This window comes from Brachionichthys hirsutus, chromosome 2 (genome assembly GCF_040956055.1).
Source record: "Brachionichthys hirsutus isolate HB-005 chromosome 2, CSIRO-AGI_Bhir_v1, whole genome shotgun sequence".
NCBI lineage: Eukaryota > Metazoa > Chordata > Actinopteri > Lophiiformes > Brachionichthyidae > Brachionichthys > Brachionichthys hirsutus.
Window position 1 is genome coordinate 8,900,895 of NC_090898.1, and position 121,896 is coordinate 9,022,790.

Below are 121,896 nucleotides of genomic sequence, written 5' to 3' on the forward strand. Positions count from 1 at the left end.
TAGGACAGGCTGTTCAGCAGGAGGTGTCTCAGTGTGCGTCTGGGTCTGAGAATGTGCCTGTGCCTGAATGCGTGTCTGAGTCTGACAGTTTGTTTGGGCTTGAATGCTGGTTTGTGTGTGTGTGTGAGCGGGCAGCATATGTGTGGCTTGATGCTGAGGTGACGGAGGGCCACCTGTCACTATATGACTGTAGAGGGGCAGGGTCCTGCTCTGAGGTTGAGGTCTGGCCACATTACTGGGGGCTATCTGCACAGGGGGGTGGTTCACAAGATGTAAAGCAGGCGGTGTTGAAAAATGACCCTCCTCCAGGGGTATCAAAGCCTGTTTTGAAAAAAGTGGTTGCTGGGTGGGAGTGGCTGTGGGCTGTGACAGTATTTGTGCCTGTGGAGAAGGTGCAACATGTTGTTGTTGTTGTTGTTGTTGTTGTTGCACTTGAGAAAGATTCTGGAGCTGTTGCTGATACTGCCCATTTGACTGAGAGATGGGCTGGATGACTGAAGGTCCAGCTGTGCATCCTAGGGACTGCTGCTGGGCCTGAACAGCTGGATGTAGTGCTGTTTGTCCTGAAACATTAGCTTGCCCAGTCTGCAGCAAAGGACGAGATGATGGAACAAAGTTTGCAGGGTCAACAGCAGAAGTGAAATCGGTTGCCAGTCCCACACCAGCAGCTGAAACAGAAGACAGAGTCGTCTGCTGGTGCTGCTGTGCAATATGAATTATATCCTGTTGTACAGATGGCATGGCTTGGTGGGCTGGCTGAGCAACATACTGGCATGCCAGAAGGCCGGCAGCAGTCGGACCTTGCAACTGGACTGCTGTTTGGGTATGTTGCTGGATCTGATTGGGAATGGAGGGGAATGCCGCTTGAGTCTGTACGGCAGCTTGTGGTGGCTGGGACTGACTGATAGCCAGGTGCAGAGGCTGATCATGGATTACTGTCTGAGCATTTCCTCGGCACTGTGTGGGAGTGGCAGGTCCTGGATAACTAGTCTGCAAAGGAATTTGCTGAGTTTGGATGATGCGGGGCGGTCGCTGGACGATTGATGCTGGAGGAGGTCCTTGGGCTTCCATCACAGCTTGAGCCGCTTGCACTGTGGTCTGGGCTACCAAGCAGACCGGCGCCTGGCCATGACCCTGTGGATGAGCCTCACTTTGCCCTCGTTGAGTAAGGATCTTCGCAGGATGAATGCCCATGGTTACCTGGGACTGTGAGACATTTTGTGTTTGGTGCTGAATCGCATCAATGGCGGCAGGCGCTCCAACTTGGATATGAGGTTCCATTACAGAAGCCTGGTTAGCAAACACTTGCTGCTGCTCTACCACTTGGTGCTTTGTGAGAGTGGCGTGAAGGGGAAACTGACTGGCGTTCAGCTGCGTCTGCTCCGTATCAGTCGGCTGCTGCTGCTGAACCTGCGTCTTACTGTCACTTTGTGGAATAAGGACAGTTTCTTGTGTCTCACTTTGCTGAAGTTGAACAATGGCTGCTTGCTGCTGCTCTTGAATCTGCTGCACCAGGGCCTGCTGCTGCAGTCGCTCTGCATGCTGTCGCTGTAACAGGACTTGCTGCTGATGCTGTTGTTCCAGCTGCTGTTGCAACAGGGCTTGCTGCTGCTGCTCCATCTGTTGCTTGAGCTGCGCTTGATGCTGCTCTTGTTGCCGCTGCTGTAGCTGCACTTGCTGCTCTAGCTGCTGCTGTTGTAAAACAGCTTGCTGTTGCAAATGCTGCTGGATTAGTGCCTGTTGATGCTGCTGTTCCATTTGTTGGAGTAAGGTGTGCGGTTGTAATTGTTGATCCTGTTGCTGTTGAGTCTGATGAAGTGGCTCCTGTTGTTTCTCTGGCTCCTTTTGGATTCCAGCTTGGTGTCGGGCAATTGGTTGATATAACTGGCTCTGCTGCAGTTGCTTTAACTGCTGCTGTGAAAGCCCATTCTGTTGCTGCTCTTGCTGCCGAAAAAGAATCTGCTGCTGCTGCTGATCCAATAATTGCTTGCGTAAAATGGCTTGCTGCTGCTCCAATTGATGTTGTTGTAGTTGGCTCTGCTGCTGCTGCTGGACATGCGTCTGTTGCTCAAGTAGTAAAGCTTGTAATTGTTGCTGTGGTAATATAGGTTGCTGTTGTTGTTGCCGTTGTATCATGGTCTGCTCACGAGGCTCCCCCATTGTTTGAGGCTTGTAAATCGGAGGCTGCTCTCCTGACTGTGGTACCAACATAGATTGCTTCTCCATACCCGTCTGTGGTGGTACGACTTGCTGCTGAGGAGTTGTGTGGACAGGAGGAGCAGGCTGCGGAACGTAGAACTGCTGCTGCGGCTCATGCTGACGTGCCTGGAGAGCTGCAGTCTGCTCTGTTGGTGGATGAGTGGAGCTACCTTGATGTTTTTCTAGCAGAGTGGCGTGGGCCTCCATTTGCTGTTGGAGCTGCTGCTGAATGGCGGAGGACTGGAGATCCATCCCTATCTGTTGCTGTGGGACAATGGTCTGCCGAGGGATCATGACAAGCTGTATATGCTGGGGTGCTGCCTGGAGAATTATGTCAGTATGCTTCATGGGAGTGGCAGGGGGTTGGGTCTGCTGAGCAAGGGAGACAATGGTCCCTGCTAGACCAGCAGGATCACTGAATGAAATGGATGTAGGGAGAACATTAAGGGGTGCTTGTTTCGAAACAGGGGGTATGCATGACTGTGAGGGGGCAATTGAACCTCGGGGAGTGGCGATTTCAAATGAATTTGATGGGAGTGTTTGTGACTGCTCAGTGATAATGACGGGATAATAGTTGGTGTTGAAAGAAGAAGAAAAAGAAAGTCGTAGAAAAATTAGGTAAGAATAAGTTTTGGCATAGAGCATCAACAATCAACAAATTGAATTCAAACAACAGGGGTTTCCCAGTATATCAGAGTGCAGCTGAGCTGCCTCGCATGAATACACACTGCCCAGCTAAAATTATTAACTTAGATAGACTTTATAGAAGTAGCATATTTAAACCCCAGGTAGAAAGGGTCGGATGAGTACGTGAAGCATAGCGAAGAGAGGGGCTAATAGAGTTTACCACCTTTACTACATAATGTCCTGGAGAAACCCCTGTTGTAATATCAGATGATTAGGACGATTGGGTAAATAGTTATTTGAGGGGGGAAATGCAAATAGAGAGAACATAGCTTTGCAATCAATAACAATATTGTAATGGGTTGTAACCCTTGTTGGAGATACGGCTTTAAGTTTAATACAAATTAGTATTGTCATTTTTCTGTGAATATACTGTTGAGGTAAACTTTATACCTGTGGAACCACACTGGGCTGAAGAAATATCTGGCCAACAGGTCCCCCTCCACTTTGTCCTGTGGACATGCCAGACCTACTAATACTTTGACCAATAGGCACATTTTGAACGCTTCCGCTCTCACCAGTAGGAACTATCAGAGGATGAGCTGCTGCACGCGTGCTCTGCAGTGCAAAAAAACACGTAATGAACAAGGTGATAAAAATAAAAAAGAAAGATTAAAAAAAAATCATGAATCAATCAAGTAGGTTTACTGAATTTGAAACCAATACATAGACGTACAGATGTAGATGTCGTAGTTTGGAGAGTCTGGGAGTACGAGCCCCCCTGGTGAGAGCACACCTGGCTCTGTCCACTTGCATGAGATTCACAGCTGGCAGACCCAATGCTATCACCTTCTGAGAGAGACAATTACAAAATAGAGCTGTAGCCCTCCACACTGTATGCGTTCATTCAAATATCAACTACATGGCACTGAAATCCTACTCATTCAAAGTTTACTGTTTACTTTATGCCCTGATCCATGAAATATATGTTGAAGGCACATACTTTACCTGGCAGAATAATGGTTGTTCCACTGACACTATGTTGCTGCCTGACATGCTGGTCCACTTCGGGCAGTTCTACAGGCTCCTGCCCTCCTTGGGTCTGTCCGGCTGCCCCTGGCCCTAGAGAGGACAGGCAGGGTGCAGTAGCAAAGGTGCAGGAGGTGAGAGTGGAGTCTTTTATCTCTTCAAAGCCATGCTGCTGCTGCAGGATCTGCTGCTGCCGACGCTCTCGTGACTTTTTGATCAAATTAACTCTGTCCCGGATGGATTTTCCCACCACTTTAGCATCACTCTCATGGAAAAATCCTGACTTCACCTGAAAGAAAGAGACTATTATTAATGCATAGAATGACTTTTCACAATCTAGAATACCTTGAAATGACTAATAAATGAGCAGAAAGATTTCCTTAATCTAAGCTTTGTTCAAGCATCAATGTTTTCTTACCATCTACGCTATAACATCATGGGGTCTTATGAACCCTATTTCTATTGGTCAGAATTGTTCCGGTATCTCACCATTTCCAGAGCCACTTCCTCAGCACTATCATTCTCCAGATCGTAGCTGAACTCAATGGCCTCATTGTCCTTGTGCTTCCCTTTTAGCTTCTTGGGATCTTCAACCCAAATCCGAAGAGCCAGACAGTCCCGAGTGCCTATGTCTTCTTCTGCCAACTCCACGCGGACCCCCGTGTCCTCCCCAAAGAATGCATGGTTTAAGAGGTCTCGGATGGAGAGCCTATCAAGAGAATAAAAATATATATATCAGTAATCAGTAATTCATCTTGAGACACTACAGCATGTCACGCTATTGAAGTAAAACTCGCTTACCTCTGGCTCTTGGTCTGACGAATGCAGCCTTCAATTATCTCTTTGATCTCTGGGTCATTCACTTTATCAAAACTGGCTGGCTTTATACCCTGCAGAAAAATACCCAAGAAATTAATTGCCAGAACTACACAGTTAAATTTAGAGATATTAGATCTAATAATTATAAAGTCATCTTAATTTGAATTCATAGAGTTAGGAAGGCATGTTGAATCAATTACAAGAGAAACAGGCAGACGCATGACCATCACCGCACATGCGCCATGTGATCCAGTCAGACTCACACTTGTGACTTTGCGATAGATCTGAGCAGCATTTTGGCACTCAGAGTACGGGTATTCTGAAGTGGCCATCTCCAGCATGCACATCCCAAAGGCATAGACATCCACAGACTCATCATAGTGCTCCTCATACATCTCCGGAGCCATGAACTCCGGGGTTCCTGTTAAGACCAGACGGTGGTTCACAGTCAATGAAATGTAGAGCAGCACATTGCCCTGGCCACATGAATATTAGAGTGTGATTGTGAATAATATGTGGCAATAAACAACTGAACCAGTCTAAAATCTGAACTGGGGAGAAAAAATATATAACTGGGCTGACTCAGTTTCAATTTTCTGTAAAGCAGTAAATCTATTTCTGGACATTACCTATAACACTCTTGGCAAAGGAGGTTCGCATAAGAGTGGCCAGCCCCAGGTCACCTATCTTGACGGAGCCTGTAGGGCCCGTTATGAAAATGTTGTCACACTTGAGGTCCCGGTGAACTATTGGAGGTGTCCTGGTGTGAAGGAAGTGCAGTCCCTTCAAGATTTGCCGACACCAGCTCCTCAGGACCTTAGGTTTCATCACCTTAAAGCGCTTCAGGTAACTGTGCAAAGCGAGGAAGATAACAATACATCATGATGAAATGGCATGCAACATCTCTTGAGTCAGTGATGGTGTTATTATATAATTACATTTTCTAGACTTCCCGTTGAATGTAAATGATGATACATACTCTATATTGGCGGTTCTATCTTAATTGCCTCATTACTACTTGACGATTTGACAAAACAAATAATGACACGATGCTGGTGAGCTGTCACCAAATGAAGAACAATGAGGAGATTGCACGAACGTTTTGAGTGTTCCCGAAGTCATGAGTTCAGTGACCAGTACGATGCACTTCTTGCCTCGGAGTACAGACTCCCAGGAGTCATAGAAGCGAACGATGTTGGGGTGCTGGAGCCCCTTCAGCATCTCAGCCTCCTCTTTGAAGCGCTGCTGCTCTGCCTTGGTTAGCTTACGGTCCTGTGGTGAGAGGTAATATGATCACTTAGAATAGTCCATATAATACTATATGGTATCAACTGTATTAGAACCCTAAAATGCTTCAAGGCGAGCAGACACACGTCCCACACCCATGACCATCGCCTTACCATCACTGCCACTAGGTGGTACTGCCAACACAGCGTTCCAGCAGCGCTGAGGCAACACCCCAGTTGGAGCTTTATGAAACACATCTGCCACCATTGCCCAGCATAGAGGACATAATGGACAAGGCAGAAATCTGACTCACAGACACAGGCAGTATCCCACATTAAACGCAACAGTCATTGATTATCTTGTTATTTGATTACTGGTGCCTTGGCTCTTTACATATATATATATATACTATATATAAAAAATGTTCTGCAGTGCACATAGTCTAATCTAATGTTAAAATAGTTGTAATTTGACTTTTATTAAATATGTGTTATGTTTCTTGTATTTTATTAAACCTTGAGGTGTGTCACTAGTAAAATATCCTGTATGTAGATAGTCCATGCATCATTTTAGACTTGTCACAAGCAACTGTTAACTATCTAAAACATACACGTGCAACAAGAACAAAACAAAGTCTATGGTCCTTTGACCTTTGCTGACATTGTGACCTGCTAATCACGAATATGACGATAGTGTTTCAAGGTTTGAACATAAAATACATTTCAAAAGATCATTGCTGTGTTTTTCTTTAGTAAGGAAGCAACATTTTAATGCTTTATATAAAATAAAAACACAGCAGTTTGATTTAATGTTCGTGGGAGAGGCAACTAACAGCCGGTCGTGTCACAGGCTTCACTATAAATAGAAGTCATCGTTGCACTGCTTTTCCACTAATCGATACCATTGATGTACATTTTTTTGGTTTACACAAAAACATCCTCAAACGGGGGGGTGATGGACTGTAGATGTCGGGATGTAAATAAACAGCATTTCTTGCAGTTTCTTTGTTCCTACATCTATCTGGTATCGACTCGGCTTCCCATCGCCCTGTGCCTGATTCAACTTTTACTATAGCTTGCGCTTTCTGGTTCTATACCGGTTCATTCTCCTTTTCTCCCTCCTCTCCCAGTAGAAAAAGTGGAATCAACAAAAGGAGTGAGCCTTGTTGCACTATTGAGGCTAAAAATAATCAACCTCAATCTAGATCTACCCTCATGCTCTGAATGTCTTTAACACTTCATGTTGCTATGTGCATGCATGCTTATCCCTTTGTGTGCACGCACCTGACCATGAACAAGTGTGTACGTGTGCTTAGGTGTCGACGCTAAGTGGCTGCACAGTACAGCTACCCATATCTACACGTTTTCTTTCTGTGTTTGTTGTGAGAGAGTGATGCCTGTGTCCTTTTACTGTCACGCTGCCTCACCATCTCAGTGTGAGCCTGAGCCTGCGTGTGTCCCTGTATGCTGCCTCCTCACATTTGCCGTCTCTCTCAGCGTGTCAGATCAGACTCACAGTTGGCAAAGGTTACAAATACTTCAGCTGGTGAGTTTGTGTCTAGACAAGCTTGCATAGCCACTCTCAGACACGCCCATAGACGCAAAGCGATGTTCACACAACAAGAAAAACATCTGTGGAAACAAAGGCAAGAGCCTTTCTGCTGGTATGCCACAATCCTTCTGCCAGTAACAAACCCAAATGCAATTAGACAGCATTCCACCTTAAAGCTCAGTCTTCCCTGCGTAGATCTCTTTTTGACATAGATTGTATTCATGTGTAAATTCCCTTGACACACCTTTTTTCTTTGTTAACAAATCTGTAATGGAGTTCCCCTAAACAGAAGCCTGGAACATTCTCCTGATGAATAATTCAGCTCGTTACTCAAGTTACTTTTTGTGTCACAATTGGTACATTAAATAATGTTATTTTGCAATGTTGAGTTTTCCTGATGGCAGATAATGTCTAATTTTTTTGTATAAGAAATAGTGTGATTAATCTCTATGGCTTTTAGAGGCAGTAGTTTACTGCACCCCTACAATACAGCCTCAACAAACACGGAACTTCAGAAGTTAGTGCAATCAATACTGTAATACTTGGGTGCATCTGTGCCACAAAACGGCGCTGTCATCTCAGCGATGGATTGACACAATTGCCGTTCAACACCTGGTTGAACGGCATGGGATTTTTTTCGGGATGGGACATCTGGTGGAGCAGAAGGTCAGCCTGTAGCCAATAGCCTCATAAAACAGAAAACAGATACGACATGGCCCACAAGATACATTTAGGCAGATAGCAAAAGGCAGGGGTTATGAAAGCGAAAAGCACGCGAGCCCAAAAACACCCTGCAGCATGAGAGCAGGCATGCCAGTGGTTAAAACTCCAATGCAGTGAGTAACTAGGATTAGATTAGAATAAGTACAACAGGTCAGGCTAGCAAGACAGGTTGGCAGATTAGAAACACACGTTAGCAGGCCAAGTTCACCAGACTTCAGTGATGCCTTTACCCATGCTCTATACTCGTCATTGCTTTTGCTTGTAACTGTGAAGAGCGGTGTGATCTCTCCCCCCCCCCCCCCCCCCCCCCAAACGTTGAACCAAAATTTCCCCAAAGACTTAAATCACTGAAAATGAAAGAGAAAAGAAAGGAGCACAAGCCAAGTAATCTCCACCATGGGAGAGAGATGGTTTTAGTTCATACCAGCCTCATGTGTTTCTGTCTCACATATTCAATAGCAATTGATTTTCCATTGCTGTTTATGTAATAAAGCTACAGCTGGAGGGACAATTCATTAACTGTCAGTAACCTAGTTGAGCATGTTTCGGGTCAGTTTGGTTAGATCGATTTCATTATAGCTTAGTCAGCACATCTTTATTGTATTTAATTTTGCCTCTCCTATTTTGGTCAAGCATCAAATAGCCTTTCTTTGTCGTACCTGGCCTCACATAATCGCCAACTCCATACTGGTGCTGCTGCTAATTGCCATTTAGCCATGTAATGCTAAACAGAAAAACATTTATACACTTAATATTGTTCTTGAAAATAGTCTGCTACAGCCTGCTAACATGAGGTTGGCAGCAAACAGCAACAGGATGACGTTACAAGTATAAAGACGTCAACTTAGAATTGGGTGTGTCAACAGCATACAAGGGAACAGTGGCTCCAGAACAAAGTGCTGCACATCAAACTGCATACGTCAATATTACCCTTACGTAAACACATGTTCTCTCGTAGCCTTTATAAGGATGAACCTTTCTGGAATTCACTTGCAGCCATGAATACAATGGACTTCATAAAGAATGTATCAAAGGCTTATTGTGGAAGTCATCATGGTGGTGAGTGTGAGTGTGGTCTGGCTTGTCTGAGTTGATTGGAGCTAGATCAGTCTGGGATTACAGAGTTGAATCTGGTTTCTGTTGCCCGGGTTTATGCTGTATGTGCAAGGTTTTTGTTCCAGTCTTACAGGCACCCAATGTAATTAACCCCTGAAGAGGAAGAGCGAGGGAGGGTGACAGGCAGACAAATACAGCATATGTTGACACAGACTGGCAGAGAGCAACAGCTTGAACACACACACGTATTAGTTGTATAAACACATCCAATTAGGGTGATGAAAGGAAAAACAGAAAGTGAAGCCATAAAAAAAGATAGCTCTGCCCTTTAAAGGTGTGAAATCCCAGGGAAAGGTAAGTAGAACAGAGATGGCGTCCGCACTGGGAACTTTAATTACACACTCTTTCAAGATGCATCTGGACAGCTAATCCTCTGGCTTCCCTGTCTTTGTGGACACAAGAGGAGAAGAGCTAGGTGCTCCCAAACGGCAGGAGAGTTTAAAACGGCATTAAATGCATTGGATGGTCATGTAAGAGACAAGAGTCTTACTGCATGATGATGGACGAGCAGAAGAGCATCTGTTGCTGTTATTCCAAAACCGGAACCTATACATTTATAACTAGGGTTGTTAGGAGGTCTTTAAAACTACAAGAGTGTGGAAATATATGGGATTTTAATCATTTAAGTTACTTGTACAACTCATTTGTGAGAAAGCCCTTGGTGGGGAAAATTAGTATCAAGAAAGTTACGCAGTAATGTCTAATAATTATCATCCATTATAATGACACTTGACATTGAAAATGTCTATAAGCTTTGATCATGTGACTTGAGTGACTTGCATTTTCATTTTACTTCTGTTAATCTTCACTTAAGCAGTTGAAGTCTCATTGAGATTAAAATCCTTTTTTGAGAGACAGGCAGCTGCATGAATGAGCAGCATTACAACAGAAAAGCATGCAAATACAATTTATGGTCATTCACAAATGTATCAAAATCATTCTTCATTGTCACAAGACCTTGACCTTGAGCTGTATGAATCAAACAAAACATCAGCAGTCAGATGTGACTGCCTACAAGTCCTTGGAGGCAGTTTTAAATCCATCTATCTAGATTGACCAACACGCTTAGATGGTGGAATTAATCTGGAATGTGACCTGTGCACAGCTGTGTGATTAGGTCACCATGTACACTGGGTATGAGCATGTGTGTTGCACGTGTCTTAATGTAGGTAAATCAGCATTACCTACACATCTGCTCTAATTCTAGCAATTGAGAAGGGCATGGCAGGAGCTATGTCAGTATGATATGCCAAGAACCAGAGGCCACCTTCAGACGAGAAGCTGCCTTACTGCATGTTTGAATAAAGTCAGCAAAGGTGAGGACGCCATGCCAGCCGCTAGTCCAAGATACACAGAATGATCAAGAATTAGCCAAGACTCTTCTTTTGGAATTAGTTCCAAACCAAACACATGACTGACTTTTCCTCACACAAAGCCAGCAGTCAAATCAAAAGGCTTAGCATAACACTGCTCTCTATTGTCGGGCTAAGTGTCAGAGGGATGCATTTCTTCTCCACAAGTCTGTCTCCCACAACATGTTGAATGCACGCCAAAAAAACAATGTTGCCCATTACTTCTCAGCTTATTAATTCAGTTGTCTCCAGTATGTAAAGACTGTGACAACGGTCCATGACAAAGGCCTTCCTTCAGAATTGTTTGCTGATAAATCTACATCTAGATCTTTTTTTTTGCTACATTGTTGGAATTTGCTTGTGCCCAGAAAATGCATCTCATTCAGAGCTTTCCTCCTCGTGACTATTCCCGTTTCCCACTACGTTCCATAATGCAGCACAAGAGTATGACACATGAACTGAAGCCACAACCATACCTATGTGCAAGTTAGATTAACCCCTCAACAAAGTTTTATGCAAATCCGATGTGCAACTTTTTAAAATAATAATAATACATTTATTTTTTAGAAATTATGGAATAAAATCTATTTAAACAATGTTAAGGAATGCATTCTGGATCACCACCTCAATTTAATGGCTTTTGTCTGATTTTTATCACCTATTCCTCCAAAATTGAAACATTCTTTTCGTCCCCATCGGATATCCTTCCACCAAGTTTAATGAAAATCTGTCTGTTAGACTTTGTGGAATCTTGCTAAATAAACAAAACAACAAACAAATCGACCTTCTTGGTGGAAGTAATTAGTGATGACGCATTCAAAAGACTCATTACATACTTTATTTATTTTTTGCTAGACCTGTCGATGAATTAATAAGTAAAGCAATCAATCACAATCGGGACTATACAGACACCTTGCGGCCCTTGCCTAATTTAAAACGCAACTGTTGAACCCAGTGTCACCCTAATGCAGAATCTTTATTCGGATACTCCTCCACAACAAGAACAAGCACTGACTCCATTGTTCTGTTATTCATACGAAGCACGACGCTCTCACTTTGTGCCGTTATTCAGCTATTAGAGACGTTCCTCCTTTTCAGCCCAGCCTCCATTTAACTGCAGTCGAGCAGCATAAATAGCAAACAGCCAACATGCTGAGTTCCAGATTTCAGGAGAAACAGCTTCTGGGACATCAATTATTATTATACTCGCCGTAACACAAACATTTGTTGATGTCGATTGCTTCTGTCCTTCATGTTAACATTTTTTTCTTAAAAAAAAAATCATTGTCTTTTAATGCAGGTTTTTTTGGTGTCCATGTGCTGAAGCAGTTTTTAAAACTTCGTTTTCATTTGCTAGCTTGTGGCCACATGTTACGCAGAGAGGACTTGGTGCATGAGTCACCTGTTGATAAACCCGTATTTTAAGTCAGACTCCTGGTATTGTCTGTTAAAAGAAGCTTTCTCCTCAGTTGGCCTTTTCGACTTTGCAAAGAAGCTTTCCAAAGACGTTTGTTTTTTACTCATTTTCGCTAGTTTACGGCTTTATTTTTTTTTTCAAGTAACATCACATGATAAAGACTCACAGGCAAATCTTACGTCGGAGACAATCCAGTCTTTTTTCGAAATAAAACACCTGTCAGACTCTAATAATCAACACAGCGTAAATTATATCAATTATTTATTCTTTCTGTGCGGCCCGGTAATATGCCTCACGGACCGGTACCAGGCCGTGGCCCGTGGTTGGGGCTCCCCTGCTCCAAAGCACACAAATAAAATAAAAAAATGTTTTGCTGTTATTTCCGTTTATCTCCCAGGGCTGTGCACACATCCCTGTACAGAATCTCCTTTCATGCTTTATCATTTAGCACTAGAGTGTGAAAAACAAACCACATTTGAATCTTACCTGAAGTTCACACCAAGCCACCTCCACCCACGTCTCCGTGTCCAGGCCTTTAAACACCGTCTTGAAGGCTCCTCTGCCTAATTCAATGTCAAACTTGAGGAACCTGCCTCCAGGAGAAGTGGCCACTGCTTTCATCTCTGCCTCCTCCTCCTGCTCCCGGTCCCTCTCCTTCCCCCTCTGGGTAGTTGTAGAGGAAGGAGCGTCCTTGCCAGGCTCCTGGCTGGAGCCGGGACAGGATGCTTCATGGCTCAGGGCACCACAAGGTGAAGGACCTCCTTGCAGCTGGCCACTGCTGGCAAAGACTGAGTCTGAGGAGCACAGGTCCAGGAGGGGAGCACTGTGGGGTGCCTCTGGAGGTACTTCCACCACATCATCCTCCTCACAAATCTCCACACTCTTCCTGAAGAAGCGCTTCTCTTTCCTCAGGAGTTTCTGGCTAGTGTCGCCTGGTAAGGAGGGTGTGGAGAACGAGATCTGTCTGACTGGGTTCTTCTCGCCCAGCTGGCTGCATTGTCCTCCTCCTCCTCCTTCCTGAAACCCATCCTCTTGTCCTGCTGCTTGCCTCTCCTGAGACTGGGGGGAGGGGAGGTCTGATGGTGCGTTGTGTGTACTCTCCCCCCGTGGGTCATTCCTGCCCTGCCGCTCCGTGTCCTCCTCCCTCTGTCCGTCAGTTTTCTCCGCGGAGTCCTCAGTGCCTGTGGGGTCTCCTGGGTCGGTAGCCATGGGGAATGTCCTTTCCCACTCCTCCTAGACCTCCTCCTTCTCCTCCTCCTCCAAACCTTTGCCCCTCTGTCTCTCCCCGTCTCTTTGTCAGCTCACCCACTCAGCCCTGCTAAACTGTTCTTTCAGTGTGGCAGCTGACTGAAGGACATCCTTGATCTTTCTCCCACTTCTCTTTCTCTGTGTTCTCTTATGATATGACTTAGAGGACAACAGCAAGGTGCGACCACAACTGTTAGAGAATACTATCAAGCCTCTGTTTCGTCTTCACCATTTTCTTCTGCAACATGTTTTGGTGCAGGGCTCAAGTATATTTTTTATAAAGCTGTAGTATTTTTCTTCCAGCCTGTTGCGTGAATATCTTCAAATAAACCCTGCAAGGCAAAAACAAAACATGGTTTTAATATCAGATTTGTCAAGAGAATCATTGTCATGTTGTTGCCATATTATTTTAAGAAGACTGAAATGGGCATACTGTCTGGATAAAAGACGTGTAGAATTGGTTTGGATATAAAACTTCTAAAAAAAGTGAGTTATTCAAGATGTAGGCATCTTTCTCACTTCACTGTGAATTGCGACAAAATAAACTGTATTTTCCTCTGAATGCAAAGTGTTCACTGTAAAATGTCTAAAGATGTTGGTGTAGATTTTCATTCATTTGGGTCGTGGTAATCTTGGAAAGTTGAATCTGAGCCAACTGGACTTCTGCTTGATGTATGAAGATGCTTCCCTTTTTTATCCAAGAGGCTTCTTCAGGCCTGAACGGCTGATGGGAATACAGGAGTAGCAAGAGTGCAGATAATTAAGCTAATAATACTAATGTGATGCCCCGCTAGGCAACATATAACAACCCATAATAATGCTCTTGACTCAGCTGTTAAGCTTAATTACTGTTAATGTGTTTGTGACCTCAGAGGAGTTGAAATGTCTGTACTCCCCAGCAGTCGGACAGAAACAGATGAAAGGTGAAACATCTGAGATACACCTTTTGAGGATTATTCTAAAGTTATCCCGTACTCAGATACATGCCAGGATTATATATCAGAAGATGTGGAAGATGTCACCAAAGCCCACACTGGAAAGCAAATATTTAACCCTTTGTGCCGAACAAAGGCTGCATTGTTGCTATGAGTTACCTTTTGGCATTGAACCCACAGAATCCGGACTATAGCTTTGCCAATAATTAATTACGCAGAGCTTCATCAATCATCAAGTGCACGTTTATCAACGTCTTCTAACTTTAGTCATGGTCAACAGCGCCATTAGTCGACAGAAAGCTGCAGTTAGGAGCATACGATCTCAGCCATTAAAAATGGATGATAAACTATGGGCCAGCTGAGCATGAATAATTCATACAGAGACTGTCCGACGGCCAGAGTGGCTACAAAGAGCTCATAAATACAACAACCGTGACTGTGATTATCCACAGCGCAGGCATCACCCATTCAGACGGGATGGCGGTAGTAATGGCTCCCTGTCGGAAGACAACAGGTTCCCTCGGAGCAGGCAGCAGCCCGTCAACGCTGGCATCCCTTTCACTACCTGCGCTCCTGCGTGCACGCTGGGAGACAACTTCTCGTATACAGTATCCCCGGGGGATATTTCTCATCTGCCTTCATAAGGAAAACAGTCTCTCACAGATCGGGGATGTTTCAATGGGACGCCAGCTGCACTGGTCACGCTGGAACTAAGATCAAAGAGAAAGGGGGGGGTGGGATGAATTAGAGAAACACAGCCCGATGTCATCCTGTGTGATTCAGCACCTGAACGCATGATTTCCACAACACATTCATTACCCTCGCCGAAGCGGAAGCGAGGGTATTGCAATTGGGTGCGTTTGTCTGTCTGTTTGTCTGCCTGTCTGTTTGTCTGTCCGAGCGCATAAGTCAAAAACCAGCAACCCAATCGACTTGAAATTTTTACACAAGCAAGGTTCTGTCCGTGGCTCGGCCCTCCCCGAGAATGGCGTTGATCCGGATCTGGATCCAGATTCTAGAATTATTTTTACATCTGGAATTGTGCCTGTGCTGTAAACTGCCACTTTAAGAGGGAGGGACACGAATGGCATGATGGGAAAAAGAGTCCAGAAGATGGCTTGTAGTACATTCCAGAGCAGCAAGCTAGAGCAGGTTTGGCCCCTCTGATCCGGAAGCCCCGTTTACTGTCTCACAAGAGCCAATAGTCTATTGGAGGCGAGGGTCTGCAATCTCTGATTGTCGTTTTCTAGTTTGGGTTGCAGTCCTGGGAAATGGTGCAGCAAAAAGGTAGAAACTAGTATTAACGCTTTGCACATTAGTTACTGTCCTCCAGGCCTACAGCAAGCTTAGCTTTTTGAATGTGTGCTCTGCCCATCACAACGCAACGATGACTCACTCAACTCGGGGGGGTCAGGGAGGATGTCACCTCTCTTTTATGATGCCGTCATTAACGCTCACCATCACGCTTGTTGCCCCTCCGGGCTCACAGCGAAGGATTCTGACGGACGATGCTTGTAGCCGTCGGTCAAATTAGAGTCCCAAGAGGCTGATATTAGACCGACTGCTAAGAGAAGAGGCTGCAGGAGAACAAGAAAGAACTCCAGTTTGGCAACATTCCTGAGACAGACGCACTCAAAGAGACAAACTATCATTTTCATCAAGCCATTAGCCACGTCGTTTATTGCCAGAGCCAGCCAGCAGGACCTGCTATCAATCCCGATACCGAACGATCAGATATTATCTACCGTGAACACTTCACTGGCAATTTCACTTGGACTCATTTCAGCGCCATCAATAACTAGACAGAACAAAGAATGGCTTACTCGTGTAAGATCTTATACAATTACATTCTGCCGTGTACAGTGAGCCTGAAAAGGTAAAGGCTGACAGGATGTGGGAAACATAAAGGGGCGAAAGACAACAGGCGATAAAGAGAGGGAAGCTCCCCTTTAAACAGGAGCGTATTAGCTCATGTCCTCGGGGGGAAAGGAGTTCCCATGAAAGCCACATGCCGGACAGAGTTATCACAGTACATCAGACACTTTCAACCCCATCACTATCCATCACCCCCCCCCCCACCCAATCCCCCCCTTCAGACACACACACACACACACACACACAGCAGGCTAGAGAGAACACTAGCTCACTCTTTATCTTTCTGTCCTCAAATTCAATCCATCTATTAAACAGAGACAAAAACGCATTGGAAGGAAACCACTCGCACTCGAACCGCATGTCCTCTATCAATGAAAGAATACCCAAAGGAATGTCCTGACAGCCAAATGACCAAGCAATCGTTTCCGCGAGGAAGCCGAGGATGGCAAAAACAAACAGAAAACAAACTATAGTGTGCATTCATCAAGTTCATATGTCAGAATAATGATCTGTTCATTGATCAATCAGTGCTGAAGTGCGTGAGAACACAACATCTGACATGTTCACTCTGCCAGGGCCTTTTTTTTGCATGAGGAGAACACCTTGCAGCCGCCGAGTCACTTCTGAAGTGAACGGCACAATCAATACGACACCTTGGCTTCACGGCTGCCAAAGGTGTGACTTCCATTCTTTTCGTCTTGTTTGTTTTTGCTTGAGCTCCTCACTGTCAGCGATCAAAGTTCTGCAATAAAGACAAACTGTACACAAACAGAGAAGTGTCTGCATCCTCTATGACTTTACATCAAATAAATTCATTGCAGCCCTATCAGCTCGACGCTCAGTTCTTCGTCCCTTACTTTATGCGGATACACACATTAATCCCCTGCAACCAAACTGCCGCTGGAAAATTAGGCAGACACACAAAAGGAAGAGCAAAGGGACTCTGTGTGCGCGAACAGAGAACACCGATTGGCACTGATGGGAACAAGCAGAAGAAAAGAGTGAATGAAATGTGGTGAGGGGGACAGGAAGGGAATGTAGCTGGTGGGAGCAGGGGAACGGCAGAGTTTCAAACGGAGAGGGGAGAAGAGATGGAGCGAGGGGGGGGGCGGGAGAAGGGGTGGGAAAAATGCATGTGTGAAAGAGAACAAGAGAGAGATAAAGAGAGGGGGGGGCTGCACAGACAAAAGGGGGGCTGGGAGGGGGGGGTTTGTCTGATAAAATATGTGCCAATGTTTGTGTGAATGAAAGCAGCGACTATAGCTAAATGAACAAAAGCAGCGAGAGGAGAGGAGAGGAGAGGAGAGTGGTTGGAAACATGGCATGTTTACATTAGCATAGGCATAGTTCCCGTCGATATGGCCGGTGCCACAGCGAGGCAGGGTCCAAGCAGGGTCGGGTGAAACTCTGCTTTACTGTAAACCCGTTAATATGCTGCTCTGTCTCTCAGCCTGATGTTTGCCTGGACATCAGGACACAGCTGGTTTAATAGCAGGTGAAATTCCTCCAAGTTATGACGGATCTCCATATGATAAGGAAGTATTTGTGTCTTGTATTCTTCCAATATTTCCTTATTAAATACCAGCAACAATAGTTTGCTTTGTTGATTATTAAACTGAGTGATCTTTGTCATAACACTCAGGGATTGAGGAACGAGTGGAGTGCAGACAGGAGGCCGAGAGCCCATCCATCCATCCATCCATTTTCAACCGCCTATCCGGGGCCGGGTCGCGGGGGCAGCAGCCTAAGCAGGGAAGCCCAGACTTCCCTCTCCCCGGCCACTTCCTCTAGCTCTTCCGGGGGTATCCCCGAGGCGTTCCCAGGCCAGCCAAGAGACATAGTCTCTCCGGCGTGTCCCGGGTCTTCCCTGTGGTCTCCTCCCGGTGGGACGTGCCCTGAACACCTCACCAGGGAGGTGAGGTGTTCGAGCCCGAGCACCTCATCTGGCTCCTCTCAACGCGGAGGAGCAGCGGTTCTACTCCGAGCTCCTCCCGGATGACTGAGCTTCCCACCCTATCTCTACGGGAGAGCCCAGCCACCCTACGGAGGAAGCTCATTTCAGCCGCTTGTACCCGCGATCTTGTTCTTTCGGTCACTACCCAAAGCTTGTGACCATAGGTGAGGGTAGGAACGAAGATCAACCGGTAAATGGAGAGCTTTGCGTTTCGGCTCAGCTCTCTCTTCACCATGACGGATCTGTGCAGAGCCCGCAAAATAATTATGAAAAAAATACATTAATATATGATGGGTGATTAATGGCCCCGTAGATCAATGCAAATCAGATTCAAACCAATGACTGCCTCAAACAACTTTTATCTGCATGATTAATGCACGACTGAAATCAAGGCAGTCTTTTTTTTTCCCCCAATTTAGAATCAGCCCCAAAGAGATTTAAGGAGATGGTGGAGTTCTGAATGATGTGAAGAGACAAATCACAGCAAAGTTCTGGAGAGGAAACAGAAGTGTTTTTTGTGTCAAGCAGCAACTACCGGTACTCCATCGATCACAGCTCTACATCTGAACGCTGTGATTCAGCTGCTGACCACAACAGAGGCTGATTCTGCTAATGACCTTGTCAGGCAACACGCCTGTCAAAAAGACACAGCAGAACGCATCCCTGTAGCCGGTACACAACTCCAAACGGCTGACTCCGTACAATCAATAAACTGTTTAAGCAAAATTACTAAAGGCCAAAAGACAAAATGTCATCGACTCCACCGAGAGCTTTATGATTTGTTCTGCTAATTAACTACTGAACAGACAAATGTTGATGAAGCCCTGACCTCTCCTCCTGCTGGAGGTAACTGAGCTCACAAGCGAATGTATTCATGAGCAGCTCTTTAAAACTAACACTGGAAAAAAAAAAAGAACGCAGTTCATGGAAAACCACCACCATAATTTAAGTGCAATGAAAGGAGAAAAGATCATGCCAATCTGAATTCAATCTTAATCTGACTGCCCATCAATCTCAATGATTACATGCTCTGGTTCAGTTTGATGCTTCCATGTCTCTTTAGGCCATTTGAAAGCTGATGAAAAACATCAAATACGCAATGGGCTGTTTCTGCCGATTCGGACAACTCAAGGCTGAAAACACAACAAGGACTTTTGTCTAATCCAGGTCAAGCATGGGAGAGTGGAGTGTAGGTAACACACACACACACACACACACACACACACACACAGTCCCGTTCTCTGAGAAACAAGCAGGCAGACAGAGAGAATGTGTGCCCCCCCCCTCAGTGAACAGACATCCCATACTGCAGGATTCCTCTAATCCAGGTGAGGGAGCGGTTCCTTAAATCAGCCACCGATGAATCCGGATTACATGTTACTAAAGTAGCTTCTGGAGCTCACATCAGCAAATGAGTCTCTGAACTCTGAAGGAAGACGGAGTACAACAAGGCAAGAGTTGATTTCAGTAGTTCAGCAGCAGTCAGCCCTCCTCAGGAGAAGGGGGGGGGGGGGGGGCTGCAATGATCTGCAAATATGTGAAGCTTTTTTTCTAGCAAACATATGGTGAAACATGTGCATCGATCAATATTGCGGCTGTGCAGCTGTTATTGTGTCTGAAACAAAATGCACTTAATCAATGTTAAAGCGTGCACGCCAGGGTGATGCCTCGGCGTGCACGTAAGCATGCACGCAAGTGCTGGTGGATCAGCTGACGACGGTAACGCCACGCAAGAGGTGAAAACCCCGTCGCGAACAGATAAAAGTGTCCTTTTATCTGGTTCGATCATTCAAAGGACGGGCTGATATCCGAGCCGCCCCACCGCATCATAATCTAATGTAGACATTTTAGCAGCCTGAGGAGAGAACAAATAACCAATAGTTAAGAGACGAATCAATAATAATATTTAGCTAAACGCCACTCACCCAAACGCAGCAGCGTAACTCGTGTCGCTCCAGAGATGAAAGAGCTCGCGTTGATGGGTGGATATCTGAATTCCTGGATAACTGTGATTGTCTTTTTTTTTTTTTAACGATATTCCTTGATCTTAATACAAACCTTTTTTACATTTTATTTACACCAGGCTTTCTGTATATAAAATGTTTATACGCCTATTGAAAAAAATACGTTTAGAAATGTTGCCTCTTAAAAAAAAAATCGCTGCTCCGTCTCGTCGTATTTTATCCGCTTGTTTGTCAGCCCGAAAGTCGTCGTCGAGCGTCGGTCTGTGGAAGAGCGACGGACGGTGTTCCAATTCAGACGCTGCTGGCCGATGCTTCGCCGGTTTTCTCACTGGCTGCTCGGTTTCACGGCTCCGATTTGTGCGACTGCCCATTCATGCGTGAGTGGTCGCCGAGTAATAACAGGAACTTATTTACATAATGCACAACGCACGGCCTTCGGAAGCTTCTCGTGTGTGCGCTGCGCGGCGAGCGCTCGGCTTTACCCGTTCTCACTTGCAGTAAGCGTTCCTGACCACCAGAGGGCGCAGTGGTCACAAAACAGGAACGGATTGCTCCGTGACGTCGAAGGTGCATTCACGTGATCCTCGGAAATCTTAACACTCGGTGACAGAGGAGTCAACCCCGGTCTATCGTTGAGATTCATGACCGTGGTCATGGCGGTTTCATTTAAGTGATCAATCTGCATTAATCTAGTCTTTGAATGGTACTATTTTGGAAGCTGTGTTGATTTTTTTTTCCATTTATGAGAAACTCTGAAAAAGTGAGGGCAAAAGTGGCAGGCATGTATTCAAAATCGTTACATTACTTATTACGTAAACCTCATACATTTCAAAAGGTTTGCCCACCCCTGTAGTAGATGCTCACATGCTGTTGTTTAATCGTAATACCAAGACTAGAATAAATCATCGGCATAACACTTTAAACCGTGATTGCAACAGGAGAGACTCAAAGTTGATATGAAATAGACTAATGTAAGTATTTTCAATGATTGTCATTGTATCATTGTATTATTTCTAATTATTTATATATATAATGATTAAGACCAAATAAGACCAATGATGAATACAATTACATCCGAATTGCATCACCAGCTGACCTATGTCCTTTGTATTTTATTTAAACATCACATAAGGCACATTCATTAATTTCACAACTCATTCATGAATTCATAATGCTGAAATCACTATGTTTCGTTCAGGAATATAGCACAGAATGAATTTTTAAGTGTTTGTGTTATTTTCAATTTAAGGTTGCCTTTTCTTTTGTGCGCAACGTAGATCAGCTGTGCGTAATTACGCACGAGCGCACCTTAGAGGGAAAGTTGCTCATCAGCCTTGAACGTCACAGCGCGTCACTGTACAACACGTGACATATGCTTCACAGGCAGGCGCCTTCAGCACAATGAACTGGGTAACCCCAGTGAGACTTTGGCTTGTAGCGCCCTCTAGTGAAATGCGTAAAGTATGCCATTTGTTGGAAAGGTCGGACTGAAGACAGACTGCTCTCTTGGACATTACAAGAAGACATGGATATCTTTTTTCAGTAACTTGTAAACTATTTGCTGGATTATCTTGAAACTGGGTTTAAGATTGGAGTGTGTACCATAGAATAAATATTCAGTATTGAGTGACTCGTCCATTAAGATAATCTCAATCTAGAGAGTAATTAATGTTCAATGGATCATGGTTTTTGTCATCGTTTCCATCTGCTGTGTATAAACTACCCAATGGTGGTTGGTGGATTTAAGTATGCTTAAATAAAAACGTTTTTTTTTTTACTTTTAAAAATTATTTTATTTCCACAAGAACTACACAATATCTATAAAATTGAATGGAGGTGTGAAACACGTAATAATTTTGCATTGGGCCCAGATAAAGGAGGAGAGCCATGAATGTGATTAATGCCCTTCAAAGGTTTTTTTCAGCCTTTTTTATTAACAATGTTCAAGACAGATCTTCAGATAGGTGGAAGAACAAAAGCAGGAACCACACATTTTGGGAGTAGATCTGCATTAAAGGGGTACATCTATTACATATGTAACTGTCCTGAGAGCCATGAAACCATGGAAACCATGAGAGCCACTTTCATGGTTTCCCGTGTTATTGGAATTTGGATCAGTTTCATTTCATTATTAAAATATAACAATATGGTCTATAATGAATTGTATATATTGTAAAAATATTTACACTTAGAAGTAAGACAACCTAAAACTGACAGCTCAGCTCTTATGCACCCCCAACCACATGAAATAAAATGTCTATTGTATGGCTTTGGAGCTGACCTGAAACCCACTGGATACACACAACATTAAAGGCATTCCCGATCACAGACCAAGGGTGAATCTTTAAATAAGGTGGTATAATGAACACACACTAGAACTGTTTAATAAGAGTTCAAGGAAAAATATCAAAGCCAAGTTTATGCAAAGAAAATTAAACATATGTAAACAGGAAGTTGACAATCAATACAAGGCCACAGTATTGATAACACACGGAATATAAATCACAGGATGCAAATATATTAATGTATTTAAATAAAACATATTTTCACACTCCTGGTACTTTGCAAGATTTTCAAACTCCTGCTTTACATCAAATGTTTTTCAAACCGAGATCCCTACACTTCCACGTGAAACCGGTAGGGGGCGATATTTTGCTGACGAACACCAACTGTGGTGCAAGTATTCTCTTCTTACACTCCTATTGTCCAAGATTATTGACAACCGACACGCAGGTTTTAAGGAGAGGAAATGCATCAATTTCCTTTCAAAGCTTTGGAAGAACTACTCCAGCTGTATTCATTCATTAGTCAAAATCTCACTTTGACCATCAAACATTTGTTTGGCTTCTCAAGGTTCCCTTACCCAATGAAAACATTCTCTTGGTCTTTCAAATATTACTCAGCACAAAAGGAGCTCAAGACATCCTCAATAACAGATTCCAGCATTTTGAAATATAAAAAGTTACAAGACCGTGACACTTCAAATCTCTCTATGTCTCTGCTGAAGGGGGAAAAAAAAACCCATCTAGATCTTGGATGGATTCAGTCACATGTCTGATCTGTGAAGCAGTCGCTTGGCTGCACCACTCCGTGAATTACTGTCCTGTTTGTGATAGAGAATCAGGCCAAAATTATCCTTCCAAAGGAGCTCGGATAGGAACGCATCCGTCCATCTCCAGAGACTCGGGCCAGCCTTCATACTTGTTGCCGTTTTTGCTGTTCTTCATACGCTGATGGGAAAAAAAACAAAAAAAACAGGGACTGGATAAAGAATTCAAGGCTCTGAACAAAAACTCAACGTGACTGAGAAATGTAATTTGATCACTCGACTCCTATTATCATAGCAAAAGTTTTCTATTAATATCTACATATTACCCCGGTAAATAAGACATTATGAACACATTAATGGCTGGTAGGCAAAAGCCTGACTGCATGTAGAACGACCGGTTTCGCTGGAACACATAAGCCTCATCATTCAAGTTTTAATCATGGATTCTTTTTCAGTGCAGCGTCCTGCAAGTCAGCTCGACGTCACACGGAAACGAGCCGATGAACGCTACCCTTCGCCCACGGATCAGCCGATGCTAACCGTAACACACCTGCTCAAAGGGACTCTTGTTCTCGATGCCCTTGGCGCCGACAAACACCCAGCTGTCTCTGAAGGCCAGATCCTTCACCGTTGAGCTGCCAAGCTCCTCAAATAATCGTCGGGATTCGTCGTTCAACCTGTTGCACAGAGAGAAGGTGGCAGGTTCTGGTTAGGTATTTAAAGCAAGATGATCACGGGCTACACCTCTGCTACATGTGACTGGAATTAAATGGAGACAATTTGTCATCGGGTCCCATCTTGGGTTTGAGAAACATCTCAGCAGCTCTTTCTGCTACAAACCCAACATGCTTTTAGACGTAAGGCCTTTGAGGGCAACTGGATGCAAATTATGGTCCCGCTAATGTTGTTCCACCAAAAGGCATCAAGGGTTTAACAACAAATGAAGCAGTGATCAGATTAATATGCAAACTTTTTCCTCATGAAGCTTCTGTAACTACTCTGAGACGCCGAAGGATGCAAGATTCCTTTATTGTCAATTCTTCTATACGTTTTGGGCATATAGGCAAAATCCAACAACTGTCTCTCTGAGAATAAACACAGCACACAGAAAACAACCATGTACAGCAAAAAAATAAAATAAAGAACTCTGAGGCAAGGGATCAGTGCAAAAAAAAAAAAAAGCTAAAGTGTTTATACACAGTGCAAGGATGTTGTTTTAATATTTTCTTTGCTGCAACAAATATATATTCATTGACATCATCTTCATCAGAAGGATTACAACATCATGGAATCTTACTTTGTAGCCGGATCATCAAAGGAAGCCACAAAGACAAGTGTTCCTTCGTGCAGCGGTCGGATGAACTTCAGCAAGTCATTAACGTCTGGGAATGAACATCGGATGAGATGTGAGCAGTAGTTTATAGGCAACGCGTGAACTACACAGCAGTGCGTCTGGCTTTTATTACCTCCCGCCCACATATCAAAAGTCTTTGTGTGCATGAGCTCTCCCGTCACACCTGCGGCAAAGAAACATCAGACAGAATGAAAGACCACACCATTAAGAGAAGCTTAAAATATTAATGCCACGCCGTCCGGCTATATGGTGGAAGAAGACACTCCTACCATTGACCAGTGCTATGTTTAGTCCTCGGCCGACGTTATTCTTTACGCCGCTCAGTAACCTGTGAGACAGAACCCCAAGAGGATGAGGCACGAACTGAAGATGCTTTGCTTGTACATAAACATTCATCTCGACATGTCTACAGGCTGCCTGTCATTTTAGCATCCACAAAAACAAAAGAAAAAACCAACCAAGACTACAGACTAAACCAAAGGATTAAGCAGCTAGACAGATTGACAGAATACTTGCATTCAGATCCGCAGAAAGACTCGAAGGCCTTGTTATGAAAGCAATGAAGAAAAAAAGAGCAGAGCGTGAAACCGAAAAAGAAAGAAAGAAAATGAAACAACAGCAGGGGAGACGTAGATGAAAGGAACTCATAAAAACGGAATCTCACATCTTGTCCTCAAGGCAGATTTTGGGCCCGATGACGTTGGCAGCACCAGACACCAGGCGAAAAGCCAAATGTTTTGGGGGACAGGGGGCTGAAAGTCCACATTTATATTTTCGAGGCCGGACATCAACTAAAATACATGATAAATGAGTTAGTGGATGATGGTAAGAACACAGCGTTTCCATGGAGATAATGCAGGAGGATTAGTCACAAAACAATGAACTGATGGTTTCCCTAACTCACCAGCTGTTGGCTCCTCACTCACCGAACCTGAAAAAAGACACAATTTCCTTTTCTCGGATCTTAAGTTGATCATTTTAAATACAACCCTGTTTCTTGCTTGTTTCATTTAAAACAATGCCAAACCACATTTTGCATGTTCCATGGCTCTGTATTTAAAGCATTCTAGCTTTGCTAAATTTTAGTTTTGATAAATATTAAATGAGGATTTAATAAATCTTCAAAAAACAATCACATTTTTCTGTGAAAACGTTTTTTGAAAATGCCATTGCTCACGTCATTAATCAAGCATTTTACAACGTTGAACAAACTTTTAAAACATGATTTATTTATTAGCCTGTCACTGTTCACGTCAGTGAAGATGCAATTTTTTTTCTTCTCCTGTCGGATAATTAATTCATCACATTAAAAAATCCTCTCTCACCAGTGAAGAAATTCCGCACAGATGAACCGCTCTGCCCTCCGAATAAGGAACTCGCCAGCAGCCAGGTGAACCCCAGCAGCAGCAGAACCACCACAATTCTCACTGGGCCTTAGTAAAGACAGGACAGCACACCGTAAGCACACGCAAGGAATCCCAAACAAGACCAACAAGGTCCCAAATGGAATAATATATATATAAACAAATTAACCAACCTGCCAATCTCATAATTCACAGTTTCAGAGACCTGAGATAAAAAAAAAAAAAAAAAAAAAGTAGCTACATCAAGTTAGTCTGAATTTCAATCAAGATTTGAAAGCGTAATTACATTTTTGCAAAAACATAATTAAAGTTAGAATTTAAAAGGGAAATGTTAAACAATGGACAAGTACTGCAAAGCAAAGGGCATAAATTCAATACAGAATATTAAAAAAGTATTTTTAATATAGCTATTGTTTTATCTTAACTTTGAAGAGTTCAATAAATACGCAAGGTCTTGAAGGAACATTTGTGTTGGCCATTCTATTAATTATTATATTAACATCAAATGGTATTTGACGTAACATTTCACAATGTTTACGCTGCCATTCAAGATGGCTCTGCAGAAAAGAACGTTTGAATGGATGACATGAAACCACAACATCGAAAATCAAGTCAAGCGGTTATATTTTGTAAACATTATCAATACCGGAATGAGAAATTGAATATCGTACCTTCTGTTCACACGTTTCAAAGAGCAGTTTTTTGCTCAATCTCGACACTTTTGCAACCCTGTCAGCAAAGAGCGAAGCTGTCGCTCTCGCCAGCGGAGACTTCTGATGGTTTCTTGCGCTGTTTCCTCATGAAGACTCTGCGCATACAAAGCAGCTTTCAGCGAGAAGACATAAGACGCCAGTAGGATAAGCCGACATTCACGCAAATGTTACGCTTTGAAAAAACATAAAAACATGCCGATTCGTTTTAAACCATCTGTTTGTCTTCCGCATATAGTCCAACTCTCGTTACGTCACCACTGCGTCTGCGCGTGCAGGGTCACGTGACCAAAACTTGTTGCCATTATAAAACTAACAATACTAATTCTACTATTATAATTATTATAATAATTTTAAGTTCTTAAATTCTGGCCACTATTTCAAGAATTATTAAATACATATTTGCATTTACGTACACAATTCGTTAATTATCAAATGATACTACGTTGAAGGAAAAGCTCCTCTTCTTCTCATTGGTGGACATTGTTAGAGGTTCGGAAAGAATACAATTGTTAGCCAATCAGTGGTAGACGAGGGCAGTCTATAGCTTCGCCATAGTAGAATCAATGTGGGTGTGACGCATACTGACAAAAAACACGTTCGTGTTTACGGACTCAAATTCAAGATGGCTGCCCACAGTGCTGCGCTTTCGCTGTCCAAAATTATAAATCCTTTTTGGGGTGGACGCCTTGGAAATACTGTTAAAGTAAGACATCGTTGTTCCGTTGTCAAGTCGCTTGTAATCGCTGTTGTGTGGCTCCACATCGAGGCCGATTGCTCGTTATAAACACAAGGTGACATTGTAAATATTGTTCAGCTGAAACCCGCCAGACGCGATTTGACTGCGTCGAGTTGGCCACATTAGAATTTAGCCAAACGAGACAACGACTTTCCTTACGCCTTCGATGTAAACTGTTTTTCAGGTATTTGGAACAACTGTGACAAGTCATCGGAATAAAGCCGTGCTTGCTGTGAGTGAATCGGTTTACTTTTTTGTGTTATGTTAATTAGACACTTTACATAAGGTAAGTTTATGATGGTTATAGTCGTGTTAAATAAATCACTGCTAACCAGTAAGATGATTGTATTCCATGCCCGCTTTGAGTTAACATTTGGAAGCGGCTAGGTACGTTCTGACTTGGTGTTTCCACCCTCATTTAGGAAGAGGATTTTATAATAACTTTTTCCACCCTTCTGCTCAAAGGGATTTTATAATCGCCTTTTATTTGCTACTACTTGGATTTTCTTATGCAGTTGTCAAACTGACTCTTGTCCTGCTTTCCTTGCGGCCCCTCTTCAACAGCAGAGAGAAAACATAGTAAGTGTCTCATTCTGACTTATTTTAGTGGATTTACAGCACACCACCTCAGACACACGAGAGATCATGTTTTTTTTCTGTAAGACTGTGGGGGGGAAAAAAGAAGCGTCTGTGACAACAACCATTTCAAAATTTTTTGAATTGTATTGCAATGTACTCCATGAACCAAATACCTGCAGGTAACCTGGAATAAAACATTACTACTGAAAAACACGCTATCTACAAATAAGGAAATCTTAACTGGGTGGAAGATCCATTGAAAGAATTGTTTCACACTTGCTGATTTTCATAGTTACTGATATTGATGTTAAGGTATCTTAAAACTGAATTCAACAACATTAGAGCGTAGCATGACGTCATAAGTCAGCAATGTGATTTGTAGTCTGGCTAAACTTAGCAATAATGAATGAACCACTATTGTTATAGCCCCCACCTGCCAAGTATGGAGGCAGACACACCGTGACCCTCATACCTGGAGATGGAATTGGCCCAGAGCTGCTCAGTCATGTCAGAGAAGTCTTCAGGTTGGCTTGAGTTAATCTAAACCCGGTTCAAGCTGCTCGCCGCTGACCCTTTAGGACTGCTCAGTATGTGGTTTGTGTGTTGCTGCTGTAGGTTCAGCTGTGTTCCAGTGGACTTTGAGGTTGTTCATGTCAACTCTGCATCAGAGACTGAGGATGACATCAATAATGCTATCACTGCTATCCGCCGTAATGGAGTTGCCCTCAAAGGTAAGCCCCCCCCACCCCCTTTTTCTGTTTCAAGTAAAACCTGAAAATCAGAGTGCAGTTGTGAGTTTCATGTGGTTTTAAAATAAAGCTCATGAATATAACTGTAACATTAACTTATCAATCATGATAGGTAACATAGAAACCAAACATACCATGGCACCGTCTGTCAAATCCAGTAACCATCTCCTTCGGTAAGAATGAACTATTTTGTCCCATTGTTGAAGCCAACGCTTTTGTCTTTCTCTCTTCTAATGGCCGTTCAATCCACATTTTTTGCTGCCTGGTTCTGTGTGTATCCAAAGGACGAGCTTGGACTTGTATGCCAATGTGATGCATTGTCAGTCCCTCCCCGGAGTCCAGACTCGTCACAAGAACATTGACATCTTGATCATCAGGGAGAACACGGAGGGGGAGTACAGCAGTCTGGAGCACGAGGTCAGACGACGCAGTTCGAATGTTTGCTGAAACGCAGATTGAAATGCCTCAAAGCTGAGATAGAATTTCAAGTTTGAATTTGGTCAAATACTTGGGATTCACATTTTTCATATTCTGTAAGATTTTTCAAAGTAGAAATTTTCTATTTTGTTTTACATGAAAGCTCATTTATGGAAATTGCCACATTCTTGTGATTTCCCCCGACACGGGAATAATCTGTCACTGGAAATGCCAATTTAGTGATGACCACAGAAACTTTGCTTGTGGTTTTGCTGTCCTGCGCAATGAGGCCCCTGAGGAAGTCTGGGACATAGTGAGGTACCACCAAAAGTGTGATAATTACAGAGCTAAATTCCTCTCTGGGACTTCAAGTTGCAGATTGACGGTAAACTACCGACTAACAGCCAGACTTACTGGCTTACAAGGAGCGGAGGAGGGTAGCGATGTTCAGATAACCAGAAAGAAGAAGAACAAGATGATCGAGAAGTTTCAGGAGCAGATGTAAAACCTGAACGGAGGTGAAGGGTGAAAGCCAAACTGGTCCCAGTGGTAATACAGGTATTAGGCTGGGGCTGTGGCCCCTCCCCCCAAACTGCGCTACCACAGATGCCAGGTACAACATCTGATGTGTCTCTCCAGAAAAATACAGAATTGGACATTGCTGAGATTGTTACACATGTAACTTCACAAAGGAGCTGTAGCAACATTATTAAGAGAATGAACCTCTGGAATGTTCATCATTTATTGTTCATTTTCTCTTCTTCTTCTTCTAGAGTGTATCGGGTGTGGTGGAGTGTCTTAAGATCATCACCAGGTCCAATTCCTTAAGGATTGCCGAATATGCTTTTCGCTTGGCCAGGGAGAAAGGCCGACGTCGGGTCACTGCTGTGCACAAGGCCAACATCATGTGAGTTACTCTGATGTGCATGTTTGTAAGAGCTGCCTGGCCTCCATGGATCTTACACACTACTTGAACCTTTTTGAATATGGTCTTTCTGCTCCAACAGGAAGCTTGCTGATGGCTTGTTCCTGCAGTGTTGCAGAGAAGTGGCCTCTGGTTACCCAGACATCACATTTGACACCATGATTGTGGACAACACCACTATGCAGGTGATTTAAGGGTTAAATTCAAAGACCTTTACGTTTAGATTCAAGCATCACTGATTCAGCTACCACCTTGTCTGTTTTTAAGCTGGTGTCCAACCCCCAGCAGTTTGACGTGATGGTCATGCCCAATCTGTATGGGAATGTGGTGAGCAACGTGTGTGCAGGCCTGGTGGGAGGGCCGGGCCTCGTGCCCGGGGCTAACTACGGCCGCGATTACGCTGTCTTTGAAACGGTTTGTTTGGATGCTCATGGTTCATAGGACGCAGTGTTTTGGTTTGACCTCTTGTAACTCAATTTTGTCTCTTTCGTACCCTGATTTTCTGGATCTCTCAGGCCACCAGGAATACCGGGAAGAGCATTGCAAATAAAAACATTGCTAACCCCACTGCCATGCTGCTAGCCAGCTGCATGATGCTGGATCACCTCATGTAAGCTTTCTTTGAATCCGCCTGAGATTCAATGCTGAGACTGTGCTACAGCAGTCACGTAAATAATTCACATCACGTCTCTAGGCTTTACGACCATGCAAGTTCAATCCGGAATGCTGTCCTCACTACCATGAATGGAACCAGGGTAAGTCTTCCTTCACCGCCAAGCAAACGTGTCATTGTTGTGTGTGACCGGCTTAGAAAGTGGGAAAGACAAATTGAAGGTGTCCACATAAGTGACATAAAGCTCATTCATTGATTTTAAATTGGTGTATTGGTTACCGTGTTTAGTCAGGGCTTTTTTCATTTATTGATCCTTTTCTTCTTGCAGTTGCACACCCCTGATATCGGGGGTCAGGGCACCACATCAGAGGTGGTCCAGTCCATCATGAAGATCATCCAGAGTAAAGGGCAGCTCACAGCTGAGCTCTAAATGAACACAGTTATTACAGGTGTATCATACCTAAGACAGGCGTACAGCATGAGCCAGGATGTAGATGCATGTATCTCCATAGCAATACTTTTGTCCAAGTCATCAGAATGGTTCTTTTTTCTTATTATTATTTTTCCACATGGCATACTGAGTAGTTTACTGTACTGACTGGTTTTTAAACACTTTGCTTTTGATATAATTGCCTTGTCACTCCTATGTAATGACCGTGCCTGCAATAAGAAAAGGTTGTATTTCCTGTATGGAGTTGGGTTAATTCATTTTAAATCTCTATTCTTCTAATGGTTATGAAATACAAACATTTTGGATTATGTCATTCATCCTGTACATGCATTGTCTTCAATGTGGACCCTTTATTTATTTTCCAAATTACAACTATGGCAGAGGCTTTTCAATTAATTGATTTGTGCAATGTTCATTTTGATTCATCTTGTTTGTCATGCTGAAACGTAAACAAGGTATTACTGTACTATCCTGCGCTTTCACATCCGATCAAGTGTCCTATAAAAAAACAGTGTAACGTGGTTTATTCATATATCTTGTATTATTAGACGAGATGGGCGTCAAGTAACTTTTACTTAAGCAAAATACGTTGTTATCGCAGAGGAAAGAGATGAACGTTCTAAGCCAAATATGAAAAGAATGTAACAGCAGACGGACGTATATTCTGTATCGCAAAAACATCAATAAAGAAGTAACCTATACCCTAAAGTGACGTGCTTGATCAGACGTTTTAAAATGAAATATCTCGCGAGTACAATTTCATAGTACTCCACACGCTGTTGCCAGGTTTGCTCTAGCGCACCTAATAAATCAGCAAATAAAACTATTGCCTTTGGAAGTCTATCAACATCATTATTTTTTGCAGCACATATTTTTTTTGGCTGCAAATCCATTTTTTGTTTGATTGCATAAAAACAAACAAATCTCTCTCCATATTTTTCTTTCCAACACTAGATGGCTGTAGCGCTTCCTGGAGTTGCTTTTAAATGTAACCTGACACAAGTTGTTAGTTACCGCACACATTACATCTGCGTTCGGTAACAAGCGAGGGCGCAATCCAGAATAAATCTAATCACTGGAACACTGTTTATTTATGGACGCTATTACTGCCCAGACCCTACTGTGGAAAAAGCCGCCGGGAAAGTGGGATGCAAGAATGTCTGGCAGGAAGTTTGTTTCATACAAATGACCATATATTCCTTGTTCTTTCCATTGTGTTTCCCAGGAATCGGTCCCGTGGCCTCAGACTGATGTGAATAGCTTTGGCATTTGCTTTCTGTTTGCCTGATGCTCATTTAGCATAACACCAGATCATTTATTATAGTTTCAGTGGGTAGACCCCAAAAATATATATATTTAAAACTGTTCCATCTCGTTTTTCAAATAACCTGACCGCACAGCCATATTAACAACAACCACTGGTAAAGTCTCTGACCCAGTCCTGCAGCCTGCTGAGCACATCCCATTCTGATGATGCCGGTTTATTGTCAGTCCATTTCTTTGTGGAAGTTGCAAAAGTCTTGCGGCATTTGCAGAAATGAGATCCCTTCTTTCTTTTGCTTTTAGGTAAGCTGTTGTCTGGTATCAATAATCATTCCCAATCATCTGGTATGTGAAATGTGCAAGGAATTATGACACTTGTACTTAGGCCTCTGCCAACTGGACATCTTTTAGCTGTTTGTTCTATACATCCAAGTCAGTCACGCACTCTGCAGACTGACTTTGGCTCGTTTTCATTTTCAACTTGGTCTTTTGCTGTGCTTCCTCAGAGGTTATCCCCTCCTGGCCATCTTTTTCCTCGTGATTTCTTTCCACTCACGCTGTTTAGGCGACCGTACCTCCCATTAATCGTCATCATTATACATGGAGCTACCCACTTTTCCCCCCTTGTCACCCCTCAACTCTGTTTCCCACCCCCTCCATCCTAAACTGCGGTGGTCTCCCCCCTTGAGCCTCTCCACTGGTGCCGAGCCATGAGGCAGATGGAGAGGGAGATGCTGTAAGAAACCATTGGCCGCCTCACCTTCTTTTTTGTGTACAATCCAGCGTTGTGTGTATCCTGTGAAGGATCCCATACTTCTGTGCAGTTTATTCTGTTAGAGCTGCATTTAGAGGGTTTATTTGTCCAAATTCCAAGTGGAAACCAGGACCAAACTATTTGGATGACAACATGGCATTAAATAAGAGAGAATAGCTTTCTTTTCACAATTTGGTCAATTTGCTGGGCTTCAAATTAACACACTGGACAGTGAGGTGGAAAAAAAGCAGATGCTACAGTTATTATTGCTCTCCTTTTAAATCAAAACTGAGCTGTTGCCTTTTTCCCAGCTTCCATGTGCTCTTGGCCTCTTTGAACATTCACCAGCATCTCTTCCCCACCTCTCCTTCATTCCTCACCTTCTTACAATTCCTTGTTATCACCATGTTTATTATTTTTCCTTCAGATTACTTAATGCCAATCCAAAAAGTAAATGCAAAGCACAAGACGGTGCTTTACATCTGGTTTTCACTTTTTATTTCCTGGCTGTCTATCCAGCATCCCCCAGCAGCCATTCTCTGCCTGTCATTCCTTCACACAAATATTTGATATTAATATGCAATCAGATGTCAAATGGGTGATTTCCTCTTCATCTGAAAATGCTCCCTCTTCTATTGTTGACCAGCTCTGCTGCTCACAGGATTGCACAGCTGCATCCAGTCAGCAGCTCTACTCCCTGTAAACCCCGACACCCCTCCGACACCCCCACACTCACCGCCACGGTTCGGCTACATTAAGCTACATCAGCGGACAGATATTCCTCACCACTTGGGCTCTTGTGATGTAGTGTGTCTTTGTGGAAAATGACAGCCCCACAATCGGAGGAGGATTTTTGGATAAGTTAGCGGTGATGCTTTCTTGGCAGAAATGAATGCAGAAAGGAAATCCAGAAGGAGAGGGAGTGTGGACGTGGCTGGAGGATAAAGGGGGGGGGGTAAGTTATAGACCAATTTAAGGTGGGAGATTAGAAGATACTATGATCGCTGTAAGTTTGATAACCAAGGAGTGAGAGGAGCCATGATTTATTTAGGTCACTTTTATTACAGGGGGGGTTTAAAGATTTTAAAGATGCTCTCTCTTGATGTCATAATATGGTCATCATTCCCACGCACTGTATGCTGCAATATATGTATGTGGCATAATGTGCTCTTACTGGGGGGGGGGGGGGGTTCTTATCTCCAAGTGGAGATGCCGGTCCCACCTATGGTACACAACCTAGATGACATTGTGCTTAAATGTTGCACAGATGAATGAGGATGGTGGGTCACCTCAGTTTTTCTCATGTTCATATTTATTTGTTCCTGGCTGAGCATCTCATTTCATTAGTGTGTGATCGCTCATCAGAGGAACCCTTGGGATTACTGCAGCACATCTGAAGCCATTTCCCCCAGCCTTTCCAGAGCGCAACAAACAAGACAAAAAAGATTATTGATACTCAGAGGACTCTGTCTGGTGACTATAACACTGAATTTATTGTGCGTTCCATCACTGGAAGAGGAAGTGAAGTGCGATTCTAAAGGTTCGGGTTTGAACCTTTAGGACATGTCAGACTCGGGACACATTCCTTAGTTGAATACTCGAGCCGTACTAATGGCACAGAGACAGTGTTCTTACTAGACCTTTACCTTTTTTCTGTTATCTCATGGTTATATCTCATGAGATGTGAGTTTATTCCTAAAACTGATACATAAACTGATAAACAGGCTGGTCTTTGAATCACATGACTGTCAGAAAAAACAAACAACCACCCGCTGTCTGTGGGTAAAGTTTCTTATCTCACATTCTTTCACTGTCTCTGACCTGATGTGTCTTTCAGTGTACCTGCCCCCCCCTTCGCTTTACCCACATCAAAGACCTGCACCATCTTCATCCAAGGCTTCCCATCATCCTATATGCCTAATCTTCAGAAACACAGCCCTGGGCTCAACATGTGCCTTAATTGCTTTTTTTCAGATTTTGCTGTGGCCTCATGAATTAGAAATGCTGTAGACAAACTGAGCATGAGGCGACACTGAATACTTAAAAAGGAGTTACAACAACCATGAGCCCAAGCACTAATGCCTTCTGTTCTCTGAAGACTCCCCACAGCAGGAGTTCATTCCCAAAGGAAATAGAATACATAAGTCAGACCTAAGTTTCCTCCTACGTTCCACTAGGAAACCCCCCAGAGGATGCCCAAAGAACACATTCTAAATATAGGATACCTTGTTTTTAATTTCAAACCATTTCAGCTACGCATTTCTATTAAAGGTTGAGCCAGGCCATTCGCTTTGCTTCCTTGGGATGCCATCAAGCATGAGAAAATGCTTAAAAAGAAATGCTTTATTTTTCTAATCATTGACTAATCTATAGTGCTGGCGCTTGACCAACCGGGCTGCGTTGTTTGTTGTGCTACTCTCTATATGAACTCTTCTGTATTCAGGATATCCGGTGGAGGCTAGATGAACGGGGGGGGGGGGGGGGGGGGGCTTACGTCAGAAGCCTTGATTTAGTAAGCCGTACATCTCTCAGGATAAACGGTCACTACCCCACAGTACGAATCAGTAACATGAGAGAACAGCTAACTCATTGTCAAATAACTGAAACTTGTCATTTGTCCTATTAGGCCGATTGTGCAGCAACACACACTGAGCCGAGTTGGGCTTCCAGCACACCAGACTGATGCAAGGTCGGCGACGCAACTCGTCAGGTCTCAGAACGGTTTCTTCCAACATCTGGAACTCCAAAGAACCTGCCAATGTCCTCTCACTGGAAACCGTAGAGCCAAGAAGATATTTCAATACTGCTATAAACGCAGTCGCACTACAGTATACGTTAGCCAGTGTTTGATTAAACACCATTAAGCCATATGTGTGTGTGTCTAAATATTGTCGAATTAATTTAACCTATAGCAGATCAGCACCCTTTGGTCAAGTGGATAGCGATTCGATTTTAGACACTTGAGACGGATGCCTTAAACGGAAGCTCTGACACAAACGTGTGAAACACCCGAGGAGAGTCGTGTGTCTCTCCGGGCGGGAGCAAACCCGACACCTCAAAAACACACATTATGGTGACTGACACACTTCATGTTTCATTGACTGGAACAGGAGATGCATCCTCGTATCCTCATCCTCATCATCATCCTCATCATCCCCTGCCCTTCATTATCACGCCACAGTTCTCTCTCAACATGAAGAACAATTTCCGCTTCAGACAAAAAAGGGACACAAAAAATTCTTTCATATTCATCTTTCCATAATCTCCGTCAGTCCTTCCATCTAGAGACCCCCCTCCCACCCCCCCACCCTGCCTGTTGAGTAATAGCAGCCTGATATAACCAAGGCTTAGACTCAGGAAACACTCAGATTGTTTCTCAGGCCTCACTGCAATTGTTCTCACTCTGTTTGGCTCGTTCTTCAAAGCAGAGCGAGAGTGTCTGCTCCTAACTGTTTCCTGGAGAACACTTTCACTTCAATACATTATGTCTAATTAAATTGATTGATTGATTGATTTCCAAACAGTTCAGGAAATTGTAAAGCTGCAATTAAAAACAATTAGAATGTGGTTGTTTAGTTGCTACGTATTATTGTTACTTGGAATTCCCATTAAGGAGATGAGCTTCAGCTCTTTCCCCTTGTATGCTTCATCTGGTGTCTCTCAGTCCAAAACAGCATCTGGTGCTGTGCTGCATTAAAAGACACACACACACACACACACAGTCGCTGCAGTCTCGATCCAGTCGGGGATATGGGCTGACGTTGAGAAAATGAAAAGAAATTTGAAGGGCAAAAATGTCTCGACACCCTCCAATTTATCCCGGAGATTCCAGCACAGCATCGAATTCTTTTCACCAAATCTGAAACTCCATCTGCTCGGCAACTTCCCTCACTTACCCGACTCTCAACAAGCTCCCAGCCGTAGGGAAACACGAGCCGCACTGTCCTTATCACTCATGTACATGTGCTGTGTGTACAAACAACCACACATCCTCCAACAACTATGAGGTTGTGCTTCCAGTCTGTTATTTTTTTTTCCAGGTCCACGGACAGAAGTCTGGATCATGCACTTTTGTTTTGTTTCTCTCTCTTCAGTAAACACTATCCAGAATTCCCTGCAGCGCTCAAGTAATTTGCCCTGCTCTCTTCCTGTCCGTTTAATCCCCTCTAATTCCTTCTCCTCATGGTGCCTATTTTTCCATCTCCAGGATGCAGATCATTCCACAGACTTATAGTCTATATATTTCTTGTGCTTGACTTAAAAGCCTATCCCATTTTTCCTTTTCCAGAAGGGGCTGAATGCATTGACAGACTGGCTGTCCAGAGGAAAAGGAAGACAAGCTTGTTCAAAGAGCTTTCACTTTGTTTTGTTGCAGCCTCCACCGATTGAGCCCCTTCACATTACGTGCACACAAAAAAAAAGGCTGTCATTGGTTGATCAAAAGGAAGCATTTCAATACCATGCTAAAACCTCCATTATTACTGTATAGCCTGTTCCCACTCCTATCTTTTCTGCATCTTCCTCATACTGGCTCCTTTCCTGTTTTCCCCCCTTTCCTGTCAATATATTTGGTTTGTTGTTTACCTTTCTCTTATCACAACCTTTGTGCACACAGAAAATCAACCATTGCTACCTGGCACGAAGGAGCAGAACCAACATGAGCGGCGACCAAGAGAAGAGAAAACAGATTAGAAAGATGAGAAAACACAGATTTTAAGTTCATAGGGTTTCAAGGATCCTGCAAAAAGCTTCTGCAGACGAACCCTCTACTCAACTCCTTTGTACTCAAACCTAAAGCCAACTTTAAATCTGATTATAGTATGATAGGAAATCTAGCTGCACAAAGCATAATGCAAAGTGGTAAAGTATTTTGCATGTACAGTAAGTATAAGCAGTATAAAAATGTGTAACATCTATAGAGAGATTGTTACAGCAGGAAGGTTGTTCTCATGCAACATGTTGCTGGAATAGAGACTCAGTGGTTTGAGATTTTTAAGTGAGATTGATACAGCTGGCATGTCTGAAGCAAATAAACAATGCATCAAAAATAGGCGCATTTTATGGACTGAATATTCATTAACGCTGATCCTCCTGATTAGACACATGACACAGCAAATAAATGTGAAGTCTGCATGTATTTATTCCTGTTTTCACATTCTCATCCATTCTGTCTCTTCCTCTTCAATTGAGAGACAGACTTAAAATATGCATTTCATCAATTCACCAATGATTTGGCTAATATTTGTATGGCGCAATTGGCGTGGCATCCTTGCCTAAATGTTTTTAACATCTCTTTGTAATCCGTCCGTGTCTGTGAGGGCCAGTGGATCACAAATCATCCATCCAGTTTATTTATCCATGTCTTCTGCAGCTATCAGAATGACAAAGCGCATGTAGATAATGGCTGTATGCCTTTATGAACAGTGGTTATGGCTATCATAAATTAACTCACCACTCTACTTCATATACAGATTATAACATGGAAAATCTATCTTCTGAACAGAACATGATGCACACACATTTATCGTGTCTGCAGCTACAGGACTTATGTTTACAGAGCAAACTCGTTTAATAGTAATCATACAAAAGATGAATTACATAATTAAATACTAGTCAATCATATACATTTAATTCTTTATTAATTCTTTCCTTTAGAAGGAATTTAAACTGCAAGCAGGTAAAAATACATTAAAATTAATAACATTATTAAATGGTGAAAATGAAAGTGCAGAGGCAGGTCAAATTTAAAAATGGAAAGAGAATCATGAAAGCAAACTTTCTTCCTTCATGTTAGGCTACTTTTAAGTTTGGGTTTGATTTCATTCTGTGCAGAGTTTGTGTATTCGCCCCGTGTACGCGTGGGTTTTCTCCGGGTTCTCTGGTTTCCTCCCACCTATACAGAAACATGCAGCTTACTGTAGGTTAATGGGTCACACCAAATTGCCCGTAGGCGTGAGTGGATGTCTGTCTATGTGTGACCCTGTGATGAAGTGGCATCTCATCCGGGGTGTCGTTCGCCTCTCGCCCGTAGCCAGCTGGGATCGGCTCCAACAGAGCTGTGGCCACAAGGCGGATAAGCAAAATGCAGATAAGAGAGTGGATGGATGGTATATATAATATTATTAGAACAGAGTAACACAATGGGCAGTTTAATCATCTAATTTGGATTGGGTATACGCAGATATAATTGAGTAACGGCGTCCCACATAGAGAATGATGTCATGCTCACTCTATGTGATGGGAGCTTGGCAAATTTGTATACATTTGCTACCCCCCCCCCCCCCCCCCCCCTCTCTCTCTCTCTCTCTGTAAATATGGAAGCCTGTTAAGAACCTTTATCATAATAAAATAAACATTTCAGCATAACTTGTTTCTCAAACCCTTTTAAGGCTGCACAGAAGGTCATCTCTGCCTGATCAGTTTGAGTACCGGTACTGTACATACATGCATACACACACACACACACACATACATGTGTGTGTGTAGTATGTGCATGCATTGCGGAGGGTACAGCTCTGGGAAAAGAAACTGTTCTTCAATCTGCTAGTCTGACCTTTGATGGTCCTCAATCCTTTCCCCCAGGGTCAAAGGACAAACAGGCTGTGACCCAAGTGGGCTGGCTCCTTACTGCGGCTTCCATCTTTCTTGTGAAGCCCACTAGTCGATACCATGTCCAGGTCTGGGGGGAGAGTTCCCACAATGCTCTGAGCTGTTTTAAACATCCAGGCCAAATCTTTTGGAACCTGTGGCAGTCCAGTGGGTATAGTATGCTCTGGGTGCAATGATAGAATGGTTTGGCAATCTCGTCACGGTGAAACAAAATGGAATGCTGGTATCGTGCACTCACAAGTGCACGGTCCATCTCTTCATCACAAATGTTGGCAGAGAGTCTGCAAAGGGCGATCTGATTGTTCAGGTTTCACAATGGCTCTCTTAATGTTTTTTTTTTTTTTTTGCTTCAATGCTGTGAACAACACAAAAAAAATTCCCTTTTTGTTTTATCACAAGATGCTGGAGGCAGAGACAACAGATAGGTAGATACGACCACTGAAACTCCAATACAGCTAAAGCTATGAGTCCTTTAATGTGAGCAAACAATTAAGCCACAATGTGGTTGCTCCAGACATGTATGTAAATTCCACTTTTGACTACTTTTTCAACCCCCCCCCCCCACCCCCCGCTTGTATGAAGGTGAGATGTTTTCACATTTATCATTCAGAGACAGGCTTGCAGAAGTGATTCACACCTGCAGCTTCTCGTGGGAAATAGCTTTAAATATAATGAAACTAATAGGGCCTCCGATGGAATAAAGCTGAACTTGATTCCCAAAGTAATCTCCCGGTTGTTATGAACTCACACAAGACAAATCCTCTGTTATTCATAGGCCAGCTGACACTTCATTATTCACTCAGATGCCACTGTTCAGTGCCAACATTCACCGAGCAGGTGTTAATAAGTGCACTTCGTGTACGTTCTTCATGAAAGACATGGCCACTTTTAGCACGTCCCGCAGAAAGACAAATGGCTCCGCTGGACTTATTGTTCCAAAGCTCCATCGCACTTTGTTGGGGTTGATACTAACCACGTTTGCCATCTCTGACAGAGGCAGGAGACAAAAGCCCAAAAAAATGTCAAACAGTAAGATGGACTTGATTGTTTTTGGATTTAGCTCAGCGTCTTCCAGGACTGCCTCCATTGTTCATTTCTCCAGGCAGCAGAAGGCTGGTTGACCAAGAGTGACTCATATAACCTCATTGCAACATCCTGCAAAGTTATTAACACCTCTGAGGTGTAGAGGTCCTGAGAACAGTCGTTGCCAAAGAGAGACCCCCTCTCAAAGGAAATCAGATGTCATTTTATTCCTGGCACGGGATTAAGAGATGGAAATAAACCCTGATATGTGGGAGAATATGTAGCGAGAAATCTCAGAGGGAAAAATTGTCAGCGCTGGAGATATTTAAAGGAATCGACATTCCTTTCAATTAGTACCACTCTATAAGCATGCATGATACTCAAGACATGTCACAAGATAACAACAATGACGATTTAAGTTGAGGTGCGCCCCAAATGCAGGTTGTCCTTGCATGCTTATTTTTCATAAACTCAAGCTTAACCGTTTTCTTTGTTCCTACTCATCATTAAACAACCCGGTGGGCTTTGGATTCATTTTGTGGTTCTGCTGCTTTGTAATACAAGGAAGGGCCAGGCTAATCATGTTAAACAGAAACTCCTCCGCAGCACGATTGATTGGTTCTGACTGAGACATCTGATGCAAACCTGGTCTGGTGGAAAACAGCCAGATTCTCTGACATCATTGCACAACTCATCTCTGCTGGCAAAGGATCAATGATTTTGTGCTAGAAAGACAGAGAGTTACCCTTGGGTACATCATCATGCCTGTGTGTGTGTGTAACGAGATACTGTATGACTAAAATGTCAATGAACTGCAGTTTCCTTGTTATTTGAAACATTTCGGAAAATGTCCAGAAGAACTTACCATGATCCTGTTTGGTTGGGTTTTTGTGCGCACATATGTTCACAGTTTGTGCAAATATGTTTTCACAAATGAGTAAATTCAGTCATTGTGTAAACTCATCAAGAGTTTGCATGCAATGTGTGTGTGTGTGAGAGAAACTGAAATACAACATCTTTTTTTTTTCACTCTAACCTTTATGCTCTGTGTGTACACCAAGGGTGAGACCTGCTGTTTGCCCGGCTGACTCAGTCACTCAGTATTCCTGGATGGGCTGAAGTGTACCGGACCGTATCCAAAAACAACAACAATATAGATGCAAGGTCAGAGAGTACAAAATAGTAGAACGTTTAGTAAAAAAAAAAACAAGTAGGGTGTAGCAACGATAAACATCAGATCAGATAAAATGAAGGGAGGGGCATTTATTTTAAACCTGCCCTCCACACACGCACACACACACACCCTGTCTCTCTTACATACTTCATAGGTATGTACCAGACTCTCAATTTACTCCTGGCTGCATGCTCCACCCTCAGGCTTAGAGGAGAGGCTGGTTGACCCAGTGGGAGGAGATAGAGGGAGGAGGAGGTGGAGGTAGGAGCAGCCGGAGCTCAGTTTCATTTATGCTAGTGGTGCTGGAGGATCAGCAGTTTTCAAGAGAATAACATGACTCGCAAGGAGATTTGACACACATGGATATTAGACGGCTCTATGCTGGCAAGGACATTACAGTCGGCAGACACACCAAGGACTTGCACAGACTGCAGACATCAGATGTCACACTGAATTAAAGACAAGCTGAGTGACATTTGTCCTCCAGATGCCAACTGTTATCGCATGAGTGGAGGAATTTGGATTGGCAGAAGACATCGCTGATGATGTGCACATTTTGGGTACAATTCTGACAGTTCCCTGAAAAAAATAAAATGGATCATAGGTAAGTGCCTATTTCTGTAATCAATGAACGTTTGATTTCATTACGAATGCTGAAAGTGATGTTAAGATTCCGATATAAGTTTAAATACTGAATTTGTTCTTTTTATTTGATAAATCTTCCCTAATAAGGGAAGTACTCTCTAAATAGATAAAAACTCAGGTTGGACCTCAGCATATTTTGGACCTCTAACCTCCTTATATGCATGTGACTGGATTTGTTTACTGGCTAATCTAGGTCATCTCTCTGAACATCTACAGTATCTGATATCTGCAAGAGACACAGAAAAAACCTCAACTTCTATATTCCGTATTTTACTTCTTTATTTGACTTTTTTTGGGGTGCTCTTAGACAGAATCGTGTTCCTACCCAGAGTGTCTGATCACATCAAAAAGAAGGTTTCTGTTGACATATCTGCAGCAGATGTTTTTATTCCTACTGAAATGGTGATAAAGATGGAAAGTCTGTCATTGTATAGAAATAATTAATGTAAGAAAGACAAAAGTATTAAAAAAACAGAATCAGGAAAGCAGCTGCATTGGAAGGTACATATATAACTATGAAGGGTCTGAAAGTACTGCTTTTACATTTCGTTTACTTCAAAATGTTCCTTATAGTCATATAAATAAATCCATAAAGCACAGAGAGGAATACATAAGGCTACGTGTTATATAACATAGACATGCATGCAAACCGTTTGAAAGATTTATAGAAAAATAAATAAAAAAAAGTTGTCACTGTTGATTTGACAAAAAATAGACACATTTTACAAGAAGTTATGCATTACTTTATGTCATGAAAGGTTTCTGGTGGAGCCTTGATGAGAATACATGCAGTTGTCTAAGTTTTTCTTTGGCGTCAAAAGGCTTGAGGGAACTGTCGGGTTGTTAATGTGATCTGCTCTAGCGTGCGATGTTAATGGATGGTAATGGTGACAGCGCTTAATGCTTTGTTCCACAGTCACACTGAGAGAAAAATACATGCATGAGAACGCTGACCATGAACTAACAAAAAAGGTAAGAGGTGAACTAAAACAGACACACGCACTAACTGTTGGGCGCTCATTTGTGTACTTGTGTGTGTTTTTTTTATTTGTTCTGTAGTTCTTTGCGCTGGTTTGTGTCATTCCAATATATTAAAAAGCATATACAAGATGCCATAAAGCACTGTTTTTGTCACTATTTTATGCGCGATACTCATAGAATTGACATTTTAAAAGTTAATTAATTTATTGATTGGCTTCTAAAACATACAACAAAAGACCAAAACGTCCATAAGGTAATTAGTTAATATACTCGATATTAATGAAGTATTTCTCTTCAAAATGATGAAATTTAGACAGCAAAATCAAGAATTGTTTTTCTCACTGGTAACATGCATCACACCAGTTTACTGTAATCTCCAGTGCAGCATTTTGCTAATCAAGTAACTGTTTGATATAATCATTTTAATAATAGTAACCAGGAAGCGGTTCGTATCAAACAAAGTGCTTTGAAATAATGTTTCTCTCGCTGACACGATTTCCTTCCTTTTGTGCATTTGATGTAATCTATATTGTTCAAAAGTACTTCCTATGATTGTAACAACTATAGGGAAATCATCATCATCATCATTATGATGTTATTTTAGCCTGGGTCCCAACAAGCGCAGGTGTACCCGATTCTTTGTGGGAAAATTTGATTTTGAATCAATTGTGAGCAAAGCAAAAAATCCTGATTGGTTTAGAACTTGTTGGCATCATGTTGGTAATAATAAATAAAAAGATGAACAGTCTGTGGTCTTCATCTTTGCTAATATGGGGACTGAGACCTTCTTCAACACCACATCTGGTGACTGCTTCTGTCTGCACGCTTGTATGTCATGGAAATAAGTAACCCATGGGGACACTTGCAAACACAAAACTAACAGAGCACTGCCGGGCACGCACATTTAAAATGTGAGCGAGCAATGACTGTATCCATGTGTTTATTAGGGTGTGGTGCCACATAATTAACATCTAATTATTTGTTCGGGCTAGAGGAATATGAAACAGAATATGTTTACTGTTGTTGCTCACGTTGGCTGTAGCTTGCACTGGCGACCAGAAGCCTGAGGTGCATGCTAAAGGAATACATTGTGGATTCAGAGCTTCCAAATGTATTTTTAATAAACACAACAGACGCCTCCATGAATGGAAATACCTAAATATTTGCAGAGTATCAATTAGTCATTGAAACAATCCCATTCAGATGGGGAATTCATGCTGCATGTGAGAATCGGGGATCGAATTTACTTGGATATTTTGCTTTCATTTGTATGAAGCAGAATGCATGTTCATGTCTGCCTTCACACGCTAATGCGATTCTACAGTCGACTCATCCGGGCCATCATTGCTTCTCTTGATAAGAACTTAAATAAATTGTCATGCAGAGAAAAGTAGCATAGGATATCAAAACTTGTGTGTGTTTCACATGGAGATCTAATTCTTAATTCATATGTTTGTTTTCTATCAGCTCGGTCAGGGATTGTTCTAGACTGTAGACTCTAGAAACAGATCCCTAGAGTGTGGACAGTTGCAGATCTGTTTCTTGTTACCAAAGTCAGATATTTAATAAGATGATGATTTGATGTCAAACAAAAATAGACACCAAACAAGAAACTGCTTCCACTGCAGTTTTGATGACTGCAGATGATTGGTAGGACAGATGGAGAGAAATAAACTGGCTGGATGAAAGATAAAATAAAAAGAGACAGTAACAGGTCAGGAAGGGAAATAGAAAAGAAAAAGGAAGAGCAAATTACCAGGATAAATGAGCAACAGGTTATTTGAGTGTACACTGGGCTGCTAATGAGGACAGAGAGACCCTCATTAATCAGCATGGGTCAAACCTGGTCAATGGAAATTAATCAGGGGACTGGCACGCAATCACAAGACAAGAGTGAACATGATGGATCTTTCATTCCACCTGGATTATTGCCCCCAGGGCCAAACCATCTGTTTGTTTGCCACTGGTGCCTCCACCATTTCATATTTGCTCCTGCTTAGCACTCAACCTGCCAGTCAGGTCTATCCAGTGTCAGCGTCTTGAGATGCAAACAAGGTGTTTGTGCATGAAAGAGGAAAATAAATGAATGAATTAGCCTGCCACGCACCACGAGGTCACAAGACAGAAGGTGAGGCAGGCAATAATTTACATTTAGAGAAATGCATGTTTTAAGTTTTCTGCTTTTATTCGCTTTTCAAATATGTATTTATTTGACCGTGTAAAAGCCACTGTTGGTATAAATTCAAAGCTGCAGACAAACAAGCATCGAAGATGAAATGTTGCAAAGTGTGAAAGTTGTTGGTCTTAATGTTCACACGCACACTTTAAATACCTGCCATCCTGAAAGTTAATGACTATATACCAGCCTTAATAGGACGGCAAGAGACAAACTGACTCTATCATTAATCGTAGTGAAATTACAGAGGACACAACATCATGCTTTTATTCTCTGCAGCACTTCCTGCGAAGAGACATGCAATTTTGAACGTAAGCATTAACCCATTAAGAGACTTGGAAATGCAATAATGTGTTTTAAGACACAGGGAAGACTGAGGAATATTATTTACTGCATCATGTTTCTATTTGAAAATGCATGTACCTTTTAAACTAAGTTAATGGTGTTTCCTCTGAAGATACATCAATGCTGGAATTTCTAGTTGTTCATGGAGACCCTGTAGTTGCAACATAAAATCCATCGTGATTTATTTTTCGATGAATGGAACTATTAATCCCTTAATTACTGCAATGCCATGAATTTATTTTCTTCGGTTATACCCCTGTTCGAGCATCTCCCCATGTAATTTTGTTTTATCTATGCGAAAGCATACTTGAAAAATGTCCATTATTTGTCTTTCAGGATTGGAAAGCATTGGTTTGGAAATGGACTTTGTTGGGTTATCTCACTCCACCCTGGTCACGACAGGAAGGAACAACTTCTCTTCCCCTTCTTTATTTGTCTCTGACCTGACCTCCCATAATAGTTCTAACAGTGACGGATCCTTCTTCAGCATCTTCCCTGAGAATGGCTCCACCACTACCTCCACCCCTCAAACCCTACCCCAGCCCAGGGTGAGGGACCCGGGCCTGGCCCAGGCAGAGATCGCTATCCTCGGGGTGATGCTGGCTCTTACCACCCTTGGGAATAGCTTTGTGCTGTGGGTGCTGCTGAGGAGGCGGAAACAAAATGCACCAATGCATGTGTTCATGGTCAATCTCTGCGTGGCTGATCTGGTGGTGGCCTTTTTTCAGGTTAGTCCATAAGTCACTTCAAGAACTGTTAAGTATAACAGTGAATACACAGACTTTTAGGCAGTTCAAATCATTTGGAATAAAAAATTGTTTAGGACTTTTTTATGTTGCTCAAACTGTCTTTAAGCTTTCTTCGCTAACTTCCTTGGACTTTGTTGTGTTGCTGCCTTTATAGCTGCGGCTTGGAGAACCAACGTGCAAGAAGCTACTTTAAAATAAATACATCCAAATGTATTCTGTGGTTTCAGGTTCTTCCTCAGCTAATATGGGACATCACAGAAAGGTTCCAGGGGCCTGACCTGCTCTGCCGGTCTGTCAAGTACTTGCAGATTGTGGGCATGTTTGCTTCCTCCTACATGATAGTTGCCATGACCGTAGACAGACATCATGCCATCTGCTGCCCGTTGCAGGCTTACCGTGGAGGGGCAATGTCCCGCTGGAACCCCCCTGTCATGGTGGCCTGGGGCCTGGCGCTGATCTTCAGTATACCACAGGTATGGAAGGATGTATACACATGCATATGCCTCACACACACTTAGAATACAAGGAAAAGAGAGCTCAGTGAGCATTCACTCCCAGGCTGGAAACATTGAGTGCCAGATGTTGGTTTTTTAGAACAATGAGGCCATTATAGTTCATCTACTACTACTCAATTTCCAGCTTCAAGCTATGTCTAATGGAAGAGACCCCGACAGCCATGTGTCTGTGGGTGAGTTGCTGACCACCTCCTTCTGCTCTATCTGTCAGGTGTTCATCTTCTCTCGCTCAGAAGTGGCTCCTGGTATGTACGAGTGCTGGGGTAATTTTGTTGAACCGTGGGGGCTGAAGGCCTACATCACCTGGATGACTATGGCAGTTTTCATCTTGCCGGCCCTCATCATTACCATCTGCCAGGTAATACTGCCGCTCTATTTAGAGAAAGATATTTTCAGGGTCCAGCTATTTCCTCTAATTAACACAAGCACTTGCAGCAACACTGCTGAGATGACTGCTAAGAAAATCTGCTCACTTTCAGAACCGCATGCCAGGAGGTGGAACATGCCATTTCTCTGCCAAACATAGAATTATGTTTTTAGTTTCAACTCCAAATTGAGAGGCCGATTGATTCAGATTATTGGGTACTTTTCTGGTATATACTGTTAGATGTACTGAAGTGTCTTGTTTGAATCTATTTGCTCAATAAGCGGGTTTAGGTGTTGAAAGGGGCAGAGATGCAGCAACATTATAAAATCAGTAACAAAAATAGCTACTGGTATTAATTTAATATTATATTATTAATATTATTACCCTGATATATAGAATTTTTATTTAGTTTTCTTTTATTTTACAAAGAATGAAAAGCTTTATGACAGTTCTTCTGGCAAAAAGAGTGTATAAAGAGTGCTATTGTATACCGGTATATATTTTAAAAAAATGTCTGAAAGGCATTCTCACTTTTGTTTCAAGTTTATTGTCAATTGTAACAGCAGAAAATGTAATTAATTGTCTTGACTCAAGCCAAGAGCAGCATCTAACGATTGTAAACGTAGCCCTCATGCTTTAAAAGGTCATGCCTGACAATGCCGTGAGAGAGCGTTGCGTTTCTGAGATGTTAAGCTGATTTAAATTCTTTCAATGATTCAGATAAGAATATTCCGTGAGATACACAACAACATCTACCTGAAGTCAGAGAGGATGATGATGACTGAGCTGAAGAAGAAGAAGAAGAAAGCCTTCTTCCGCTTCCAGCCTTTTAAAAAGAAGGATGATTGGAGCAGGAGGGTATCTACGTCTGGAGGAGGAGGAGGAGGAGGAAGGGACAGGGCAGGAGGACAGCTCTTAAAAGGTGTGCATAATAATGGCCATAGCGGTCAAGCATCATCTGTCGTTCACTACAACAACTGTAGTGAACACGTGACTTTGACAACAACATCGCCTACACAGCAGCAAATACTAAGAAGCTCAGATTGCCAAGAGGGTTGCACATCTTGTGAGATGGCCACTGACTATTCCCCCCCAACACCTCTATCTCCACCGCCTCCGGGCATCACCAACGCCATGTCCAAGACAGTGAAAATGACCCTGGTCATCGTGCTGGCCTATACAATCTGCTGGTCTCCATTCTTCATTGTCCAGCTGTGGAGAGCATGGGACCCCAACCCTCCTGACCACGGTGAGCCACATGCATGCTTCATGGCCCCTGTTTTGCATGATATATGTGTGTGTGTGTGTGTGTGTGTGTGTGTGTGTGTGTGACTCACGCTATGGAAAGCAACAAAAAACAGACATTTGTGTTCTGACTGTCTGAATCACTTCGGCTGTTTTTCTCTGATAGATCATTCTTCATTTGTCCAATTAATACCTTTTAATAGGCATTAATGTCGTTCCAGCCTGTGTCAGTCTGTTTTGCACTATTTACAGCAAAAACAAACACAAAATAAGTTCAAACAACAACCTCTGATCGATGCTGTTGTTTTGTGTAGCGAGTCTCACTCATTATTCCAGGGACGTGTATTTCCAGCTCAGATGTGGTGAGTGAGTGAAATACAAGGTCAAAAACAATGTTTGTTTTGAGCACGCACCAGAGATCCCTGGAAGACATATCTGGGCCTCTGTACCTTTTGGCTCATAAACAGCATCTGTTGATGTCTTTACTGGCAGTCGCAGATGGAGCAAGCAAGCACACCGTCGCCTTAAACTATTACCGATGGCGTGTGCTGAGAGGATGTCTTCTGATCTGAAGTCGAAGACAATAAGAATGTGTCATTGTCTGCCGTTGGATTTTTGCAACAGTATCAGATGTCGACATTTCATTTGCAATGATAATGGAACAGCAGTTTGCACAGTCAACAACACAAGCGCAACACGCAACGTGATCCGTGCGAGCATGCCGCAGATACTGCCGCAGACATGCAAATGCAAAGTGTGTTCATATGCAAGTAGAGAATGCATAAAAATGAACAAGCTGCTGCCGGCAGCCCTATTTTCACCATATACAAACAGAAAGGCACGCACTCAGCTGATCATGTTCACCTTTCATGTTCTGAAAGCAGCTTGTCATTGTGCTTAAATTACTACTGAAATATTGACAATTTGTGATGGGATATTTACAGTCCTGTTGCAATTCCTTATGGAAATTAAATGACAACAAGAAACATGAGATAATATTCAAACTGAATATTGGTTGTACTTATTGACATTTGTTTCATAAGATGTAAAAATGTGATGTACCTTATGCGCGAGTTGGACAAACAGTTCAGCTCATAAAATGTGTGTACGTGTGTGTGTGTGTTTTTCATTTCTGCAGGAGTGGCCTTCACCCTCCTAATGCTGCTTGCCAGTCTGAACTCCTGCACCAACCCTTGGATCTACACAGCTTTCTCCAACAGCGTGTCCAGAGAGCTGCAGAATCTGCTGCGATGTCGATTGCGACCGAGCCGCCGAGGATCCGTACCCGACGACTCCACCACCGTCACTCACACTTCCACCACCAAGGACAATCTGTACTGATCGAGATTGATGCCATAGACACGCGAAGAGACATGTCTGAAAAGATATGCACGGGGTGCACAATTTCACAGTGGTGCTTTACCACCGATGACACCTCCGGCGTTGTGCTGACCTCTACCAGATGTTTCCAACAACCTCTATCTTTAATAACGTCCTGCCCACCCCAGCTGTGATAAAGGTTGTTATTGAAGATGTCAGCACCATTTTATGAGGGCACTGTTTAGTAACTGTACAGTGACAGTGGTGGATAGAATCTGCTATGCAAAATGTTCTTGAAATGACAGATATATTCAGCACAGCTGTAATCAAATGGAACCCTGTACTTTGATTTGTATGAGAAAAACTCTGGCCCCACTCAGACAGAGCAGAGCTGCTGGAATGCAATGGAGGATCACTGCATTAATAACCTGACGCCACGCCTAATGTACAAAGCAGCAGTCGATCCTATGGGCAACGAGAAAACTGAGCAGCCTGCAGCGGAACAGGAAGAGAGACACAAACACGCAGTCACGCACAGTGGGAATGCTGCTCATCTGAGGACAGACGGGGTTACGTGCACGGCTGTTACAGCTGTGGGAGTAGCGTAGGAAAGCCTGTCTGTGAAATATAATTATATGAATGAACCCTGTTCAATCAAAGAAAGTGGATTATAGATTATGCTTCATTCTCAACTCGGGCAACAGGAGGCCAGTTCCAAAGAACAATAGTGACTTGTTCGCAGGATGGACGGATGTTGCAGTAAAAGTTGAGACACCTCCCCATGAGGGACTGCAATAACGGCTGGCTCCCAGACAGGACGAGTGGGCCAAGGAGAATACAAATGAACTATCCATGTTTCCCCAACCAACACGTGTCCTTATTTTGTGTACAATAGAAAAGGAAGACAAAAAAGATAAAATAACTTTCCTTTCCTTTCATGAAAACCTGAAGATAGACAATAAACACAAGAGGGAAATCAATGAAGAATAATTCAATGGTAATCCATGTACAGTGATCAGCATTGTAAAGTATATTTATTAAAAAATATATAAGGCACATTTAAGGCAGTTAAAACATTTTACAAGATAAATGTAGACTGTGAATCAAGAGGTTGCAATAGACTGATATGTACAGGACGTGTGAAACAAAATAGCTTGTAATTATAAGGATGTTTATTTAAAGATTTATTACATAAGAGATATCAGAAAACTTAAACGTATTAAGTTACAACACTCAGTCAAACCAAGCGTAATGCTTGGAGACCTGTGTCAAAGAGTCACAGCATGACTATCCTTATATTTATTGTTGTACCAGGTCACTGCCATGTACAGTTTTATATCAGATTTTATTCTGTTAATGTATTAAAAGTTTAATGTATTATGGCCCTAAACTGCATGACAGAATAAATAAATAAAAACAGAATTACATAAAATATTGCTTATGCAGCAGATCTGATTCTCTGTGTGGGTAGGAAATAACATCAGGATTACTGCATGTCCTCAAACTATTCATTTCATACAAGACTCATGACCCATGATGATTATTTTTGAACGCACAATCACTTTAAGCCAATTCAGCACATCTTTATGTGTTCATAAGACAGAGGTGGGCTGCGTGTCCTCAGGACAATACCGGGATGCGTTCAAGGTGTTTCATGAGGGACCCCGCACAAGCCTCAGCTTTCCCTCCGTGCGGGCAGGGTGTTTGGGCTTTCAGCACAGCGCCGTCAGTCTGTTCCACTTTGATTCTCTGCCAAGTGAAAGGCGACAGCAACATTGTTCTGAGTCTTATTTTGCTTGATCAGGAAATAAATTAAACTTCCCCCGAAACTCTTGTGTATTCATGGGTTTTTCCTCTTCCCCATCAGGAAGTTGAGAGGTCAGAAGATTATTCTTGTCTGCTCAAAAGGGACTGAAGATTCATCCAGCCTTTCTAATTGATCAGGGAGGAAATGCACTATTGTTTTATATTGCATTATCATGCCTGTACGGCCATTAGTGACCATTACAAGAGCTAAATAATTAACGTCCAATACACAAGGAATAACAGCCGCTAAAATTAGAGCCATCACTGGAGAGAAATTCTCCCTTGTCTGAAGGATACGTCAACCCTCCTCTCATCAGAGGATGTGGTTGATGGCCTGCAGGACGGGTTACTCCGGCCTGCTGTAATCCTGTGTTGTGTCATTATGGGATTGTTTATGCTGAATATTTTGATGCTTATTTCTTTTTCCAGGCTCGAAGCAAGGTTAACGTCTAAACTCAAGGTCACGTCTTCATTACGGCGGAGCCGACCTGCGGCTGTGATGGGTACAAGGGAAATAAATGAGCCCTTTGTGTGGCTGCCCCAAGGGCAGGGAAAATAGGTGAACTTGGCTCCTCAAATCAATTTAGAATCAGCCATGAGTGCATCCAGTGGTTCCGAGGAATGACGGAGCCCTCCATCCTTGACCAAAGTCAGCGGGATAAATCAGACTAGGAGTTTGGAGATTTACAACAGTGAGCAATGTGTCTGCACAGCTTAACTAATCACTGGTTTGCTGAAGCTCATTTTGAGACACTGGGAGCCCTGTCTGGCCTAAACAGAAATGACATAAAGAGCGTCTGTGTTAGCAGAGGACAGTGAAGCATCTGGAACACAGCCCCAAATCTTTTAAAAGTCACTCTTTTCTTTCTTTCAGGTTCAAATCCAACGTGGGGCCTTTCTGTGAAGAGTTTGCATGTTCTCCCCATGTCTGCGTGATTTCTCTCTGGGTTCTCCGGATCCCGCCCCACCATCACCACCACCACCAAAAACATGCAATACTGTATGTATAGGCAAATTAGCTACGCTTAAGTGTACGTGAACGATTGTCTATGATTGGCATTGCGACTGCTGGGATAGGCTCCAGTAGATCCCGCGACACTGATTTCGGATTAAGCGGTTAAGAAAATAAATGACTGATTCTTTAAGTACTATATCTGCCAAAACGGCACGGCCTATACTTCAAGAAGAATATTTCCTTTATAAGGCAGCCTGTGCCTTTAATTAGGAAAATTAGATTGCTGCAATTGTTTCAGGATTTTTTTCTGGCCCCACTTCTTTTCTTTTTTTTTTTTATTACCAGCAATTACAATTCTTCAGAGTATCACCTCATAGTTATGAGTTCCAAGGGGATGGAGGATAATCACACTCGCGCACCTTGTTTTTATTACATCAAGCCTGGTTGTGTTTACATCTCAACTAGACCCTGCAATTTTTTCCTTATAGTAAAAAAAAAAAAAAGCCTTGTGGATGGCATGTTTTACAACCCATTTTCTGGTAACTCATTACGCAAGCTTTCACCGGATCTTTTATGAACAACAGCAAAGCTTTGCGATGAAGTGTCTACTTCTGTTCAGTTTACAACAATTCCTTATTCCAAGCCAGTGATGGCCAGTATGTGTAAAAAAAAATACAATAAAATAAAAGGTTAAGCTACCATGGTACTTTTGCTGTGAAATATGAAGCGGCTGGTTAATGTGATCGAAAAGAAGGCAAAGCCAGCCTGAAGAGAGACAGAATGTTTTCTGTGTACTGAATTAGCTTCTAGTTTGTTGACCTTGTGCTGCTTTGCAAATAAAGCAGCCAAAAAAAAGAACAAGAAATGACAAGCAGTAAAAACAATTCTTATTGCAGAGACAGTGAGTCTGACTTCATGTGGGACTAGTCCCTCTAAGCCCATAGCGCCTGGACCTGCAGTAGAGCTTTCACACACTGCTGTCACAGCAGCTTTTCTCTGCCTCACAGCATACGTTCATGTATGTGCACGTGTCCTATACGATTCAATTTCATTTCCGCACGGCAACTGTCTGCATGCATCTCATTCAACCAAGTCATGGTAATCATCAGTAGTTGCATCACGACGTCACGTCACATTTGCTTTGGAAGCACAACTTTTTCTATCAGTTGCATTTTTCAAAATCATAAAGTCTATAGTTGTTGTTTGATATAATTTGGAGTTTGTAACAGTGGAGCTTATTATGTTTATATATTATGAGAAATAGGGGTGGGATTAAATACGTTTTCTTCTTCCCACTCCCTTTCAGGCAGAATTGACATATTATTTATTTGTTTAAATGTGGCACGAGTTGTTTTGTTTGCTTTTTTTGTCATTGCCTGAAATAAATAAATAACCAACTAACTAACTAACTAAGCGTCCAAACAGGCTCTGTTTAATAATAATAAATCTAATTTCCAGCAGCGTCCTGTGGATCGGGCCTCGACCGATCCGGTATGACTTTCTACTTTTACATTGATTTGCATCATTTCTTGTGGCAAACATTTACGCAGGACGTCATTCCTATCACAACTCTTTGCATTTATCCAGCCTTGAGACCGGCACAAGGGAGAAACTGGCAATGCTGCACTTGCTCCCGCTAACCGTACTACCCATGAGGCTCTAGTAAACTGGATATCAGTCCTTTGAGCAACAGTAAAACCTCTGCCACCACTTTGTGGGTTCTCTCAAATATAAAGTGATGATGTTTCCACAACAGATGTTATTTTCAGTTAACACAAATGAACTTTGACCAGCTTTTTATCGGCACTAATCGTCTCCAGTCTCCAGACTCGTGACATTTAGAGACAGCGAGGGCAGGTAGTTCAACACAAAACACCTGTGCCAATTAAATGTCACAGGCACCATTCCGTGAACCACGATCACTTTCTTCCTCTCCTGCCACTGAGCTCTAATCAAGTCCTACTAACACACACACACACACACACCAACCACCTGACAGGTGTGGAATCTACCTACCTGGCATCTGCTGGGGACTTCTCATGCATCCTTCTTCCAGACAGCAAAGGAGATGCAGCAGATGTCGGCTGGGACAAAAGGCCGCCACCCCACCTGGGCCTCCAGATGCCCCAGGTGTTGCTGGATACACTCTGACTGCTCACGGTACGCGGGCTGCCAGCTCATTCAACCTCCGTGCTCGGCCCAGAACCAGCTGTGTTTGTATCACTGATGATTAGTTGGGTGCCAGTGTAATGAAACAGTCTGCTATCTGTCCGTGGTTTCCCTTAGTGACCACGATGACGACATTTCCACAGCAGATTCTATTTTTAGTCAACACAAATAAACATTCAATCTGATCCTGTTTTTTTTTTTACTGTAACAAGCGTCTGCGGTCTCCAGCAGGCTCACGTCCAACACAGCGGAGAGGCAGGGAGCAATTAATTAAACATGAGACACCTGCCATTGTTAGCGCTCAGTATCTCCCGCCGCCAGGCTCCAACCAAACCCGACCGCCACGCTCTTATTCAAGTTCGTTTTGGTGCAGATGGCGCAGTGGTTAGAGTGCTTGCCCGATGGATGGAATCCTCGTGGCACTTTGCTGGACATCATCCACATTAGTCGTCCACCTTTCTGCCCCAAAACTATCCATTTATTTATTTTAAAATTCCTAAGCAACTCCCCACCTCCATTAAACACAAACTCACTGTTTTTCTTTCTCTTTCTCACACACACACACACACACACACACACAGTTCTAAACTTCAAACACGAATGTACTGCACAACCAAGTAAAACACCAGGCAGAGTCAGTTTTCAGAGTCTGATCTCACGATTATTTTAGCAATCCCACATTTTCTTTTCTAGCTGAGTCGATCTTTCACTTAAAGGTAGTTTCTCTTTCCTCATCCAGCCTCTTTTGTGTTCCAGGATGACTACCGGACATGGCTCATCGCTGTAGTTGACAATAAACCACTGGCTGGTATTTTCCTTCATGATCAGGGTGCGAGGTTATTTGTTTGCTTGCAAAAGGTAGATTAATATCCCATTTATGAATTATTCCCGGAGCCGAACGGACAACAAGATAGGTGTTCATAGTTCCTTTAAATTACTCATTACAAAAAAATACATCAATAGAATGCTAGAAATGCACATGAACATCCATTCAGTCAGAGTAAATTATTTTTCTTTAAAAAATTAGCTTTGTATACTTCTCAAACAATGTAGTGCAATCCAAGAAATAAATGTGATTTTCTTTATTGGTTTGCATGGATGACTGCTTTTAGATTAGAGTCTAATGCAGGATAGAATTATCCATAAACATTTCCCCTTTGGAAGAATCAACCGTGACACTTGGTGAGTGCTTTTACTATGACAGCACAAATCTAAAATATTACATCCAACATCTGCACTTATCTGCTCAGATTTACAGGCTGGAGTTCTGCACTTTAAATAATTCCATCCACACAAACAAATAGGACAAGTCTTATGTTAGCATCAATTTGGTGGCTCTTCTTGCCTTTCGGTTCATTCCACCTAGACCCCCCACACACACACACACACACTGCCCACAGCATAGCCCACTCCCCTCATATAGCCTTTGAATTACCAACATTGAGACTGTTTCTTTTGTCTTTTACGAAAGAGACAAGGACAAGGACGAAAGATGCATGACGGTGTGCTTATAGCATGAAAACATGTTTGTGCTGACTAAGGAGCGATAGAAACCCAGGAGAGGCCAGTCTGCACACTGTGCATGTTTCACGCGTGTGGATCGTGTTACTCCTATATAAAGTTTACATTAGTCTCCCAGGAGTCACTGAGAAATTGCAGTCGCTGCACTCAGTTCAGTTTCTGCAACTACAAAAAAGACATGTTGCATTTAAATGTCTCTGGCAAACAATATTCTGCATCACATAAACACAAGATTGTCCTATAAATGTGACAACCTAGAATGAAGTGGGTGTAAAACAGCATAGTGAGTTCAATACTACTTTACATTACTTTGGCAGCAGCTGACTCTGAACCAGTGAAACCCCCCGTTTAAACCGACTATGATGTAACGTAAGGCTTAAAGCTCAGTCTGGCCAGCTTTAAATAGCAGCACAAAGCTGCCACGGCGTGTTCAACCTGTAGCACTGCACCGCAGCGAGTCAGTCCAGCAACACAACGTGGCTTTTACACAAATTGCACACTTGATGTTGCTGCACATTGAGAGAAATCAGCTGCTACAGAGTGCAGCTGTGTTTCTCCTCCACTATCTAGAAATGCCAGTGCGTCAGCGATGCCTCCGCTCTGCAGGCAAAAATAGCCCCAACTTCCACTCGGAGTTCTGCTGCAACCCTCAGGATGAAAGCAGTATTCATGTATAGTCATGTTTAACTAGTATAAATTAGTTAGAGTATGTTTTAAGGTGTGAAATAATAATTATATTAACGTTAGAAGTTATTGCTCTACGGAAAGGAGCAACAAATGATTGTCATGACCTGAGTTATTAAACTCGCTCTGCTGGAACTGAATACATCTGTGCAAACCTCGCTAGAAAGGTAGAAAGATTAGCTCCTCTAAGCGCAACACGTCTCCCAAGCACGACTGAATGCAGTTTTGTTTTGTTTATTATTTTAAAAAATTACATTATTCCACAGACAAAATCATAATGCAATTATTGTGCCAAACGATAAGACTGACGGCATACAGACACAGTCTGAATAAAAACTACAAAGACTGCTCCTCCAGCTCCTCGTCCCAAAGCAGATTACGTGGCCGACACCTTTTGACTTTGGTTGGATCATCGTTCAAACACCACCGAATTCAGTCTTTATCAATCCAGTGGTTACAGAGTGATGATGGATCCGTTTAGGCTTGGATGGTGCTCTTGGCGCTGAAGGCCATGTAGTAGACCAGGATCCCGATGAGGCCGGCCACCACTTCAGTAGACACCCACGGACCACTCCATGCACCCTGCGCAAAGATTTAAACAGGAAGACAAAAATCAGAATAAATCACAAAGAGCCAAAAGCGAAGAATCAACTGGACTCATTTAAGTTTGATTAAACTCGTTCCACCTCTCATCCAAGAGGCTTAGGTTTAGGGTTCATCATAATAGGCAGACGAAGTGGAGCACACAAAATCCCACAAAAATCCCACAGTTGTATCCAGTTTAGAATTACAGAAGAGCTGAAAATCCATCACAAATTTTGGATCAACACCAAAATTCACTGGGTGTTGTGTTTCTGCCTGCCTATTGAAAAAAAGCCTCTGCCCAACCTCTTCTTCCTCAGTTTTTTTGTTTTGTTTTGTATCTGTTGAATACGACCCATTGTTTGCTGCCTGTTTGGTAAGGAATAGGTCACACGCCGTTTTAGAAGCTCTTCAGTAACGACTGGCGTCTGTTGAAGGTTTAAGGAAGCAAAACACCCAAAGTTATTGTAAAATACAAGTAATGAGCTCAAAGATGTTATAAAGCTTTGCACAGCAGCGAGGAACTGGAGCGATCGATCACTGTTGGTTCATCATTTCAAAAAAGCAACTCTCTCATTGGCGGTAATGTCATTCAGTGTTAGTTTGCTCAACTGTACAAGGCAAGAGTTGCACAGTAAAAATGACTCACCCTGTGGTCGACGTCGACAGAGAACAGAGGCTCAATGGCATTTACGTCTTCGTTGTTTCTCTGGGCCTGGATCAAAGGAGATACGAAAAATAATCAATGCAAATATTATCAATTGCAAAAGAAGTTGAGCGCACATGCAGTAAATTATGATTCAAACACTAACCTTGCGCAGAGCACTATAGGACTCCTCATCAAAGAACTTGACCCGATATGTTCCTGAGCTCGCCTCCTTGTGAGGAAGACTCCAGGAAACCTAAGGCAAGAAGGGCAATGCTGATTAATTGATGATTTAATAAATGATCAGCCCTCTTTAGAGGTACTATATTGTGTGAACTAGTAGATAAAAGGTGCATGTATCAATTGTATGAATATCATCTTCATCATCATCATCTTCATACCTGATATTTGCCAACATCCTGGCCTCTGGTCACAGGGAATTGTCTTCCATTGACATCCGCATACAGAGTCACACTCTGGAGGAAGGATGATCAATAACATGAAGCCAATCTCTAGTATTATTGTGCCTAACGCGTGACGGCGGCATGTTACCTGCGCTCCATTCGCACAGGTCAGGCTGAGCTCCACGATGAAGACGGACTCGGAGGAGATGACGGCGTCAGAGGTCGTGTAGGCCGAGGGCGTGATCACCGGGTCGGTGCAGCTCTCTACAGAGGACGGGTCCACGGAAACACGGACGACTCAGTCACCTGCAGGGCCGGTTAGCACGACAGGCTAACTAGCCCAAGCTCTTCTCTACTGCTACACTTACCCGAGCAAACAACCACCAGCAGCGCGACGAAGGCAGCGATCCGGATCATCGTGGAGTCTCAGAAGGTTGTCGGCTTTATTTGTTCGAGTCTCTGCGTCCGAGCTGCTGAACCGCGCTCCTCCTCACACTGACAGGCAGAAAGAAAGAAATCCACATCAGCGCACAGCTCCGGCGTCATCTGCGGCTGCGCGAGATGACGTGGTTTGTTTCACCGCGGTGCATGCTGGGAGGTCGCCCCCGTCGACACGTCATCTCAATGGAAACTGATTCCGAATCGAACTGTGCTTAGTGTGTACACACACACACACACACACACACACACACACACACACACACACACACACACACACACACACACACACACACACACACACACACACACACACACACACACACACACACACACACACACACACACACACACACACAGTGGCCTTAAAAGCCCATCTTGGCACTTTAGGTAAATACCATTTTCACGAAGTGATTAATCTAATTATAGTCACACCCAACGTTCCCTCTAAGGTACGCTCGTGCGTAATTACGCACAGCTGATACGGTCTTCGCGCAGCGAAATCTACGTCACGCGCAAAAAGAAATCCAACCTAAATTGAAAATAACAAACACGTAAAAATTCATTCCGTGCTATTTCCCACTGAGTTAGTGAGCGACCGGTGACTGGCTGCTCCGGCTAATGATGAGAGTCACATGTTTTTACGCAGCTAATAGACGCCATTGTAATCGGAATTTTAATCATTTTAATTCTTATCAAAAAGGGCATTCAGTTTCGTCCACACAGATTAGATGTACAGGCAAATCAGTGTAAACTACCGAGAAACAATTAATGGAGATATGCAAATTCGTTTTGGTTTCAGCATTCACAGTTTTCTTTTCTAAAATGATATGCAATCAGTAAACAGACTTGATGAATAATCTGTGTAGGTTAACATTTAGCATCAACTGGAATCTCTCAATATCAACAGTTACAAAGTTACAGACCAGTGCACAATTACATTCAAGCAGACACAAACCACTGTCCATTTCAAGAAATTCACATTTCGCATATTACATTGAAGGCCTGCAGTCCCAGCCGGGTTTACCTGTACGAAATGTAAAATAAATGTTCTGTGTTGGAAGCCAACCCACAATAAGATGTCCAAATCAATGAACCCCAGATAAGGTAACTGATCTCATGCAGTCTCTCAAAAGATGTGTTGAGAACAATTGTAAGAGCACATCATCCAACACCTCAGTTGTATCGCCTCCATCTCCCTTTCATTGTTACTGCCATCGGTTCAGTTCAGCGAATCCGCTCCTTATAAAGGCGGGGATCCCCCCCATCTGTTTCCATCCCATCTCCCTTTTCTTTGGGAAGCTTTGGCAGAATGAGAGGAAGCCATGAAGGAGGGTTCCTTCCCCATCTGTCGTGAAATGAGCTCCTTGAAGACAGAATCCATGTGGACACAGACCTCCTGTGAGATGAGAACAGACCCCAATGGGGATTAAAGACAAGACAAATATTTTTGTTCTCTGCATTCCTTCTCTCTTGAGAGCTTTTGATTATGTTTGTTAGAAAAGACATGGATAACTCCAATTTGGCACCTAGAGGCAATTGATAGGTTTCCAAGTATGACAAATCATCATGTGAATGAATTATCTAAAACTTGACGGACCATCTTGAAGTAATTCATCTTTTGGTCTGCGCGGTGAGAAATGCTTGACTCCACTCTAATCTGGATTAGCTCTTATCCTCCAGAAAAAAAACTACTAGAATATCAAGGCTGAAAACCAACAACATTTTGTTAAAAACGCAACATATTACCAACGGCACGCAGACTAGTTTGACTTTTGTAAATAAGGAGAGCTCCTGGAACTCGTAGAACCTGCAGCAGAATACTTGGATGCAGTCTTTAGTGTTTAGTTTAGCAGTCAAACAAATAAATATCAGTTGTGTTAATGAAAACAACATGCAAGTATTAGTACAGGGAAAATATATCGTTTACAATATGTCCTCCTTAAAGAGGACATTATGAAAAGAAATCACTTTTCCCACGTTTCTACTATTTTGGTGGTTTCGGGTCATCACTAACCCAAAAAGAGGGACGCTGTCCTGCAGCATCTGTTTGCCGTTTTGAACAAAGACCATCACAGATATTTCATATACCGGTAAGTGTCTGGGAGCTGTCCTTTAAGAAGAGACATGCTTTTATTTTGCAGGAGAAAAAGTGAGAGAGAGACACAAAGCACAAACCTTGTCTACTTGAACTGAAATATCCTCAGCAGATGATTGGTCCTGAGATCTATATGCATAAAGATGATTAATTAATAAATGAATAATAAGAAAGTATTTGTCTTTGTGCATGCAATACTCACTCTCTGCGCGCATTGCCAGGTGAAAGGACCCGCCGAGGCTTGCGCTGTGGCCCAAAGGGAATGTGGAGCACCACCTTTCCACCTGAAGCAATGCTGCCCCCTGCTGGTCCAGCTCCCAACCTACTCTTGTCAAACGACTCGCCCCTTTTTACCACAGAAAATGTTCTTTTCTGCGTTGGTGACGTAGAAGAGATGGCGCTGACGACAGATGAGGAACCAGTTTCCGACTCTGTAGTGTAAACACATCTCATTGTGAAAAAAAACCTGCATAACTTTATTCAGAGTGACAGACAGCAGAGCACATTGGACTTACCATCTTGGCAATGGTTGCGCTGCGTTTCTGCGTCGCCTTCAGTGACAGGCTCACTGTGGAGAAGACTGATAATCATAACACCATTCATGCATCCAAGCTGTGTGTGTGTGTGTGTGTGTGTGTTTAAGGAGCAGCATGTGTCTTACCAATCACCATGCTCAAGTGTCATGCATTTCTCATACACCGGACCTCTTAATTCACTCTGGCTGGGGAAGATGCTTTCATGATGCAGGATGAAGCTCTTCACCAAGTCGTTGATCTGAGCCTGCAGGGAAACGGCATTATCATCATCTTTAGATCCTCTTATCAGGCTGGGGCCAAAACACACAGCCAAGTTGTAAGGTTGCATCATGTTCTCGTCGCTGTACTGAGACACACTGGAGGCAGAGAGACAAAGGATTGTAAAAGAACAGAGGCTGTTAAACTATTCAGGCACATCCTAAAACAAAGCTCAGTGACGCTGCACGCTTCCTCATACAACACAGAGGCACATCGTTTAGCTCAACAAAATAAATATTTTAGATCTCTTTTTAAAAATCAGCTTCCTTCAAAACACATTTGTTCCGGCCTTCTGAGAAATAAACATTTTGTTTTCTTGCGTATCATCATTAGCTGTTTTTTTTTTTTTTTTACAGATGCACATCCTGAATATTGATGAGTTAAAGTACTCACTGATGAAGAAATGCAAAGAGGTATCTCATGACAATGATGACTGGCTTGGGGTAGGAAGAGATAACCAATTTGAGATGAGCCTCTCTCTCTGCCTTGTTCTTGATTTCTGAGAAAACGTGATGACAGATAGATGAGCTGCAGCAGAACACTCTAAGCCACACACACACACATTTCAGCATTGACATAAACCTACGGGCATGCTCCAGGAGGCGACATGCACTTTCGATGGGGAAGAGGGGATTCTCCAGACATCTGAAGTAGAGCTTCAACACTCCTGCGACAGAGTCCAGCTCATAGCTCTGCTCAGCTAGCGGATCCTCTCCTACAGAAGAAGCCCACAGCCTCGTATTATTATTGCCATACACACAGTGAAGAGGAGCCACTGCGTACGGAGGCATAGGGATTATACCCAGACAGACAGGACTATACCTCTCTCAAATGCATCCCTTAGGTTGTTAATCTCCATCTGAGACCCAGGCACACGAAATATCCCTTCATGGTGGAGACCTGTTTAGAGATATTAAATATATATATACGCATGTGTTTGACTGACTGATAGACGTATTTAACCTACCCCCTAACACTATTTAAGCCATAAGATGTAAATTATAGCCTCATCAGAATACTCACCGTTGAGGTTAATAAAGCAAATGCAACTTTGTACAACAATTGGAATCTGTTGTCCCGATGCCTGAATGAAAAGCAAGAGACGAATTTCACAGACAAGCCAGATGCAGTATTCCTGTAGGTAGGTTGATTTATAACAAGGGTGAAAGTGAGTGAGACGGTGCAATCATGGTAGCAGCTATGGTACCTCTATGAAGGACAGCATGTCTCCACTGAACAATTTGTGGTTGTGTGTTAAATTTGCACTTGTGGGAATCTTCCTGAAAGCCGTAGACTTTTCATACCGCCTGTGGAGTAGATACCATAATGAGAAAATAGACATAGCCTTTGTAAATTAAACAAGGCACAAGTGTTATTAGTGGGAACATTTTATACTTCTTACCTCAACTGACCCTTTGATGCATCAGCTATGGGGGAGGGGGAAGAAAATGTATCAGATTAAATGAAAACCAGCCAGAGCGGCGCAAGTTACATTGTTGCCACTCGTTTTGTGTTTTTGAGAGAAATGTGGAAGTGAAACCTTTATCCACAGCCACTTTAAGAAGGTCGTGTTTGGCTTGCAGTTTACAAGCTAGGGATCCATTTACAAGGTACTCTTTCACCCTCTGTAACAAATCCAACATGATTCTCAAGTTAGGGTTAAAAACAAAAATCCTAGAATCCTGCCTAAGTAACAATGATCGGCAAATGTCTGCTTAAAACCTGGTTATTGCCAAGCTGGCCATAAAATAAAATAAAAGACTCACAACGATATAGAGGGTTTCTAACTCCTGCAGACTGGCCCTGCGTTGGGCCACACTGGGCCTTGCTGTCAGGTTCTCCGTGCTGCCCTCCTGATCACTGCTGGCGTCTAGATCATCGTCACAGATACTGTCCAGCAGGAGAGCGTGGGCTGATGACATGTTCTTACTTCCCTGAATAGGAAGCAAAGATGCACCCAATGCCCCAGCATTACAACCTTTAATTTTAGTCAGGCCATTCACATAAATATTAAAGATTACGATGAAGACTGTAATGAACATGGCTCCAAAGTGTACTGCTCATGAAATTTCGATTGTGTGTGCATTTTAGACATCTTTTGAAGGGCAGAATGACAATTTCAGGACAAATAAAAGATGTGAATTTGATTTGGATGTTCAGTTCTGACCGGACTTTAAATATGGTCAAAAACACATGAATAAAAGGTGCGATGAAATAATCTTAGGCCCGTATGTGCACAATGTAACATACTCTACCTCTTCTGCTTCCTGGTTGACTGTTTCCAGTCTGGCTTGGATCTGTTTGAATCTGGTCTCGAGCTCACATCTCATCTCACACTCTGCACTGACCTCAGCAACCTATCAGATACAAGAAGGTCTAAATGTGATGCAACACACATACGCGCACACACACACACGCGCGCGTGCACACCTGGTCTCCATCATGGGGCTGATAGGTGAAGTTAAAAGGCATGCAGAAGGTGTTATGGTGGTCCTGCATGAGGGAGTCCCTATCTTGGCTCTGGTCTATTTTGGACAGCGTCTTCTGGAGCTGCTGCAGACCCATGCTGAGGTTCTGCTGGCTCTGCCACCGACTGGTCAGGTAGGCTTGGATAACCTGAGACAAAGAGAGATGGTACCCGGCATCTGCACACTGAGGAAGGAAAGGGAAAGGGAAATGCAGATCATGAAGACGTCATTAAACAAGATATTTTGAAGTTTCCGGTGCTTTAGGTCCAATACCAAAATGTTTTAAGTTTTAGAGGGTTCTTGATTATCCTAATATGGATAGTCCCAGAGGTGGGGGAGGGGGGGGGGGTCACCATTATTCAATGGAAAAGAAAACAGAAACACAGATATAAAGGAGGCACTCACATCCATGAGAGAAGAAATGTCTTGGACGTAGTACTTATTCATTGAGGCACTGACAGCAGCCAAGTTTAGGAGGTAGTCGTTCCGGGCCTTGCTGAGTTTGAAGAAGATGTCTTGGACCTTAATCTGTCTCTATGGTGCAAACATATATTCTTAAATGAGAGACTAAATTGACAAATGCACCTTGGTTAAATTATGGAGGTAAAAGGGTATTCATTTACTTTCTCTATTAACCGCTCCAGTTTCTTCGTGGCGCCCTGCTTCTGCTTTTCTTCCTGTTTCTCTGCCTCCTTCAGCTTCCCCTCAGCACACACAAAATCAGAGTGGTACTGGCAGTACGTCCGCCATGCCTGCAGACATACACACACACACACACACACACACACACACACACACAAAACCATGCTTTTCTTTGTTTAGTAAACAAAGAACACATTGGAGTGGTTGGCTTCTCCCTCACCATCTGCATCTCCGTGGTAACCTTCAGTAGCCCATCCTGTAGCTGAACACAGATGTCCTTACTCTGGATCCAATGACAAAATACAAGGTAAAATGGCAGAACACAAAAGTCCCAAAGCAAAATGCAAAAAACGCTTCTTAATGTCAAGAGTTTAGTAGAAATACGGGGGCAAAAGTTGGAGACAGAAACCAAGGGCTTCGAGAAACCTGCACGACGCAGGTGCAGACTTGCCTATAGTGGAAAACCGTGCTAGTCCTCGGAAGGTGCCAGTACTCGCACTTACCTTCTTAGCAAGGCGTTGTGTGTACTCCAGGCAGTGTGTGAGGGGCTGGATAAGGAAACTGCTGCAACTCTCACTTAGTCCACTGTGGTCCCTACTTTCTTGGCGGGTCTGGGACAGCAGAGCCGTCCAGACGCAGGTCACCGTGTTACTGCTGGGCTCTTTCCTGAATTTACATGTAATGTGTCAAATACAAACAGGAGTGGTTCAGTACAGCATCCTCAAACTTCAGAGCTGCCTTTACCTCTTGATTCTGGAGGTGAACCGTTCAGCAAGTTTTTCAAGAGAGCGAGCGTAGTCATTTTCAATCTCGCCCCGCCGCCGCAGGTAGTCCGTCAGGTCCTGCAGCTGTTGGCTCTTCTGCTCAAGCTGTAAATCCAACACTTTCAGCTGGTCCACAAGTTGGCAGCGAACCTCTGATAAGGACGACAAGAAGAGGGGAGAAACACACAATGACTAATTCTGTGTTCTAATGGGGGGGGGGGGGGGGGTTATAGAATGGTGTGAATAAAACTCATTCTACCCTTGATTTGCGTGTCGTAGTCCACCGAACCAACCCGCTCTCTCCATTGCTTCATAGAAGAAGAAATCATTTCTGCTCCAAATAGAATGAATTCTGAAAAAAAAAGTAAAAAGAACAAATCCCAACAATCATGTACAGTGCATTATGAAATATCCGCTGGTTCCTCTGAACTTTCTCGTAGAATATTCGGCCGTTTCATTTGCATGCAAGCTATTCTAATATTATCCTGACAAAGTATGGTGAAAACAAGTCAAGGCTTATTCCCTGTGCTGCACCCATGACTGCTCAATCCGGTACAAGAGCACTCCCCTTCACGGCTCTTTTCCAACTTCCTCCCGCCATTTAGTGTAACAAATGCCCCCCCCCCTGTTCTGGACGACATTTAACCAGTCAGTACGAGCTGCCCGCTGCACCGGTCCGGCTGCAGGATTGCATGAGGTGCACAAAAACGCCTTGTGGTTCAACAAGTTGAACCACAAGTTTTAGGCCTTGTGGCCAAGTTGAACCACAACTCAATTTGAGGCACTTTGAAGAGTGCAGGTGGTTTTATCGATGACACTGAAGTCAAATAATACTGTCATCATGTAATTTTAAGAATAAAACAGCTAATCCAGCTGCTTTTATTAGTATTTCTAGACCGAGAATCCATTTGATTTTCAAGTTGTAGGACTGCAGTACTTTACCATTTGTCTTGTTCTCTATAGAGTTTAGAAAAAATAAAACACAACTGACTCATCTCAGAATGTAAACCACTGTCATTTGAACAGGTGATAAAATGCCAGACGTCTGACATATTGAGAACTGACAATTCAACCACTGACAGAAAAAACAACATCTGGTGCACTCCAGAAAGGGGAAGAGTGCCGCAGTTTTTTTCTTCCAGGATCACAAGTCTTGTACACATTTGTCTGTCCTTCTGCTTTTTTTTTTTTTCACTCATCACTCATCAGCAGTGGAGGCATTTCCTAACCAACCCAGTGAGCAAGAGTCTGCCATATAAAGTAAACTCAAAGATCCAACCCATGTCATCCTTTCCCGATCAGCCCTGTCATTCCTTCTCTGTGTAATCAGCAGTGAATCACCACCTCCTCTTATTCCCCTTATATGTATTAAAGCTAGTGTTAACCTTCCTTACTTTTCAGCTGTTGGTAAGTCTACATGTTTCACTCTGGGCTTTGACAAGCACAAACACATACTTGCTTGCCTGAGCAGTGAGACAGTAATTGTCCTGAGGGCTGCGTCTATGGCCAACAATAACTCAACTGATGAAAGGATTGTTAACTTAACGATAAAGCTCCCCAAGAAGCAGAAAAAAAACCTTATCCATTTGACCTAAACTGACAAACCGGGTTTTTTAGGGGAATCATACTGTTTAGAAATTAAATAGAAGAAATGTTGATTTGCATCCAAGATAAAGAGTCTTACCTGAGCAGGAGCAATCCTGACAAGCCTCTCTCAACTGAGGGAACTAAATAATGCCGGTTGGTAACAGCACAGTAAGCTCTCAGGCGTTCCACCTCCCCCTCACGCTGGACACGGATGGTTGTGGGTGGAGTGAAAGTCATCTTTCTGAATCGCTCTGTCACACATAAAGGCATGTACAGCTCTCTCTCTCTCTCTCTCTCTCTCACACATTCAGCTGCTTGAGCCACCGGTGCACAATTGCGGCACACTCTCATGCAGCTTCTTGAACTCCACAGGTCCCCATTCCAATCAATCACCAGCTGTCTTCACTGATTAGTCTCTCAATACTGGGTTTTTCCCACTGTGGGATTCCTGGCATAGAATATGTTATCTCTTACATACTGTACTATATGGCTGTGGAAACATACATCAAATAAAATGGCTTCACAAATGCTTTAAATGTGTCTGACTTCTGAAAAAGTCCCAGATCACTTTAATCACATGCGCTTCACTTGTTTTGAACAGCTGCTACTTTAACTTCTCTGATGAAAAGTGTTAAGTAGAATGAAAGTTGCCGTTATCCGTCACGTACTTCTCTCTTAAAAAACCCCCTGCTGTATTAGAACACCGCTGACTGGAGGAAGTTGCAACACAGTACTGATGTATCGGATGACCTTTCACTGTGAACGAGAGCCGGCTTCAGTCTTCATTTAAGACTTTTCACAACACATTTCAACTCAGCTCCAAGCAGAGAGGGATCAAATGGCAAAGTTGTACATCCACTGTTGAAAGCAGTTTTTTTGTATTTGTTAAGTATATTTTCCACTTAAGTATCGTATCTGTAGCTTTAGTATGATTTCCCCCCCGTAGGGTGGCCTTAGAGACAGGGTGAGTCAGCTCAGTCACCGTGGAGGAACTCTGAGAGCCGCTGCTCCTCCACATCGAGAGGAATAAGCTGAGGAGGCTCGGGCATCTGTTTCGGATGGCTCCTGCATGGACGCCTCCCCAGGGAGCTGTTCCTGGCATGTTCCTTCGGGAGGAGGCCTCAGGGGGGGGGGGACCTGGGACACACTGGAGAGTATGGTGATGTGTATATGTGGTGTGTCAAAGTGAGGATTGGTGTCACCAGTTTTAACTTCGTTAGGAATCAAAAATAAATCTTCAAATTCCAGCCACTCTCTAAGGACGTTACACAATCATCCAGAACCTTCAACACGAATCCCATCCCTCATTAGATTCTGTCAATACTTAATTTCAGTGTGGATTCTAGAGACCTCTTTACAGTCCGGATGGTACAAGACTCAGATGACATCCAGCTATGTGTTAACCAATCATTGAGGCATTTCATTGACTGTTTCATAATGGCCAAGATATACTAGTTTCCATAACAACTAGTTATTAGAACGTAAGACTCCACACACAAAAACGCTTTTCACAAATAAATGCAAAGCCCAAGTGTTATGAGTGTTTTATTTGAAGTATTTTTTTTTAAATAATGAAGATCCCAGATTGAAAAAAAAACAGAAACACTTGTTGTAAATTTCATACAACTAGTGAGTCCAATAAAAACACAGCAGATATTTGTTTTAGTTTCATCTAGCTAACAGGCTGGCTCGTTTCCTTAACCAAAATGTTGTCGTTTTTTCATCAATAATGTGAAGAAAAACCCAGCGATGGAAATGCATGAACGGGATTTATGCAAAGACAGTCCCAGTTTTTAAAGTCAGAGTCAATTAGAGATAAAAAGTGGAAATGAGGGATGCATTTAAAAGCGTCTCGGACTGCAGCGTCATTGTGAATCAGAGGAAGAATCTTTAACGTCTGTGCTTTCTGTTGCCTCGCTGACTTCACTCAGCTCTTTGCTCTCCCCGCCGCTGTCTCTCTCACTCTCCCTCTCCTGGTCACCAGACCCCGATGGGCTCTGGCCAGACGGCGCTTCCTGGCCGGACACACGCACTCCGGGCTTTCTCAGCTGTAGGACAAAGAAAAAAACAAGATTCATTATCAGAAGCTGCGCATTAGAGTTCTCAACATAACAAGCAGCATGATATGTGAAAATGATGTCACCTCATCAGCCATGTGAGCCAAGTCTCTCTTCATGGCATAGGCATCCTCACCATCAGCATAATACTTAGGCTCTATCTCACTAATCCTGTAAAGCAACACACTGAGATTAAGATTAAGAGATTAAGTTTATTTACCAGGATCTTTCTACCACTGTCGAGGAGAAGGTTCTAATGATTTGTAGCATTTAATCATTTCTAGCTAAATATTCTGCTTTGCGTCAAATATAGATAATCCAGCAGCACAAAATCGATTGTAGGTAAAGCAAGGCAAGCGCAGCGAGAATAAGTTGTTTTCAAATCATCTTAGTAATTTAAGCATTTATGTTTGACAAATATCGAGCTGGTGATTGCTGCAACAGTGGAGAGACAGAGCAAGATCGTTCTGGTCCGTTTTTTTTCCTATCTATTTTAAGAGAGTAACGGTTTGGTGCTAATCTGTCCATTAGCACAATTAAACCAAACTATACTGCTTCAAATTTATCAAAGACATGAAGATGAATTTTTTTTTTTGCATATGTCCTACAATACAATAGATCAAAATGTTCTGAAAGCCACTGGATGAAAATATAGTTAACAATAAAATGCATATTGGGCTGGATGACACAGCAAGAAAAACACTTCTCTCTTGTAAAAAAAAAAAAAACCACACAAAAAAGCGTGCATTTACGATTACAAACTTGTGTTTGTAAACATTTTCTCCGCTCATTCTTGTTACTGTGATATGCCGATTAAACTCTTATATTTATACATCCCCAACATGTGAGTCAAACCATTTTACTTATCCAATACAATTCACACGTTCCTTATTTCTGGATATCCGAGCTGTAACAATGCAACAAGAATGTATGAACTATGAAAAATTTTAAATGCTGAATTATTCAAACTTACTGGAACTTGAGTGTGTTTGAGTAAAGGTGCAGAGCTGCCCGGTTGCTGCAGGCAGGAGAAAAAGAAATCAGTTTTACTAATGTAAATAAAGTGTTAAAAAAGACTTTGTAATCTACAAACCATACCACATAACTACAAAACATCATCACAGAATGCCAACGGTGCACAGTACCTCTTGCGTACGTGAAGTGAGACATATTTGGCATTGAAGTTTTCAATCATGGCCCGGCTGGCCTGGTCCATCAGCTTCTGAGCCAGACCAAGGCGCCTGTGAGAGCGTTTCACTGCCTGTACCAGAAACAGATGAGAGTTCTGTTACATCAGGAAACCCACAGAGATACACCAGCAAAATGAGTGAGTGACGTTTCACCCATTCATACTCACAAGGGATGTGATGTGTCCATGGGGTACATCATCTGGGTCCTCCTCCCTACAAAAAGGTTCACAAGTTTGTTTACTGTTTATATAGTGGAATAAATGTTAGTTTTTAACATCAACTGAATAAAGTTACTTACATCTTTGCGAGCACATATCCTACAATTTTGCCATTTTCGTCCTCTGCAATATATGAGAGCTGAAAATATGAAAACACGTGTCAAATAAACAGTTTGGAGACATAAACACGATTTTAGATCACGGCGCTTTCATCACAGACTAATTTACCTGAGGCCAGGACAATCCGTGGTAAAAGTAATATTTCATCTGGTAGTTCTCTGGAAGACACAGCAGGTTGCAATGCTGCATATTCATAAGATCCTCCGGCTGAATAGAGAAACCGCACGTCAGAAAGATAGCGATACATGAAAGGCTAAAGAGTATGCTAGAATAACTAGCCTTGCTACAGTCTAGTTCCTTTGAAAGCAGCATGGCTTCGAGCGGTTTTCCACACACTTACCCTTGCGTTTCGTATGTTCATTTTGTTCGCTGGTCTGTTAGACGAGTTACATAAACAGAAATCAAATATGACGCAATGAACAGATCAATGCATAATAATTGCGCTACAAGTGTTAAAGAGCTTATCTAGCTAGCTAGCTTGAGGAAGGGAGGAGAGGGTTGGAGCGCGTGCGACAATGACGACCACATGGTTTGCTCAGACTTCACACTAAAAGTTACAACCCTTATGTGAGGTGCAAAATGTTTTCACAAATCACTTTTATTTTGAAAAACACGCCACGAAGGCTTTCAGACAGCGGAAGTTAAGATAGCGGAAGTTCAGACAGCGTCCAGCTCGACAGTTCAAAATAAGTGCAATAGTGGTAGATTGTCTTTAGTGTGTTTTTACATGTGTGATATTCAGAATATTTATTATATTTAATCTATATTGTATTTGTATATTATTATAAATATTTTATATTATAGTGTCTCTGCTCTTGTTATTTTTTTATATGATTGCATATAGATTCTCGTGTGTTATTCAAATGTTGTAATTAGTGAAATCTAAGTTTCTCTTACACTTACATTATATTGTTATCATAAAAAAAATGCTGTTTGTGCAGAATGTTGTTAACATGTCCTCTGTAATGGACAAATGTCCACTGCAGAGGACATGCTAACTGGGTCTCAGGAATATATCGGTGAAATATTTAAAGCTTTTTGGACCATTTTTGTCAGTTGCGCAACAAATTCTCCATTGATGAGTGTGAGACTGGACCGAGCATGTACCGGAGCCATATTTTGGAGACAATCTGGATGAAGGGACAGACCAACTAATTATGACACAAATGTTTCACCAAACGTTTGAGGTCGCTATTTTATTGTATTTTATTATCGTCATCCGCTCCCTCTGTCTTCTTCCTTATTTTAAGGACGGCTAATACCACAGGTAAATGGAGTCGGCATCCAATCAGAAGCGCATGGGATCGTAACAGGTGTCAGGGGGCGGGATCCTGTAGGAAATGCCTTTTTGAGAATTACACTGCGCACTAGTCGGTGCTTTTGCGCTTTACAGGCGCAATAACTCAAATTTATATTCTTATTTGTCGTTTTTTTTGAGAGAACGCTGAACATTTTCTCATGTCAAATTAGGACGCTGGTGCGTTGTAGGCCGATGGCGAGATTGGATTTTCAACCTGTACGTGTGTTTATTTTGTGAAGCACGGGAATGAGCGCCGCGGCGTCTGACACGTTTATCCAGATGGAGACAAACTCGAAGCTGGAGTCAACCTTGTGGGTCGGGAGTAAAAGATACCGGGCGGTCTTGACCGGCTGGCATTTCAACTGGACTGAGGTGGATTTGAAGGATCGCAATAAAAGAGCAAGTATGTCTCTAAAGAACAGAACAAGTCCCTCTATATAACCTACTATACTAGGTTTGTTTTTTTAACAGCCCGATTCCTCTGTTGGCTGAACTTACTGTGTACATAATAACTCAAACTCAAGTGTATATTTATTCTGAACAACAAACGCAAAACACATCACAGGGAGGGAGCGTTCAGAGAACGTGAAAAACAAGTTGAACAGCATTAACGCGATACACAGAATGCAGAATAAGGTTAAACCTCTGTGTGACCAATCTTACGTACAAGTTTGACCGTCACTGTAAAAATATTTAAAACCACTAAAGATACGAGATTGATAAATGACAATACAGGGTTTATATTGTAATCTAATGCTATATACTGTGTATTTGAAGTGTGTTGAAACCAAATAATATTGGCGCAAAGCTGATGAAATTATGTTTTCCCAAACTTTATCCAAAGTTCTTTTTGCAGTTGGACATTAGAAGACCTCTCTTAAGACGATCATTTTTATTTAATTACTAACAGCTCTAGTGAGTCTGCCTTTTTTGGTTTCGTTTGCCATAGTAGGAAAAGCGCCAGGCGTTCCCTTTGCCTGTAATGTCATAGTGAGCCAGTATTAACAATACTAGAACTCTTGAAACTGAACAAGTTCCAATTAATTTTATCATCAGCACAAACAAGGAAAGGCTACAGGAATGAGTCTGGTTGTCTCGTTGTCATGTTTTGTTAATAGAGTATAACTAAAAAATAATAATTTTCATAAAGCTTTCTCCCTGTGCTCTTTAGCATCGTTGACATTTGTATTTTTTATTTCCACTGCTATGAGTTTGAGTTTGCCTCAAACTGTACATTTGTTTTTGTTTCATTTGGTATTTTCATTGTTTCCATATAAACTGTTGAGGGTCTCAGTTGAGGCTTAAGATGGCATAACTCCAAAACTGTTCAGTATGGGATTTAATATCCTTAAATCCCATTTACAGGAAAAGCTTCTTTTGATGCTTTGGGATTTTTTGAAGCATTTATTTTGTTTGTTAATTCACATTTTTATGAATTATATCTCAGATGTGCAAACTTGAATTACAATCACAATCAAAATGTAAATAAAGTTGTTGTTTTTTCTAACTGACTTACCTGCACCTGTCATGGGAAAAGTATTTGACAGGTGTTGCAGTAAAAAAACAACGCACCTAAAACAATGTGAGAGAGCTCTGGCATTGGAACAGCTCAATGTTATTAGTTTGTTTCTGCTTCATTGGCAAAATAAACTAAAGCTATCAGATGGTTGAATTATTCTGTTCACGATATGCAAAGAAACATTTCCCGCTGAAGTTTGCTCTGTTTGTATTTGTGTTTGTGGTTGAAGTCTCGGTGCCTGTGTCGGAGGTGGTTGGAGTGGTGGAGGGCCGGATGGAGATATTACCCCAAAAATCATTTGAAGACACGGACAAAGACTTCACAGGTGCGGTTTCTTGGGAGAGTCAGATACAAGACGAGACACTGAATAATTTACTGCACATGCAAATGAGCAGCTCACAAGTAACAAATGTAAACCCTCGTGTTGCGGCAGTAAAGATTGTGTGTTCACAGCTCACAACTTTGTCTTCTTTGTCTATCGTCCACCACTAGTTTTTTATGTGAAGCGTTGCAGAAGTGGAGGCCCTCATGGTTTATTATGGAGACTGGGCCAGGCCCAGTTCAGCTGCCCCAGTCAGGTTCTTAGAGACCAGTGGACGGATCAACTAAAAGCTGCTGTGAAAAACCACAGTAAGGATGGCTCCTAAAGACAAAGCTCATATTATGTCTCCTGTATCTTATAAATGTGTTAATCCTCTTCATTCAAACACTCCGGTAAAACTCTGTATATGTGCCCTCCAGGTCCGGTGCGCCCACACCGGCTGTTGGTGTTCATCAATCCGTTCGGAGGGAAAAGGAAAGGAGGAGAGATCTACCATTCTCTGGTTGCTCCTCTCTTTGAGCTGGCTGGTATCGGCTCACATGTCATAGGCAAGTGACCATCAAGCGGTACCAACTTGCCTTTATGCATTTGGAGAACAATGTTGGAGAAGAGCATTTGAAATGCTTTAAGAAGATTAGACAGAGTAATTTGTTGTTCCTGTGTAATCCTAAAATGTAATGTTTAGTGACTGACAGGGGAAACCAGGCCAGAGACCACCTCCTGAAGAAAGACCTGTCAAGCTTTGACGGGTGAGAGTACTGCAAGTACAAACACTCGTACCCAGTGGGGGAAATGGCAGTTAAGCTCGCTGGGAGGGAGGCGCTCTCCTGATAGAGACGGCGTGTTTGCTTATGACAGCGTGGTGTGTGTCGGCGGGGACGGCACGTTCAGCGAGATACTCCACGGTTTGATTGGACGGACTCAACAGGAGGCCGGCCTGAATGAGAACGACCCTGCAGTGGATTTGCAGCCTTGCCCTCTTCACATTGGCATCATCCCCGCCGGTAATGACACTGTCGTTCATAAACCGATGGCATTTGATTTAGAAGATCACAGATCATGGTGTGTCTTATTTATAGGCTCTACAGACTGCGTTTGTTACACCACAGTGGGAGTGATCGACCCTGTTACTTCAGCTTTGCACATTATTATCGGTGAGGGCTCTTTAAATCTTTGTTTGTGTGTGTGTGGTTTTTTTTATTAACATCTTAAAAGCTTGATTGTTTGGATTATTAATCCCTGCTTATCCACCAAATACCTTACAGGAGACTCCCAGCCTTTGGATGTGTGTTCGGTCCACCAAGCGTCCACCCTGCTGCACTACTCGGTGTCCATGATGGGCTATGGCTTCTACGGGGATGTTCTAGCCGAGAGCGAAAAGCACCGCTGGATGGGACCTCTACGATACGACTATTCAGGTAAGGGAAGGAGACGGTCTCAGAGTCTTTATCTACGTTCAGCTCATAGTTAGAACTTTATCTTGAACAGGAACCACACCTCCGAATGTACTTGTTCTATACATGCTGTGCTGTGTATTAACTTACTGCTCTCCCTTGTCTAGGCACGATGGTGTATCTGAGCAACAGGAGCTATGCAGGCATAGTTCAGTATCTACCAGCAGACACCGTGCTCTCCAGCCCCAGAGACAGAACACGCTGCCTTTCAGGGTAAAACAGCAACTACTGGCAAGACACGTATAACTGTTTAATTCAGGGACAATACCGATTTTCTTTTTTTGTTATCGAGAAGAATAATGACTAATATTGGAAAACATTTGCAGTCAAAATCCAAAACTTCAAGGCCAAGTTGAGAAAAACCACCGACTTAAGCTAATTCTTATTATTTATTTGCTTCAGTGTAATTTTGAGATACTTGTGGAAGCCCCCTTTAAGTTAAAAAGAACAAAACTTTAAACATGTCTCACTGAGTCATGTAGAGTGTAGTGTGTGATATTTCTATTGCAACAACCATTAAATAATGTATTATATAATTCTGCATCAAACTGTATGAACCTACAGAAATACTGAAAACCTGTCACAAGCTTTGGTGACTGATGTTTACTTTGCTATCCAGTGTATCAAAGAATGAGGACAGTCCTATTCTTACCTTATAATAAGACAGGGATAAAGCGACACTGGGAGGAGCATCATTATTATTTAAGCAGCACCGAAATGGTTCAAATGGACTGTTTGAGACGCTGCGGCTGTTACCGCCAGCAGCAGCAGCTTCTCAGGTGTTGTGTGCACCTTGAGGAGGGTTTGGAACCACATCGGGAGGAACTCGATCTGAGGTGTGCCTCAGCCTCCTGTTACAGGGCGCTGTCTCAGAGCTTGCCTCGGGCAGCTGCCTCGCTCTGTCAGAAAATGGTTTCTGAAGCTCTTCAATGGGTGTCAAGATGAAGGATCTTGCAATTTCACAGACTCCCAACCAGGATGAGAATTGTTTATGTTGCATGTTTATATGTTCAGGTGCAGTGTGTGCTCCAGAAGCACAGAACAACTTTTCCCTCACTCTTCAAATCCAAGGTCCCTGCACAGCTCCAACTCCAGCCAGTTTAGGAATGACCAAAAAGGTAACAACGTTGGCCCATTACGGTCCTGTGTGTGTGTTCGTGTTCTAATTCAATCCATTTTTGAAACTATATCTTTGTGTTTTGTCTTATGAAGTCATAATTTTGTATCTTGGAGCATTCAACAGATTAAAATGTCCGCACATCCTCTGCTAAATACATATGCCCTTTAATGAACATTTTATACACTATTATATGGGATATTAAAGCATTAAAAAAATCAGTATTATTTTATTGATAAAATATTATGGCCAGTGTTGTTTTCCTATCAATGTATATTCTTAAACATTATACATTCCGGTATACTGTATCTCAGTACTCAGTGCCAGAATCACACACAGGGGCAACTGGCATGTCTTTGGCCACCTCTGTATTTCTCTCAATTTTTCTATTACCCCAAAGCTCTGAATCAATATGCTGACTGAAAGACATACCCAGCAAACCTGGCAACTAAGAATTTGATATACCACCGGTTTGAGTTGAAAAATGAAGCTTGACTCTACTTCTCTATTAATCATCTCATATTTGCCTTTCTACCCGTTCAACCACTTCCAAGGCCCTTATTTGTCACCCCTGCGTCACAGTTCCCACCTTTTATTTAAAGCACACTAATGCAAATCAAACCAATAAAGTACACAAGTATGCAAACAGCTTAAATCTGCTCTGGAATATGGTGAGCAAAACCTACAGAACTACAAAACACATATAAACACAGTTTGGCCTGATAAAGTCGTCATTCATTTTTAGATGCTTCTCTTTCGCTCATCTCTCCAGGTGAGTGGGTGACTGTGGACGGCAGGTTCAGGTGTGTGGCTCTCACCTGTATGTCCAGCTCTTGCCAGAGGAGTCCTCTGGGCCTCTCCCCTTCAGCCCACCTGGCAGATGGAACGGGGGACCTCATCCTGGTGCGGGACACTCACCTACTTGGATTCCTGAAGTTCCTTTACAGGCACACCAGCACTCAAGACCAGGTGATGGGGCATTTCCCCACAAAACAAAGCTTAACTTGTCATTTTAAACACTCTTACGTTTCTCTCTTTCTTCTATCTTAGTTTGACCTGCCATTTGTGGAGGTTCACCGTGTGAAGGGCCTCCGTTTTTCTCTCCCCTCTGGCAATCAAGGAGAAGAATATGAAGGGATTGGAGTGGTGAATAATATTTTAGATGAAGAAGACGAGACTGTAAGCAGGAGTGGATCTCAGCAGCACCTAGCAGAGACGGGCACATGGCGAGAAATGAACAAAACGAACGCATGCAGCACATTTCTTTGTGGTCTGTGCTGCAGCAAGGCTCCTGCTGCATCGGTGTGGAACTGTGATGGAGAGATTCTGCCCCTCATTGAGATCCTCTGCCGGTAAGAGCTGCTGTATTTGGGTATTCTCATACACTGCTGTATTGCACTCTTTTTCACGTCGGGTTAGATTTTCAAACTGCTCTGTCATAACAGGAAAACATGAAAATGAACTTTTAGGACTGGTCTGGATAAACATTTTTCGAAGCTTTAATTTTGTTCCACTTCTCAGGATTCATGGACAGTTGGTGCGTCTGTACGCCAGGGGCGCGGAGGACGGAGCAGCCATGCAGCAACGGCAGTGAGAAAAGTGATGAACGTCACGTTGGACGATGACGAAAGCAGCAACAGGACTGTTTGCAAGGGAAGGCTGATTTGATGTTTGGTTATTTTTTTATAGACTATCCAGACAACAGCACAGTCTGTCATGAGCAAATAGTTCCTAATATTTCAGGTACTTTTACTTAGCAATATATATATTTTTAAAAAAGAGTAAATAAAGCTATTTATTCTTAAAACGTGTTTGTTTAATATTCCTCACTAAAATTGCTGTTTAATGAAGTGCAGGTTGTCGGTTTTTTTGCATCCAAATGAAGTTTAAGGTCTGCAAATTCATTTATTTTTGCCTTAAGCATCCAGCAAAAGAGATCCAGGGGATGTCAGCAGATGTTAAGATAATATTCTTCATGTTGTTGCAATAAAAGGCCTGAATGACATTCTTACATTAATCATGACACTCAAACTTCTTTTTCGTTGAGAGTCAACAGTTCTTACAAAACTGGTTCAACAGGATCTCCATAGTATTTGATGTTGTGCTGTTGCCTTGAATGCGTCGCGTTCAGCTCCATTGTGGCTAGTGATGGCTGTAAACGCAGAGCAAACAATCCAAGCCAGCACGCAAGAAGATCTTTTCTTGCCTCCACTACACTTCTCATGTCTTAAAGCAACAAGTGTTTAGTGTGGTGAAGGCATTAAAAACAGTAACGGAGAACAGATCAGTGAACGGTGATTTATTTAACTATTTCTGGGTGAACAGTCAAAATCAGACATCGGTACAGTGGTGACATACTGCAGTAACCTTTGATGCATGTCAACTTGCCTACATTGGTGTGTGTGTGTGTGTGTCTGTCTGTGTGTGTGAGAGAGACAGAAGGTATCATGTTGCATGGGGTTGCATCCACTTGTATGTTCCCTCATAGCGAAATCCAACCCTCCTCACGAGCTCATCCGCCTCCTTTGGACCACGACTGAGGACAGGACAACGAAAAAGCCAGAAAGAAGATAAATAAATAAAAAGAGGGAAAAATATTTCTTTCTTCCAACTAACAGATAATGTTACCTTCCATATTTGTATGGGATGGGGTGTGTCCTCTCTGCCTCCAGTTGGTGAAGGAGGGGGGTAAAAATTCTCCAGGCCTCCCGCAACTCATCACTTAGACAGAAAGAGGAGAAGTACAGGTCAAAAAATAAAAAGGATATGAAATGAAATACCAAGATGAAGAACTATGTTAGTAAAAGTTTCTACAAACCTGCGGACAAACTGCATCTGATTTCCACAGAATACATCCAGAATCAGCCTCTCATAAGCATCTGGGAGCTTCACATTCTAAATGAACAACTAATGAGTTATATGTGTAAATATGAAAGTGGCCCATTTATTCACGATGTGATAGATTTAGATTTAATTGCATTTGTTCTATAATGTCAAAGAATTGCCCTGAAGGCCATTTTTGGTCCGTCTGTTCACCTGAACCATGTTTTAACCACACATTTCAGTGAGACATTGCATATCTATCACATACTAAGTGACGTGACGTGATATACTGCAGCATGCTGAAGATTTGTCTCTTCACATAAAACGTGACCAAACTATCTCTAGCATTGTTTACACCAGCTTGACACAAGAGTAAAACTTGATAAGACATATTAATTTCACACACCCTGACAGTAGCAATAAACAAACAACAACAACAACACAGATACTGGAGTGAGCAGCACCTTGTACCGGCTCCCGTAGGTGAGGTCAAGCTCCGTCTCTTCTGGGCTGAAGTAAACTCCGGGCCTCTTTGCCATCATCTTCAGGTAAATGGCTTCGTCAGGCTGCACTCGTACAACCAGCTCATTCCTCTGACACCGTTCATCGAATATGTCACCCGGCACATCAGTGAACTGCAGACGCACTTCTGCCTTCCTTTCATTCAGAGCCTTACCACAGCGGAGAATAAAAGGAACTCCTGGGGGGTGGGGGGTTGAAGAGATAACGTGAAAGATAGATAAAGACAGGAATTAAGTTGAGGATATATTTTACCTTACCATCCCATCTTTCATTCTGGACATAGAGCACTGCGGTGGCGAAGGTCGGGGTGCAGGATCCCTCAGATACAGTGGGATCATCGAGGTACCCAAGCTTGGACTGACCATCCCCCTCAGGGTCCCTCGTGTACTGGCCAAGCACCACGTCTGACACAGCAACAGGGGCTATACACTTCAATACTTTCACCTATAGCACATCCACAATGACAACAGGATTGCAAAGGCATGGAAAGAAAGGATACATTTAAAGTCCTACTATTTCCAACCATCCAATGAATGGCATTACCTTCTCATCCCTCACATCAGCTGGGCTGGTTGAAGTAGGTTTCTCCATAGCAACCAAACAGAGCATCTGGAGGAGATGGATCTGCATGACATCTCTGTATTCACATAGATGGACTTTAATCAGGGAAAGGAAAGGCACCATTGGCACAAGAACATTGCGTTCAGTGGTCTAACTCATATCCAAGTTATTTGTGTCTCACCGAATGATACCAACGTCATCAAAGTATCCTCCACGGCCCCGAGTGCCAACTGACTCCTTGAAGGTGAGAGTCACACAAGAGACACTGTTCCGGTTCCATACAGGTCCAAATATTCTATTTCCAAACCTTGAAGTGACAGAATAAAACTGTAAGTCCTCAGTATGAAGGGGGCGGATGACAGACATGGGTTTTCTGATGGTCTGCACCATCAATAGCTCAGAGGCAGTGCCGGAGGACACACCAATATGGGGCTCAAACTACCAACCCTTGAATGGGTAGAGGGCCTGAGTCCCTGCTGGCCAATTTTAAAAGGCTTGAAAAGAATTGCATGGACGATGTTACCTGAGTACCATGAGGTTCTGGACCATCTCCTTGCCCAGGTAGTGGTCTATGCGGTAGATCTGGTCCTCGGCAAACAAGGACAACAGGTGGGTTGATAGATCCTCTGAGCTCTGCAGGTCCCGACCGAAGGGCTTCTCAACAATTACTCTGTTCCACCCCCTGTTTTTAAAAACAAATTCCAGATTCTGAATAATGTGATTAAATATCAAGTAGACCATTGATTTTGAATAAATGCACAAGCATAATACTGACTTGCTGCTCATGCAGCGGGCTTGGACGTTTGTGGTGACATGGTGGTAGACGGTGGGGGGCAGAGCCAGATAGAAGAGTCTGTTGGCATCGCCTCCACCCGGCAGAGATGACAGATGAGTGTTGAGTCGAGCGAAAGAGCTGCCATCGTCGTACTTGCCTCTAATGTAGGAGTTTTTACTGAAGAAGGCCGAGAGATGCTCTCCCTCTTCATTTGCTACCTGATGGACATATTAAAGCACAATTTTTATAAAGCTCACCCAAAATAATAACAACTGTCTGTTTCAGATAGACATCACGGAGACTGAAGTGCACTACCTTCATGTGAGGCAGACACGCCTTCTTGATGTCGTCCAAAGTCAGGTTAGACCGAGCAAAACCCACAAAATAGGTTTCATCTGGCAGAAGTCCATCCCTGTACAGCCACCTAGGGAAGGGTCAGTCAAAAGTAGAGAGGCAGACCATTGCCCAAGGGCCGGAGTCCTCATGGGGAAAATGAACAAACAACTTCTGAAAACTGTGTTTAAGGAACAATTCTTTACTCACCACAAAGTGGGATAAATCTTCTTTGTTGCGAGGTCTCCCTTTGGAAATAATACGAGTATAATGGACGAGCTCTGATCATGCAACTCTACTGATTATTGAATAGCTAAAAAGAATCAAGAGTCCAAAGAGCAAATGTGTGGTCAGAGACATGAGTTACTGGATTTGTTGAGTTTACTTTGAACGCTCTCTTTCCAGGACTCGGAAAGCGGGATTTGGAAGAAATGTACACATTGATAGTTAAGAGAGATTCTGCCGAACATGTCGGGTCTCTGCCACTTCGAGATACTTTTAACTTTTATTCTCAAGATTCCTCCAGATAGACATATGGACAGTTGAGCTGGCCTCAGCAACACCTTTCAATATCTGAAAATCATTTCTGCAAATCTGCTACCATTACAAGTGCATAATGGCGCAAGGTTAGAGGAGAGAGGTTATTATAAAAGGTTATTCATGGAATGTTGTAAGAAGCTCAGCAGTTTGTACTTACAGAGGCTCCCAGGATTATGAATGTGTGCGTGCCGGCGTGCCCGGCCTGCTCCTCGCCATGCAGCTCCCTCCCGAGCTGCCCAAACGCTTCAAACCGAGTCAAACGGTCGGTGCTCATCTTCTGGTCTGCCTTAGCTACACTCGCTTTTCTACAGTCACACGACAGGGAGTGAAGTTTGACAGCCTCAGCCCACACGAAAACTCAGTTCATGCTGCCACCTATTGTTACAATTAACTAATGCAGCTGCTTCCTCTTGCTCTCTGACATAGTTTCGTCATTAAATCTCGAGCTCCTGAAATGTCACTGCTTCCTCATTCTTTCTGCAACGTTTAAGATGCCAAACCTTAAAATGCCATCAAACCTGGCAAACAGAAAAAAAATATCTCCTGCGTGTTCACTTCTACTCACATGTCATTTGTATTCACGCCATGCTGATAACTGACAGGAATGCGTCTTGCCCCAAAACCACACCTTGGACAAACATTAACTGAGAAAGAATTCTTATCAGTTGGCCTCTATTCCTCTTGAACCTGTACTGACAGTATTCTAAAAATAAATCACATCTTACAGTTGCCTCTTAAACGTATCAAATAAATGGTAGCATCAGTCAAAAAAAATTGAATTATTCTTTTGGGATGATAAAATTACCTAAAAAAAAATAAAAACAAAATTCTAGTCCCAATATGAATATTATTGGCAAAACCATTTGGCAGTATAACCACTAAGGACATATTGATAGTGGTGGATAGTGGATATTATAACTCAAGTATATAATTTCTATTAATATATTTACATTATTAACTGTGAAACATCCTGAAATGTGATTCAAGATATGTCAATTTAAAAAAGGCTCATAACACAAGTAATTATTTATCTGACATAACAGAACAGAGTTTTTATTTTTTTGTAAAAAATGTGTGCACATTGTCACATTTCAACATTAACTGTCAAACAAAAACATTATTATTGATTTTTCCATTCAAGTGGAAATACGCCCTGAATTAAGATGATAGCAGTAGATAGCCACTGCCCTATAGTCACGTTGCCAGTCCCGAATGCAAAGTCCAAACTGCCTGATAAACCCCAAACCACCTCCACTTGTGTCCGTGGTGCTCCCACCATAAATACATTTAAAACATGTGCAGGTAAAGCTGAGCATCTTTAAAGGTGTGACCGTCTTAGCGTTTCCCTCAGTCTTTATCTGTACATTCAGTATGTTCAAATACTGAACATTAAGCCCATCTGGATCAATGTCAAATTGACTCCTTGGAGCCGAGTCCGAGAAGGCGAACAGAGAGGTCACTGGGGTCATCTGAAGGACCACTGCTGGTAGACGTCAGATGGATTACAGATGTCCATCTTAATCTGGTTGTCTTTCAGACCTAAACATTGTCCACTACTGGGATTCTTCAGAAGATGTTCCTAGAAAGCAGCATCACAAAGAAACGATGAAACGATACTGAAGCCTAATATCGTTTTTATTTATTTATTTATATAATTTAAATATGTCGTTTTCTGATGGGCCATGTCTCTTAATCTTTTAGTGGCTTGGCAACCGCATGGTGAATGCACGAGTCAAGAAGTTCAAATATATAAAGTTTTATTTAAACTAAACCAAGCCAGTTGCATTACATTAAACCTACAGCTTTGTTACCGATAGCCATTTTCTCATCTACCTTTTGGCAAGAAATCAAACAAGTGCATTCCCCAAAGAGTAAGACGTGTCCCTTAGTGCTCCTCACCTCTGTAAAGACCCACTCTTGTTGTGGGGACAAACTCGTGCCCTTCCCCTTTAGCTGGCATTGCTCGATGGTCACCGGCTCCGACTGGGGTTTGGCGTGAAGACATAGCTGCTTTCCAATGTTATGACGAAGCTCCTTATGAGACGTGTATTCAAAATACTAGAAGAGACAACCATCTAGTCAGAGACCTAACTGTCCAAACACAGCCCATTGTTACTTTCACATGGTTGATCCATTGTACCTGGTTTCCTCCCATGTTGTGACACTGGTACATGATCATGGGTTTACCTCCATGGTTGTCTCCTCCAACATCCAGACAGGTCTGGGAGCCTAAATTGCTAATCTGTGGTAAGCAAAGACACATTTCTGCAACAAGTGATGCATGTTATTATTGATCATATTCACATAGATAGAAAAATGTTACTTACTGCACCGTATAGTTCTGGATTCAAATCTGGAATAAAAGCTTCTGGATAGACCGTGTTTAAATACCAGGTGAAGTTCTTGCACTTAAGCTTCTCTCTTAGATGAAGACGATCAGCGATGTCTCCGTATTTATTCTATAATTGTGAAGAACATGTATTTAAAGTGCTAAGAAAGAATCACTTACAGATAACTTCTCGTTTGAAAGACCAATAATGAGAATCCACGTGCATCTGGCAGGTCACACCAACCTCTCTGGCCATAGCTTCAGCATTGCTGTTGCGTCGATAGAAGATATTCTTGTAGTCGTCCATCCAGACCTCGGCCAGACGCACCTGATTGCGAGTGATAACCTCTGTGCCTTTGGGGAAGGTGTGAGGGCTCTTGGTGCGGAAGACGTGGCCCACCACAGAACATGGGAGTATCTCCAGCTGACCCCCACACTGCCAAACCTGCGAGCCAAAATGGTGGGACTCGATCGGACGGACTCACTGGGCGTCATGTTGAACTACAGTATAGGAGTGAAGGTAAACAGACTGACCCTGAAAGACATCTCCACATTTTCACCGCCCCAGATCTCCATCTTGTCGTCGTATGTTCCGATGTGCTCAAAGTAAGACTTTAAGATTGAGAAGAGACCTCCAGCGAAAGTGGGGGTTCTGAAAATTTCACAGGCGGACACAAACATTTGAATGATTCAGGGCAGTCCTCTGGGTGAAACCAACACAAGCCTCCTTACTTTACGGGGCAGGTTTCATCTTTGCGCAGCTTCTGTGCATCTGCGGGAATTGACTCCCAACCAAACGTCAGACTCCAGTCGAAATTTCCACGGTTGGAAGCGCGATTGGTGGCCACCGGCTTGTTGAACTGAAAGGAGTTGAGGTCGATGGTGGTGATCTCTGGACTGACCACAGCAGTGGGCTCCTCAACAATACGAGCCAACAGAGGCTCCAACCAGCCGTGGAAACACTCACCTAGAAAAGGAAGGAAGGGGGGAAACATTCACGTTCACGATAAAAAAAATAAAGAAAAACCCTCATTAACGTTTATCAACAAATATCTTCTAGCCAAAAGCATGACAACAGCTTAATATAATAAATATTCACCAGCTACACATCACGGATTAAATTAAAAATGACATTTTGACAAAGAAAACATGCGTCCGCACAAAAACAAGCAGAGAGAAAGTTGCATCCATCGTAGAAACATCTAATAATTTATGTCTCCTGACAGGTCACACAAGTTTTATTTTGTTTTAATATCATGTGCAAATGATGGACACTAATCATGATCATGGCTTTTGTGACTTGTGTTTTCTCACAGTGCGCATCAAGGAAGGTCAGGACTTGGCCCCGCGCGACACTGGCACCCAGGAGCCTGGCGGTGATGAGGCCCTTCCTTTCTCGTTGCCTCATTACCCGGACAATCTTCAGCTGGCTCACATGCTCCTCTAGCTGGCTCTTCAGATGCTCTGAAGGAATAAAAAAAAAAAACATAATGTCTTCACTTCCCAGGAAATAAGTGGGGAAAAGTTGCTGGTAAAACCGGCTCACACTTCCTGTCTGAAAGTGCACGAGGCTCTTTACCACAACGCCCATGCCTATTGGGCCATTTGAACAGGAGCTTTATTTGAACTATGATATCACTTTTGTCAATCTTCAAAGGTGAGCTCACCAGGATGTTGGGGGGGGTACTAAACCTTGATACTAAACGCTGAGGTATAATTAAAAGTAGCAGTGTGACTAGCTTCTTATCACTTTTTACACCTGATCTCTGCAGGCCTTTTCATACTAGTGATAACAGTTAGCATTTTAAATAAGCAGAAATAGACAGTTCCCTTAACTGTCAATTATTTCAGTTTAAAAAGTGTTCTAAAAAAAAAAAGAAGAAGAAGCTCAAATTACTTTTGTAAGAACTGAACTGAGGCGGCAGCTAAGAAATAGTTTGAAACAGTAGTAAAGTTCATCTGCATCTCAGTCACGCCCTTTAAAACGAATGTGTTAAATAACAAGCATTACTAAACGGCATTACTCTGCCGCTGCATAATTACTGACAGAGTTTGCACAATATAATTATACAAGTCATCACACTGGATTGTAAAACACTTTGTTACGTGAACACATTATAAAGCTGCCCTCTACACCTCACAGACGGCGTCAAGAACACAACCTCCTTGGCAGAGGTACGGATTACAGCGCCAGTATGGACAGCATGTCAGATATGCAGTATCTCCTCAAACATCAAGTCCTGATGAAATCTAATGATTCAGTACGATAACAGATCAAACAGAGCGACGACTATGTCTGACAGGTATTTTATGTCTCTGTTAAACATACTGAGCAAAGCGAAGCCTCTCCTTTGTCTTATTTCCTGGAGCTGGATCTTGTAGCGATTTGATGGCTTGTAATAATGTGCGTGTTCGTCATTTTCACACCTGCAACACTGGCATCATCCACCATGATGATCTCTTCGAGTAGGATAGCGGGGGACGTGTACAGGACGCTGTAGACCGTCCTGAGGAGGGTGGACCAGGCCTCATTGTGGAAGACAATAATAACACTGGTGGTAGGCAGAGGAGGACAGCGGGGAAACCTCCTTTCGACACACCTGAGCAAGGCGAGTGGCGTCGAAACGCAAAAAGGAGAGACAAAGACAAACATGAGAGGTCTGCCAGATGAAAGGTCCATCGCAGCGCCACGTCTAACAGACCGTTGTCTGAGGTCTGCCCTCCACACATGCACAATAAAAAGAAAACAAAAACACAGATTATAATTCAAGTTCAATTATCCAGTATATGCAAACATATGTACACGAATATGCTCGATACACAGTCAGCTGTTGGAGTCGTGATTTTCCATGCGAAAGGAAAATGCATGCAAATAATTCACCAATCTGAGCGTGACCCCGGCCGAGCCCCGAGGCCTCATCTGGCCTGCCGCGTACGCATCAAACGTCTCGGCGAGACACTGATTATGCTAAAAACCATCAGTGGATTTTAAGAACAGGTCTTACTCTGGAGGCCTCGTGTCTTCCCCAAGACTACGGCTAAGTGAGACACGGTCGCTCGCAAACTGGTTGAAGCAGTGGCGTGTCATGCCCTCCTCTTTCTCCTTCTCCTCCTCCGGGGACATCTCGGCTTGGAAAAAAGCTTTTCCGTCAGCCCCAGGGCTGTAGGGGTCCTGGGGCGGTCTCTCCAGGTGAGGCTTGAGCTCAGCCCGAGTGTAAAATCCAGGCGGGCATCCGGCATCCTCAGAGGGCTGCACCTGCACTCCTGGCGGCTGCGGCGCTCTGATCTGGAAGCCGATATTGTTCACGGCCTCTCGGACCATCACCATCACCTTCTCCTTCTTGTCCACGAGCTCCTTAAACCAGGGGTCTTCGGCGGGATCATGTAAGCCGACGTCCCTCTGGAGAACCACTAGTGTTACTATGAAGACAGTCCCCCCAAGGATCGCCAGCTTCAGGGGGGACACACGGCGTGGGAAGAGACGCATGTCTCAGGTCGGGGGTCTTCCAAGGCTGTTGGACACAGAAAAGACAAAAAATAACTCCAAGAAGCTGTTTTTTTTGTTGTTGTTGTTTTGTTCAGGGTCATGTAAGAGACGTTAGATTGAACTGGAACAAACCATTGAACAAACAAACAAACAAAAAAAACCACTCCCTCCTATTCATGCAGAAACAAACTGGGCGATAGAAAAATCACTTAAATCCGTTTGTGTCCCGACAAGTGTCTCCCAGCAGCAAGTAACCCCCCCGGATACAGTCCCGCGGGGCGGGCGAGCACATCAGGTGGGTGGAGACAGAGAACAAACACACCACACCTCAGCGAACACCTGAAGCCGCCGCGTCGGAGCCGCACACGGTCTCCCGGGCCCCACGTGGCAGCAAGCGGGCTGCCCTCCCGGCACCCGTACAGGTGAAGTGGCGCACCTGTCCCGCAGGAGCGGCGCGGCGCGGCGGTGCGGTGGACGCAACGCTTCATTCCACGTCACACAGGATGCCCCCCCACGCGTGCTTCAGTGACTTCGTTCTGATTCATTTCCTCATTCTCAAGCCAGCTTCCTTTCTCATAGAACCTGATACTCCACCAGAGTAAATAACAACAACAACAACAACAACAACAGGGCTCTCCGAGAGAGTTCATCTCCAACAAAAGTCATGAATGAGGAAGAGGAGGTTCGAATAAGTTCCGGACAAAGTTCTGCACTTATTGCCACGACACTGTTATTTTAGTCCCCCCCCCCCCCCCCCCCCCCCCCCGACAACCCGCGGTGAGGCGCAGGTGTGGACTTTCAAAAAGCCACGCAGCTATACTCGTTCTACCCAGACAAACTGAGAGAGGAAGAGGTTCTGCTGTCCTTGTTGTAGCTCTGGATCAGCGACGTGTGTCTCTAGACGAGCCCGGTGACACCTGCACGTCCGCAGCCACAGCCCGACTCACCTGGCGACCACTTCTCGTCTCCACCTGTTCCCGCTTGATCCGATAAGTCTTTGTTATTCCAATGGACGTGGATATTTTCCCCGTGGACAGCTGCCAAATGAACACGTCGTCCCGCTTTCTTGCGGAAACCGGAGTAGAAAGTAAACCAGGATGCCGTAGTCCGGTTTCTCCTTTGACACGAGCAGGTGCGACCTGGTGGCATGATTGGATCGCGTGCGCCCCCTGTCGGCGCTTTGATCTAGGCCTGCGCGACTTTGAGCGAAACCTGGAAAGAAGCTCCCCTTCATTAAAATGTGCGACACAAACAGGAAAACCAAAAACAGTGGTAAAATAATTCACACTAGAAAGTTTGAATCCCCCAACAACTGGGACATATCAATTCATGTTGATGTGAATAGACAATAACCTCCATCAAAACAGAAATAATTTACATTTGTCAAGTTCAAAAATATATTTTAAACGGATCTTTTAAGGAGTGGAACACATATTTTCTAAAAACAAAAACAAATGTAAGCGTGAAATCAAAGGAGATAAGTTTGAGAACATGCTGTATTTTGTCTGGAGCCGTCTCCAGAGCCGGTGTTTATCTTATTAAGTGAAATGTACTTTCACTAACTACCTATTGACACAAATAACCCCAAATAAATTCAATACAATCTTTATATACCACCACAATATTATAGAAACACCCGAGGTAATAATAGTCAAACATCATTTATTATAAAAAAACAACTAACTATAAAGAATCAAAGATTGTATTTCAGACCATGTAGCTTATTATAAAGACATCTGTACCCTTTCATCGGGGATTAAGAGGAATTTATGTCACTTAATTAATGCTCAGCATAGAGTGCTGTAAGTGAACATTGCCATTAGCTCAACAGAAATTCATTATTCATGTGCAAGCAATTAAATACTCCCTCCTGCCTCACTCTCCTGAAACTGTAGACTGATTTATGCAGGAAAGGAGACGGAGGCCCCTCTCAGGTTACTGTCACAGGGAGAAATCTTGATTACAGGCCGCTGATTGACATGCAATCTAAATTACAGTCAATCAAATAGTGCTAATCAGGTGAAAGCTGTGTAGTCAGGAAGGTGCTTTTATGTTCAAGAAATAATTAGCTTGCTCTTGAATTGTAGTCATTATTAGGCTTAGAAATAGTCCGATATATTTTTTTTCTAAAGGGCCTGTTTATTCTGAGCTCAGCTTAGAAAGAGCAAATTGGCGATGTTTTATTTATTTTACTTGACTCATTTTACTGTCAGTTCTTTTATAGAGAACGAAGAGCACCGATAGAGACAATCAGCCACAGAAACACAATTATTGTAAAAACAGTAATTTATTTATTTCTTATTCAAGGGTTAAATAATCAAATAAATCATTGCACTCTTTCTTAAATGCTGCCACTTCTTAATGGAAAATGCAAGTTGACCTTTAATTTGAAGGACTAAGAGAAATAAGCAAAAGAAAGCAAAGGTCCTAGCCTGTGAATGCAGTATTAAGGGGCTCAGTCAGAAACGTGAGCATATCAACACCAGGTGTGAAGCTCATCTGGGTATACAAAAAAATACACCCTCACTTTCCCTCAGACAGGAAGTCCAATCAATTTGACCTCTGGTTCAGTGGTCAAGATCCATCCTCGGTACCAAAGGCAATGTAAAGAGTGTGTTTCTTCAGTAGTAGTGCCATTACGGACAAAAAATGTTCACTATTACACACATTCATATGAGTACTGTTTCAAATGGTTCATTTTAGGGTGTTTCAAATGGTTCATTTTAGGGTGTTTCAAATACGACCAGCTAGGGCCAAACACTGCTGTGTTAAGTTGTCACATGAATTACGTGGACCGGAGAACTGCATTATGTCAAGGCAATACTTGTGAGCAGTTGAAAAATTCCTGCATACAATTAATCCTGAAGTTGTCAGGAAACTTGTATAACGCTCGTGTGTTGAAACACAATCCAAAATGTACATTTCATAGGCTTTTTCCATATTTAGGATGGAATGAAATCAGTTAAAATCACAGACCGGTAAAAGGCGCTGTGGACATTATTCTCTCCCGACAGGTTATTTGGACACAAGAAGTCATGAATGCGCACACAAACTCCAAAGATGAATATAAAACACGCCCTGGAACGACCAGTTTGGCAAGAAAAGCATCGTCTCACACAGATTCATAGAAATCTCACAGTGTAAAGTTACAGTATGCCCCTGTACACACCCACACACACACACACACACACACACAGAAAGCACCCACACTAACTTAAATCATTCCATAGCAGTGTAGCAATTTATCGTCAGTGCGGTAACACAACTGTCCTTCCTTCCTTTCATACTTCTTGTTTTTGGCTCAAACGAAAAATACATTGTGGGCAATAAATCACACAGTTGAGTGAACCACAAGTTGTCTGGTGTTTGACTGCGGCTAATCACACTGGAAGAAACAAAGAAGGACCCGATAAGAAGCATAGCCAGTCCAAGCCAAGGTCATTGTGAGTGTTTTCTATTTTCATGCGTGTGTGTGTGTGCGTGAGTGGAGATAATGGTGTTACCGTGGCCTTTGCTGTCAAATAACGAATAAATTACTCAGTCGCTGTACTTTTGAACCGTTAAAGTTTCATATCAAACATTTATTCTTTGGTCGTTTTCATCCTTCATGTCCTTGCATAATTTATTTTAAGTAATATATTTTTCTGTTTTGTATATATATATATATATTTTTTTTTTTTCTACATGGTCATCAAACAAATCCATCCACACAAAAATAAATAAAAACCCCAGATGAAATACTTGTACTATTGCTCATAAGCATATCCCCTTCTGTTCTAAGGCATCTGGGCTTTGTGATCGCTTAAGCAACTTGGGAAAAAGCTTCCAACATCCTGGACAACATTGTACAACGTGTGCATCTGGGTACGTAGCATCTACTGTTCCCACTGTGTTTGCACCGCGTCTCGATCGCCAAGGCGACCGCTCAGTCTCTCTGCACTTGCTGTTTCATCAGTGCAGTGGGAGTCACTCTGCAGTCGGCCTCTCTGCTAACTGCCAGGGGGCCCGCTGGTGAGGAAGTAAGTGGTCATCTCCCCCTTCCCCTTCACCTTGACAACACCTCGACAATCCAGCTGGTATCCATTGTTCACCAGTACATTGTGCAAGTCTGTGGTCACCTGCCAGAGGAAAGAGACAGTTGACATTGACGGGGGACAAACAACCCTACCAAAGAGTTAAAGTTTATGCCTGAAATGACAGAAATTAAAGAATTTAATATTAGATTTAGATTAAAGATTTAAAAGCAGTCCCTATGATGTACCCCGCCTCTTTCCCGTAGACTGCTGGGATAGGCTCCAGCACGCCCCCTGACCTGGTTATGGGCAAAGTGGTCAAGAAAATGGATAGGTGGAAAAATCCACATTAAAATGAAGGTCTGATTTGCTTGTCTCCATTTTAGTTTTTTTTATCTGTCAAATTCTAAAAACAATCAGTCAACAGTTTATTCTCATTATAGTCATGTGAGTTTTTGTCATTCGCAGTAACTGATACTGTCCAGTAGATGGAAGTATTTCTCTTAAAGTGCAATTTCTCACAAAGAATTAATGAATTAAATTAGAATGAAAAAAACCTTCCCACAATTTTTGGCTCGACTACTTTTATTCACATATCTTCAATTAAGTGTTAGTATCAAGCATCGATCAAAGACAGTAAAGTGGACTCCTTGTCCTTCTCCATCCGGATTTGACACGTTCTCTGAGGAATGTGATGGCTGAAAGATTCGGCTCTTGAAGATGAGAATATGAGCGGAATTCATATTAAGCTTCCTGGCCTCCTACACTATTCCCACCAGAGAACATCACGTCCGATGATGATGGGGATTTTTGATTAATGACGATTCTGCTAAGAAGACGTCTGAATGAGATGATTACTGACACTGAGGAATGACTCATTTCCGAGTTATTCGATTTGCATTGGCTGACGCTCTTCTAATGAATGTAACTCAGGAATGCTTCTTGAGAACATAAAGCTACTGAGGGTTTGAGTGCAGTACCTGGATGTAGTCTGGTACTCCTGTGCTGTCCATCCTGCTGGCTACGTTGACTGTGTTCCCCCAGATATCATACTGGGGTTTCCTGGCTCCAATCACTCCTGCTACAACTGGTCCCATGTTCAACCCTGGGAACAAGTCACCGCCATTCATTAGCAGGAAAAGTACATTTAAGAAATATACCAAACCAAAGCAGATTTGATAGAGGGAAGGTTTACCTATCTTCATCTGAAAGTTGTTGAAGGAGTGTTCGTTGATGTATTTCATCTGTTCTCTAAGCCTCATGGCGTAGTCGGCCAGAGCCAGGATGTGTGAACGTCCCTCTCTGTCGTAGGTGGAGTCATTGAGGCCAGAGGCTGCCATGTAGGTGGAGCCAATAGTCTTGATTTTCTCCAGCTGACGGAACCTCTCTTCACTGATGATCTAGAAACCAATAATTAGCACTTCAGCTGTAAATCAACAGTAAAAAAAAACAAAAAACACTGGCATGCAGGAAAGGCAACGTAATCTAATCTAATCGCTACTAATCAGTTGTGCTGTTCTGTTCTGTTGATTTCAGATCGCCGTTCAACATGATAATCCTCACGCATGTGGGGGAAGAACACCTCCTCAGTCATCGCCCTGAGCACCGGCACCCCTCAGGGTTGTGTCCTGAGCCCACTGCTTTTCACACTTATGACCCATGACTGTGTTGCCAGGTCGACCACCAACCACATTATTAAATATACTGATGACACTACAGTGGTGCGCATCATCCGGAATAACAGCAATCAGGTCTACAGAGAGGAAGTGAAGCAGCTGGTGAACCGGTGCGGCAGAAGCAGTCTTCTCCTCAATGTTGCAGGAACAAAGGAGTTCATAGTCGAATTCATCACGGAGGAGCCCTGTCACACTCTGCTGCATATCAACAGCTGGAGAGAGCATAAAGTTCCAGGGAGTGCACGTAACCGACATTTTAACCTGGACAAAAAATGCAGGATCTCTGGCAAAAAAAAAAAAGATACAGCAGAGGCTGAAACCTCTCTGCAGGATGAGAAGACCACACCTCCCTCCCTCCCTCCCATCCTCTCCACCTCTTACAGGAGAACAATTGACTCCGTAATCACAAACTGTATCTCTATTTGGTGCGGAGGCACAGCTGTGGAATGGAAGTGCCTTCAGAGGGTGAAGCGAACAGTGGGGAGAAAATGACTGGGACTTCTGTCCCCTCCATCCAGGACACTGGATGACAGGAGCCAATGACATCATCAGAGACTCCACACATCCACATCACAATCTGTTCTCTCTGCTCAACTCTGGCAGGAGGTTTCACAGTGTGAACAGCAAAACATCCAGATTCTGCAACGGTTATATATACAGATATATATATATATATATATATTATTCTATTCTAGTGTGCTGTTATTTATGTGTGCTTAAACAACGATAAAGTTATCTATCTATCTATCTATCATGCTTTGCATCTTTCCTTCCTTCTCACCTCATCAAAATCAGCGATGATCTCGTTGAGCAGCCTCAGACACTCCACTCCTTCATTGTTGGCCTCCAGCTCCACATAGAACTCAGAAAAGTTGCTAATGGAGGCAAACATGACAGCAACACACTCACACGACTGATAATACAACTCATCATTGAGGCGCTCCCGTGTGAGAAAGTGGGCGGCTACATCCTTGGGCAGGATGTTGTGGAGCAGTCGGCGATTGTACGCCTGCAGCTCCTCCATCTCCTCCTTCTCCTCTGTGGCCTGAGGAGGGACAGGTAAAAATGTATTTGACTCCTGCAGCGATGCCAATGGCCTTTCTCATTAGAGGATGTTTTGAAACATCACTCTAGGAACAGTTGTAAATAATACATGTAATCATGTAGATGCTATTTATCTGCATCATTGGCAGTATCCAGTATAGAATATGCTGACTCACTGTTCATAGCTTTGACGCAATACTTGACTATAAAATGATATATAATGAAATATGATTTGTGATATTAACAAACTTGTTCTTCCTGATATGAAAAGTCAACAGTCATAGCAGCCTTTTTCTGGGTTTAAAAAAAAAAGGAAGCTTTGTTTTTACACATGAAAGTTTCTCATTTATACTTTCTGTTGGGTTAAAAGATTTACCTGCAGCTTCCAGAGGAAGTCGAGGCGTGCAGTGGACTCCACTTGCTGGCCGTGCAAATAGAGAGCCAGAACAAACACCGTCAAGATTACAGGGGTCATGACCTTTAGGGATACCTTGGTCACACTCTCCAGGCTGGGGAGGGAGAGAGGAGTTGATCAGAGATGGATGAAGGTCTTTGACATGTAGTGAAAGATACTGAATGTTCTTACCACTGTTCTGTAGTTTCATTGAAACTAGGCCTGGAAAATATGCAAAAGGGATTCATGTCATAAAGCACGCCAATCACTAAAATTGTGTTTTATTTACAACAAAATAAACTTACTGTTGTAAGGAATCATTAACAGGTAATAATGCAGAAAAAATGAGAACATATTCAACAAGCATGAACTACGACCTCTACCGCCTCCATCCTCACCCCAAGGCTGCATTTTAACAAATAACTACAGTTAATTGCATTTACTTTTAATTACATATCCGAGGAAAAGCTTGAAAAAAAAAAATGTAATGACATTTTTAAATTGCCCAAAATATCAAAAAGCACCGAAGCAGTACCCAAAACATCTGTACATGTAAAAAATATATAGTTTCATTCTTAACAAATTCCAAACAACAGAATAACACATAATTCCCTTGTAGAGAGAAAGAGAGAAAGGTGGATTGGGTCTCCCCTGCCTTCAGGATGACTATAACGCAGCCCAACAGAGACCATTAATATGCCTGCGTACCCCATCCTATAAAGCAGGATGGAAAGATATAGAAAGCGCCTCAGTCAAAGGAATACCACTAATATCTGTCATTACAGATAAGAAACTACAAGAACAACTATGTGTGCATACCGATCCAATGAGGCAAACTGTTTTGCATTCTTGGCAGGAGATAGTTAAAATTTGCAGATTAGATCGATTTGACTGAAATGTTGCGATGGTGTGTTTACGATGCAGATTTTACACCGAACAAGAATTATTGGTAAATTCAGGAGATGGATTTCAAGAGGTCTGGCTAACTACTATTCATTTGTCCACAAGGGGGGCTTTTCACAGAGCTTCGAGATCCTTCAATGGAATTATGGTCTGGACAAAGACCCCCCCCCCCCGTGGGATTCCTACATGTCTTTTTATCTGTACTAAAATCAGAATCAGGTTCCAAAAATAACGGCATCCTTCTCTCAAAACAAGATAACACGGAGTATGTAAAAAAAAAAAAGAGGTGGGAAAAATAATGGAATTTCACAATCTCCAATGAAAGCTGGGATAGAATCCATGGGCTACACTGGATAGCTACAAGCTCCAACACGTGGCGTGGTGAATTCTGCTGGAAAAATATTGTGAGATTATTTATTACTCCTGGTCAGAAACGACACCAAGGTAGAGGAGATGCCTGTTGCAGAGTTTATGGGGTAAAGGACGCAAATCATTATCATATTTTTATGGCAACGTCCACTAATCAGGTCACATTGGAAAGATCTCTGTGAACATATAAACAATGTTTTCTCTGTAAATATGCCTTTTAAATGTGAAGCTTTGTATCTTGGGGATATTCCATTGGAAAATTTAAACAGACAGGCTAAAAGGTTGCTGACTATTCTTTTGACAACATGTAAAAACGCATTACAAGAAAACGTCTGGAACCATCAGCAGCCACTATTGAGGAGTGGGCGCTTATTGTACAGGACATTTACAGGATGGAGAAGCTGGCATATTCTCTTAAGAGTCAAATGGATATTACTGAGGATGTAAAACCAGTGGAAACTGAGTTAAGGTAAACATGATTGAGTTTGGGAACGTCTTGCCGTATTAATACCATAAGATCTTCAGCCAGGAACTATTTATGCATGTACAATTCATTTTATTTTACTGACTTACACGCTTTCTTTTTCTCTCTCTAAGTTATAAATATGGAGCTCCACAACCTGTTCGAATGTTCTGTTAGGAATAGCAACAAGTTTATATCCTGTAAATATTATTGAGAAAAATTGTACAAACTGCTTTTCCGAAAAAAACATTAAAATAAAAATTCATAAACCGCAAAAGACACCACTTCAGTGGTAGTTGTGTGTATCTACTGTGTGAATATTAAGTACCTCCCCCCCCACACACACACATCCCTCATGGCTGACAAAAAATAGTATTATAGGCCACATTAGACAGGAGAAATTAGATTTTCAGCCATGTCCAATCTAAACCTCAGTTTTATGACATGGGTGATGTGCTACTAAGGTTCAAATAGTGACGGAAGGAGTGTGTGAGGAGTGTATTCCTGAAAGGGGACTTACAGAGTGTTAGCAATGACCAGCAGGTCTGCGTTGTCAAACAGGGCCACTTGAGGCCACTCCACCAGCAGGAGGTAAGCGAGCTGGATGAAAAGCATGAGAGCCAGCTTCCCTATGCTGCTGATGTGGAGGAACACTGAGCAGGCCAGCAGGGTCAGCAGGACGCTGAAGCTAAAATACTGCAGCAGAGGAGACAGAGGACGAAGAGGAAGATGAAGACAACCTACCAGGTGAAAATTCAAAAGTATCTTCCATTCACACAAACACAAGCGTGTGGAGTCGACACGCACCTGTGCATCTGGCTGAGCACACACATAATTTACACGCACGCTAAAATATTATCGACTCACCTCGGGGAAATGGCAGGGCATGGCCTGGCTGGAGCACAGAGTCAAACCGTCCTCTGCTGTCTTGGTCAGGTTGTGTAACAAGCAGAGAGTCACTGAGGTTGTGTTCCGCTCGTCGGCCACACAGTCCACGAGGTTCTCTCTGCTGCAGGTGAACTAGCGGGGAAGCAAGGAACATATTTGATTTACCCCCCCCCCATATCAAATGTAAATAAATGCACATACATTTGCTAATCTTGTCAGCATATTACTTGAAAAAAGATTTTTGACTTTATATAAAATAATAGTCAAAATTACTTTTTGTTCTTAGTTTATAATTTTATGTTCAGTAATCATGGTTTAAAATCAGACATGAGGCACAGATTATGACAAATTATTACAGCTCATTTCCCAATTAAAGCAACCCTCTGGGCAATCTGGGCTAATTTAAAAAAAACGCCAGGATGGTGCAGTCATTTGTCAAAATCCCTTGAAAAGCTTAGATGAAAAAAGTGAGAAGAAGAGTATGGTAGATTAAAGTCAGGTCATAAATGGTGCTGAGAAAAATATTTAACCCCTTCTCTGATGTCACCGTCGTGTCACAATTAAATAATGGGAAAGTGTATATTTGTAGTCCCTACCATGTTAGCAAATGATGAAATGAAGAGGAGGAGGATAGTGAAGATGCCCACTAGTGTGCTGTTGGCACGAGACTGGACTATTTTCTTTGCAACAGTCTGCAAGGCAGCTGGGAAGAGCTTGAAAACACACAGCGAGAAGATCAGATACGAGAGTAAATGTCATCAGTGATGCTGGCAGACATGATAAAGACATCATAATTCCTATAATCTGAAGGAAAACCATACGGTTGGGGAAATTCTTTGTTTCTCACTTTGATGCATGAGTATATGGCACAGATGAAGAGGATGTTGCTGAGGATGATGAAGACACTGATATATAATCCAAGCATAAGTGGCGTTCTGTGGAGGATAAAAAAACAACAATGAGAATGCATAACTCCCAATAAATTCTAAACTAATTAAAAACATTATTTTTTTTGCACACAATTCAGTATAATTGACATATTTATCAGAAATAGTTACTCACAGTGGGAAAATGATGATTTGGATAAAACAGATGCAACAGAAAACAAAGAGAGCGCAGGCCACATATCCCCCAAAACGATCATCAACCTTTTTAGAGTACTGGAAAAAACAACAACAACAATCAAATAGAGAGAAATAAATGTAATTGTAGCCACATTCAAGAGGGAATAATGAATTTAGCTTGCTTCAGAGAGTGTCAGTTAATTTCAAACCAACTCCAAATAGACCTTTTTCTCAAGCTCGGCGGCCTGAAAGGTGAGCAGGAACTTCTTCACATGGTCCCGCCTCAGCTGGTCGATGCTGCGAGCATCAATGGCCCGTCCAAGAAACTCATCCACCTCATCCTCAGGGTTCAGGGCCTCCTGAGCACAGCGACTAGATACAGCAAGAGATCACTGCATGGTGTGTGTGTGTGTGTGTGTGCGTGCCCATGTGTGAGAGCACTAGGGCAGTATTATAGTAACAATCTCAAATCAAACTGCTAAAAATAAAATGTCCCCGTAAAAATAAAATCATGGGGAAAACACTCACTTGTCTTTGCTGGATGCTTCCTCAATGCCCTGAGGAAAAACATCAAAACAGAGAGTGAAAACAAAACCAAAATACAGACGGCACAGGAACGAGAGAAAGATTATCGAGTGGCCACGGTGCGACTGAAAAACAGAGCCTCGGACATCTGCGAGGCTGATCCCTGAGAGCCAGACCGATGTTTTAATTATTGCTGAGAAGCTTCAAATTACACCCTCTTTGCCCCGAGGGCTCAAACCCCCTGAGATGAAGAGGACAAAAACAGGAGGAGAGGGGAAGACAGTAGGAAAGACAAGGAAATGATACTTGTAGAATAAAGAGAGGCCGGGAAGTGAGCAAGACAGAATTGTCTGCAGCTGCATCCTCATTAGGTTAGTCGTAAAAGAATCACGAGGAATCTGCTACAGTTCGTGTTTGTTTTGCAGGCACAGATCCATTTCCCTCTCACATTCCCATCGTCCTCTTTAGATATGAGCATAAATATACGGTAGTGTTCTGTGTATTTTTGCACCTTCGTGTATTCTCTCCATGCAGATGTTTTCCTTCCAGGCCTGTTTCAGACCTGTTGGGCTGGCCCAGGTTGAACACAACGAAGGAGACACAGTGAATTTAATTCCATTCTTCCATTCTTGTGTAGACATCTCATTGTTTTGCTTTTGTAAAGATTTTATTTGTATTCTTTTTTATGTTCTTTGTTATGCCTTTAGCCGTGAGCCTTCACAGAATTTCATTATGCTAGCATAATGACAATAAAGACTCTCGAATCTCTCAAATGTGTTTTTGCCTGAAAGTGACTCCTGATTGGCTGCAGTGACTCAGCCCGCCTCCACACCACCATGCTAAACTGATGTTTACTGAGTCAACATTTACTCACTGGTGGAATGGAAAATATTGTTTTTGAGACAGGAAAGAGAGTTATAACGCTTTTTCTGGGTGTGTATAACCATTTTTCTCATTTGCTAAAAACACTTACGGTAATCCCATTTTCCTAACCAAATTCTAAACTGACTTTTCAAATCAAACACTCTTTTGACCAAACCTTAAATGCTGTTCAGGTATTTAGACACAATTTTCAAAACAAAAAACGATCTTTTTTTGTTGTACTAAATCTTAAACACATTCTCAGTCACTAAACACATTTCACGCTGTGCTGCACTTGTTTCGCAACACAACGCAACTCTAACACAGCTGTCCTCTTTTAGACACAACATCTCAAAAATTGAACACACACGTTTCTCACGATGCGATTGGACATATTGGGCAGGATACATCAGTACGCGAGAAGTGCAAATGTGTTCCGGTCTACTATGGCCAGAAACGTACAGTGAGACAGAGGAGGAAGACTTTGTGTGGAAAAGCGGAGGAAGAGGAGGAAAGGCCAAGGAAGAAATAATTTCTTCCTTGGCCTTTCATGTTTTAGAGGTGAGAGGAAGCCGGAGAACCCGGAGAGAACCCATGCAGAAATGGGAAGAACATGCAAACCCCACACAGAAAGGCCCCATGCAGGTGGAATCAGCCCAAACACCTTCTTGCTGTGAGGCAGCAGCGCTACCCACTGTGCCACCATGCTGCCCTCAAGAGCAATCACTGATGAAATTCAGGCTACTGTTGTAAACCATGTCCTTGTTCATGGGATGACAATGAGGGACGCAGGACAAAGAGTCCAACCCACTTTTACCAGATTCTCTGTGGCCAGCATCATCAGGACATTCAAAGAAGGGAGTTGTTTCTTGCTGTTTCTTTCTGGATGCCTTTTAAATGTTTGGTAACATTGCAGGCAATGGAGCCTCAGGATTTGTTGATTATTGACTAATGTTTATGGAATTTGAGACAGACATGTAGGGCGGGGAGTTTTATCTCACCACTGAATTTCATCCGGATCGGATACAGAATGAGGCCAGGAAAAAGTATTACGGATTCATAAAACAGTCAAAAAATACACACCAACTCCGATTCCCTTTTACTTTTCATGGCTGGTGTATAAAGATACCAAGAACAATTTAGAACCTTTTGATGATGATCCACATCACCATGTGGACGGTGTAAATCCAATTAGGAGGGGAATGAGCTGCTTTTCTAGTTATTAGTATTACGGTATGATTATTTATTTCTTAGTAAATCAAAATGTCGCCAGAAAGAACACCAGCGGCTCACCAAAGCTACATAACATTACACAACTTAAAAAAGAAGAAATATCGAATATTATTAGTTATTTAAGATATGTATGCGGATCTAATGATATTACTCCTGATGATGGAGAGGATGACACAGAAAATGTGACAGACAGAGAACAGGAGACAAAGACAAATGTGCTGCTCCATGCATGCATCTTACCATCTGCCTGAAGACTTTGGACTCCTTGGTTCTGGAGAAGGACCTGTCCGGTACCCAGCGTGGCATCAATCCCTCCATGGAATTTGCGCGTCCCCGCTGCATCTTGGCCATCAGGGCTTTCTCCTCTTTCTAGAAGGGAAAACAAATCTCACCAAGGGTAAACGGCTTGACAAACAACTGCCAGCTGACAAACGACTTTATTGCATGTGCAAAATATGCCATTAGTGTGAAGTAATCAAGGAGGCCTGTTGAATTGAACTAACCCTCTTCTCGCTGCAGCCCAACACCAAGAAGGTTTCGATGCTGTGCTCTTTCAGGTAAGCGTTCCTGTCCCCTCCAGATCCTGGCTCCACCTCGTAGTCCCCATTCAGATACTTCAGCGTGGCTTTGGTGATGTGGATACGCCTACACACACGCAGACAAGCAAACATATAGGCAACCTGAGCCTATGACAACGTTAGTGCAGGCGGAGTGGGAGGGGCTTACCCGGCTTTGCCTCCGGCCTCCATTTGGTTGGCGAGCGTCACGTCGTTGGACCAAACGTCAAACTGCCACTTGCGCAAGCCCAGCACCCCACAGTGAACGCGCCCACTGTGGATGCCCACCCGCATGTTCACATTAACTCCTGTCACTTCTCTCACCAGCCTGCAGTTGTGCACACGCACACACACACACACACACACATACACTGAAGCGGCATCAACTCTACACGCTGCAGCATAAAGAAAGCAGGAAACATTCACTATAGGATCCAACAAGTGAGCATTCTTACGTGCAGTGAGTGTGTCTCAGTACTGTGGAGCGTCGGTGTGTGTTTCACTCACGAGATGGCCTCGATCATGTCGACTCCCATCTCTACACAGCAGTGGGCGTGATCGGCGCGGGGCTCGGGAAGCCCCGACACACAGTAGTAACAGTCCCCGAGGATTTTAATACGCAGGCAGTGGTTCTCCTGTACAGCAATCACACACACACACACACACACACACACGCATTTGTATCATGCCACCAAAATGTGCTTTGTATGTTTAGCAGTCAAGGCTGCAGATTTTCTGGTTACGTGAGCAACAGTGGCTCAAAGCTCCGCCGCTGTCGTCGCCACTCACAGAGGCCAGCTTGTCAAAGCGAGCGAACAGCTCGTTGAGCGTCATGACCAGCTCCTGGGCCGTGCACTGGGACGCCAGGCTGGTGAAGCCCTCGATGTCTGCAAACAGTATGCTGCAGGAGAGGTGATGGTCAACGGCGGCGAGGGAGTGGGTGGCGACGGAAGAGGAAAGACAAAGGACACAGAGAATGAGATCAATCAATTCAGCAGACAGCAAGTTAACAATGTCGAGCCCCCCCCCCCCTCTCTGTCCAGCTGCCATGTGAGCAGGGGAGGGAGACAGGCAGACGTTCGGTCGGCTCTGCCTCTCACCATCTAGGCCAATGTGTCTCGCCTCTTCCAGCTCGTCCCTCTGAGAATACCCCACCCCCCCCCCCCCGACTCCCCGTCTGCATGCCTTTCATTGCTAACTTTCGATAGTAATAAAATGCTAGGATAAACAACACCGCAGACATGTTGAGTTCCAGGCGAAGGCAACAGATGGCGCTGTGGGTCAAAAGGAGCCGTCCACCCAGTCTACAAGGTTTCTGCATCTCCAACAGCAAAGAGGCCGTGAGCCCCGATAAAGTAGTAGCGTATCTGCTAAAGGTCGGTTCACACAGATCACAGACAATCCTTTTATTAGACTTAACCAAAGTGGCATATTTCCTAGTTTTCATTCAGTATTAGTAGTTTACACCAAGTATCTTCGACTGGAAAAAAATAAATAAAAAATAGTCCCAGTAGTACTGACAGTGTGATCGGTATGAATTTAGAATCTATTTTCAATCATGTGGACACCATAAAAAGAAAAATCATCACTTTGCCTCCTGCTGCTGAATGGCTGAAAGAGGCAGCATCTCGCTAACGGCTAATTCAACCGACAGACCAAATTCAAGTGAAATTTTAGCAGGAGATGTCACACCAATACTAAGCTTGTACTATTCGGCAAACATTTGATGTTGTAACAAGATGAGTTCAACAAGATCAAAAATTGTTACAAAATGACACCAGCATCAATTTTGTGGGGAAAATACAGCGGCTTGAAATCCTGTGTTTTGCTGTGATAATGGATTATTTTAAGAGTAATTTTACCTCAGCAGAGCAATGTGAAAAACACATATTAGCTCCGCCTATCCGTGCATCGCCTACACCTATGTGGGTCATCTCTGCTGCGACCGTTTTCATTATCCTTTGGCGTCTTCCTCCGCAGCATCATTTGCTACAGAAGTCAATATCGTAACTGCAGCCTGCCGGCATCAGTAAACAGCAACATGCATAAAACATGCTGTCGGGGGGGAAGTAGCTGTTGGATTGACTCTGAAACTGACACATCAGTCAGAGGAGTGAGGTCAAAGCCGCTGGTGCCGGGCAGTGATGGCAAAGCAGCCACGCTCCGCGACATCCTCCTCGTGTGTGTGCGTGTCGTGTGGAGGCTGACATTTACCTGACATTGTCATGCTTTTGGATGTAGATCTTGTGGAACATCATATCTTCTTTCTTGGCATTGATCTCAGCCTTCATCTCCATGGCAACATGCCTTGGCAGCACTGACAGAAGTAGGCGCTCCTGTGTGTGTGTGTGTGTGAGAGAGAGAGAGAGAGAGAGAGAGAGAGAGAGAGAGAGAGAGTGAGCGAGCAGGAGGGGAAACCATGGCGAGAGATCCCATTCGTTTCAGGCTGCTCAGTGAGACTCCCTGCCTGGTTGGCGTCTGCGTGGGAATGTGTTAGTCAAACAAAGAGGCGTAGAGACGCGTGTTGTGCTTCAGAACATATTGTTGACCTCAAATGCTGAGACAAAATAAAAATACACTCCAAAATGGAGACATCCATCTGTTGCTCCTTTGCATTTGTGCCATTTTCTGCAGGAGGTGGGCATGGCTGTCTCCTTAATTTATTTGAATGGCAGCGTGCATTGTGTTTGTGTGTGCATTTTTGCACAAATGTGTACCTGCTGCTGGTTTTCCCTCTGCAGGTACAACCTAGCCTGGATGTATCCTCTCGTCTCTTGGAAAGCTTGTCTCTGGGAGACCTCAGCGGGGTAGTGGGTCCAGATCCCGATCATGTTAGTGCACAGGAAGATCAGCACATTGGCACCGATCTGAACAGACATGCACACACACACACACACACACACACACACACAACAGAGAAGGGGGAAATAAATAAGCTTCCCACCAAACAAGGATATCTCATCATAAAAATGCAATGATCTCTGCCTGACCTGGGAGAGGTCAACAATGGAACTGCTATCAGTCTGTGTCTTAGGGTTAACTCCATGGAAAATACATTCCTCAAATGTCTGAGGGGCCATTAGCCGTGATTTGATTAGCCACGATGGCCTCGTGGTTGGACATTCTGCAGGGCTGAATGCGATGCGTGACTCGGGACATGTGGAGACCGTGTCACTCCTGTTTTTAGAGCTGGAAGTTAATTGTTTCATAGTGCGTGTGGAATTAATTCAAACGAGATGAAATGCAACATGAAAAAAAACACCACGGGATTTTTGTTTTTTTGGAAAGCCAAAGAAACAGAACACAAGCCAGTTTCTTTTCTTGCTAAAGTGGTGCATTTGTCAGCAGCGTGAATTAGTGCGGGAGACTCCTTTGAAACCAGCGGCGTGTTTAAATATGGGACTTCAGACAGTCACGAGAAACAGAAAATGTGCCCTTCTTGTGTGAAAGCAGAGAGATATGTCAAGTTAAACAATGAGGCTGAGCCTGCAGAGACGCAGACTGTAAAACAGCATTATCAGTAAAAGAAGTTCAGACAAAATGTACAGTTAGCTTTGTGACGTCATCGGCCTTAAAAACATTCCTCTGTTGCTGCATTCTGCGTGCGCCTGTGTGTTTTGGATGAGTGTGATAAGCCAGTGTGTGTAAAGCCTGTTAGTGATTTATCTTCTCACTTGTCTACCGCCAAAACGGAACATCAGAAATGGGGCCTTGAGCTCTGGACTTCCCGTGCTCAGAAACAGACACTGACACGCACGCACACACGCACACACACACACACACACACACACACACACACACACACACCCTCTACTAGCCTACTTGCTCGGTTGCACACTCTAGCCTGGGAAAATCACTTGACCTATGACCGGAGAATAGAGTGTTTCCTCTAAAGATGATATAATCAATAATGAGAAAAAGACATGCAGGCCTGGATATTAGTGCCGAGTTTTAGTCAACAGCGTAGCTAAACCGTAGGATGCTCAAAAAAGCTCATCGCCGCTGACAGTATCTCTGGCTGGTATGTTGTCAAACCCGTGTATTTTGTGTATTTCTTGTACTTTCATGTGTTCAAAGTGCACTCACTCTTCGATACCAATCCCATAATTGTGTCAGATTTTTTTCACAAAGATCCACGCATCATTTATTGAAAATTATGTGAACAGTTTAAATTTGAGTAAAACAATATTGAGTGAAGAGAAAAAAAAAAAAAATATCCAGATCCTCAACAAAATTTGAAGAAATCTTTTCTGTGCCAAGACCTCATCAAGTTTCATGGAAATCCACTCAACAATTTGTGTGTCATGATAATACAAAAAGAAAGCAATGGACACAGGTGACATATTTTTGTCAGATAATTCAGAGGATAAATTTAAAGGATCGTTTTAAATAATAATGTAGCATCCATGCCTTGTTATGAAAAAAATGTCGATTTAAAAAGCCTCAAATGAGTTTCTGCAATGACCCTAAAATGAGGTTTACACTGTATACACAGGAACTTGCTCCTCTGTTGTCCCAACAAGACGGAGACAATCTTATAAAATGGTGCTTGAAACACAACACCAACAGGCAAATTCCATGTTTATTCAAAGGGAGAGTGAGAATAGCTTCCTCCTTTATACCTGAAAACAAATGGCTGAACGAGATTAGAAGCACAACAGTAAGCAAACGGAAACACACTGATGGCTTGCAGGTGCAGGAGGAAAAAATGCTTTTGATGTATTGGGTAAATACTTATACCTGGTATAGCTGATGTAGACACTGAGCAACATCAGCCAAAATACAGCCTCATGTTTTTCTTTCTTTCTAGGGGCTATACATTAGATGAAGCCAGGGTCTCTCAAATGTGGTTCCAGGAAGGAAGAAGGAGAATCCCCCCCCCCCGAACTCCTTGATGCAGGATGACAGAGAATGGTTGATACAACTGCGAGTCGACGTTCAAAGACAGTGAAGGCTGTCCAGGAAGGGAACTCATCTTCATTCTATTGAACATCAGGCTGAGGACCGACAAAGAAGCTAACGCTCTTGAGATGCATAAACACTGAATTTGTGCGACATCGTTGTTCGATAAGTGATGACGAGGCGATTGTGTTCATACATCACTGAGAGGCCAGAGATTCCCGATAAGCCTTGCATTGTAATGTTATGGACCACCGATGGAGACCTGACACCCCAGTCTTATAGGGCTCTGATAGAAACTGATTGCATTAATCTCAACCAGATGGCTCTGAACAGAGTGAGCCAGATAACTTGGTTAAGTGGCCAAGCTGCGATACCGGGCCACCTGCAGTTCCCCAGACAAAGCTCCTCAGCAATGCACTCAGTTTACGCTCAGCTTCCCGTGTGAGCAAGGTCAAGGTAAATCAATTCCTTTAAATCAAATTGATCAAATGGATTCTTGTGTGTTGTGTGGCAGCAAACAGGTGATCTGCCTAAACACGGCTCAGGAGCTCCCATAGTAAGGCTTTTGTGTATTTGTTTTTGTCATCAGGTGAACACACAATAGTGCAGCGGTAGCAAGGATGATGCAAATGCAAATATATTAACTTCTAAAAACTTGCAAGAGCTCCAAAATATCAACAGGCGTGGTGCATTCACAGTCAAGCTGTTAGAGCTGAACAATTGTCTGAGTGCATCTGGAAGGATAGCTCAATATAAGAGCCTGATAGTGCTGATTAAAATGTATTGGGGGGGGGGGGGGGATTATGAAAACGGCTGCATTAATGCTAAATTGTGCTTGAGTCACCACAGGGGTTGGAACTCAGAAGCAGCAGCAGCCGCAAAAGCTTTTGAAGAAATCTCATGTGTGAGCGAAGCAAGAGTGTGAAAGACTTCTTTTGGAAGCCTCTGTCTGTGTCTGGCAAACTAATATCAACCAGACAGGCAAGTATAGCACAGATCTGACGCCTCCAGAGGGGGGGGGGTAAAGGAGACGCTTCCCGTCATTAGCACAGTGCCTCTCTCTTTGTCAGGCATCTTCCAAAGTTAAGCTATCAAAGACGAGCCTCGCTCAACTTTGTGTACTGAAGTAAGAACCTTCTCGGCAGCGAAGTTAAAAGGAGTCCAAACATTGACTTATGAGGTGCGGCACCTGGCAAGATGCTTTATTAAATAATGCAAACAGATAACATGTTAAAGAACAAATTATAGGAGGGAATTTAAAAAAATTTTTGCTTGGCAAATACACAGTAAACCCGGTTCTGTCTTCAATAATATCCTACTGGACCATTTCCGTATGCACAAGCCTCGTGGAACGTACGCTTGCACAGATCCCACTCTCAAAGCAAGGCCTCCATTCATGTTTTTATTTGCAACGACTGAATTGATCTATTAATTTATAAAGGATTTTTCCACATTGCCACGACAGCACAGGTGTTTCATCTTTCTTCTTCTTCAGTAGATTCAGTGAGGCTGTTATATCATGAGGACTTTGTAAGTAATATGATATCACACAAAAGGCAAAACAACTGGCAACTACAGAGAAGAGACGGACAGTTATTGGATAGAGGCCTTGTGCACACGATCAATATTTTGTTTTATCCAGTGGGGTTTGTTCAGTATCGCTAAGGTCAAAGGTTAAACTATAAACAGCTAGAGTGCTACATCCCTTTAGTCAACACAAAAGCTCTGGGGTCACTGACTAGCGTTGACTTTGGTGCTACTCCCTGGCACATGACCTTTGAGAAGCATTTAGAGTTTTTAAAACGTCTTCCTTCTTGAAGAAGCATCACAGGATGAGATCACACAAAGATGTAGCACAAAAATAGACAATGATATAAGAGTTTTTATTTTGCACTCATCCGGATCTAATCAGGGTCACTATGATGTGTAATTACTCAAACAAGAAAGTCATTCCTTATAAAGATAAATGTCGCTGACCAGTGGGAGTGAATGCTGTTGCCATCTTGGGACCATGCCATCTGGCAACAGGGCTCTGTTTTTGTCAAGACTTGGACCAAGTCAAAATTGGTCTCAGGCGACCAGTGAGGCCACAAAGTAATCTTTGTCAAGTGCTGTAACAAATTCCAAGGAGCTAAATAGAGCTGAGCCCTTCATCATCATCTGCACATCTGTCAGAAAATCTCATCCTGAATTAATATTTGTACGTAAGATGTCCAAACAAGAGAAAACTGGCTAAGACAGCCCACCCCATTTCCCTAATTAGACAAACAAACTCTTCTTCAAATGCTCATTACATTTTACTTCAATAACCAAACCTCAAATTTAGTCCTGACTAGCTCTATTACAAGAGTTCCATTAAGGACAACAAGCCACGCCGGCCATGAGTTTCCAATTTCTTCCTGACATTATATCTGTATGAGCTCAAGGGGCCCGAAGAAGCAATAACAGAGGAATTAGTGGCCTGAGAGAAAATAAATGACAGTACATTATAAAAAAAAAAAGAGAAGCAAACAGTAAAAGAGAGCACGGATAGATGAGACTCTTGGTTATTGTCATTGGAGAGCTTTCAATAAAACAAAGCAGCTGGGTCACATGAGCCCACATTTGAGCTGTCTTATTACGTCCATGTAGTATCCGGAGTTACGGTCTTCTCTGGAACATCATCCTGTGTCCTTCTTACATGTCTTTACCCCATTTCCTTTCTGTGAGTGGAGAGGCGACCACAAAATAATTCCATTAAATGAGTGAGTAACGTCAAGCCTCCGTACGCCTCGGGCTTACACATGCCTGGGTGACCTGCTGCTTCTGCTCAAACCAATGCACACCTTAAGGAAGTCTGTCCAACCTACAGTTTAAAATACAGCACGAATATTCATTTCAGGTTGAGGGAGACAACATTTATCATTGCATTTTGTTTTCATTATCAGTTTTAAATAAATAGCTGATTAGCAGCATAAGCAACAGCATCAACTGGTTTGTTCATCCTTGCAATATGTAAATAAATATAGTCTATGTAACAACGGTATTATATGCGAATGTTAGATGCACCATTGCATTAGTTGGTGTTTAGGTGCAAAGGTGTGCTGAGGAGTTCTAATGTCTTGGGGGGGGTCTGAAATATGCTGCACAGACAGGGGGTGCTCGACTCCTTGCTGCACGTCACTAACATTCAGCTTCTCGCCCATTCACGCCCTCGCAGGCGCTGCTGCTGCAGCATGGAGGTGAAAGATTTGGTTAATTAGCCTAACAAACCAAACATCCACCAGCCCCGTCTGCTCCTCCTCTGGCTCCTCCCTGTCTACTCCTCCTCTGGCTCCACCCACTCATCTGAACGGTCAACGGTGTGAAGGAGTCCATCTCTTCGACTGAATGACTGTGAACTTAACCTGTAGGGATTCTTATTTCAGCTTGGCCTCGGTCTCCTACTGAGTACATGAACACGAACCCACTTCACCTACACTAGCTTCTACAGTAGATACTACTTTTATGTCCCCTTGATGTAACCCAATTATTAAATAAGTACAAATTGGGAAACACCTGCTGATTAATTGTACAGCCACACTTTGTGTTCTTCTTTAGTCCGAATGTGTTTATTTGCTGAGTGATGTAATCACATTACATGAATAGTGTTTGTGACCCAGATGCTGGATCTCCAGTGAAAATATACAGTTTCGTTACAAGTCGCCCTTTAATTTTTTTCTGTCACAGGACAGTTAGGGAAATAAGATAACCAACCCCGACCGAATCACACGCCGTGCAAGAGACAATGCGAATGAGAGGAAAAATGAAATGCTCAGCATTGTCATATTGGAATTTAAGGCGTAATAATCGATTCATAATCTCCTCTTGTGCTTTGGGTATCGTTGAACATGCACCTTAAAGATTGACGGAACCGCTGCTAGCGTTTACGAACAAAGATGAAAATGCCAATTTCACTCCATTATTAGAGAGACAATCAGCTGAAGTCGGCCACACTGTGAATCATCATCAACGGCTGCAGGGAATGAAAGCTACCAGGTACATAACAATACTGTCATGTTGGTGACAGCCCATTTAACAATCATTATCACCCATACTACTTAGAAAAATGTTTGCTGACTGCCTCATTCTATTCGGATGACACGAGAGTCAGTCTATTTGATCATATTAATTCTAATTGGCAAACGTATGTATATAAGCCACCATGGCAACAGTGAATACATAAAGTTTATAATGAGCCACAACTTAACCATATGCACACACACAAACACGCACAAGCTTCATAGGTGTGTTTCAACAAAGGGTTGCACACCTCCGCAAAGAACTGGCCCTTTCAGATCCTGTGAAAGAACAAAGCAGAGTGCAACTTTCTGAGGGGTGTGTGTGTGTGTGTGTGTGAAATTACATCATGGGACCAGTGTCTTGTTATTGTGTCTGACATCATTCACTGGAAATGTGAAAAAGGACACCAAAGCTCAGTGCCTTTAACAGCCAACAGCACAAACTGTGCACATGACAAGACGAGGATCACAAGGCGAGATCTGTTCAGCAGTTCCAAAAAAGTTCCATCAGAATAAAGAGGGACTTAAATATATACATGCACAATCACGATGGCAGCAAGGACGCACTCTGATGGCAAACATGTTTGTGTATTGCTGCTACATTTGCACTGAAGCATTCTAATGCTGTGCGTGTTGTGACCATTACTGTGTAGGACAAAGAGGTGGATGGCTAATGTGGCGGTGACCTCATGAGCCATTCACCTTGTGGTCACCAGCAGTGGACTTTGATGTGGTCCTGTCAACAGGATACGCGATGTGCCCACACATATAAGCCAGGGGGCTTGCATGCCACACAGATCCGCATTTGACATCAGTAATGGATTCCCCAATATATATATTTATATATATATATATCTTGGCTTTCCACCATGCGCAGTTCAGACTTAAATCCTTGTATTTACTTTTAAAGCCAGCCAAGTCCTCAATGAACCATGGGATGTTATTAGAGGCCTGCACTTCCTCATCCAGGATTCACACAGCTATTATTAGTCTAGCTATTATTTGCCTTATCGCAGGCTTATTTTAAGAGCAAGATCTTTTTTTTTTATGCTAATCCTAATTGCTCCCAACCATGAACGCGGAAGCTATCCGGTTTTGTATCACTGTCTCTGGTTGTATTATAATGACTGTATGAGTCACAAGATCCGTGTCTTTCTCGCTTTCTGAGACGGAGTAGGGGTAGGTGTGTGTGTGTGGGGGGGGGGGGGGGCGCATTGTACACACATAGTACCTGATGATGAGTCCACTTCACATGGCTTGTGAATAATGTGCACATGCTGGATCTAAGCGAGGCCCGGTGGGTCTCAAACGTCAACTCTTATTGTCTTAAATGAGTCCACAGACTCCAGGATCAAAGTGTACCCAACCCCGAGGCCTTTTCTTTTCTTTTTTTTTAGCATAAATGCTCTGATCCAATAAGAAAATATATTTAAATCTTGCCTAATCTAATTTTGCTTTATTTTAAGCTCGCAGTCATTTATTAGAGCTGATGTTCCAGGAATCAAACAAAGGATTCTGTGTTTTCCTTCCACGGAAACAGAAAGATCCTGCAGCGGTGTCAAATCTTTTATGGTTATTACTAATATTTAGAAGGCACATTTGGGAGAGCCTGCAGCACAAATAGGTAGTAGACAGAACTGCCGCCATAAGTTCCGAACAAACATCCTAAATAATTGCGTGAAATTTGTTGTCATCTTATTCTACAGAACACCAATGTTCTGGCTTAAATGCATGACGCATGCTCCAGTCATCTTGCTCGTAACAAGCAGAGGGATCAGTCTGTTTTTACTAGACCTACATTCACTGACTTCATAACAATCAGCCAAAGGAACAGGTTTTTCCTCTCAGACAATACAATAACAGAAGAGGCTTGATGTGCCTTTTGTGGATTGACTCTCTACTTGACTTCTCTGTCGATTGTTACACTTCACAAGGAATTATTTGGGATTTGATTAAACAAATATAACTCCCTGCACATAAAACTCCTATTTAGTTTCCCACCAATCCGTGTATGACATCTTGCAGAACATCGAGCTTTACGTTATTATTACGACACAGTAGAAAAGTAAGTTACATAATCTCACTTAAGACACACAAATACTCAGCTGTCCATATATGTATGTTACAGAAATGTAAAAGCAAAACTTCTCAGCGGGGGGGGGGGGTGCTCAGCTACATCAGAGACCAACAAGAACATGGGGGGACAAGTGGTCTCTCACAGGGGAAGAGAGAGGGGGCCCAATCTGTTTTAGGGCATGTCCTGTGTGCTTGTACGAGCAGATTCTTGTAGCTACCTTTAGCGCTAACATGCTGCAGCTGACCTTCAACCACAAGGTGAAGTCAAGGCTGGAGTAGACCAATGCACACGGTTGGGTTCTGTTATTATCTGAACCCAAATTATCTGCAGGACTCGACACACCATCTGTTCCTACACACCACACTATGAAAAACTCACTTTTCCCATGTTTCTAAACGACTATTTTGGTGGGTTTGGGTCATTATCAACCGAAAAACAGCTAAATAAACCGTCCAGTCAATCCTGCGTAGTTCTGTAATCAAGTACTGAAGCGCAGAAATCTTCGTCAGTGTGACGTCACACTGTTAGAAAGTGCACAAGATTGTGTGTGCACATGCATGCACATGCATGCACACTCATTGCAATGAACTTAGTTTCGTTTTCGTTTCCAGAGGCGTTTCTGACAGAGCTGTTTGAGACAGACGAGAGGGACGCTGTCCTGCAGCATCTGTTTGCTATTTTGACCAAAGACTGTCACAGATATTTCACATAAGTGTCTGGGAACTGCGTTGACTTGTGGAAAAAGGGTAGAATATGTGACCTTTAAGAAGAGGCAGGCTTTTTTTTGGGGATTGCCTAGTTTAATTAATACATCCTCAAGTTGATTTTCAGGGAGCGAGATGGACTGCTGGTGCTGGGCGAGCTTTTAATGAGAGAGGGGGGGAGGGACAGAGGCGGGGGTGGGGGGGGAGCCTCCCTCACTCTCTGGGTTCCTCTCCTCTCAGTACGAACTCCATTACCAGCTCTGAATTAAATGCGTTCAACTTCATTACCGCCACTCATACACAAATGAACACACTGATGCGAGCCCGGTGACTCTGTTTGAATGTACGTATCGATCGATGGGTGTCGTCCAATAACGACGACTTTAACTTTAATTGGAGTCTCCATTTACCAACTATTACAGTCTAATGATTGGAAGCAGGCTCCAAATAAGCAACCATGCTTTAGAAAAAGAAAAGAAAAAAAACACATTGTATTTCTGAAAAAAAAAAAAATTGTTAGGGACTGGCAACACTCACCGTCGACATGCTAATGCTAGCTGCAACTGTCTCTTGGGACTTTGTTTTCAGTGTGTTAGTCACAAGTCACAGATTTTATTTATATCTTGACATAGATGAAGTTTGACCAGGGGTGTCCGCAGGCTGCCGTTGCCCTGGCCAGATTCCTTTTATGCATGAAAGGTATGGAGTCTGTGTTTTGAAAAGTGATGGAGTCTTCTTTTCTGCTCTGTACAGCTAAATACACACTTAATTATTTACACCCTTGCGGGTGTTACTTACAATAACCCGAGGATCACCCGTCAGAATTATTGCAATCTTAGAGTAAAACAACAACACATCATGGTGCTACTGGAAGACATGCTCGGTCTCACTGGCTTCATGTGTTGGAGGAAAGATTCACTGTGAGGCATGTGAGAGGAATTATATTGCAAAATCAAACACAACACATCAGAAGTATAGCTAACGGAATAAAGCTGATGCCGCCATCCAACCAAAATGCTGCTATGATCAGCTAACTGTCAAAACTTGGAAGTAAAACAGCTTGAACAGCATCAGCTGTCAGCTGCCAGCCTGCAGCAGACCTTTAAAGCCAAATGCAGCGAGAGGGACGAAGCGTGAAACATCCCAGTAAGCACAAGTGAAGATTAGGAAATAATGAAACCGCTCTTCTGTGGCAAAATGATTCAACTCCAAACTATATCCATGCCGTTTGGCTCACTTTGCAGTTGGGAGGTGTCATCCAGGTTTTCGTGAATGATAATCAGGTTGAAACAGGTGAAGCTGTTGAACTATTTTAAAGGTAAAACTCTGTCAATTATCTAATCCACTGCTCTAAATTTAGATGATTTCTGGGGTATTTTGGTGACATCTTTGCAATTAAAAGAAGACATCAGAGTAAATATTAAACTGATCAGCTGCAGAAAATCCAAATGTCCTTCATGCCAATTCCTTAGGCTCTACAGAGGTTTGTTAACACAGCAGGGGGAGGAGAAAAACATGGACCGCCCTCTCCCATCACTCCAGCACAAGGCAAATGACTGCAACCTCTCCGAAGCATCCGATATTCCCAAAGGCTGTTCTCACTTTGGGAACGACCTGCTCGTAGCTTGGCCCTCAGGGAGGCGCTACAGGTCATCACCAACCGTTCCTTTCCCACGACCATTCCGATTTTTAATCACAACCAAAAAGGAAAACAGCCTTTTTTTTTCTTCATCTGTAAAAACTGCATGTGTATCCATTATTGGGGAATGCACAATACGAGCGCATCGGCACTGCCAGATTAAATATGTCTTTATGTGTGAGCATGAATGATTTTGATACAACAAATTAGTTATATTTCTATTCTATTCAATTCTGTTCTTACTTTATGCCGTTTTATAAAATGATCCTGGTCATGGAAGTAAAAAGAAAAGCGATCCTGGTGTACTGCTGCACGGGAAGGACCGATTTAAGAGGCTTTCATGTGAGGAGAAAAAGCCAGATATGAGAAGCTGGTAGGGGAATGCTGGACGGATGGAGAAGCTGATGATCCATTAGAGTTCGGGTACAGACACTTTGCTGGTCAATCCCTCGAAAGGGCACTTAAGCAGCCGCAGATTGGAAAACTGCACAGAAGGACTGGCTGCAGAGAGGGCGAAGGATGAAGCTGGGTCATCTGGATGGGGGGCAACTGATTATGATAGACCCAAAGCATTCAATGACCCTTAGCGTGTGCAGAATATGATTCTGAAGGAATCAGAGGCAGAGACCAAAGATCACCTTATTCTTTGTGAGAAACAGTAATCAATATTTTGTTTTTCTTCAAATTAAGTTAGAGACGAGACGGTAACGCTGAGGACATGAAGGTCAGAGCAGCAAAATAAACTGAGTCAAAAGCTTTCATTCTATTCAGATTCTACCTGAAAGAATGAGCGAGATCCTTCTGAGTAAACACTGTTCTTTCAAAAAACATTGACGAACTTCAAATGAACAGTAACGGCATGACTTGCTTCATCCTGAGAGCGGTTATACCTCCATATGTGTGTGGTGGTCCGCGGCGCCCCCTTCCATGCAGAGTGTGAAGCATCTATGGAAGCAATCACTGTGCGAAGAAGTAAATGCTCAATCTGAGCCCATTGTGAAATAAAAGGCCTCTATATCTGAGGGGGGGGGATTTTTTTTTTTTTTAAGAATGGAAATATGACTCAGACATAAAGCAGAGAAGTGGGAGGGGGGAGGGACAACAGACTGGCAGCTCTTCTACAGCCTGGTGCCCAGCATTGCTCCATCAGCCCCCCCCCCCCCCCCCCCCCCCCCCCCGTTCGCCATGGAGGTCCCTAAACAAAGACCCCATTTGTACTTGCAGTCATTGCTCTCACATCTTCTGAGCGCTGATCCCACATAGCCACAGGGAAAATACAAACAAGGGGAAAAAAGAAGGCTGGGACACAGAGAGAGGAAGTGAATGATAACCAGCTTTCCCAAATCAGCGAGGCTTGGGCATGCGACACCAGAGACACGGAGCTGTGACCTTGCATGCATGATACAGCGGGTATGTGATTAGAGCCCTGTAATTCATACAACTGCAAGCAGCTTGAAAGATGCTTGTATAGACTTGAGAGCTGACTAAATGCTGCTCTAAAAAAAGAAACGCAACAATATTCCATCTTGTTTTAAAAGATTTATGTGCAGATAAATGTGATGAAGTTGATAACGGCATTGAACGCCCTCAAGCAAAAATTGACAACCACTCCTCCATCCCCATTAATAATTTATGAGCCCAAGACAGACACAGAGCAGCCCCATGCTTGCCTAACAGTTCCGTGTCCCACCATCGACTGTTCAGGGAAGTGGAGCATAGTGCGTTTGGGGGGGGGGGGGGGGGGGGTGCCATGCAAGCCTTTGGGCATCTGTCCATCATCAGAGAACTGACGCAACCAATCAGGGCAGGAGCACACAGAGACCACAGGTCAATGTGGCAGCAGTCAACCTGTCTAGTCTGGGGAGCTTCACACACAAGATCACTCGAGCGGTGAAGTTATGTCAGAGTTATGTCAATATTCAAAAGGAACAAATGAGGGATAGACGAAGAAAAAAAGGACGATGATTGTGTAAATAGCTATAACCACGCCTCTTTTTCATGGCTATCACAATGGGAGAGTTTAATTATAACTATTAACCAAAAACATGAATGATGGTTGTGTGTGCGTGTGTAGGTGTGTTGTGGGTGTGCGTGTGTGCATGTGTGTGACACCAAGTAATGACAGTGAGTCAGCATGAATAATACCAGGATTTTGAAACTGGGGCAGCAAAACGGAACTCAGCCATCGTTCATTTGATTACCGATATTTACACGTTTTCCTTACAGGTCCGAATATATTTTGAAAAACAATGTGCCAATGAAGATGGCTGGACTGGACAGGAAATACCATGGCATGCTCCTTTTCTGATTTACGTGAGTGTAAATTCAAAAATATACGTATAAAATTAACAGAATATGTAAATAATTGTTTTTTTGACGGTTTTTGTTGTTGTCTTCCTGCCAAAAAAGGACATTAATTTCTTCCAAGGTGATTTCGATCACACATAAATATAGCATTCGAATCCCTGAGTACAACAACAACAACTAGAGTCTGATGCAGTGTCCTTACTAACACTGCATCACGAGAAACGAACTACGATCTCACAGCACATAGAAAAAGAATTAACAAAGAAAATGATGAAATGTTATTTCCAGCAATAAACAACAACAATAAAGTCTAATCCACCTCCAATATGAAGAGGTAATCATCCTTTTTTCCATCTAATTCATTGCACAATCCAAGTAGCCCTCCCCACCCTTGTTCACTTTTTAACAATAGCTTCCTTGTTTCAAGGAATAGTAGCCCGAACGCCACCAATCTAACATTATCCTGATATTCCACCGCACAGCAGCTAAACGGGCTCGTTCAGCCCAGATGACCCGCCTCAAAGCCCAACAGAGAAGCCAATAGCTGCCCTCAAGCACAAAACATGGGCTCATTAAAAATCTCATTTGAGACACTGCCAAGATCCTCAGTACTACTTTTAGTACAGCACCTATGACATGGAAAAGTGGTTTTTGTACAGTATTTGTCCTACATCGATGGGGGAAGAGAAAGTAGGGCATTTACACGTGTGAGCACAGCGCCAACATTGTGCTCCGTTGAATTGTGATAATAGTGCGTCCCTACTCGGACAAATGCGTCGTTCATTCATCTTGGTTTCGGTGTTGGGTGTGCAATTAACAATAACAGCCCTGCAGAAAAGGTGCATGTGCAATTATGAGGGTGCGTGTTTGAAAGTTTAAATATAATGAGCGCCACGACTGCTATTCAAAGGTGCATTTACATTCTGAGCTCTTCCTGCTGCGACTTACCTGTTTGTAAATGAAGTGGTCGTCTTTGTTGCGCTGCCAGGCGGTAACGATGTGTATGGTGGCCAGCAGGGCCCCGCTGACCACAGCGGCTCTCATTCTGACAGGCAGCAGCGTGTAGATGATATAGATGAAGAAGACGCTCCACCAGATGCCCTCCGAGGCACTGGGGGGGATCGCCATCAGCACGCTGCAGACCTGCACTACGACCAGCACGCAGATCACCAGGTAGCTCACGATCCACATGTAGTCCTGGTGGAAGCCGCTGCGGTTGCACACTGCCATCATGACCAGGAAGAGAACCATGGCCACGGACAGGACCGACACGTAGGCCTTGTCGGGTCTTCTGTGGACGCAGTGAAAGCCCAGCATGACTGCACAAACCACTACGAGCATCCCTATCAGCATCGTCAGGGAGCTCTGGTTGAGCCTGAAGAAGTAGCGCTGGTACAGACGCTCTAACTTTGTAGACCGAAACGTCTTGGACCGGAAAATCCCGACGAGCCGCATCCAGCAGGCGGCTGCAGTCGCCGCCTTGCAGCGGCCGTCTCCCGACTCCTCGTCTTTCGTGCCCTTCAGTGCACCATCTTCAAAGCCCAGGTCCACAGCTTTGAGACCCAGATCCCCGCCGCCGGCGCCGCCCGTCCTCTTTCCATAGTGGTCCTCCTGCCAGCCACAGCGCAGGCCAAAGTTTCCCCCACTGGCGCCAGCTCTGCAGTGGTAGTGCTGGGGGGTCGCGTGAGGGAACTCCTGGCCCTCAGGATTCCTCAGGCAGCTCATGTAGTGGGGGTTGCACAGCGACGAGCTGTCCTTCCTCTTCTTGCCATTGCGCTCTCCCCAAGCCGTCTTCCGTTCGTCTACTCTGTGTGCGAAGAGGCCTCTGGTCCATGACATCCTGAAAACATGGAGGCATTAACGGAACATAAAGACAAAACACTTACACACAGCGATGAGGGCACTTCAGCCAGCTTCTCAGCTCATCGTACATTTAAGAGATGTTGGTCGGGATAACTCTGACCTGTGTTGGCTTCAGCGTGTGGCGCAACATGCACTCTTCAGCCTGGCCACTAGTTCATCCCAGCACGCACGTACCATGAGCTCACGCTGTCCAGAGGCATCAGATGTGTGTCCGTGTGTGTCAGCACAACACAAACCTCAGTAGAGCACCTGCTTTTTAATGTGAAAACACACAAACAGCGCAAACATAATGTGACTGAGAAAACACTGCCCGAGGAAATATCACCTGGGGATGAAGATCGTTGTGTTTAATATATTCAGTAAACACATTTACAATTGTTGGGTTTACTTATGCAACTGTGTGTGTGTGTGTGTGTGTGTGTGTGTGTGTGTGTTTGTTTCTTCAATCAATTAATAGTTCGGACAGGAAATAAAATCAAGTAAATGCGCCGTCTTTTCTGACTGAGCACCTTTCCTCTCAGCCGGGGGGGCAGCATTTCTATAGAAATAGATTTAAAATAAATAAATAAATAAATAAATAAAACACTGGATGGTGATAGAAAAACCTGCCCCAATTGTTGCCTCATGTAGCAGACGCCGCTGGACAATTTTGTCATTGCACATTTAAGTTAATCACAGTCCCATTTGAACAAAACGACTGTTCTGCTGCAATGATCTATCATTACAAGCTGCCTCTAATGCCTCGAGTGGGAAGAGATGGGCGTGCTTCTATTTGATGGCAAAAAAAAAAGAGTCCTATACTGAGTGGGCAACATCAAGAGATCAAGAGCTTTCCCGTCCAGATTAAATTGCCCACGCCTCCCACATTAGATTTGATGACTCACTATATTGTGAATTCTGGAAGCACATGTCAAGGACGCTGCTAAAACTCTAAAGTTAATAAGCAAATGTCTTCCAGGCTTACTGAGCAGGATGGAGTGTGCATGAGCTGCAACACGTAGCAGCCAAACCTGCGTGCTGGAGTGGGGCAAACACAAAACGAATGGAAGAAGGTTTGAGATTTACAGTGTAGGTCTCTAAAACACAAACTCCCTCGGCAATAATCTGACATTATATTAAGAGCGTCGATTAAAGCCGACGTAGGCTATAATAGAAAACGGTGTGGCCAGTCCAGCAGGATAACCTTTACATTAGTGACCTTTGATCCACACTGAGGGCAGGTCAAACAGCGGCCTGCGCCATTTACGTAACAACACAGTCTCTACAAGTTTACATCTGTCAGATAAATAAATATATAGTGTCATCTGTGCCTGATGCCCAGCTTGAGAAGAAGGTGATGACTCCACGGAAATGTCAGTAACGAGTAGCATCTTGCTTTTCCTCAGTAACTCTAACAGACTAATAATAATAATAATAATAATAATAATAATGCACGTGCTGTCCGGATGCAGGCAGAGCTCCGAGGCGCGTTACATAACAGGACGCTCCAGCCTGCAGGCCAAGTCGGCAGCTCCCCGCGTCCACACGCGGAGCGCCGCACACGGAGACGCAGCGCTGCGCGTCTGGGCAGCCCCGCTCCGCACGGAGGCTGCATTGAGCATTCCGCAGGAGAAAGTGCAGCAACTGTGGAGTAAAACATTCAACTTCACGCAGCGGCCGATCTGCTGGGATCATAGCGATGATGTGCGGGGCCGGCTCGCACAGCGGGGGTCTGCACACTTTGGGCCTGTCTCGCTCAATACAAACGTGTTTACGTCATCGCGTTTGGACTCCAAACAAACAAACAAACAAGCAGGACCGGTGGGGACGATCAGAATTTATTGGAATTGCCGCGCAGCACAATGCCAACAGTAAAACAAAATACGGCTTTACAAGGCTGTACGTGAATTAGCGCCCGCGCGTGAACGCGTGTTTAATAGTGTGCGTGTGTGTGTGTGTGTGCGTGCGTGCAGTCTTGCAGAACAGTTGAGGTCTCTCGCCGCCGCCGCAAGCCTCGCAGC

At 43.1% G+C, this 121,896-nt stretch overlaps 10 protein-coding genes across 15 annotated transcripts; 3 read left to right on the forward strand and 7 right to left on the reverse strand.

Moving 5' to 3' along the window:
* Window positions 1–21,962: 21,962 nt before the first annotated feature.
* fam3a (FAM3 metabolism regulating signaling molecule A) lies at window positions 21,963–25,986 on the reverse strand. Its single transcript, XM_068747046.1, has 9 exons — window positions 25,974–25,986; window positions 25,762–25,869; window positions 25,341–25,367; window positions 25,101–25,227; window positions 24,706–24,764; window positions 24,549–24,599; window positions 24,380–24,464; window positions 23,633–23,759; window positions 21,963–23,263 (listed from the first exon to the last, which is right to left on the reverse strand). The coding sequence occupies exons 1-9, from the start codon at window positions 25,984–25,986 to the stop codon at window positions 23,165–23,167; spliced, it is 696 nt and encodes a 231-aa protein (XP_068603147.1). The 3' UTR covers window positions 21,963–23,164.
* A 1,147-nt stretch (window positions 25,987–27,133) lies between these two features.
* On the forward strand, window positions 27,134–31,789 carry idh3g (isocitrate dehydrogenase (NAD(+)) 3 non-catalytic subunit gamma). Of its 4 annotated transcripts, none has more exons than XM_068745422.1 (13): window positions 27,134–27,216; window positions 27,434–27,481; window positions 27,814–27,828; window positions 28,255–28,352; window positions 28,444–28,559; window positions 28,690–28,750; window positions 28,862–28,994; window positions 29,768–29,901; window positions 30,002–30,104; window positions 30,187–30,333; window positions 30,435–30,529; window positions 30,614–30,674; window positions 30,861–31,789. In XM_068745422.1, the coding sequence occupies exons 1-13, from the start codon at window positions 27,136–27,138 to the stop codon at window positions 30,960–30,962; spliced, it is 1,194 nt and encodes a 397-aa protein (XP_068601523.1). In that variant the 5' UTR covers window positions 27,134–27,135; the 3' UTR covers window positions 30,963–31,789. The 4 variants fall into 4 exon arrangements, with proteins under 4 accessions (XP_068601523.1, XP_068601531.1, XP_068601546.1 ...); XM_068745430.1 differs by having other exon boundaries at window positions 27,136–27,216; window positions 27,817–27,828; XM_068745445.1 differs by lacking the exon at window positions 27,814–27,828 and having other exon boundaries at window positions 27,136–27,234.
* A 14,478-nt stretch (window positions 31,790–46,267) lies between these two features.
* Window positions 46,268–50,170, forward strand: avpr2aa (arginine vasopressin receptor 2a, duplicate a). The gene is made up of 6 exons (XM_068752641.1): window positions 46,268–46,681; window positions 46,930–47,175; window positions 47,429–47,575; window positions 48,305–48,389; window positions 48,678–48,833; window positions 49,968–50,170. The coding sequence occupies exons 1-6, from the start codon at window positions 46,268–46,270 to the stop codon at window positions 50,168–50,170; spliced, it is 1,251 nt and encodes a 416-aa protein (XP_068608742.1).
* A 7,332-nt stretch (window positions 50,171–57,502) lies between these two features.
* ssr4 (signal sequence receptor, delta) lies at window positions 57,503–59,453 on the reverse strand. The gene is made up of 6 exons (XM_068748923.1): window positions 59,285–59,453; window positions 59,065–59,180; window positions 58,914–58,988; window positions 58,679–58,768; window positions 58,516–58,581; window positions 57,503–57,866 (listed from the first exon to the last, which is right to left on the reverse strand). Exons 1-6 carry the CDS (start codon window positions 59,331–59,333, stop codon window positions 57,762–57,764), a joined length of 501 nt encoding a protein of 166 aa, XP_068605024.1. The 5' UTR covers window positions 59,334–59,453; the 3' UTR covers window positions 57,503–57,761.
* A 573-nt stretch (window positions 59,454–60,026) lies between these two features.
* Window positions 60,027–67,820, reverse strand: LOC137899836 (rho GTPase-activating protein 4-like). Its single transcript, XM_068743882.1, has 22 exons — window positions 67,805–67,820; window positions 66,380–66,472; window positions 66,101–66,272; window positions 65,860–66,022; window positions 65,577–65,639; window positions 65,338–65,466; window positions 65,120–65,248; window positions 64,677–64,898; window positions 64,502–64,603; window positions 64,013–64,180; window positions 63,787–63,871; window positions 63,649–63,673; window positions 63,454–63,553; window positions 63,270–63,330; window positions 63,069–63,146; window positions 62,833–62,961; window positions 62,640–62,745; window positions 62,114–62,344; window positions 61,968–62,020; window positions 61,655–61,883; window positions 61,533–61,581; window positions 60,027–60,753 (listed from the first exon to the last, which is right to left on the reverse strand). The coding sequence occupies exons 2-22, from the start codon at window positions 66,447–66,449 to the stop codon at window positions 60,598–60,600; spliced, it is 2,520 nt and encodes an 839-aa protein (XP_068599983.1). The 5' UTR covers window positions 66,450–66,472; window positions 67,805–67,820; the 3' UTR covers window positions 60,027–60,597.
* Window positions 67,821–69,240: 1,420 nt separating this feature from the next.
* On the reverse strand, window positions 69,241–71,787 carry naa10 (N-alpha-acetyltransferase 10, NatA catalytic subuni). 2 transcript variants are annotated; one of them, XM_068745080.1, is made up of 8 exons: window positions 71,633–71,787; window positions 71,401–71,499; window positions 71,253–71,311; window positions 71,122–71,167; window positions 70,910–71,025; window positions 70,738–70,782; window positions 69,851–69,935; window positions 69,241–69,755 (listed from the first exon to the last, which is right to left on the reverse strand). In XM_068745080.1, the coding sequence occupies exons 1-8, from the start codon at window positions 71,651–71,653 to the stop codon at window positions 69,573–69,575; spliced, it is 654 nt and encodes a 217-aa protein (XP_068601181.1). In that variant the 5' UTR covers window positions 71,654–71,787; the 3' UTR covers window positions 69,241–69,572. The 2 variants fall into 2 exon arrangements, with proteins under 2 accessions (XP_068601181.1, XP_068601182.1); XM_068745081.1 differs by having other exon boundaries at window positions 71,401–71,450; window positions 71,633–71,762.
* On the forward strand, window positions 71,320–78,997 carry zgc:158263 (ceramide kinase family protein). Of its 2 annotated transcripts, XM_068745079.1 has the most exons (14): window positions 71,320–71,331; window positions 72,872–72,995; window positions 74,341–74,436; window positions 74,604–74,741; window positions 74,853–74,981; window positions 75,119–75,182; window positions 75,292–75,437; window positions 75,513–75,587; window positions 75,699–75,851; window positions 75,995–76,100; window positions 76,902–77,005; window positions 77,777–77,973; window positions 78,055–78,356; window positions 78,526–78,997. In XM_068745079.1, the coding sequence occupies exons 1-14, from the start codon at window positions 71,320–71,322 to the stop codon at window positions 78,596–78,598; spliced, it is 1,719 nt and encodes a 572-aa protein (XP_068601180.1). In that variant the 3' UTR covers window positions 78,599–78,997. The 2 variants fall into 2 exon arrangements, with proteins under 2 accessions (XP_068601180.1, XP_068601178.1); XM_068745077.1 differs by lacking the exon at window positions 71,320–71,331.
* A 189-nt stretch (window positions 78,998–79,186) lies between these two features.
* On the reverse strand, window positions 79,187–82,832 carry LOC137909320 (glucose-6-phosphate 1-dehydrogenase-like). Its single transcript, XM_068753770.1, has 12 exons — window positions 82,716–82,832; window positions 82,229–82,266; window positions 82,001–82,109; window positions 81,686–81,903; window positions 81,434–81,592; window positions 81,092–81,217; window positions 80,893–80,986; window positions 80,607–80,793; window positions 80,292–80,527; window positions 79,823–79,899; window positions 79,633–79,725; window positions 79,187–79,540 (listed from the first exon to the last, which is right to left on the reverse strand). Exons 1-12 carry the CDS (start codon window positions 82,830–82,832, stop codon window positions 79,450–79,452), a joined length of 1,545 nt encoding a protein of 514 aa, XP_068609871.1. The 3' UTR covers window positions 79,187–79,449.
* A 781-nt stretch (window positions 82,833–83,613) lies between these two features.
* galnt6 (UDP-N-acetyl-alpha-D-galactosamine:polypeptide N-acetylgalactosaminyltransferase 6 (GalNAc-T6)) lies at window positions 83,614–88,374 on the reverse strand. Its single transcript, XM_068753759.1, has 10 exons — window positions 87,893–88,374; window positions 87,315–87,487; window positions 86,202–86,351; window positions 85,620–85,854; window positions 85,422–85,539; window positions 85,132–85,332; window positions 84,886–85,017; window positions 84,699–84,800; window positions 84,458–84,616; window positions 83,614–84,137 (listed from the first exon to the last, which is right to left on the reverse strand). Exons 1-10 carry the CDS (start codon window positions 88,372–88,374, stop codon window positions 84,024–84,026), a joined length of 1,866 nt encoding a protein of 621 aa, XP_068609860.1. The 3' UTR covers window positions 83,614–84,023.
* A 3,989-nt stretch (window positions 88,375–92,363) lies between these two features.
* Window positions 92,364–119,902, reverse strand: LOC137907910 (adenylate cyclase type 6-like). The gene is given in 22 exon segments (XM_068752274.1): window positions 92,364–92,492; window positions 93,368–93,492; window positions 93,583–93,787; window positions 94,845–95,108; window positions 95,484–95,616; window positions 95,694–95,723; window positions 97,041–97,067; window positions 97,757–97,932; window positions 98,104–98,256; window positions 98,721–98,837; window positions 98,972–99,059; window positions 99,187–99,284; window positions 99,413–99,560; window positions 99,717–99,745; window positions 102,048–102,176; window positions 102,311–102,452; window positions 102,534–102,692; window positions 102,872–102,999; window positions 103,154–103,265; window positions 104,579–104,700; window positions 105,082–105,231; window positions 118,982–119,902. Coding segments are annotated over 22 exon segments (3,585 nt in total).
* Between the last annotated feature and the right edge of the window lie 1,994 nt (window positions 119,903–121,896).

What these genes read in the sequence shown, in the direction of transcription:
- ssr4 (XM_068748923.1), bottom strand. Translation starts at nt 59,333, where the DNA reads ATGATCCGGATCGCTGCCTTCGTCGCGCTGCTGGTGGTTGTTTGCTCG. An exon ending in CCTGTGCGAATGGAGCGCAG is followed by an intron (nt 58,989 to 59,064) that starts GTAACATGCCGC and finishes TCCTTCCTCCAG; the next exon opens with AGTGTGACTCTGTATGCGGA. An exon ending in AGGATGTTGGCAAATATCAG is followed by an intron (nt 58,769 to 58,913) that starts GTATGAAGATGA and finishes TTCTTGCCTTAG; the next exon opens with GTTTCCTGGAGTCTTCCTCA.
- LOC137899836 (XM_068743882.1), bottom strand. Translation starts at nt 66,449, where the DNA reads ATGATTTCTTCTTCTATGAAGCAATGGAGAGAGCGGGTTGGTTCGGTG. An exon ending in GCATCAAAGGGTCAGTTGAG is followed by an intron (nt 63,554 to 63,648) that starts GTAAGAAGTATA and finishes TCTACTCCACAG; the next exon opens with GCGGTATGAAAAGTCTACGG. An exon ending in GCGCAACCATTGCCAAGATG is followed by an intron (nt 61,884 to 61,967) that starts GTAAGTCCAATG and finishes TTTACACTACAG; the next exon opens with AGTCGGAAACTGGTTCCTCA.
- zgc:158263 (XM_068745079.1), top strand. An exon ending in AGCTGCTGTGAAAAACCACA is followed by an intron (nt 74,742 to 74,852) that starts GTAAGGATGGCT and finishes TGTGCCCTCCAG; the next exon opens with GTCCGGTGCGCCCACACCGG. An exon ending in ACACCAGCACTCAAGACCAG is followed by an intron (nt 77,974 to 78,054) that starts GTGATGGGGCAT and finishes CTTCTATCTTAG; the next exon opens with TTTGACCTGCCATTTGTGGA.
- galnt6 (XM_068753759.1), bottom strand. Translation starts at nt 88,374, where the DNA reads ATGCGTCTCTTCCCACGCCGTGTGTCCCCCCTGAAGCTGGCGATCCTT. An exon ending in CTGAAGCTATGGCCAGAGAG is followed by an intron (nt 85,018 to 85,131) that starts GTTGGTGTGACC and finishes TCACAATTATAG; the next exon opens with AATAAATACGGAGACATCGC. An exon ending in ACAACATGGGAGGAAACCAG is followed by an intron (nt 84,617 to 84,698) that starts GTACAATGGATC and finishes TGTCTCTTCTAG; the next exon opens with TATTTTGAATACACGTCTCA.
- avpr2aa (XM_068752641.1), top strand. Translation starts at nt 46,268, where the DNA reads ATGTCCATTATTTGTCTTTCAGGATTGGAAAGCATTGGTTTGGAAATG. An exon ending in TGGTGGTGGCCTTTTTTCAG is followed by an intron (nt 46,682 to 46,929) that starts GTTAGTCCATAA and finishes CTGTGGTTTCAG; the next exon opens with GTTCTTCCTCAGCTAATATG. An exon ending in CCCCAACCCTCCTGACCACG is followed by an intron (nt 48,834 to 49,967) that starts GTGAGCCACATG and finishes TCATTTCTGCAG; the next exon opens with GAGTGGCCTTCACCCTCCTA.
- fam3a (XM_068747046.1), bottom strand. An exon ending in ATCTGCCTTGAGGACAAGAT is followed by an intron (nt 24,765 to 25,100) that starts GTGAGATTCCGT and finishes TCTGTCTCACAG; the next exon opens with GTTACTGAGCGGCGTAAAGA. An exon ending in TTTTGATATGTGGGCGGGAG is followed by an intron (nt 24,465 to 24,548) that starts GTAATAAAAGCC and finishes GTTCATTCCCAG; the next exon opens with ACGTTAATGACTTGCTGAAG.
- LOC137909320 (XM_068753770.1), bottom strand. Translation starts at nt 82,832, where the DNA reads ATGAGCACCGACCGTTTGACTCGGTTTGAAGCGTTTGGGCAGCTCGGG. An exon ending in GCCCGCTGCATGAGCAGCAA is followed by an intron (nt 81,593 to 81,685) that starts GTCAGTATTATG and finishes TTTTAAAAACAG; the next exon opens with GGGGTGGAACAGAGTAATTG. An exon ending in ATCCCATACAAATATGGAAG is followed by an intron (nt 79,541 to 79,632) that starts GTAACATTATCT and finishes TCCTGTCCTCAG; the next exon opens with TCGTGGTCCAAAGGAGGCGG.
- naa10 (XM_068745080.1), bottom strand. Translation starts at nt 71,653, where the DNA reads ATGAACATACGAAACGCAAGG. An exon ending in ATGGACACATCACATCCCTT is followed by an intron (nt 71,026 to 71,121) that starts GTGAGTATGAAT and finishes TTTCTGGTACAG; the next exon opens with GCAGTGAAACGCTCTCACAG. An exon ending in TGGCTCACATGGCTGATGAG is followed by an intron (nt 69,756 to 69,850) that starts GTGACATCATTT and finishes TTTGTCCTACAG; the next exon opens with CTGAGAAAGCCCGGAGTGCG.
- idh3g (XM_068745445.1), top strand. Translation starts at nt 27,136, where the DNA reads ATGGCTGCCCACAGTGCTGCGCTTTCGCTGTCCAAAATTATAAATCCT. An exon ending in GGAATAAAGCCGTGCTTGCT is followed by an intron (nt 27,482 to 28,254) that starts GTGAGTGAATCG and finishes CTATTGTTATAG; the next exon opens with CCCCCACCTGCCAAGTATGG. An exon ending in TAATGGAGTTGCCCTCAAAG is followed by an intron (nt 28,560 to 28,689) that starts GTAAGCCCCCCC and finishes CAATCATGATAG; the next exon opens with GTAACATAGAAACCAAACAT.